This window comes from Peromyscus leucopus, chromosome 7, assembly GCF_004664715.2.
Source record: "Peromyscus leucopus breed LL Stock chromosome 7, UCI_PerLeu_2.1, whole genome shotgun sequence".
Classification (NCBI taxonomy): Eukaryota; Metazoa; Chordata; class Mammalia; order Rodentia; family Cricetidae; genus Peromyscus; species Peromyscus leucopus.
The window spans coordinates 8,800,030-8,925,000 of NC_051069.1; the positions used below are offsets into that span (position 1 = coordinate 8,800,030).

General features: G+C 52.5%; 1 protein-coding gene across 2 annotated transcripts; it reads left to right on the forward strand.

The window, feature by feature from the left end:
• Nucleotides 1–595: 595 nt before the first annotated feature.
• On the forward strand, nucleotides 596–71,630 carry Smad6 (SMAD family member 6). 2 transcript variants are annotated; one of them, XM_028866944.2, is made up of 5 exons: nucleotides 596–1,069; nucleotides 1,162–2,500; nucleotides 10,280–10,336; nucleotides 14,961–15,038; nucleotides 70,668–71,630. In XM_028866944.2, the coding sequence occupies exons 2-5, from the start codon at nucleotides 1,675–1,677 to the stop codon at nucleotides 71,198–71,200; spliced, it is 1,494 nt and encodes a 497-aa protein (XP_028722777.1). In that variant the 5' UTR covers nucleotides 596–1,069; nucleotides 1,162–1,674; the 3' UTR covers nucleotides 71,201–71,630. The 2 variants fall into 2 exon arrangements, with proteins under 2 accessions (XP_028722777.1, XP_037063310.1); XM_037207415.1 differs by having other exon boundaries at nucleotides 596–702.
• Nucleotides 71,631–124,971: the final 53,341 nt, after the last annotated feature.

The window sequence follows — 124,971 nt, forward strand, 5'->3', positions numbered from 1 at the left end:
TCCAAGAGCAAGAAGAGCACTCCCGCCTCTACCCCACCCTGTCCAAGTCCCCACCTCCGGCTATCCCGGAGCTCCCTCGATCGAAGTGTTCCCTAGTTCTGGGAAGTGGGTACGTGGAGCCTTCGTGGGTCACAGAAGATCCCACTACCCCAACTTCTCAGCCGCCCCCCCTAATCCCTCAGAGACGCAGGGCAGGAAGGCGCGCACACACGCCCATTTTTATTAGCCCGTGCTGAGGCTGGGGGGTTTGGACCGACTCTAAAGTGCAATGCGTGTTTGCAAGTTTGTGCACAAGCCGGGGAGAGGCAAAGGGCTGCTTTGGACTCCGGGTCGCTGTGGGTTCACCGAGCAGAGCTGGGTAGCAGGGCGTGTGTGTGTGTGTGTTTGCTTGCGCGTGTACGGGATCGCTCGTATCCGTGCCCAAGGCGCGACGTGAGCTAGAAAGCGAGTCGCGGGCGCTGTAAGCCTCGAGGCGGGGGTGCCGGGGCGGGAGATGGGCGGGGGCCCGAGTTCGTCCCGCCCCGGGAACCAGCCCCCTCGGAGCCTGGGGCTCAGCAATGGGACGTGTTCTCCTTTAAGAGTTAAGAAACTTGAAACCTTGTTTGCGCAACAATCAGCGCCGCGGAGCCGCCAAAGTGTCTAGACTGGCATATGATGGGAGGCAGCCAATGACTCCGCGGCGCTCCTCCGGGGGCCCTCAGTGTGCGTTTGAGGAGAACAAAAAAGAGAGAGGGCGCCGAGCGGGGGAGCGAGCGAGGGAGCCGAGCCCAGAGAAAGAGCCGCCGGGCGCTGCCTCGCCAAACCTCGCTGGGACCGCGGGGCCACCGGGAGGCACTTTGGTGGAGGGGGGAGGGGGGGCGACCTCGGCAGCCGCGGCGCCCGAAGCGACCCAGCACAGCGTGGGGCGGGCTGCGACCTCTGCCTCGGTGGATTGCATTTTTAATTAAGGATTCCTAGCAGCTCTTGGGATTTTTTTTTACGGCTTCCACTCATGTGTTGACACCCGCGTTCAGGAGAGATTTGCCCCAAGTGCACCGAGCGCCCAGGACCTGAGACGGAATTGCTTTTCGTGCGTGCAAATCCAAGCATTTCGGGTTTTGTTTGGGATCTTTTTCTTGCTTTGCTTTGCTTTTATTTTTATTTTATTTTATTTCATTGCAGGGATCTGGAAGTTATCCACAAGCCTGAGTTTCGGATCCTGCAGGGAAAGCCCATGCAGCGTAGCACTTGGTTTTTGAAGGCAGAGTTGTGCAGACACATTTGGGGGTACAACGCAAGCGCTTTGTGCTCGTGTACCAGCCGCGCAACTTTTGAAGGCTCGCCGGCCCATGCGGGGTGTTTCTAGCATCGCTTCGCCCGCGACTCCCCTAAGGCTCCAGAGCGGCTGGAGTTGAGCAGTCCCGGCCCACCGCGGTCCATGTAGCCCGCTGGTCCCGCGCGGACTGCGGCTCGGCGCGCGCGTGTTCCCGCCGGCCCGGCCCGGCGCGAGTTCCCTCATGTTGCAGCCCTGCGGTGCCCCTTCGACGACAGGCTGTGCGCGGTCTGCACGGCGCCCCGCTGCAGAGCTTCATGTGGGGCTGCGGCCCGCGCAGCCGGCGCCTCGTTGAGGGAACGGACCCCCGGTAACCGGAGACCGCCTCCCCTCCCACCACCCCAGGCGCCAAAGGATATCGTATGTTCAGGTCTAAACGCTCGGGGCTGGTGCGGCGACTTTGGCGAAGTCGTGTGGTCCCTGATCGGGAGGAAGGCAGCGGCGGCGGCGGCGGCGGCGGTGGCGACGAGGATGGGAGCCTGGGCAGCCGAGCTGAGCCTGCCCCGCGGGCACGAGAGGGCGGAGGCTGCGGCCGCTCTGAAGTTCGCTCGGTAGCCCCGCGGCGGCCCCGGGACGCGGTGGGACCGCGAGGCGCCCCGATCGCGGGCAGGCGCCGGCGCACGGGGGGCCCCCCGAGGCCGGTGTCGGAGCCAGGGGTCGGAGCTGAGGGCTCCCTGCTGGATGTGGCGGAGCCTGGAGGCCCGGGCTGGCTGCCTGAGAGTGACTGCGAGACGGTGACTTGCTGTCTTTTCTCCGAGCGGGACGCTGCGGGTGCGCCTCGGGACGCCGGCGATCCCCCAGCCGGGCAGTCCCCGGAGCCAGAGGAGGGTGGCGGGCCTCGGAGTCGAGAAGCCCGCTCGAGGCTGCTGCTTCTGGAGCAGGAGCTCAAGACGGTCACGTACTCGCTGCTCAAGAGGCTCAAGGAGCGTTCGCTGGACACGCTGCTGGAGGCGGTGGAGTCCCGCGGCGGCGTGCCGGGCGCCTGCGTGCTGGTGCCGCGCGCGGACCTCCGCCTGGGCGGCCAGCCCGCGCCACCGCAGCTGCTGCTCGGCCGCCTCTTTCGCTGGCCAGACCTGCAGCACGCAGTGGAGCTGAAACCCTTGTGCGGCTGCCACAGCTTCGCCGCCGCCCCCGACGGGCCCACGGTGTGTTGCAACCCCTACCACTTCAGCCGGCTCTGCGGGCCAGGTGAGCGCGCGCGCGCACGGGGTCGCCTCGACCTGTGCCTTTATCTTCTTATCCTTGTCTGTGGCCACCTCTTTGTGGATGCTCTCGGGATACTCCCGGTACTGGGAGCCTGCAGTGGGTTGAGGAAAGCTGAGGGGTAGGTGTGTGTTTCAAATGGTACCTTCACTTGTAGCGCCAGCGAATTTAGAAAGGGGCACGTTCGGGTTTCTGTATGCAGCTTCTGGGACTTAAAGTAGACTGCAGCTTTGGGAAACGGGATAGCAAGCCATGGAGAGGCCAAAAGAGTAGACGACATCTCCCTTTTGGGGGATTCACCCCAGCCGGTAATCAGCTTCTAGCATTGTGTGTATATTCCTATACACCAACTGTGCTTTTCTGCATATTCCTATACAGTACCCCAGGTAGGTATGTATGGCTGTGAAACTGTTTGCAGGCAACTCGTGCCCAGCGTCAAAAGTGTGTGCAAAATGTTCCACTTGTCCCTTCCTATGCTCTGAGCCTAGATTTCTGCAGGGCAGTCTCTCGTTTCCAACATCCTTTGGGCGTGGAATGCCAGGCTCCCCCATCCTCGTGGCTCTTAATTCTTGCCTTCAGCTTACCTCTAGAGTTGAGGGTCCTAGGGCACCTGAGAGCCAGAGGCTGCTTGCTCTTTTGTTACTAGCCTCTTTGTTCTCTTGGGATCTTCCGTACACACCCTACCAGCCTTGCTTACCTAGGCAGGCTCAGGTGCGGGAGCAGAGGTGAGGATAGATGAAGGCCTCTGGTGGGCGCGGAGCGCGCTCTCTCTCTCTCTCTCTCTCTCTCTCTCTCTCTCTCTCTCTCTCTCTCTCTCACACACACACACACACACACACACACACACACTTTTCTGTACCACAGGAAACACTCACCTTAGGGGAATACCTTGAAGGCATTGGAGGCTTTGCCGGGGAGAACGGGACAGGTAGTTCCAGGCTGTTGGCTCTGGTCAGTTCTTAGGTCTCCTGACTCAGTCTGGTAAGAGAACATGGACTCAGGAAGCTTGGCTTCTCCCTGTGTGTAGACGAGGGCCTAGTGTCATGAAGAGAAGAAAGTTTTCCTCCCTTCCGTGTGGTTCCTGACGTGCCTCCCTCGTGGTCAGTCTCTCCAGGCTCAAGGTAGACCTTGGGTAGTCCCTGGCTTTCTGAGCCTGGAGGCTAACTGAAGCTGCTTCCCCTGGAGGAAACTGCAATCTCTGTCTCTGGGGAGGAGGACCCTATTTGTGCGTGTATGGCCTCCTCTCATTTTTTTCCTAGTAGGAGATGGATGGTGGGGCCCACGACATTCTTCCATAAGACCCTAGTGGATTTTTTTTTTCCCTGTGACCAAGTCATAGTACTAACAAGTTGGTTGAGCATTTACTCTGTACCAGGTACTGAATGTGTATGTGTGGTGTGCGTGTGAGAGAGACAGAGACAGAGACAGAGAGGATTCATGCTGTCAAGAAATCCTCCGGGGAGGTGGGAAGAAGTGGGAAGGAGGTAAGGGGTGGGGCTAGGTCAGTGGTCTGAGCCTCCGGGAGGGCTGTGGGTGTGGCTGTAACTGGATCACCTCTGGGAGGGCCACGCCTTTAACCTGGAGCAGCCTCCGAGGAGGGGGGTGGGCCTAAAGAGGGCTTCCTCAGGTGGGTGGACCGGATAAGGAGGAGCAAACCGCTGGAGGCCTTGGGACCGGACCCCACTCAGTTCCTACTCTTAGCACTCAGAATTGGCCCTGCGTGGCCAGGGCGAAGTTGAGAGGGACCTGAGGAACTATAGAATCTGGACCTCGGCTCTGTCCAGACAGTGACCTTGGATGAGTGTGTATGTGTGGGAGGGCTCTAGAGACATTTTAATTCTCCTGAGTATTGGAACTTAATTCCCTGCTTCCCTCAAGAGGCACTTCCCCCTGGGGCTTGGGGGAAGGCATGCACCATGAGTCTATTCCCTGCCTCTTCTGGCCACGAACCTAGGAGGGCCCTAGTCTGCCAGCTGGGGGCACCTCTGAGGATGTGGGAAAGAAGCAAGAGTTTCCAGTATGCCCGGTTGACCCTCTTGCCTTCTCTGGGAGTGGGGACTGGGGAAGCCCTTTGCTACGCACTCCGCCCCCGGGGCTGGCCGCCAGCCTGGCTCCTCGAAATGGGCGGGCACATAGCTGGGGTTCAGCCGAGCGCGTCCTGATAAGGAGACCGCTCCTCCCCACTTTCCAGCTCAGGGAAAAGGGCTGGGGCATGGGGCAAGCCGGCAGGCAGACAGACAGACTGTCTGATCGCGCATACGACTGGAGCAAAGTGCATGGGAACACCCAGCGCCAGTCATTCGTGCCTGGCCTCCGCCCCCAAGGACTCCCAGTGTCAAGACATGTGGGAAGTCCAGTCCCCTTCCTTTCTGAGCCTGGCCTCCTCTCATCTGTAAAGTTCTGGGTTGGCCTGAACAAGTGAGGTGAAGAGGTGACAGGTTCCAGGCCCCATGGGCTTTGTCTTAGAAACTAGTGTCCTGAACACCAGGCTCAGTGCGGGACAGAGTCCGGAGGCCTCTGGGAGCGATCTTTCCTGGGCCTTTCTGGTTAGGACTAAAGGCAGCGCTGAGCTCAGTGGGTTGCCTATGTGGACGGAAATGTGGAGAAATACTTTAATCACAGCTCTGACCTGTTTATAGAGTTCCTTTCTCCTGCAAGTATCCATTAACTCTGGAATGAATCTCCTGCTCTCTGCTTCCCTACTTTTTTTTTTTTTTCTGTAATTATATTCAGTAAATTACTATTATCCAAATTGTGCCCGGGAAAGAGAGAGAGAGAACTTCTAAAGGGCTGGAGGAGGCTGCTTAGGAAAACACAGGGTTCCCAGGCCAGGCCTGGAGGAATTAGAATGGGCTAGAAAGTTTTTCCTTTTATTTGGCCTGGCATTATCCCTTTGAAATGAGATCAATTTCAAGTTGGGCTTCCCGGCCCCGCCCCGCCCCCTCGCGGCCCCTCGGCCTGTCTGTCTGCTCCCCGCTCCTCTCTTGGAGGTGAGGAAGCCGTGATAATGCCCAGTTTGCCTCTTGCTGGCGCCAGCCGGCTGCGCTGTTTATCTGGCTGCTGGGGGAATCTGGGCAGTTAGGCTCCTTGGCCTTAAAGCGCCAGGAGCTCCTTTTCTGCCCTCCCGATCCTCGGGCTTGGGGTTGGAGCCTGTCGGTTCCGAGGGAAGAAGAAACGGGTACCCAGGAGCCCCCCTCCCTCCCGCCTGTCACCCCTGGGGAGGGAGAGAAGTCCCAGGCCAACGTGTGGATCTTGTCCTACAGCAAAGAGCTGTCCTGCAGAGATGGGTGGGAAGTGATAGAAACTCCCGCCAGGCTCAGAAGAGAGGCTGCTGCGAACTTTGTTCTGGCCTCACTTGTATCTGGATCCCAGAAGGCTAGGTAGCCCCTGAGGGCTGACCAGAGAGGGGCTGGACTGGGCTGATTGATGCTGTTGACTCCTGACTGACTACTCAGCCTTTGGAGGAAGTTAGGGGATTCTTTTAGTCCATGCCTAGGGCTGGAGGTCTGAGGGGCTTGGAGTTTCTGAGGTCTTTCTCTTTTTCTCTCATCCATGTCCAGTTCTCTCAGAGGAGTATCTTGCAGAGGCTGGAAGTGTTCTGTTAGAGTTTACAGTGTGTAAATTACTTCCAAATCAACATAACTCTTAACAAGAGCTAGGATAGAATCTTCTAGACAGTGGATGGAGAGCTAGGGGTCAACTTGAAGATTCTCTTCTGATCCTATGTCTTCACCCAGTGGAGGACTCACCTAGCCTGCCTGAGTTACGTGTCCTGTGGTTCCATTTTCTTAAATCCTGGAGGGTGTATGGGAGGGGAGTGGGAACATGACGGTTAAGAATGACTGGTATTGTTCCCAGCACATCATTCATAACAGCAAAATGTGGAACCAACCCAAACGTCCATTAGCCGATGGATGGATAAACAAAGTGTGATGTAGCCACACAAAGGAATATCATCCAGCCATAAAAAAGGGTGAAGTGCTCGTCCGTGCCAAGGCCTGGATGAACCTGAAGAATGTAGTGCTGAGTGAAGGAAACAGACACAAAAGGCTCTGTAGCGTATGATTTCATGGACATGAAACTCTTCAAATAGGCAAATCCATAGAGACAAAAAGTAGATGAGTGGTTGCCTGGGCTTTGGGGTTGGAATATAGGACGTGATTGCTAATGAGGATAGGGTTTCTTTTTGTGGTGGTGGAAATGTCCTATAATTAGATCATGGTGATGGTCACACAACTCTTGGAATGTACCCCAAACAACCAAATTGTTAACTTTAAAAGGGTGAATCTTGTGAGCTGTGAGTTTCTCCCCCCTCCCCTCCCTTAAGATTGCCTGGTCTTGGTCTCCACCAGCAATAGGAGGGCGGCTTGTGTGGCTGCCTTCCAGCATGGCCTTGGGCGGGCCCGTTACTGGCTGGATCTCAGGTGTCCCATCGATTAAAAAAAAGGAGCTGAGAGCTTTTGGTGGTGGGGCATGCCTGTAATCCCCGTGCTGAGGAGGCAGAGGCAGGAGGATGCACGATGCCTGTGAGGCTAGCTTGAGCTATGCATTGAGACCCTGTTTCCGAGCCAAAATAAATCAAAGTTAAATTAAAAAGGAGTTGAGTTTGGTGAAGCCCCAACCCCTTTGATCTCTGACAGGCCGGAGCTCTGTATTCTGGGCTGGTGACTATAAGCCTTCTTCTTTTTACTTTCTGGAAGGATCGGTGGTTAGACGATGTCCCTCCTAGAAGCTTAGCTGGTCTTTCCCTGGCTGCATGTCTGCACTTCGGGCTTATCTGTTTTCTTTCTGTCTCACTGATGATGTTAGGAGCCCCTGCCTCAGGTGTGACTGTGGGGAGTGGGTGCTTCGGAAGGAGGAACATCATCAGCACTTTAAAATCCTTGGGCTGGGTGGTGGTGTTGCACGCCTTTAATCCCAGCACTCGGGAGGCAGAGCCAGGTGGATCTCTGTGAGTTCCAGGACAGCCTGGTCTCCAAAGCGAGTTCCAGGAAAGGCGCAAAGCTACACAGAGAAACCCTGTCTCAAAAAACCAAAATTAAAAAAAAAAAAAAATCTCTGTAAGAGACACTGGGGATGGCCAGGGATATGCCTGTAATTTGTTTAGGAGGCAGAGACAAGAGGATTAGTAGTTCAGGGTCATCCTTGGTTACATACTGAAATGCAGGGCCAGCCTGGGCTATATGAAACACTCTTTCAAAGGTTGGGTGGGGAAGGCTGGAATTGGTTACCAGTCGCATGTCACACTCTAGCTACTACCTCTGTTGCTGGAGACAGGTGTGGGGGCAGATGTCTCGCTGTGTCCTGGGTTTCAGGGGCTGTAAAAGAGGGTGTGTACCAGACATGGCTCTGGTTCTGGCTCCACAGCCAGTTCCCCAGGGAGTCACTTCCACTCACCAGGCCTCAAGTCTCCTCTATGCCGTGGGAACTCAGGCTCAGTCCCCTCTCCCTCAGAGCGCCAGGCCTTTCATTGCTGGGCCACTGGACCTGTCTCAGGTTTGGCCTCTGGGCTGAGGACCAGTGCAAGTAGCTCTTACTAAAAGTGTACAGTCTTCCTCCCTGTGTCCTGTGTGAGGTCGCTGGTCGGTACCTTTGGCTCTCCAATTCTTTCTCCCATTCTTTTGTCCCTGCCTGGAAACCTGAGTCAACACTGGGTGTGCAGAGGGGCCCTTTGGAACAATGAGGCTGAAGTCAAGCCTGGGCGCACATCTCAGCTCTGCCGTGATTGTCTTGGGTGGCAGGAGGCAGTCAGTTTCCTCATCTGCAAAATGGGAATGTGGATACCATCTTAGGTATTTATTTTTTATCTCTGAGAAAAGATTACATCGAAGCAGGTGTCTGACGAGCGTGATTAACCTTCGTGTTCTCGAGGGCTATAAGAATTAGAGATAGGGCTGGATAGTTGGCTCAGCAGTTGAGCACTGGCTGTTCTTCCAGAGGACCCAGGTTCAAGTCCCGGCACCCACATGGCAGCTCACAAGTGTCTGTAACTCTAGTTCCAGGGCTTGTGACACCCTCACACAGACATACACGCAGACAGAATACCAATGCACATAAAATAAATAAATCTTTAAAAAAAAAAAAGAATTAGAGACAATAGAGAGACTTCAAAGTGCCTGGCATAGAGTGAATGTTCGGATCTCTTCAGTGTCTTTGCCCTATTTGACCTCTCCTGTGACCCCTGTCCACAGAGAGTCCCTGCTCTAGACTCAGAGCCTTGACTGAGGAAGCCACTTCTGGCTGCAGAGGACAGGTTGGCAGGAGAGGGAGGCCTCCTTTGGGTGTCTGGAACGCACATAACTAATGCTCCTCTAACTAATGGTGCCTTATTATAATTGCGAAAACACTCATTACCCGGTGTCGTTCCTGATACCCACCTAATAATAGTTATTACCCCTTTATTACTGTGGAGTCTGCTTTAGCTTGCGATCTGATGGGGTTCAGTTTCATTTATGGAAAATGGAGGGTCATTTCATTCACCCAGATTGTTACTTAGTTTAGCAAATTGTTACTTCCCGGTAAAGCAAGAGCCTAAGAAATTCCTCTGAAGGCAAAGTGTATGTTTTGAAGGAGGAGTATTTTAGGCAAATGAAAGGCCGCCGGAAGGAAAACACCATAGACAATCAGGAATCAAGAGTCTGAGCTGGAAAGCTGGGACCCACCCCTGGCCTTTCTTTACAAAAAACGAGAGACTGAGGCCAGAGTCTGAAGTAACTGGCTTAGAATGTGAAGGCATCCAGGGTCCCAGTAGCCACCCAGGAATGGTGGTTCTCATGTGGATTAAATACTTTTTAAAATTTATTATTGCTATCATGTATGTCGTGGGGGGTGCAGACATGGCATGAAACACATGTGGAGGTCAGAAGATGACTTGAGGCCGTCTGTTCTCCCTTCCACCAGGTGGGTTCTGGGGATCAAACTCAGGTCCTTAATCTTGGCCGCAAGCTTCTTTACATGCTGAGCCATCTCGCCAGCCCCCTCCCCGCCCTTTATTTCCTCCCCACCACGATTCCATGTGTGGCCCTTCTGAACTCTGATTTGGCTTGTTGAACTTAGCAAGTAAAAATTTAGCGCCGGGCGGTGGTGGCGCATGCCTCTAATCCCAGCACTCAGGAGGCAGAGGTAGGCGGATCTTTGTGAGTTCGAGGCCAGCCTGGTCTACAGAGTGAGATCCAGGAAAGGCGCAAAGCTGCACAGGGAAACCCTGTCTCGAAAAACAAAACAAACAAACAAACAAAAAATTAGGATACCCATTCAGTTTTCATTCCACACAACACAAAATTCCAGCATAAGTATATCCCAGATATTGTAAGGCCTGTGCTTATGCTACTGAGAGACCATACTCGGTGTTTAGCCCAAATGCAAACAGAACTGAGCCTCCTTGTATATCATCTGGCAGCCCGAGCACGGACTCCTGCCTTGTGTTTTTCTAGTTGTGACGATAATAAAGGTGCTGTTTATGGGAGTGTGACCAAGAGCTGTGCTAAGCATTTTGCATATGCTATCTTTTGCCCTTCTGGCAAAACCAAGAGGTCTATGATTATCACCCCTGTTTTATAGTTGAGGAGGTCATCTTAGAGAGGCGAGGGAACTCTCCGGAGCTCCCAAAGCATAGGTGGCATAAGTAGGAACTGAGCCCCAGGGAGCGGTAGAGATGGTGGGCGACACGGAAAACATCCTGGGGTCAGAGGTTATTAGTTGCGGAAACTGATAGTTAAAAGCACGTGGAACACCAGGTGTGACATGTTGTATCCTGTCTTCCAGAATCACCGCCACCCCCCTATTCTCGGCTGTCTCCTCGTGACCAGTACAAGCCACTGGGTAAGTGTGCCCTCCCCTGGAGAGGTGGGCTGAATTGGGTGCATTCAAACGGGGTGAAGTTTTACAAACACTCCCACGGGTTGGGCTGCTGCAGAGAGACTATTTACATCTTCAGATTCCAGGCTTCTCGTTAACCTCTCCATGACCTTTAAACATGGGCCTGTGGGAGATGAATGGGTTCTGACTTCAGCTGCTCTTTGGAGGTGGGTTGGAATTTCTGGGTCTCTTTCCCTTCCTTCCTCCCCCAGCCTGGAGTTACTGTCCACCAGTGTGTTAATTGGGAGTGTGACAGGCAGATAGGGGATGGATTCTTTGTTAAGCAGTGTCTGTCCTTGTCCCCTACCTGGACAGGTAGACAGGTGGCTTGACTGTCTCCAGGGAACTTAGTGGAGAGGGTGTGTCGTTTCAGATAAGTCCTGTGCAATGGCAAGACGGATTTTCTCTACAACCTTGGGGTGAAGTGTCAGCTCATGTTCTGGGGTGCACACATACAATTTTAAAAGAAGATGAGGGGCTGAAGAGATGGCTCATGGGTTGAGAGCAATTTGCTGCTCTTGCAGGGAGGGGATCTGGGTTCAGTTCCTAGCACCTACGCTAGGTGGTTCCCAACTGCCTGTATCTCCAGCTCCAGGGAATCCAGTGCCCTCTTCTGGCCTCCAAGGGCACTTGCTTGCACGTGATGCACGTGATACACTCATGCACACACACTTACACACAATAACCAACTAACTAAATATTTAAAAGCAGAGATGCCCTAGGTCCTGGGCTCTCCTCAGTGGATATAGAGTAGTGATGTAGTCTGCAGAGTTCCAGTAGCAGGTGAGCTGGCCTGAAGAGTTCCCACAGAGCAACTTTGTGACCAGCCATCACTGTGAGACCCAGGCCTCCGAAGTCCATTGGCATGGTGTGGGTGCTAGAACATTCCCAACTGAGCACCAAGAATAAGTTGATGGTAGAAGCATCCTCTCTGGAGTGTGTGAGCTCTGGCTGGAAGGTCACCTTCAGGGTCATGGACTCAGGGGTCACCCCAAGTTCCTTCCAGCCCTTCATCCCCCAGTGAGGTCAGAAATATACCCACCCCAGAGTTGCTTGAGGAGTTTGATCCATGGCCAGTGGGGTGAGGGCTGTCCCTCAAGGGTGTGGGAGGTAGTGGCTGAGCAGTGGTCTTTGTTCCAGCTGTGTGCCCTGTGCACAGGGAGGTTTGCTTACTTCTTTAGGAACTAGAGGGGTCATGGTCTTGTGGTAGATGAGGAGGAGCCAGCTGAGTGAGGAGAGGGAGACCCCTAGCTGAGGAGCTGCAGGGCTGAGGAGCCGCAGGGCCGAGGCACCAACCCCGGGGCAGCCACGGCTCAGGCCGTCTTCCTCATCTCCCTGCCATAGGCCAGCCTCAGCATCTCCTAAGTCAACACAGTGATAGTTGTCCTAGAGAACATGCCTCTCTCCATTAGAGGAAGAAACAGTCAAAAGTTCATAAACAATGGCAGGATTATTGTTAAATCAGCTTGGGGGGAAACGGACAAGCCCCAGAGAGTGACCATTTGGAAGCTAACAGGTACCCCATTATTTCACAGGTGGGACACCGAGTCCCAGAAAGCAAGCATGACCCTTACTGGGGCTCACAGAACTCCATCTTAGCATAAGAGATAAGAATGGCTTTTACTAATTTGATCGATTGAGACAGGATCCCCTTATAGAGTCTAGACTGGCTTTGTTTCAAACTCTCCATCCTCCTGCCTCAGCCTCCTGCTTGCTGGAATTACAGACATGGCACTGCTGTGGCTGGCTCTGTTTTTATTTTTTTAAACGATGTGGGGAAAAAAAAAATAAAGTTGCAAGAACATTCCCCCAAACATGAAAGGGGCACAAAATGTGGGTGGCCCGGAGGCAAGCAGCTGGATGTTCAGTCATGCCCCTCCAGTTGCCCCCAGCTGCTCTGTCTTGCTACCGTGCAGAGCTGAGCAAACGGGGCAGATTGTGAGGTTCTCGTGGTTGAAGGTGCTTACTCTGTAGAAGAAGGTGGTGACGTCACTCTGGTACTGCCGGCTGTTGCTGGAGGTGCATCTTGAGCTGGGGCTCCAGATCCTAACCACGATCCCTCCATGGCTTAAGGTGCTGTCAGAGGCGGGGGGAGATCTGGGAGAGATTTCTTTCTATAGCAGCCACCACAGGAAGGCTGCCTTTCCTGACCTCAGTGGAAAGTCTAGATCTGTGGGCTCGGCCAGGGTGTGACAGGTACTCAGTACCGAGTAGCTTCAAAAGGTAGAAGCCACTTGCCCTTCCTGTAGCTCAGAATTGTCTGTCATTCCTGCTCCAGGGTACACACATACATGGAGACACACACCTACACATAATTAAAAATAATACAAGTAAATTTTTAAAAAAGTAGTAGGACCCAGCTTTGAGCTGGTGATGCTCCTTCAGATGAGAAGCGGTGTCGAGGCTGCAGGCGTTCTGCACTGCGGACGGTGGGTGTTAAATGCTAACATGGTTCAGTCAGTAGAGTGCTGGGACATAAATTCAACCCCACCGTGAAGAGGCCGAGACGGGAGTTCTCCCGGGACTCGCTGACCAGCCAGCCTAACCTACTTAGTGAACTAGGCCAGTGAGAGACCCTGCTCATAGAGCAAGATGAGGAATGGCACCCAAAGCTGACTTCTTTTGGGGGGCGGGGAGGAGGACAGAGTTTCTCTGTGTGGTTTTGGTGCCTGTCCTGGATCTTGCTCTGTAGACCAGGCTGGCCTCGAACTCATAGAGACCTGGCTCTGTCTCCCAAGTGCTGGGATTAAAGGTGTGCGCCACCAATACCCTCAAAGCTGACTTCTATGTCTACACACAGGTACAATGTGTACCTACAAACGTGCAAACAACACACACACACACACACACACACACACACACACTACAAAATTTTAAATCTTTATCATTGAAGGTTTTTTTTAAGATTTTCCTGTGTCTTTATTTTCAGTACTGTTACCAGCAGATAATATTTTTGTATGCCTTGAGAAATAGTGCAGTATTTAAAAAAAGGAAATAATTATTTCCTTTACCTTGAATTACTTCTTTTTCTTTTCTTTTCTTTTCTTTTTTTTGAGACAGAGTTTCTCTGTGTAGTTTTGGTGCCTGTCCTGGATCTCACTCTGTAGATCAGGTTGGCCTCGAACTCACAGAGATCCACCTGGCTCTGCTTCCTGAGTGCTGGAATAAAGGCGTGTGCCATCACTGCCCGGCGAATTATTTCTTTACACACACACACACACACACACACACACACACACACACACACACACGCACACAAAACTAGTTCATGTCTGTGCCTCCCTGATCACAAGACCAGGAATCAAAATAAAACCCAGCATCTGGCAAGTGGGAAATGAAAAAAAAAAAAAAAAAAAAGAAGCCAAATTGGTTAATGTTTCATCGTTTCTGCTCTTCTAGCCATGCGGAAAAAGGGGGGAAAATTCCTGCAAGATGAAATGGAATTCTAGCCAGCCTAAGCTGAGGGAATTGTCCCAGGAATTCCCAGCCCCTGGTGGCTGCTGGGCCAGCTGGGACTAGCCCAGCCAGATCTGGTTTGTGTTGGGTGACCAGAAGATAAAAAGGTTTCAGGCCTCCTGGTCCATGCCTTCTCAACTCCTGGTCAGGCCTGTCCTGTCCTGGGGACAAGCCCACACTGCTAATTGCAGAGGCCCAGACCTAAGGGGAAAAACTTCCCAAGTCTTCCCACCCCCGAGAGCATCGGTTTGTGAAACCAGTGGGGTAGAAAAGGTTCCCTTCCATCTCTGCGCATGGCACTCGGGATGGCCGGTGACGCATGCCACGTGAAGTACTTAATTAAGCCTGAGTGCAAAACCCAGCCCAAGCTCCACAGGCCGTTTTGATGTTGGGGAGTGGGAGAGGTGAGGGAGACAGACAGCAAAAGTTAATGTGAGAGCAAACGCTTGGGTCGTAATTAGAGGCGTGTGGGGACAGAGGGGGCTGGTGATTTGTTGCGTTTCTCCGGCTCCAGGAGGAAGAAAGGAAGGGAAGAAGGAAAGAAGGAAGGAAGCAAGAACCAACAACTTCAAGAATTTTAATGGTTGTGATTAAGTTGAGCAGCTATGAATTGTTCAGGGACTTAATTTAACCTTACCCAAACAGGCTGCAAGTTGGTGCTTGCTCAGTCCCTGAATGTGGACTGTGTCTGTGGTCAGGGCCACCGAGGCTCTTCCAGGTGTCAGGGTCACAGCAGTCTGCGTTTTTCCGGAAGGGTTCTGGGGCTAGATGTTTGGCCTGGTCCGGGGTGGTCCTGAGGCTGGACCACAGAGTGGCGTTAGTAACTTGTGAGGGGTCTGTGGGTTGTAGCTCAGTTGGTAGAGTGCTTGCCTGACGTACATGAAGCCCTGGGTTTGATTCCTGGCACTGCATGAACTCAGCTTGGTGGTACATGCCTGTAATCTCAGCATTTAGGAGAGCAAGACGATCAGGAGTTCAGGTCATCCTTGGCTAGGTACTGAAATCAAGGTCAGCTTGGACTACGGGAATAAATTTATACTAAGTAAGTGGTCACCAGGGACATCTGCCCTTTGTGCATGGGAACGGGTGCCTTTCGGCCAACTGAGCTCTCTTTCTTTTCCCCCTCGAACAGATCTGTCCGATTCCACATTGTCTTACACTGAAACCGAGGCCACCAACTCGCTCATCACCGCTCCGGGTGAATTCTCAGGTTGGCATGTTTCTTCTTCTCACTCGTGGCTGTGGGCGGCGCCGGTGGGGACCGATGTGGGTGCACTGATGGAAGGATTTTGATTTCTTGTGATTTGTGTGCTCTTATCCGCCCACTCTGATGTGACTGGGAAGATGGCCAGTGCGTGCATGCGTGCGTGCGTGCATGCGTGCTAAGGACTGGGTGTGGTGTTGCATGCCTCTCAGCCTCTCAGTACTGAGGAGGTTGAGACAAGAGGAGGTGAAGGCCAGCTTGTGCTACAAAGCTGTGTGGTTTATGTGGGGAGAAACTTGAAGATAATGACTTGCCAGATTTTAACCTGGTGTCTCCCGTGTCTTTCTCATTCCCATGGCTTAGACAGGCCCCTCCATCTCTGTAGCCGGGGACACTTCCCTGTAACTGGAGGCCTCAAGGTGGATGGGTCACAATAAGTTGTCTTCTCTCCGTGCCCAGGGGGAGGGCCTGTGGGTAAGCAAATGGGATAGCGTGGGCAGACTGGCAAGGGAGGAGTTTGCTAAAGGCTGCGGGTGCCTGTGCCCCGTACTTGGCAGTGGATGGCAGGCAGGAAGCCGGGGGAAGGAACCCCGGCTTTGGTGGTGTCCCCTAACTGTCTGAAATTCCCAGCTGGTGGTCCTAAGTCCCCCCACATTCAAGGGAATTCTTGTGAGAGGGTGGTTAGGAGGAGCAGGCAGGAGGGCCAGGGACTTGTGTGGCGAGGTCCGTGCGGCCTTCTGGGAGCAAGGTGGGTAGGGTGTGCTGTGTGGCAGCTGGGCCCGGGGCCCCGGGGGCGGGGGCGGCTAGCCGGGCCTCTGCTTCTTTTCCTGACTCCACACCCAAGCTATAAAAGCAAGGTAATGAGAATGAGTGGTCACCGGCCGCCAGGCTCCACCCCAGCACCTTACATAGTCCCACTCGTAGGCATAGTGACTCCTTGTGTCCCTCGGGGCCATACAGCAGCCTTCGTGGCCACAGGAACCTCGCTGCTCAAGCCTGAGCTCCTTGTTACTGTTGTGCTACGCCCCACCCCCTCCCCCTCTGAGACGGTGCCGTGTAGCCTGAGGAGTTCCCTCGCTCAGTTCTCATCCTCCTGGTGATTCGAAGGTGACGCAGTCTGCCCGCTCCCAGACACCTGTCCATTTCCCTAGCCTCGAGCCCTTCCCCGGTCCGTCCGTCCCCTCGCCTTCCCACAGTCCAGGAGGAAACCTCAGGAGCACGGCTGTTTTAAGAGATAGAGACAGACAGCAAGACCCTACAGTGAGCTCATGGCCGCGATGGTACAGGAGTCCAGGTCTCCTGTCTGCTCTCGGGGCCCTGGGCCCCTAATCAGGCCACTTTGCTCTCTCCTCTTCCTGTTCGGTATATTCTCTCTCCCTCAAAGACCCAGCCCAGGTAGCTGGGTGTGGTGGCGCACGCCTTTAAGCCCAGCACTCAGAAGGCAGAGGCAGGCGGATGTCTGTGATTTAGACCAGCCTGGTCTGTAGTTCCAGCCAGCTGGGGATACATGGTGAGACCTGTCATAAAAACAAAAACAAACAAACAAAAAACAAAACTAACCACACACACACACACCATGACAAAACAAAAACAAAAACAAAACATGTTGAAGATCCAGCCAGGTGACATGAAGTTAGACCACAAACCATTCTTTCTCATCTGTCCATGCAGGCAGATGCCACATGCGACTCTGAAACCGGGACTCTGATTTTTTTTTTTTTTTCATTTATGATTCTGGGTTCCTGCCAGCTCTCATGATGGTTGTTAGCTGAGTTACCTTGGTGTCGATTGCAGGACAGATGGGCACCTTGACGTCCTCTTTCCTTGTTAATAGTGGAAACTTGTGTGTGTGTGTCTTTCACAGTGTGTTTGCATTTGTGAGCTTCCTTGATTCCAGAGGAGGCCGGCCTGGTGCATGATTCCTGCGTAAAGGAGTAGACCTCCAGAGGCCTTCCCTCAGCCTGGCCCCTGCAGAGAGCACCACCCCAGCATGTAGGGACTGTAGGCTGGACTGTGTTAGGGTGGCCTGTGCCGGGGATTTCTGCCCCGATGTCTCAGAGCTGAGTCTGTCGTACTGGGCAGTGAGGAGGCCATTGCTGGTCTTGACTGTCATGAAGAAAACGAGTCTAGTGGTTGGCATGCTGAGAGGCTGAAAGATGGGGGAGGAAAGTTTGGGGTCCCCCACATGGGAGGATGGGATGAGGTGGCGGTGGGCTTCGGGCTGGGCTCCTGATGGCCTGAGTAAGCAAGTGGAACGTTTTCTGTGTCCTCCTGGCTTTGGGCTGTCACACTAAAGGAAAGACTCAGGACAGGGGACCCTTGCCGGTGGGGCAAGGCCCCAGGAGGTAGCAGGCCTTGCTGGATAGTGGAGTCACGACTACTTCATCCTGTGGGGAGAGAGTGATGTCGCACAGGAGCGAATCGAGGGATGTGAAGGCCGGAGACAGAGTGGGCACAGGGTGTGGGTCAAGCCGGGACATTTGATGGTCAGGGACCACTGGGGTGGTTACGGTGCTGGTGGTCATGTTGGTGGCCCTTGACCCGCACACTCAGATCAGTACTGGCCGTCCTTTATCTCCTTGACTCTGTTCTATCATCCAGTGAGACAGCTGGGATCCTTCCAAGTGTACCCATGGGGTCCCTTCTGGAACAGTACCCCAAAGCCCCATCAGACGGTCTCCTCTGCACTACTTCCTCTCGCTGCTGAGTGGCCAGCCCCAGTGCCCAGATTGTACACAGGGAGGCTTGGGCAGAGCAAGCTGGCAGAGGCTTGGACAGCTTCAGTGCCCGGGCTGGGGTGAGGGCTCGCTGGCACAGGACTCATGCTTCTGTGGCAGCCACTGAGCAAGCCTGCCAGCCGACTGTGCCATCCTTCTGTGCTCCTGAGGGCTTGGTGCCCCCCGAGGGCCTGGTCTCTCTCACATCGCAGCATAGACGTCTTGCACACAGTGACAGTCACAGCCTGGACGAACTTCCAATGTCTCTGCAACTCCTGTTCAGAGTCCCTCTGTTCTTCTTTCCTGTCCTGTGACTGAGGCTACATAAGGGGGATGGCAGGATTTAGGGGTTAGTCACAGGCCTTGGCAGGCAAGGACGAATAAGGAGCTGCAAGAAAGGGAGCGCTCCTATAATCTCATTTCACAGAATGAGGTCGTGGGGTGCACTTGGAACTCTGGTGCTGTGGTCTCCTTGCTTCATTTGGATCTGGGGTACTGTCCCCTGGCTGTCCAGAGTCCCCTTAGGAGTTCGGTCTCAGCAGCATGGGCTCTCAGTTGGGCTCTGTGATCTACATGGGGGAACTGAAGGTCAAAGGGCACATGTGACTCCACCAAGGTCATTCAGGTGGGAGAGGTGGACGTGGACCATCACCTAGATTCTGTAGACCCTCATGCCCAGGGTCTTTAGTGGGATTTGGGTAAAACCACTGGCCTTGAGGTCTCTTTGGGGAGTGTTCTAGGAGCTTTGGTCTATGGCTTCCCTGCTTCGCTTGGCTCCCCTGGCTATCCAGAGTCCCATTAGGCATCTTCTTTACAGCACTAACATTCCTCTCCTGCTCCCCTGACTTCAGTTAATTTGAGGGTGAAGTATGATGAGCTAAAGAAACTCACACCGAGGTGTGAGTGGCTGTGAGTTACCCTCTGCTGCTCTCATTCAAAGGACTGCAGATTGAGAGGGCCGAGGGAACTGGTGCTTTGTTCCAAAGAAGGCTGTGGGACAGGTGAGATTCTCCCAGCACCCCCTACGCCAGCCTAGAAGAAGAGCGTGCTCCTGAGATGGGAATTCTGTGTCCTGGCTGGGTGGAAGAAGAAAGGAACCTCTGCCAGTCCAGGCTGTGTGCTGGCTGTCCGGGCTGTGTGCTGACTGTAGGCTGTGTGCTGACTGTCCGGGCTGTGTGCTGACTGTCCGGCTGTGTCCTGTCCGGGCTGTGTGCTGACTGTCCGGGCTGTGTGCTGGCTGTCCGGGCTGTGTGCTGACTGTCCGGGCTGTGTGCTGGCTGTCCGGGCTGTGTGCTGGCTGTCCGGGCTGTGTGCTGGCTGTCCGGGCTGTGTGCTGACTGTCCGGGCTGTGTGCTGGCTGTCCGGGCTGTGTGCAGACTGTCCGGGCTGTGTGTGCTGGGCTGTGTCCGGGCTGTGTGCTGACTGTCCGGGCTGTGTGCTGGCTGTCCGGGCTGTGTGCTGGCTGTCCGGGCTGTGTGCTGACTGTCCGGGCTGTGTGCTGACTGTCCGGGCTGTGTGCTGACTGTCCGGGCTGTGTGCTGGCTGTCCGGGCTGTGTGCTGGGCTGTGTGCGCGTGGGCTGTGTGCTGACTGTCCGGCTGTGTGCTGCTGTCCGGGCTGTGTGCTGACTGTCCGGGCTGTGTGCTGGCTGTCCGGGCTGTGTGCTGACTGTCCGGCTGTCCGGGCTGTGTGCTGACTGTCCGGGCTGACTGTCCGGGCTGTGTGCTGGCTGTCCGGGCTGGTGTGCTGGGCTGTGTGCTGCGTGGGTGTGGTGGGGGTGGGGGGTGGGGGTGTGGGGGTGTGTGCTGTGTGGGCTGGTCCGGGCTGTGTGCTGGCTGTCGGGCTGTGTGCTGCTGTCCGGGCTGTGTGCTGGCTGTCCGGGCTGTGTGCTGACTGTCCGGGCTGTGTGCTGGCTGTCCGGGCTGTGTGGCTGTCCGGGCTGTGTGCTGACTGTCCGGCGTGTGCTGACTGTCCGTGTGCTGACTGTCCGGGCTGTGTGCTGACTGTCCGGGCTGTGTGCTGACTGTCCGGGCTGTGTGCTGACTGTCCGGGCTGTGTGCTGCTGTCCGGGCTGTGTGCTGACTGTCCGGGCTGTGTGCTGACTGTCCGGGCTGTGTGCTGACTGTCCGGGCTGTGTGCTGACTGTCCGGGCTGTGTGCTGACTGTCCGGGCTGTGTGCTGACTGTCCGGGCTGTGTGCTGACTGTCGGGCTGTGTGCTGACTGTCCGGGCTGTGTGCTGCTGTCCGGGCTGTGTGCTGTGTCGGGCTGTGTGCTGACTGTCCGGGCTGTGTGCTGACTGTCCGGGCTGTGTGCTGACTGTCCAGGCTGTGTGCTGGCTGTCCGGGCTGTGTGCTGACTGTCCGGGCTGTGTGCTGACTGTCTGGGCTGTGTGCTGACTGTCGGGCGTGTGCTGACTGTCCAGGCTGTGTGCTGACTGTCCGGGCTGTGTGCTGACTGTCCGGGCTGTGTGCTGACTGTCTGGGCTGTGTGCTGACTGTCCGGGCTGTGTGCTGGCTGTCCTGTGAACTCTAGTCACTTAATGAGACTCTAGGTGGTGAGCCTCTGAGCACTTAGGCCTGCCCAATCCCATGGCGGGAGCGCCTGGCTGGTATCTTTACACCCCACCACCACCCTTTGGTGAATAATCAAGAGCCTATCAGACAATTAGCCCGATGTTTATTTAGTCCGGCATTGTCTGTATGCCGTATACGCTGCCGGTAGCGAGGACTAGGCAGTCCCTTCCGCTGGCCTTGACTGTGTGTGCTGCTGGCTGTTCAGCCTGAGCTGGATCAGTGAGGGCATACCCCTCCTTAGGAGGAGGTCGTACTGCTGCAGTGGTTGGGCCTGAGCTGGATCTGGTGTCTACCTAATTAGAAGCTCCCTAGGGACCCAGGCCCTTCTATCTGTACTTGCATTCTCCAAGCTAACAGTTTGGAGACAGGCTCAGAGAGATGAAGAGACTGGCCGTGAACCACCCAGCAAGCATTGGTAGCTGGAGCTAAGTCAAAGAGTAGGTGGACCTGTGTGTTTGTCCACCTGCCTCCTGGTAGGAATGGTACCTGTCCTGTGTCCTACTCAGCGGGACACTGTTGGCTCACATCTTCAGGCACAGATGACAATGTCACTGTCTCTCCTTGATGGCTGGGACCACACAGGTCTTGTCTAGCACAGGCTGTGTGTCTCTCTGTCTCTCAGGGCTCTACCAGCTTCAGCCAGCACACGTCTAGCCTTGCAGCAGTGGTGAGGGACAAGCAGGGGCTTCGTAATAGTTAGTTAGCTCTGGGCCGGGCGGTGGTGGCGGTGGTGGCGCACGCCTTTAATCCCAGCCCTCGGGAGGCAGAGCCAGGAGGATCTCGGTGAGTTCGAGGCCAGCCTGGGCTACAGAGCAAAATCCAGGACAGGCTCCAAAGCTACACAGAGGAAACCCTGTCTTGAAAAGCTAACACACACACACACACACACACACACACACACACACACCAAAACAAAAACAACAACAACAACAACAACAAAAACTAGTTAAAACCAGCTTGGGGTTCAAGTCCCTGCTCCTGCTTAGCCACCCTGCCCCTCAGTTTTCCCACTTGTGGAATGGGGACAATAATAACATGCCCTTTAAAGAAGGTAACTGAGCCCCTGGTCAGTTACCTGTGTAGTCCTGGGCGAGATGTGTGGCTGTTAAGGGGTACCTGGCCAGGAGACGAGACCTGTATCTATTCTTCCCTCCAGGTGCCCATATCAGGTGCTGTGGAAGGAGGCAATTAGGAGCAGAAGAGGGGTACCCATGTGGGGTTTGAAAGGATGGCTGGAAGTCTGTCATCATTCATTCATTCCTTCTTCCTTCATTCATTCATTCGTATGTGCATACACGTGTGGACTTGAGTGCCACAGTACATGTGTGGACATTACCTGACAACTCGCTGGAGCTGGCTCTCTCCTACTGCCCTGTGTGTCCTGGGGATCCACCTCAGTTGTCAGGCTTGGCAGCAAGCACTTTTATAAACCCCATGAGCCATCTCACCGGCCCTGGGTCAGAGTTTAGCCAACATTTTTACGTGCAGGGATATAGGACCAGCTCCGCGAGTTTCAGTAGCAGTCACACCTAGTGGCCAGGGGGGCTTGGGTGCTACTGTCACTGAATGGTGTTCTTGGGATGAGCCTTAGGGACACGGAGTGGTTTGGAGGGGGACGGAGACAGTGAGGAGGAGATGCTAGCGGAAATGATGGTTTTCATAGGCTTTGGAGTGAGAAGGATTTCGACACTCTGGGGCGGCGGGGCGGTCTCATACTTGCTCCTGGGGGCTCCCTGGATTAGAGAGGCACCTTGGGGTGGGGGTGGGGAAGTATGCCCAGTGCCGTCCCCACATGAACAGTGTAAGCCCTGCCCCAGTGTTCCTTTAAGTCTCCTTTTCCCCTGCTTTATGTTCCTCACGCTTCACGGAGGCTCCATTCTCCCAGGCTGGTTGCTGGAGGTGACAGGGCATGCAGAATGAAGGAAGAGGTGGCTTCTGTAAAAGGACCAAGTGCCTGCCGTGTGTGTGTGTGTGTGTGTGTGTGTGTGTGTGTGTGTGTGTGTGGTGGGGGGCCGGGGTTGCCTTCAGGAATATGCCGCGGAGCATCATGGGATAAGGCAGATTGCCAGGGTGGGTTCTGAGCTTAGCTTTGCCCTTTACTGCTGGGTGTCCCCAAGCAAGCAAGGTCCTTGCTTCCCATATCTCAGTTTGTGGTGCCGCACAGGAGCCCATTGGGTAGGAGATCTCAGGCTCCATGGTGCCGATGTGCCTGTGAATGTTGGTTCCAGTCCCTAGGCCTTAGGAGGAGGCTGGGTACAAATCTGGCCTTATGGCCTATATCATCTTAGCTGCTCTTCCCCTTCTTGTCCTAATGCACAGAGGTGGCTTGAGACACAGCTCCTCAGGAGGGAGAGGATTGGTGTCCTGGGTGCCAGAACCCTGTTGGGAATGTGGGTGTTAGGGAAAACTTCACAGAGCGGGCCATTCTGGGTTGGGTTTTGCAGGCTGACTAAGCGCTCGCTGGGAACAGACTGTAAGTGTTCTCTCAGTGAAGGGAACAGCTTGTGCAGAAACAGCTGAAGGTAGACGTGGGAGGGGTGGGAGGATGTGGAGAGACGAATCCCGAGCGGTTGTCCCTGTGTTGGAGGAGTGGTTAAGACAGAGTGGGCAGTATGGCCACGGGCCAGGGGACCCGAGGACATCCTTGGTCCTAAAGGACGTTGGCTTAGCATTAGGCTAGCCCACAGCGTGAGCAGAGAAATCCTGAGAGCGCGCATGGAGATGAAGACAGAGCAGTCATCATACACGGTTTAATGACCCTGGGAGCACAGAGCCCGGAGCCGGGCGCTTTCTCAAGTGCCATACATCCATGAGTTCATGGAATTTTCCAGCACCTCTGTGAGCAGCCACTTTATTAGCCAAATTAAAGGAAGAAATGACTGGGGCCCAGAGAGGTTGAATTGCTTGTCTTGGTTCACTCAGCTGGAAAGCAGTAGAATTTGGGAGCTGGGAAGCTTGGCCGGCCCCACCGTGGGGGTCTCCCAGTAGCTAATAAGGTACTCTGTCTGCCCTCTGGAAAGTGTAGGATTCAAAGTCTTTGAGCTTCTGGGCTTATTGGCCCTCAGGGAGCCAAGGTTCGGCATGAACAGATGTCTGTTCACTCCAGTGAGGGCACCGGTGACCAAAATAATATTTTGTCAGAGTCCGGCTTGGAGAACCGGTGAGTTGACTGGTTTGCTCCCAGAACATGGGTGAAGGGTGACCCCAGAGCAACCACATCACTGCTGAGTTCCACCCCATCGTGAATGGCGATGTCACGGAAGCCCATCACAGTCTCCTTTCTGTTAACATCGCTCTCATACACCCTGGCATCTTCCAAGAGCACACACGGCCGGGAAAGGCAGAGGGAGTAATCTTGTGACCCTCGCCTCCCTCTCTCTAACTAGGGAGTGTCACCAGCTCCTTGACCATTACTGGACCTAACTATCACTGTGTTGTTCTGCTGAACTAGTTGCCCTGGCTACCAGGCTAAGATGTTGAGGGAGTGGTGAACATGCTGTCATATGCAACAGGGCATCTCTGCTCCTTGGCTGGTGGGGCGTAAAGGAGTGAACTGCCAGGGAGACGGTGGGAGAGCTGGGATGTGCCTGCGGGGCTTGGAGGGCATAGATGCTTTCTGCAGATGCTCTGAGACTCTGAGCTGGATTAGATGGCCTCACTCTCAGGACATCTTGGGACCCCTTCTTCCAGGCAGGGGGCTGGTCTGTGGCACTGTGAAAGCAACCGGTTTTCTGAGGACCTTCCAGAAGGGACAGTTAGCTACCCCCTGTCTCATTTTGGCCATGTGCACCCTTGGCCCTCCCTCATACTGTCTCTCTAGCCCATCTTTCTGGGCATCTGCAACACTCAGGGGCTGCACTTGAAAGTTTCTTGGTCTGGGTTGATTAGCTTTTTTTTTTTTTTTTTTTTTCTTTGTGTAGTTTTGGTGCCTGTCCTGGATCTCGTTCTGTAGACCAGGCTGGCCTCGAACTCACAAGAGATCTGCCTGGCTCTGCCTCCCGAGGGCTGGGATTAAAGGCATGCACCGCCGCCGCCACCACCTGGCTAGTAGCATTTCTTTCACGCAGAAAATATCTCCTGAAGATACTTGACCAGGTGTTTTTGTATGAAACATCTTTCTTCCACGCTCCTTGGCTGCTTGTCCACTTTTTGTGGAAAGAATACGTGATATTCGTGAGCCTGTCCCCATGGCCCTCAGCCTGAGAGGATAAAGTCTGAGGGACTGAACTCCACAGAGCAGTCCTCACCCACCCTATCCCAATTCCTGTGTTAGAAGGCCCTACTCACCTGATGGTAGAAGTTTCTGGATTTGAATAAACAGAGGTCTCGGGGTCGGAGCTGGCCTTAAAGCCAGCAGCCCAGACTTGAGGTGAATCATTGCCAACACACTAATGACCTTTAAAAGAGGAGTGAGGGGCTGCAGATGTAGCTCAGTTGGTAGAGAGCTTGCTTAGCATGCACACAGCCCTGGGGTCAATCCCCAGTACCTCATATATGGTGGCCACACCTGTAATGCCAGCACCTGGAAGGTGGAGGCAAGAGGGTCAGATATTCAAGGTCATCCTTGGCTACATAATGAACTGGAGGCTAGCCTGGGCTACATGAGACAGACCCTGTCTCAAAAAACCTGGCAGTGATTTTATTCTCTGAGTCATCTGGGATCAGGCGAAAGTGGGCAGAGCTAGAGAAACCAGCCATCACTGCCCGGTTGGGGTGGCGCCAGATTGGTGAGGTGGGAGGATGAGATGCGGAAGGACTGGGTTGGCTGGGCTATGTGCAAAGAGGACTGAGAATCAAGGCATTCCACTGATAAACCCATTTTACAGATGGAAAGGCCATGAGGTGGCGATTTGAGATGACAGGATTGCTAGGCCTCCTGGATCCCTGGCTGGGTGGCGCTACTTTCATACTTCAGAGGCCACTGGGGCTGTCCCTGTTCTCTGCAGTGAAAGAGAAGGTGGCGGCCAGCTCCAGATGGGCAGCCATGCAGAATTTGGGCAAGCCAGAGCCTTCTCCACCCTCCTCGGCTCTCAGAAGCCCAGACAACCGCAGAGTCCTAGAGGTGGTGCAGCCCAGTTCTGTGTTCCCCAGCTAGGCTGGAAGTCCCAGCAATCCTCCTGCCTCTGTCCCACTCAGGCTGGGGTTCCACCCAACTACTTCTGTGGGTGCTGAGCCCTGAACTTTGGTCCTCACAGCTGCAGAGCAATGCTCTTACTGTCCGGTTCCCATATCTGGTTTCCCTCATTCGGCAGAGTGTGGGTGTGAATGCTCAGTGCTGCTGCTGGGTCTAACTGCCCGCCAGTCTCGTTTCCAGATGGAGTTCCGTGGGGCGTGGGGAGTATCTGTGCGTTCTGTGCATCTAGCTCCCCTACATCACTCCTCCAGGAATCTGTGGCCCCTCGTTTGACTCTCCTACCCATGATGCGACAATAAATGTCCCTGAGCTGGCCTTCTCAAAGACACGGGGACAGATTTCTCTTGGGCACATACCTGGGAGTGGAGATGCTGGCTAGCCGTTATTAGCCTGTCGCGTTTTACTACAGGCTGTGGGGATTGTTTCCAAGGTCATAGCCTAGGTGTGTATGTGTGCGTGTATTCAGGTGTGTTTGAAGGCCAGAGGGCAACCTTAGGTATCATTCTTTGAGATGCTATCCACCTTGTTTTTTGAGACACAGTCTCTCCCTCCACTGGCCTGGAGCTAAGTAGACAGGGTTGGCTGGCCTGTGAGCCATCCACCCAGCTGCCCGTCTCCACCCACCCAGTGCTGGGAGTACAAGCATATACTACCCTCACCACCACCAGTCCCGTTACTGTGGGCCCTGGGGATTGAACTCAGGTCCTCATGTTCACAAAGACAAGCACTGTACAGACTAAACCTTGGAGACAGTCTCTCACACATCCCCCTGTCATGGCCATAATGTTTTTCAGTTGGGACAATTGGAGGGGAGGTTTTGCTCAGTCTAAGCAGCAGAGCTGGGCCTAGACGTGGGGTCTCTCCTCTGGGTCAGGACCCTTGCCCCCATGACAGCAGTGCCCGGCCTGTCACTCAAATAGAACTGAGTCCTGGGCCTCAAGCTTCTCAACCAGAGGCCCTGGGCAGTGCACTCTGGGGAAGACAGAAAGGAACGGGTGGAAGGAAGCTCGCTGCTGGAAAAGAAGTGTGTCTCCAGTAAGCCAGGCCTTTCACTGGGAGCCAAAACACGACATTCCTGTACCCAGCGAGCCCGGCCAGCTGGGCCTCCCTGAGCTGTAAATCTTGCCGGGAGTTGGGTTGAGGTCGTCCCTGGGACACAGAGACAGGCAGTGTCCTTCGGCCGTTTGGTGATGCCTGGCTTTGGGGGCAACTTGATCATCTTTTCAGTGCGTCCGCTGTGCCAGGGGCTTCTTGTGGGCCACGGGAGGGGCAGTGTGACACTCACCCTAAGGGACTCCATTGCCTGCTCACCCTCCCTTTCTTGGGTGCTTTGATGGGTGAGAGGTGTTTATAGGCTTGATTCACGACCCAGTTACCAGGGTTTTCCACGGAAATAACTTATTAAAGGGGCCGTGCACACAGCAACATTGAAGTCTAGAGGGTGGTGTGCATCCGAGGCAACCTTGGGGCCTGCAGTCAGAGCTTCGAGGGGTTCATGGCTGGGGACAGGGGACAGGCCTCTGAGGGGCGGGCAGGGGGTGACTGGGCTACAGAGAAAGCACTTAGGCTTAGGGAAACGCCACAGACAGACTGAAATTCAAGCTGTTGAAGAGAAACGTGTGTGTTGGGACCTGTGTGTGGGTTGGGGTGGGGTGCGTAAGGCCCAAGGTCCCAGACCAACCCCACCCACCAGGAATGGGGACACACATGCAGTGCCTAAGCTCTGCTGTCATGCCTCTTGGCACAGGGCTGTTTGAGGGAGGAAATGCCAAGGATGAGCTCTGCTGGGCACAGCCCTAGGAGGATGGGCAGAGCCATCTGGTGGAGAGGAGAGGACTCTTTCAGGCCTTCCCTTCCCGGGTCCTCATTCCTTTGATTCAATATCCTATTATTTGGTTTGATTTGTTTGTCTATTTTGAAACAGTCTCCTGTAGCCCAGGCTAGCGTTGAACTTGCTATGGAGCTGAGAATGGGCTTGAACTCATCCTCCTGCCTCCTTGTCCTGAGGGCTGGGAATACAGGCTTGTGCCGCGGTGCCCCACTTTACATGATCTGTGGATCCAACCCAGAGCTTTGTGCACGCTAGGCAGGTGCTCTGCAGCCACGTCCCCAGACTCTGTATGATTTTTTTCTTTGTTTGCTTTTGTATGTGTGTGTGGTATTCATGCATGTGTGTGTGCACTGATCGACGTGGGCCTGAGATGGATGCTGGATGTCCTCCTCTATGACTCCACCACCCCACCTTAGTTTTTGAGACAGTCTTTCATTGCTGTGGAGCGGACTGTTTTGTCAGGCTGGATCTCAAGCCTCTGAGATCTGCCTGGTTTTGCTTCCTTCCCCTACTCCAGAACTCGGGTTACGTGTACACTGGTGCATGTGCGTGACAACCCCCCCACCCCCCGTCCCCGCTGTTTACTTGAGTGTGAGGATTTGAACTCAGATCCTTGTGTGTTATTTACACAGTCAGCATTTTACCTGCTGAGAGATTACCATAACCCCTGATTTGGTTTTGAAGTTTACTAAACGCCCTTCTTTTCCAGGAAGGCTTCGCAGACTGCAGCTCTCTATGGCTTCTTTTCTGTGCTTTTAGTGGCTGTGGTATCTCTACCATGTTCATGCAGAGAACTGACTTTGTATAGAGCTTCTGTGCCCTGCCAGACAATGCGTGGCTTTTGGGCAGGACCTGGGTCTGCTTCTGCCCTTCGGCAGCCCATCATGCTGGAGGTATGGTTCAGAGCCTCTCCCTGTGACTAGACTGCTTTTGGATGCAGTCATGATGGTCACGGCAGATGTATCGTGGTGACCAAGTACAGGATGAGGGTCAGACATCATGCCATGTTTCTTATTCTGTACGTTTACTCATTCCTAATAAGATGGGCTCTTGTGGTTATTCGTGTCCATTTTATGGAAGAGAAAACCAAGGCTTAGAATGGAGAAGAAGTAAGGTGCCCAAGGCTGACGAGTGAGTAGTATAGCTGGGACCTGCACCCAGATCCTGTACAGAGCCTGTAACTCTGGAAAGACACTGTACCTCTCTAGGCCAGCATGGCCTCTAGGCTCTATCAGTAGCTAGAAAAATAAATCAAGCCCTCTGGAGCCAACAGGGTTTGTTGTTGGGCTCAGGTCAGGAACACTGTCTGTTCCTGAAGTTTCGAAGTACCTGTTGCATGAAGTTTGCCCCTTTGTAATCATTACCACGCAGTTAAGATAGAAAATAGGGCTACGAGGGCAGCCTGGCATAGGGTGCTCCCATTTATCCTTGCCGTGCGTATACAATACCATGAGTTTGATACTCAAGCATCTCAAACACTATGTAAGACTGGGCATATGAGGTGCCTGCCAGCCTGGAGAGGCAGAGAGAGGAGAACCAGTTCCGGGTCATCCTCCACTGCCTCAAGTTTAAGCCAGCCTGGTCTGCGTGAGACTGTCTCAGACAAACAAAATAAACATTGTCTTTGGGTTTCCTCGTGAATCCAAGGTTCATACCACTTGTGTAAGTGTCCCTTATGATTGCTGAGTTTTAATTCTCATTTTCCTATTGGTGAAATATATTGAGCGTTTCTCTGAACAGCTGACTTCCTGTCTGTATTTTCTTGGACGACGCATCTATTCAGATCTTTATATGACTTTTAAATTGTGTTGTATGCCTATTGACTTTCGGCTGTTATTTATATATTCTGGGTATCAGTCATGTAGAAGATATTTGCAAATATTTTCTCTCAGCTTATGGCTTGTCTTTTCATTTTCTTTAGGGAGTCTTTTGAAGAGCAGAAGGTTTTAATTTTGTTGAAGTTCGCTTTATCAGTTGTTCCATTTCATGCTTTTCCCGCCTTTTGCAGAACTCTTCCAGTCTTCAGGGTCACCAGATTTTCTTCTGGAGATTTTATTGTTTTGAATTTTGGATTTAGGTCTGTATAATCTATGATGAATTGATTTTTGTTAAAAGAGTGAATATATATAGCTCTTTTTTTTTTTTAAATTAAAGACAGGGTTTCTCTGTGTAGCCATGGCTGTCCTGGATACTCACTCATGTAGACCAGAGAGATCCACCTGCCTCTGCCTCCCGAAAGGTGTGCGCCGCCGCCGCCGCCGCCGCCGCCGCCGCCGCCGCCGCCGCGCGCCGCCACCACCACCCAACTTCAATTCATAGTTCTTAGAGTCATCCTAAAGTGGTGCTTTGTATTTTCCAGGGACTGCCCCTCGGCTGGTAGTGCTTGCCTGGTGTGAACAGAGTCAGTGTTCAGTCCCCAGCACTGAGGAAGCTAGATGTGGTAGCTCACATCTATAATCCCAGAACTAGGATGGTGGAGTCAGAGGAATCAGAAGGTCAAGGTCATTTTCTGTACATAGCAAATTCAAAGGCAGCCTGGACTATGTTGTCTTCACATAAAGCCCTCCCAAATCAACAACTCCCCCTCCAAACAAACAAACAAACAAACACCAAACATCTTCCTAGTCACTAGAAGTACAGTTAGCTTAAACATTTCAAACTGTATTTATTTATTTATTTTGTGTGTATATGTTGGGGTGCACTCCACAGTGCATGTGTGGAGGTCATAGGACAACTGTGGCAATCAGTTCTCTCTTTTTACCAGGTGAGTCCCGAGTAGACAGCTCAGGGTGTCACGCTTGGAGGCAAGTGCCCTGACCTGCTGAGGTCTGGGGAATGGCCAAGGCCTTATTTTGGAATTTTCCCTTTTTTCCATGTATCAGAAAGGGCAGAGTCTTAGCCTAGGGTGGCCTAGTGGCTGGTGGGAGGGGCCTATCCCTCACCCTCAGCTCTGTACCCCTGCTTTGAACTAGGTAGGGCCAGGAGGAGACTCCAAGGCCAGAGGCAGCCATAGGTGCTGGCAGCCGGGAGGCCCGAGGCCCTTCCAGGATTGCTGACACTCAGAGGTGGCCAGTTCATGTTTGACTGTTTTCAAAATCTAAAAGCCCCGGGCTTGGAAGAGCGGCTCTTGGCTGACCTCACCCTGAGGTGCCGAGTGTGGAGTTGAAAGGCCTTTGTAACTCTTGGGTTTGGAATGGGGCTCCGGACAGGGCTGGGGAAAACTCTGGAACCTGTTAGTACTGGCCTCGTTGCTCCACCTCTGGGAAGGGAGGCAACTGTCCTTTCCTTTGTTACCACAGAAGTCCCAGGAACCTGACAGACAGGATGCAGAGAGGCTGGAGAGGGCCCTCGCTGGGCCTTCAGCTCCAGAGCCGGAAGTGACTGTAAACATTGACTGACTGCCCCTTAGTCTCGACTTGGCATCGGAACCTCTGAGTTCTCCTGCGTCACAGGTGAAGAAACCCGGAGAGGTGTCCCTCACTTTCCCATCACCTCAGGGATCCACTCTTTCTTGGGGTTCCCCTCTTGGTCCCAGATAAAGGTTGATCATTGGCCTGGAACTTCCGCCAAGTAGGTTAGGCCAGCTGGCTGGAGAGCTTCTGTGGTTCCCCGCTGTGTCCTTCTGTCTGTCCCCCATCTTAGCACTGGGAATGCAGGTATGTCCATTGTGCCAGGCTTTTTGCATGGGTTCTGGAACCTCCACTCTCGCACGGCAAGTGCTTTGCCGACGGAACTGCCTCCCAGCCTCCAGTTTTTATCAGAACTCCAAAACTGTGCAGTGCAGTGTGGGGACTCATGGGACAGGGAGTTCTGGAGCCGGGTAGTGGTGCTGGTTGTCCAATTTTGTGAATACACCTACTTTAAATGGTAGCAATGGTAAGCTTTGGTCTATGTAAGTATGCTTTAGGTTACGTGTGTGTGTGTGTGTGTGTTGTGTGTGTGTGTGTGTGTGTGTGTGTGTGTGCACGTGTGCACATGTCATGGTGCATATGTGGAGGTCCGAGGACAACTGTGGCAGTCAGTCCTTTTCTCCTACCATGTGGGTCCCCGGGATGGAACTCTGGTTGTCAGACTTGGCAGCGAGTGAGTGCCCCTACCCACTGAGCCATCTCGTCAGCTGTGTTTGGTGTGTTTCTCTTTTCCTTCTTTTAGATTTTCAAATTTTATGTGCCTGCGTATGTGTGCACCATGTGTATGCTCGGTGCTCATAGAGGTCAGAAGAGGGCATCGGGTCCTCTGGAACTGGAGTTACAGATGGTTGTGACCCACCATGGGATACTGGGAATTGAACACTAGAGAGTAACAGCGCTCTTAACCTCTGAGCCTTCTCTCTATCCCTGGTGTATTTTTATTTTTATTTTTTTCATAATTGCCTATACCACCCCGGCTGCCTTTTGATGTCACAGGTTCATGTGTCTCGGGTCCAGGCAGAAGGCCACAGGGGCTGTAACTAGCAGGATAGTGTGCTGGTGTGGACTCCCGCACACAGGAAAACCGGGACCCTGGCAGCACTCAGGAGGATGTCAGGGCACTCACCGTCCCAGAGCTTTTGATTCACATGAGAAGGTGGAGCCTGGGGTGACCGCAGCCTGCTGGACAGCACAGTCATGCTGTCATCCAGGACTGGACTGGAGCGAGAGCAGACATGGCGCCTGCCTAGTGACCCCTGCTCTTTGTCCTTGCTGGAAGCATTGCTGGGAGCTATGGCTTCTCCCCTACTAGAGAGAGACTGGAGCAAGATCAGGAAGGAGGACCTCTCAACCTAATTCCTGTCGGACTTGGCGTTCACACTGGTAAAAGCAGCTCTTGGGAAGCGGAGGCAAGAGGATGTGAGTTCAAAGCCAGCCTCAGCTACAAGAGACCCTGCCTCCAAACACAAAATTCTCTCCTGAAGCAAAGTTCTGAGAGTAAGGAGACAGCAGGGAAGCTCCATGGACTTTCCCTTCCTCCTCCTCCTGAGGGGAGACTCAGATGGGAGCCATGAAGGTACTGGTCCTAGGTGTAGGATTAGCATATAGATACAGGCTGCCCCATGGTATTTTAAAGTGTGTATTCATGGGCAGATGCGGGTGAGAGGAAGACACCTGTGCATACAAATGTTATGTGTATTCTTTCTCTCCCTCCCCGAACTTAAAAAGTACTTTAAAAAAGAAGTGGCTCCTATTCTTGGGCAGGGGGGCAGGGACAGGCAATCTTGGGGCAAATAGGACATGGTTGCCCAGGAGGGCAAGAATGAAAGACCTAGTGCGTTCACACAGCTCAGAATGTGATTGGATGGACGTTCTGGTTACAGACTACAGATAAATAGACACTTATGATGATGTCTGTTTGTATCACCGTAAGAAATGGTGGTGACTGCCCGGGAGTGGGAAGAGGTCTGTGATGGACTGGGTATTGTAGCTCCGTTGAATGCCTGCCTAGCCAGACAGGTTGGCAGCCTGGGGGGCGCTTCCCTCTTGGAGCAAGGTCATGAGCAGAGGGAGCCAAGACAACTCTTGAATTACTGTTGTAAATCCATCGCCATCCTCCTTTGGATCCTGAGTTGCTTTGGGGGAAGCTAAAGCTTTCTCCCGGCTGCAGGTGAAATCCAGGAGTGGATCCCTCCATCTTGTAGACTCTGGGACACCGGAAGTGGCTGGGAATGTTAGCCTCCGTCTTCCTGAAGTTCCCGGAGAGGGTTTATACAGGCCTTCTGTCTACAAGGGCGTGTGGTGGGTGGTGGAGAGTGCGGGCAGGGTCCATCAGGAACCAGGTGTGTGTGCAGTGCCGTTTTCACAGGCTTCTGTTTTCGGCGCTCGTTCGTTAGAGGGATCTGGGAAGCCTAGAAAGTGCTGAGAGATGTGGGGAGGGGAAATGACATGGGGGAGATGTCGGTAGCCCCCAGAACCAGACTCTGGAGACAGCATCATAGTTCTTAGGGTATTTTGACTTCTGCTTAACTCCCCTCCCCGCCCCCTTTTAAAAAAATATAGTTTTGGTGCTGGGTGGGGGTGTAGCTCAGAGGCATAGCACTTGCCTAGCATGCCTGAGGCCCTGGGCTTGATCACTAGTCTTCCCACAGTAAACAAGCAAATGGAGAGAACTGAGCACCCCACAAAACACATGCATACATAAGCCATAGTTTTGCACTCTGCCCTTTCTCCTTGGCATTGTATAAATGTTTTTCCTGTCATTACACTTTTTTACAAACATTGCTTTTGATGGCTTCGTTCTGTCCTGGCCCGGCTCTAAGGGCAGGCTTCTTAGCCTGAGACCAACACTGGCTTCCAGGTAGGCAGAGGAGCCCTGGCTGGGTTAGGACCTGTGCATGGCGTGAGAGGAGAGTCTTGCACTGGTAGTGATCTCCTGATCTCTCAGCTGAGCTCTGCCCTGCTCAGGCCTGGTTCTCAGAGATGGGCATCTAACTTGGCAGCACATCCTTCTTGGAGCTCCTGCGGCCCCCATCCTGAACTGTGGCCTTTCCAGAAAGGTCACACCAACCGGGGTATGCAGTGAGTGTTTAGCCTCCCTCTTGGGGCCCCGGGAAGGAACTTCAGAAGCTCAAGGCATACAGCTGGAATGGTGGGGTGGCCTGCTGGGCATTGTGTCTGCCAGGCTTGCACTCTTTCTCTGGCCCTCTCAGTTCTCTCTTGCAGAGTTCTGGCTGTGGAATAAGGCTTTGCCATTCACTAGCTCTGACCCTTGTCAGGTTCCTTAACATTTCCTGAGTCTTGATTTCTCATCTTCAAAATGAATGATAACAGCGACCTATCTGGGGCTGGAGAGATGGCCTCGTCAGTTCAAGGACCCAGGCTTGGTTCCAAGCAGCCACACGGCAACTCAACAGCCTGTGACTGCAGTTTCAGGGGGTCTGAGGCCCTCATGTGGCCTCCCTGGCACCTGCACATATGTGGTGCACACACACACGGGCACAAACACATAAAATCTAAAAATTAAGATGGCTTGTCTGCTGGGTCCTTGGGAAAGGTTGTTGGAATACGCCCCTGATGTTCAGTCCTGTGCCAGGGATGTGTGGGTGCTTCAGAAGTTAGACCCTGGCTTTTGGTTGCCTCCCCTTTCACTTACCAGGAGCAAATGGCCCTGTTGGTAACGGTTGGCCTGAACCACAGTCAGCTCCATAATAAATGAGTGAGACAGTCTTGACCCCTTCCTTCTGCTCACCCTCCAGTGGGGACCCAAGGCCACCCAGTGTTTGATTCTCAAGTTCCCTTGAGGGTGGGGTGGTCGAGATGCTGGGAAGGGCCCCGCTGCCGAGCTGGGGAATCGGCAGTGCTGTTTATTAGCAGTGAGCCGTACCCCTGGCTCTCCAGCTGCCAGGCATTTATGAGCACACCCTGGCTGTGTGCCGGTGGCCAGAGGCCTCCAATGGTCCTCATCTCCCCGCCTTCCGGATGGAAGTAATTTGTGTTTGAGAAATAACAACAATAACAAAAATCTCCATCTCCTTTGGACTTCTGGCTCCGTCAGGACCAGGTGGGGAAATGGTGGATGTTTGTCAGCTATCTTGAGGCAGGTGGGGAAGAAAGTTCCCCAGCCCTCACTCACCCCTCCTGCTAGCCCTGGCTGATCTGTGGGCCGTTTGGACTCACTGCACGGAGCTTCTCTTCTGCCCTGCTCAAGTCCTGACCTTACTTAGATTATTATATCTCATTAGGGACATCTGGGAGCTTTGGGTCCTGCTGATGTTCTAGGCCTCGGTTCCTCATCTGTAACACGAGGAAGGAGGCTGAATGGGAGGAAATGTCACATTCAGACTCAACATCATATAGAAATTAGGGTCCTGGCCCTAGGGCTGTAGGGCCTTACCCTGCCAGGAAGCCTGTGTTCCATGCAGAGTACCAGTCTGCTGACTCAGTCTCCAGGGTAGGGGGCAGTGTGCAGTTTGGGGGCGATTTTAAAAACTGCAAGTTCAGGGTGGGTGAGATGGCCCCGTGGGTTAAGTTCATCAGCACAGACAGCTGAGTTCTGTCCCTGGAACTCACGTAGAGATGGGAGAGCACTGGCTCCACAGAGGCCTTCTGACTTTACTGATGTGTTCTGAACAAAGGCCCGTTCCTCGGGGACTTCTCTGTCCTTGTGAATGTCTGACAGTGAGATGCTGGGTACCAGGCTGAGTGTCTGAGTCATGATCTGCTGAATTAAGATGACTTGCAGAACCGGGCATGTGACTCAGGTGGTCGAGCGCTTGCCTGACTGGACCTAGGCTCTGTCTCCAGCCCTGCATCATCGGGGTGGAGCGTCCTGTGCCTGGAGTCCCAGCCCTTAGGAGGTGGAAGTGGAAGGGTTGGAAGTTCAAGGTCATCCTTGGCTACACAGGAAGTTTGAGGCCAGTCCGGACTATGTGAGAGTCTATCTCAAAAATAATAAATAAGCAATAAACAAACAAATCAATCAATTGCCTTCTTACAACTTTACAGAGAGCATAGGCCCCACCCCGAAGCCCCTAAGAGGTGAGTCTAACCCCAACTCAAGCACAAGCAGCTCATGGCAGTGACAGAGGCCATGGGGAGCCCTCACCTTCAAACCACCTCTCTCCTCTGCTTCAGACCCGCATGTCAGTGTCCCCCCCCCCACAGCCGTGAATAGGCACAAGGGCCTAGGCTTTGCCCTCATAATGCCACCCACACCGTATCTTCCCAAAATGCCCCTTGGAACAGCATAGGGTGTCTAGAAACTTTGCTCCCTGGCAGGCAGGGCTCCATGAGAATCACAGAATCTTCAAGTGGAGAGGCAAGTTACTTTATTATTTTATTTTATTTTTGAGGTGGGGTTTTTCTGTGTGACCCTGGCTCTATAGACCAGGCTGGCCTCAAACTCACAGAGATCCACCTGCCTCAAGGTTAGTGCCACTACCACCTGGGGAGACAAGTTACCTTAGCTCCCAGCTTGTCAGTGAAAGGGACAAGGTCTTACCCGTGCACCCTCAGCATCCAGCAGATGATGTAGCGAGCCTTGTCCTGTCCTAGAGTGCACAGTGCTCTTGACCAGGACAGTCCCTCTCAGGTCCTCCCTTGTCATGCTGTGGTCCCCTGTATAGTAAATGGTAGCTCCCAGAGTGGGACCCGGCCTGCCCCTAGTAGGGGTAGAGGGTCGGCCTGTCCTCACAGCTCTGGGGTCCTCCTATCAGACTTAGCTTCCCCCAGGTCCTGTTCCCTGACTTCTCTGATCTCAGCCTTGGTAAAGGCTCACACCTTGGCTGTGTGACCTTTTCCTCTATGGGTCTCAGTTGCCACATCTGCATAATAATAGATCCTTTCTTCCCTGTCCTTCTGTGAGTCATTGATGCCTATGAGGTAGTTGCCCAGGGAAGATGGAGTGGCAGCTGTTCCAGCTAGTAGTTACACACACACACACACACACATCATACACCCCAGCTCTGAGAGTCCCCTCAGCCTTCAGAGGGAGAATGGCAGCTGTCAATTTTCTTCTTAGAATGAGTTCTGGAGAGGGTGCTTCTCTCCTACCTCTCCTAACACACAGCACGCTCATACCACAGGTCTGTTGTGCTGTGTTCTTTTGGAGCATCAGGTGTCAGGGCTCAGGAGGTGAGCAGGTGGCCTCTGAGCTGGCACCAGGTCAGACTTGGCATCTGTTAAATGGGTGTGCACTTGGAAGGGCTTTTGCGAGTATAAACCGTGATGGCAGAGGTCAGGCCTTGTGCAAGAATCCCCTTCTTGGCTCTCATTGTCTGTGAGGCCCTTGTTTTTCTTCCAGTTAGCAAATGAACCGGTAGAATTTCCTTTTACCGTGTGTGTGTGTGTACATGTATGTTCACATGTGTGGGTGCACACGTGTATGTGCAGATATGTGTGTGCATGTGTGTGGAGGCCTGAGGTTTACATCAGGGGTTTTCCTCAATCACTCTCCAGCTTATTTTTTGAGGCAGGGTCTCTACTGAGCCAAGAGCTCCCAATATGGCTAGTGTGGACAGTTTGCTTCAGGAATCCCCTGTCTGTCCTCGGAGTACCAGAATTAGAGGTGGGTCACCATGCCCACTCAGCTTTTAGGTTTTTTATTTGTTGGTCCCGGGGATCTGAACTCTGGTCTCATAGCAAGTGTTTTTTGAACGCTGAACCACCCCCCTCACCCTTTATATTTGAGTATGTTTGTGTGTCCCAGGGTATATGTGTGTATGCCGTGTGTGCACACTGACCCAAGGAGGGCAGAAGAGGGCGTCTGATCCCCTGGAACTGGATTTATAGATGGTAGGCATGAACCACTAGGTGAGTGCTGGGAATCCGACCTGGGATCTCTGCCTGGACAAGAAGAGTTAACAGCTGAGCCATCTCCAGCCTACCTAGCCCTCTTTTAAAAAAAGAAGAAAGGAAAAAAAATATATATTTCCCCCAGACAAGGTCACATGTAGCTCAGACTAGCCTTAAATTTGCTATGTAGCTGGGCAGGACCTTGAACTTGGCTTCTCGGGCTGGGATTATACATGTCTGCCACCAACACTCCATTCCTGGGTTTCCTCCTTCCCTCCCTCTCTCCTGCCTCCTTTCTGGTAATTCATGATTAATACAGAACATTTAGAAAGCAAGAAAAGCCTAAGGGAAAAACAAACTACCCTCAACTCTTCTTACTCCAAAAGCAAATAATCCCGTTGTTATTGTAATCGTTTGGAATATTTTTTTTTCTTGTCATCTTGTTTTTGAGAGAATCACGGAGTTAAAAAAGGAAATTAAAACATGAGGTGGGGAGGTGTGTTGTTTTCCATGCGTTGAGATGTGTGAGAAGAAGCCTACACAGCTGAGGTGCCTTTTCTCAGCCATATTGAGGACATTTCCTTAATTCAACACATGCTCTCTGTGACCTTCTACGGCTGTTTAGTATTCTTTCTCATGGACCCAGCTTGTTTCCTTAGCCAGCCCCGAGCTCTGGGCCTTTAGAGGTGGCAGTGATTTCCCCCCCCATTCTCTCTCTCTCTCTCTCTCTCTCTCTCTCTCTCTCTCTCTCTCTCCCTCCCTCCCTCTCTCCCGCTCCCTCCCCGACCATGAACACAACCCCTGGTCAAGCATGCTTGCACTTAAATCCACATCACTGTCCGTTTCCTTAGGATAAATTCCTAGAAATGGGATTGCCCTGTCAAAGGCCATGCACATTTAAGGTCAAAGTGCCCTCCGGAAAGGCTGCATCCGTTTTCTCTCCCAGCAGCGATGGAAGAGAGGACCCAGAATCCTGTAATTCTGAATCCTTTGTGATTTCCAAACCAGGAGCCCAGAAAGAGTTGGGGCAAAAAAAAAATTAAAAAATAAAAACCAGAGCTCTGGGAGCGACTTCCTGCCAGAGGAAGGGAGGCATTAGGTAAATAGTCCGCTCCCAGCTTTTGAGTGAATGCCCTGCAGCCTGCTAGGTAGGGCCCCTGGGAACATGCCACAGGGCTCAGACCTGGCCTCTGTCCTCAGGTGGCTCCCACCTGCCTGCAGGAGGAGGACCGGACCACAGACCCACAGACATCCACCTTGCAACCTCCGTCCCAGGCATCTGGCTGGGTCTGCGTAGAGAGCGTCATCAGTAGCCAGTAGCAAGCGCCTGGCGACAGAGGCTGTCTTGTTCGTGGCTTCACCAAGCCAAAAGTCCAGTCACTGCCCAGTTACTGGCTGAGTGAGCAAGCATCCATAGTTCAAGAAAGGGGTGAAGCATGGGCTAGGAAAGAACACAGGATGGGGCGTTGTGTTGGGTACTCGCGTGCCACACTCCTCTGTCCTCATTCTGGGTCACTGTAGGACCTGAGCACTGGGCCCCGGGTTAACTAAGCCTTAATTTGTTTTGTTTGTTCATTTTTTTTGTTCTTAAGGTGTCTAGCCTTGATTCTGGGGTGGAGGGCTTTTTGCTTTTTGTTATTTGTTTTTGGACCAAGAGCCTGGATACCTGTGGTCCGGAGGCGGTAGAAAGAGAGTTGATTTGGCAAGACTCCAGCTCCCCAGGTGACTTGGTGAGGGTCACTGGCTGTCCAGTCCTGGTTCTCGCTGCCTCCTCTCCCCACCTCCAGAGAGCATGGCGGTCAGCCCCTCCCCTGGCCCCTCTGTTTTGAATAAGATTGTGTGCTGTTTATTTTCAGGAAGAGAGGCCCCAGCCAAGCATCCTGCTTTGGAAATCTTAAGTTCTAACCAGCTCTCTCCCTGTCCCCAGACCACTCTTGTGCGGTCTTCGGGCTGGTATGCCTTCTGCCTCAACTCCTGACTCCCCCAGGGGAGTCTTCTCACCCACCAGCCTCCGTTAAAGCAGCCCTCAGTGGCTCCCTTCCCTCTTAAGTTTCACCCCTCCTTACTCAGGGTACTTAACCCAGGGCCTAGCTGCAGGATAAAGGCTGGGAAAGCACACTGCTGCACAGCCTCTGCCTCCAGCTTGTGTGACCTTGGGTAAGTCCATTTCCTCTGCTGCCCTGGATGCTTAAGGACAGGGACTAGCTGGTAGTCAATGCTCCCTGGGCTCTTTGCATACCTGTTTTTATTTGCCGTGGTGATCACCTTGTATCCGGTGGGAAGGCCCCTTGAAGTCCCTCCTCAGCTCTGTGGCACTCCTTACATACCATTTCCTGCCGTCAGTTTGGGGCCAGAGACAAAGGCCCACTCCAAGCAGGAGGTGTGGCCTTCAGGGTTTTGCAGGTGTCTGGCTGACAGCTCCTGTGATCTGCTGGAGGGCATGAAGCGGGGACAATGGAGCAGGTTGGACTTGATAAGAGGAGAGGGCATGGGCAGGCACACAGCCTGTGACTGCTGTCCTGTTATGTGTTTGCAAGGCTGGGCATTTTCTGTCTCCAACCAACTTGGGATCTTTTTAAAAAGTCGCAGGGGCGGAGGGGAGGAGGGGGAGGGCTGCGTGTGGAGGGCTGCCTGTAGGATGCAGGGTGCAACTAGGTTGACGCGTGAGTTTCTGGAAGTAAAGGTCTCCCTCCCTGCAAGCTGGCTCTTTGTTCTCCGTCCTCAAGGTCCCTGCCTGCAGCCTGTTTGCTGTGTGAACACGTTTGCTGTTCCGCTCTGGCTTAGCCCTGGGATGGGGTGGTGCATACGCCGGGGATAGCCCTACTTAGTAAAAGTCACTTGGGTGACGGCCTCGAGGTGCTCAGCACGGCTGCTCTTTCTGGAGGACCCAGGTTGGATTCCCAGCACCGGCATGGTGGCTCACTGCCGACTGTAATTCCAGGTCCCGATGGTCAGATGCCCTCTTCTGGCCACCATAAGCACTGCATGCACATGGTGCAAAATACCCATGCACATAAAAATCATTTTTCAGAAGTCAGTTCCGGGGCTGGGGACGCAGCTCCGTTGGTAGAGTGTCTGTCTAGTGTGCACAAAGCCTTGGGTTCTGTCCCCAGACCACATAAGATGAGCATAGCGATACATACCTGTGCCCGCAGCCCTGGACATGTGGAGGCAGGAACACCAGTCCAAGGTCATGCTCAGCAACATAGCTAGCCTGGGCTACCTGAGACCCTGTCTCAAAAGATGAAACAGAGCCTGGTATGTGGCTCACACCCTTAGTGCCAGCAATTAGGGGGGAGACAGAGGCAGGTGGATCTCTGTGAGTTCGGGCCAGCCTGGTCTACAGTGAGTTCCAGGATAGCCAGAGCTTCGTAGAGAGACCTGCCAAGGATTTACTTCCTTTGGGAAGGGGCCGTCGTGGAATATCACTTGAATATGGGAGGGAGCTACAGTGACGACCTTGGTTTGTATATCTTGGGTTACAGATGCTTCCAGCTGTGACTGGCTTCAGGCTCAGGGGTCGGGTGAAGAGTTTCCGTCTGGAAGTATCTTGACAGGCTTGCTTGGGAATCTGATGGTCAGTGACGCACCTGTGAGCGCAGCAAGGGATCCCCTAAACTTCAAGGCAGAGTTGAATGTGAAGAATTGAATCCCTCAGGTGGCTGTGTGGAGCCAGGGCTGCAAAGAACATGGGCTTTCCAGGGTCAACATTATTTTGAAGCCTTAAGTACGGGACGGGAATATGTAAGCCACTTTCCAGGATGTTGTGTGTAGGGCCATTGAGCACGTCAATTATCGGGATAACAGCACTAATACGTGGAATTCCTTCCGGCTGATTTTCATTTTACAGAGTAATCCAGTTAATATAACTGGTCCCATTGCGCTTCAGGGACAACCCTCAGCCGAGAGGAAGGAACAGAGATTCTTTTCTCTGTCTGGCAAGTGGGAAGAGGCTGGCCTGGCCAGAGGCTGCATGGTTTGAGGGGTCCCAGGGTGAGCCCTCTGGGGCATGGGTGGCTGTGTGCCTCTGGCTGGCAAGGTGTTCATAGTGGGAACCACTTGTCCAGACTGACTTGTGAGTCCTGGCCAGGCTTTGTGAGTCCCAGCTCATTTCTTCTCTAGGAATTCCTGGGGCTTGGGTGGGGAGGGTGCCTTGGGAGGTGTTGGTGGCAGAGCCATGGGCACCTCCCAACCCACGTGCCAGCATTGCTGGTCATGTGACAGTCGTTCATGGGGAGTTCCAAGTCAGCTTCCCCTACCTCTGTGTTTCCCCCTTAGTTGTAGCTGTGGATGAAAAACTGAAAAATGGGCTGGAGAGAGGGAAAAGTTGCATCCAGTAAGGGCGCCAAGCCTGACTGTCTGAATCCAGTCCCAGAAATACACATAGTAGGAGAGAACCAAGTCCTGCAAGATGTCCTCTGATGGTCAGGCACATGCCAGGGCCTCCAAATAAAAATTAAATAAGTATACTATTTTAAGGAGTTGGAGAGTGAGAGATCTTGATTCGACAGAGGTTCGGCAGAAAGTCCCAACTCATAGTGTAAGTGTGGTGGCTCACTGGGAGCAGAAGGGCTTGCCATGCATGCGTGAAGGCAGCAGCCACAGAGGTCAGGCCAGGCCTGGACGCCCCTGTCATTCCAGTACAGGTGGGTGGGGAACAAGAGGACCCCTGGGGCTTGCGAGCTAATCCCTGAGCCTCAAGTTGAGTGAGACCATTGTCTCAAAAAGTAAGGCGGACAGCAATTGAAGAAGACACTAAGTTGACCTCTGGTCTTCATACACAAGCGTGTGTACACGCCTGTGTATATACATAGACACACATGCACAAAACGAGATCTCTCTCTCACACACAGATGAATGGCTCCTGAGGAAGGACACTGAAGTTGATCTCTGGCTTCTATACACACACACACACACACACACACACACACACACACACACACGTACACACACACACACACACGTACACACACACACACGTACATACATACACATGCATGCACGCACCCCCCCCACACACACACACACAAAGAATGCACAGCTCAGGCAGGTGTGGTGGCACCTGCCACACACAGCATGAGGCAGTAGATAACCAGTTTGAGGCCAGCCTGGGTAACTTAGAGAGTCCCCAAGTCAAAACAAAACAAAAACTGAGCAGAGAAATCAATCCAAGGGCTTTAGAATTTCTAGGTGTCAGGGACAGTCTGTGGGGGTCCCTTCTGCCCCAGCCATCATTTCCTGGGCCACTGATGACACCCATCCATCCCTTTCAGACTCACTGCCCCTCATCCCATTCACCCTTGCAGGGGTGACCTGCCATCTCCCCCAAGAGCCCCACGTCTCCTGACCCTGGCACCTAGCCAGCCCCACATCCTAACCCCTCCCTCTAATCACAAGCCTCCCCGGGCACCATAAATCACCCTAAGAGCACATTCCTTGGGGGATTTGTAAAATAATCAAAATATTTGGGGGAAGGACCTTCAGATTACTTATGGCTATTAGTGGGATCCATATATTTTGGCACCAAGCATTGGCTTAATTGAAAAAATATGTGTGCCTGATGATTTCTTTCTTTCCACCTCTCCCTCCCTCCTCTAGAAGGAGTAGGCTCTGAGAGGAGGGGCGGGGGGCGGGGAGGAATTGAATATCAAAGCATTTTGTGCGGAGGACCTGTTTACAGAAGGGAGGAAAATATAATGCTCGCTGGGAAGCAAGCCCTGCCCATATAGTCCAGGATTATTAATAGAGCCGAGTTCCCCTGCACATAATGAACCTTTTAAGAGACCTGGGACAGCTTTTCCCCTTCGCAAAACAAGTTTCCCCGAAATGTACCATTCACGCTGCTAAGGGCATTGGGTTACAACAATAAATAAAAATGAACAGTGCCCTGAGATATTCAAGGAATGCGCAAACGCTTCAGTGATTTAATGTGAGAAAACACGGTTTCAACGTTTAATTGAAGGGTATACTTTCATCTGAAGGGTAGCGCTGGAAACTGCCCCGACTGTCCGCATTAGCTCTCAGGGCCCTTTCCAGGGAGGGGGGGTCACTCTGCTGCCCCCTCCCTTGCTCTTCCCCTCCCTGCTGCTCTTAGCTCCTTAGCTTGCCTTTGCCCAGGATTATCGGGAAAAGGAGACTCCGTGGGAGTTTCCTTGTAAAGCCACAGGGGGAGACTTGGTAGAGCTGTGCTTTTCCAAACGTCCCCAATGTTTTCTTTGCTGGGCGGGAACTGTGCAGTCCTGGTTGGTCTCCGGTCCTCTTGGAGACTGGGATTCTTTCCCTCCCTTCCCCCCCTCCCCCCCTCCCCCTCCCCCTTTTTCTTCACCTTTTCCCTGCTCTGGGCTCCAGGATTTCAGACTGGCCTAAGCTGGTTATGTGGCTATGGAAGACCTTGCACTTCTGACCTCTGGCTTCCGGCGTTGGGATCCTGTACACGCACCTGTTTTGTGCAGTCCTGGGGACCGAACTCAGGCCCCCTATACAAGCTCAGTTTCTAACTTTGTCGGTCTGCATGCCTGGTACCCAGGCTGAATCTGTGGCTTTCTATCTGTTTCTCTTGTCCGTACCCGGTTAAAAAAAAATGGGTAGAAATCCAGCAGGGCCTCTGCAGATCTAGGAAGGGGACACAGTATCCTGGGGCATCCTATGGCCTACCCATGTGCTTGGTATTTAGTAGGAAGTGCCAGGTTACCAGGACAACGGAGCCAGTGAGGGTCTGCTCTCAGGCGCTGTGTGTGCAGCAAGGTGGCCAACTTTGTCCTTCCAGGTTCCCATGCACACATCTGAGAGCACACACATCCCTGTGAGTGTGTTCTCTCTCACAGATGAACCAGTGACCCTTTGTTGGTAACCTGAGGTGGCCAGCCCCCCCCCCCCCTTGGCTGCCAGGGGCACACAGAGGGACTGCTCACAACCTGACCCTGGAGGGGCTTGAAGTCAGTTTTCAGTGAAAGATAGCAAGACTGTGACCTTGGGCCAGTCACCTCTCAGGGAGGCAGAGGTCTGCCCTAGGTGCTGCCCGGGCAGGCCCTGGGGTGTCATACACCCCTTTCTTTGCAGGCATTTTCCTCTTATCTTCCAGCTTGACTGGAGGTGCCCTGAGGACAAGGGCAAGCTTTCTTCTGTGTACTCGGAAGATTGAGACATCCTGTGGCCGGTGGATGTTCCCAAAGTGACTCACCAAACTCGACGTGCTCCATGTGGGCACCTCCTAGGAGTTGGCCTGTGAATGGCAGCCGGACACTGAGCAGATAGATAGGTATTGGTCCTTCAGTTCTCCTTGGCTCTCAAGGAACTAGGGCTTGGTTCCCACACCATATGCTCAGTGCCGAGGGAGGGGGGGGTTCTTAATTTGGGTGTTAACAAGAGCAGGGCCTGAGCCTGAAAGGAAGTTGACCCAGGAAAGGCCAGAGTAGGGTGGGGTGGGGCCAGGGACTTTGGAGCCCTTTGTCTCTGTGGGCAGCTGAAGCTGTGTCCTGTAGGGACTTTGGGAACCAGTAGAATGTGCACTCTGTCCTCTCTGCGACGATGACGCTGCGCCCTGATCCCACTACTCCTGGTGTGCATTCCTGGCACCTGAGTGACCTCCTAGCAGCCCAGTTGTGACCACCTGCCCTGAATTGGCGAGGGCTCAGTAGTCAGTGATAGTATTTGTGTAATTTATTTAGCTCACGTCTGTGGAGTGTCTGTGTGCTCGGCCCTGGTGGCTCAGAGAGACCTCACCCTTGTGGGGAAGCGTGTGTGTGTGTGTGTGTGTGTGTGTGTGTGTGTGTGTGTGTGTATGACAAAGCTCTGTAGAAAGAATTCTCCCAGCTGGGTTGGCCCATTCTGTAGAAAGCTGGGGAGGAGAATTTTGGTGACTGAGGTCTGCAGGAGTTCTTCTTATGGCAGAATCAGAAAAAGGAGGCTAGTCCCAGCTCAGCGTCCTGGACACTACGCACCTGCTGATTGTTAGCCGCAGATGGCAGTCTGCATGGTACCTAGAGATGCTCACCAAATGGGCATCCTCTTCCCACCCACCCTCCTGTGGCCCTCAGTGCTGCTTCTACGATAGGAAACCAAAGTCCAGGCATCTCCCGAGCCTCTGCTTTCCTGATGACACAGTCATGTGTCCAGGTCAGAGGCAATATCGTAAAGCTGGTTGGTGGGGAGGTGACCCTCCATGGGGGAGGCCACTTGACCACCCTGGCTGGGCCCCTTTCTTGTCTTATTGGGTCACTATGGCAGATGCTTGGACTCAGGGGACCTTGGCTTCTGACTGCCGGTCCCAGCACTTGTACAGGCCCAGGCAGAACCCCGGAGGAGAGGCAAAGGTCCCAGACATACTAGTGATTCCTCAGGTCACTTGGTGACTTGGTCACACCTAGAGCTCGGTGGCCAGCTTGCCCTTTTCTCTGTCCCTTCTGTAGGAATGTCCTGTGTGAGACACTGCAGCATATCCCTGAAAAGCGTGACAGCCCCTTCTGCTGGTGGAGTGTCACCCCAAGCTTCCATTCACTGCTCAGGAAAACCATTGAGAGCGTTGTTCGTTTCTGTACTAATGACGCTGAGGCCCAGGACACTGGCCTTGTCTCTGCCCCTCAGGAGAGATTCCCAGTTATACTGGGATAGGTGGTGGGTCAGGGGCCTGGACTGCTTGGTATTAGATGCTATGGTCCCGGGGAACTCGCCCTATCATCTGGCAGACCACAGACCTGGCCATTGGCACCTTTTGTGTAGAGGAACCCCCAGCTGGCGCCCAGAATGCCAGGATTAACCCCAGCTTGCAGGTAACATGGGCGACTTTTGAGTCCTCCTTCTGAGACAGATGTTCCTCTTAGTACTGCAGCTGGTTCTCCCATCAAAATGCTCACAGCTTAATGGAACAGATGTCCACTTAGAACCCCATACAGACCTCTGTATGTTGTAGTGGGAGAGGTCCAGGTGGTGTGGAGAGGGTTTCCTGAGGAGGGACCACTGGTCTGGATAGAGTATGAATAGTGAGTGGCATCCAGGGGGCGGAGACCTGGGATGTAACAGGGTTTGCAGAGATGCGCTGTGGTCTTGCTCATTAGATGTGGACGACACGATGGACATCCCAGAGTTTGCCTCATTGTTGCCAGTGTGCTGATGAGCTCAGGAACATCATCCGTCCCTGGTTGTGCTTCTCCACAGCCTCCCACACAGGCCCTGAGGCCCACTGGGACCATTCTTCTTTTAGAATTGGACGTGAAGAGTAGGTGATACAGCTGAAGGTGTGTCCAGGGACGGGTGGGAAGAGTGCCCAGCCTGTCCTGGTGCCACCTTAGTAGTGGGCAGCTTCTCCGGGCTTTGTGTGAGTCAGGCCATCTCTGGGCAGTCTTATGGCTCCTCCCTATTTCCCTAGCTCCAGCTTCGAGGTCCGTGTCTTTTCCTGGTCCGTCCTGTAGTCTGGCTCCCTTGGGTGACCTTGGACATAGCCGAGCAGGCAGGCAATGTTGGCTTGGAGCTCCTCTCCCTTAGTGTCCCTTTGTGAGAGATGTCAGCTCGTTCAGCTCGAGTCCGTACCAGGGGACCGGACCATGGCTCCGTTGATGAAGCGCTCGCCACACAAGGATGGGCACTCGAGCTTGGAACTCCAGAACCCATGTGGAAAGCCGGGCATGGTGGCACATGCTTGTAATCCCAGTGCTGGGTAGGTAGAGGCAGAAGGATTTCTGGATGGCCGATCTAGTCAAATGAGTGAGATCCTAGTTCAGTGAGAGACCCTGTCTCAAAAAAAATTAGGAAGAGAGCAAGTGAGGAACACACATGATGGGTGACCTCTGACCCCTACACAAGTCTGCACATACCTACGCACACATAGGAACACATACACAGATATATACCACCACCACCCCACACACATATACACAAAGAAAATAACAACTAAAAAATATTCCATTTCACAGATGGGGAAACTGGGGCTCTGAGAAAGGAAGGGACTTGTTTGTGCCAAGAGTCATATGATATCAGAGACTAGGAATGCTGGGTGACCCTGACTTAAGAGTGACTAGCATGGCTTATTCAGTCCCCACTATGGTAAGGTGGTTCCTGATCCATAACTTTCGCTCTGCCTTGCCTGGTTCAGACCTTCCCACTCCTGAATCCCTCCTTGAATTTGAAAAGGAAACTTCCAGACTTTCCCTCAACTGCCCTCAAAGATTCATAACTGTGGAGTTTGGGGAAGCACCTGTTACTGAGGGTAAGAGGGCAAGAGCTCCATATGGGCGCTCAGGACAGTGACCTCTGTTACCTCTCTGGAGTGCCACAGCGACTTCCCTCGGACATCCTAGCCTGGCCAGCCCCTGAGCACGCGCCGTCCGTATGTCCCAGAGACAACGGGCAGCTCCGGGCCTCTCAGCCCTCCCATTCGATGCTTTCTAATTCTCTCAGCGTGGAGACAGCCACTGTCACTAGCAGGCTGTCCTTGGCCTGTGTCTCCCAATGCCCGCATCTGCAGCCAGGTGACTCTACCCAGGAGTGGGTGGGCTTGTGTTGTGATGGAGGACTGTTCCAGTTTGGCACACTCAACCACATTCCCTCTGTCTAGACTATGTTCTCCGACGACCACACTGGTGTATGGACACACACGCTTCATCCATAGCCCTGCGTGCAGCTCTGGTAACCCTCCTGGGTAGGAGGAGCTCAACTCTGTGGGCCCTCCTTTTATTTTTAGTTATGGCGGGGTGGGGGTGGGGTGTGTGTGCGCACATGAGTGCAATTCCCACAGAACCCAGAAGGGCGTCAGATCCCCAGAGCTGGAGTGACAGGTGGTTGTGAGCTACCAGGTGTGGGTGCTGGGAACTGAACTTGTCGTCTTATAAGAGCATTATGTGCTCTTAACTGCTGATCTACCTCTCCAGCCTCAGGCTCTGCTGCCCGGTGCAGGGGCCCAGTCACTTCTCCTTGGTGTACACTACGTGGATTTCCCAGAGGGTCTCTGGCCTGCCAGATGGGGCTGTGTGGACCTGCTGGCTGACAGGCAGAGCCGCTTTAGTGTGTCTCCCAGAGTCCTGACACCTGTCTTGAGAGTGTTAACCACAGGGTGATTAGGTGTTGAGGCACAGTTAATCACAATCCTGGTTTTACCAATGACTTCTCTGAGGCTCAGACAAAAAAAAGCACCTTGACTCGAGTAGACCAGTGGTTCTCAACCTGTGGGTCACAACCCCTTTGGGTTGCATGTCAGATATGTACATTATGATTCATAGCGGTAGCAAAATTACAGTTAGGAAGTAGCAACTAAATAGTTTTGTGGCCGGGGGTCCCCACAACACGAGGAACTGTAGTAAAGAGTCCCAGCCTTAGGAAGGTTGGGGACCACTGCTCTAGCAACAGTGTCAGAGCTCACAAGTTACCGGAGACACCAGGGCAAGGGTCCGTGAGACTCTGGCTCCTGGCAGAAGCAAGTTAGGGCCGGGATGAGGATGAGGATGGGGTTCAGGGGGTCAGACATGCAGGATGCTTGACTCACAGCCCCTCCTGTTGCTCACTTGCTCTGTGACCTTAGGTAAGTGTCTTTCCCATGCTGGCCCTGTAAATTACTGTATGCTCATAGTGCATCTTTTTGTATTAAATCTTGTTTGAAACTTCAACAGTGGATCGGTTGGGGGAAGAAAGGAGCCGTTGATTGGCTCTCTGTACCCTTCAAAGTTTTTGTAATGGTGTTTAGGGTCGGTCACAGCTCAGCTCAAGGCATCACCCAGCAGATACTCTGCTCGCCCGCAGTGAAGTCACCAGGTCTTCCTGGGTTTCCAGGCCCCATCAGTGTGGGAACAGGGTTGTGTTCCCCCCGCCGTGTGGCGAAGATCAGCTCACTACCCATTCACTGCTTGGGTCTCCGTTTCCCCACATGCACCAGGTGAGGATGTTTGGATCCTCTCAGGCAGGGTGGGGAGGCGTGGGCAGCTGCCATTGATCTGTTTTAGATGGTTGACTGCAGGATTCCTTCAGAGGTTGCGGTGGGGTGGGGGTGGAGGTCAGCGTGTGTCTCACCGTTCAATACCGAGCAGACAGCCGTTAAGATCCAGGAGCACTGGGGTCGCTTCCTTAGAGCACGTGCTTAGCATGGACTAAGCTCCGCTCTCATCCCCACACTGCAGAATCAAGCACCAGGAAGTTCCCACCACTTCCGCTTTAGTACCCTTTACAGCAAGGCCGCACTGGTTACTTCTTCCAGCCCCAAGCCTGGCTGCAGGGCTCCCCCCCCCCCAGCCCTCCCTGGCCTCTGTGGGGCCCCTGCATGTTACAGGGTGCTTTCTCTTGGCCACCCACTGCCCCACCAGTACCCCAGATGGTGGGCAGTGGTTGCTGTTTGTACCCCACTTTAAAGATGAATGATAGATGCTCCAGGTTGAGGAGCAGCAGCCCCCCATATACCCTGGCCTTTGGGTCCAGCCTCCACCTCCTGAGGATGTCTAGCCAGGAGAAAGCCACAGTGGGACTGGACTTCAAGGCTTGGGGGTGGGGGGAAGGGAAGCATCTCAGGGTTCTGTGCTTCTAGCCATTTTGGTAAGGGGGAAAAAAACCCATTCTAATTAGAGGTGACAGTGGTGGCTCCGTCTGTGTTCACTTTTTCCTCTCTCCTCTCCATCCCCCACCCCCCATTTGTTGTATCCGTGGGAAAACTGGGGCACTAGGTACCACTGTGATTACAGAAAATGCTGCCTGCTTGGAGGCCAGGGGAGGGGCAGTGTGCGGGAGGCCCTCTTGGAAAAAAAAAAAAACTTTTATTTTTTTCCCTTAGATTTTATTTTATTTTTCCTTTCGTTTGGAAAAGGAGCCCTTTTGCAGTCATACTGTCACAGTTAAAATAAGGTTTAAATTACAGGCCAGCCCGTGGCTTTTCCCCTTTCTTTCAGAATTTTTGCCAACTTGCAATTTACTTAATGAAACCCTGCGATTCTGTTTAACGGGGATATTTTTTGCAGATGTTGGTTTAACTCAGCTTTGCAAAAATATGCGAGCTGTGCTGTCTCTTCTCCTATTTTTAACGGTTTCAGGATTCCGGTTCATGGGCTCTGCCTGCTCTGCCATGCCAACAGGGCTGTTTACTTCGGCTCTGAAATGCGTGTTTCCATTGTCCTGCCTGCCCTCCTCCTCCCTCCCCCTCCCTCCCTCCCTCCTTCCCTCGTACCCACCAAGGGGAGGGTCCCCTCCACACAGCAGAACCTTCCACCCCAAAGCCATCCGCCCCAGTGGTTCCGGGACAGCAGAGTTACAGATAGTCTAGCCCCCTGGTTTGAAGACATGAAGGCCGGAGTGGGAGAGTAATGAGCCACGAGTAACTCAGTAAATCAGGAGTCGAGTGGCCAGAGGCCACAGGTTGGAGTGGGGAACAGGGCTGTTTCTTGTCCCTGAGAAGCTGCATTCCTCCTCCTCTATCACAGCCAGTGAGTTCCAGGACAGCCAGGGCTACATAGAGAGAGACCTTGTCTCAAAACAACACCAACAATTAAATTGTTGAGAAGCAGTCCACTTTCATGTCCGTCTGAGGCCGTTGTCCTGTGGTGGATAAAAGCCCAACTCGGAATCCTTATGCTTAGGTGGACCCTGGAGGCCCCTGCTGTTGATGGTCTTGAATTCTCCATCTGTGAAGTTTAGGGGGTAGCCTTGTCCCCCAGCAATAGAAAGACCCGGTGTAGAGGCCACCGAGACCCCAGCAGATGCTAGGGAATGCCTCTGTAAACTCACACACACTGGCTCCTGATGGAATGTTGGAGCCCAGGAGGATATGAGGTGTATACCCCAGACCTGCCTCAGAAGGGGCAAGTCTGGGTGTGGGAGTGCCCAGGAGCCGTGGTACACACAGTGGGTAGTGCCCAGGAGCCGTGGTACACACGGTGGGTAGTGCCCAGGAGCCATGGTACACACAGTGGGTAGTGCCCAGGATCTGTGGTACACACAGTGGGTAGTGTCCAGGAGCCGTGGTACACACAGTGGGTAGTGCCCAGGATCTGTGGTACACACAGTGGGTAGTGCCCAGGAGCCGTGGTACACACAGTGGGTAGTGCCCAGGAGCTGTGGTACACACAGTGGGTAGTGCCCAGGAGCCGTGGTACACACAGTGGGTAGTGCCCAGGATCTGTGGTACACACAGTGGGTAGTGCCCAGGAGCCATGGTACACACAATGGGTAGTACCCAGGAGCCGTGGTACACACAGTGGGAAATGCCCTTTCGTTGGAATTGGTGGCTCCTTTAGCTACCCTTGCCCTAATTAGGCGCTGCCAGAAAGGCAGAGGCCCTGGGCACTGAGAGAATGGACAGACTGGCCTGTGGTGCAGGCAGGGGCCCAGAGACAGGCTGGGACTTGCTGGCGCTCTCTCTCCTGCTGCTCCTGGGGACAGCCGTCAGGACTCCTCTTCCTCGAGGCTGAGTCTCTGGCCTCTGGGCCCTGGCCTGTTCTGACTTGTTTCAGCCCCTCCGGGCTCTATCCCTCAGCTGTGGGATGTCCTGCCCACGTGGCTGGAGAGCAGGCAAGACACTAAGTATTCCAGGGTAAGTAGTTCAGGGCCCTGGGGGGCCTGTCCTGCCCTGAGCATGAACACTACCATGAATGCTTAGATGTCCACGGGCCCAGGTGACAGGCCCAGCGCTGAGCCTGGGTCGTAGGCATCAGATTCTCTGCAGATGTAGAGAGGCTGCCCAGTAGGACAAGAGAGGGACAGCCACACTGGTATGACTGATACGACTGAAGGGGTCGGGTCCTCCTGGAAGCGAACTCCACGCTGACTCCCTTTATATCAAGTTGCTGTGTCTGAGGGAGGCTGCTGTCTTGGGCACCTGCGCACACCTGCGCGCACACACACACACACACACCAACATACACACAGAGTAAATGTGTTTTTTTTTTAAAAACAATGGAAATAAACATCTACACACACACACACACACACACACACACACACACACACACACGCACACGCACACGCACGCACCGCGCTCATGACTGAAGAGAAGTAGGGTGAAGGCGCTCCCTGATTGGGTAGGCCTGTTGGCCAGTGAGCTCCAGGGACCAGGCTGTTGCTCCTCCCCCTCAATTCCCGACACCCCTCCCAGCTCTGAGCACTGGGGTTGCAGTACCCAGCTTTTATGTTGGTTCTGAGGATCCAAACCTTGCCTCTCATGTTTGTGTGGTGAGCTCTTTATCTGCCCAGCCCCTCCTTGGAGTTTTAAATGGAGAATAAATAAATAGTGGGTCTTACCTCTGAATTGGAGCCCGGAACCAAGAGCACCGCACACTGTGTACACTCTCCTCCACTCAGCATTGGCAGAGACCCCCACCTTCTCGTACTGGGTTGTTAGCTCTAGGATGCAGTGGAAGTGAGGGCCAGAGTCCAGGCCTTTTACAGTCTGCTGGGTGTGCACATATGGACACTGGGGACAGGGTGGGTCCAGGACCCCCACCCCCTCATCATCATGCCATGGCTTGCTGCGCCCACACATGACGCCAGCACTCACCTAGTCAGAGATGCCAGGTCTCATAGGCTGGGCTCCCAGGCAGCCTCTGCAGCCACATCCTTGACTGTACCTCTTGTGGTTCTGGGGTCAGGTCAGAGAAGCCCATGGTAGCCTTGTCTTCCACTTGGGTGCTGGGCTTTGTCTTGTCCCACACTGTGGCTCCCCATACTTCATCCGCTTGACACCCCGCCTCCAGATCTCTGCTCACCCTCTCCCCATAGCTGGACTGGCTGTCCCTCATTTATAACGTTCCCCTCAGGTCATGTCCTCACAGACAGAGGCAAGTCTTGTGCGCTCCAGGCAGAGGAAGGAAGGCCATTCAGTGGGGAGCCTTCCTGCCTGGAGTCCAGCCTCAGACTGCATGTGTGAATCCTGGGCCACCCTCTGGTCATGACCTTGAATGGATCAGGAGGCCCTAGTTTCTTTTCATCCGTAAAAGCAGGACAGTTACAAACGGCTAGCTCTCAGGGGCCTTCTGAGAACTGGCGGAGCCTGCCATGCGGTGAGCTCACAGAACCTGCCAGCTGTGAGGTCTTTGTCAACCTCCAGCAGCGGTCGGTGACAGGTGTTCTTGACCCATTACGTAGCTGCAGAGACCTAAGACCGTGTACCCCAGGTGTTCATCTGGACCGGTGGTAGAGGCGGGATTGGAACCCTCGTCCTGGGTGCCGCATCCCACAGGAAAGGGATACACCCTCCCAAGGGCCTGTCCTCAAACACACCCAGACCCACTGAGTCAGAGTCGTCGTGCTGGCTCCAGAGTGTCGCCTTCCCATCCGTCTCCCAGACCTGGCACTGGAGCAGCGGCGTCCGTCTCGAGCTAGGAGGTTGATTTGGTTTGGTCTTCTTGCCCTTGTCATCCGTGCTGAGGAAGCCAGCTCCCCTACCTCTGCCAGGCTGCTGAATCCTCCACACTCATGCCATTATGACCCATGGAGCCAGCAGAGGGGCTGCCTAATCTTGTACAAAGCACAGAATCTCAGGCTCCACCCAGGACCCGTGAATCAGAGTCTCCAGGGGTGGGGCCTGGGAATCTTGACTTGAGGGCCCCAGTAGAAGGGCCCTTTTAACCCCTTTCTGTTGTGGTTGTGGAAGCCACGACTTGAAGAGGATCCTCAGGCCTTGCTGCTGGGAGGCCCAGTGAGCCTGTGGCCTGTCAAGCCACTCTCTGGTCCCTTACCTGGACCGTGGCTGCTGTCACTCACAGCACTGTCCCTGTCCTGTACAACCTGCTCCGCACCCCCCCCCCCGCCCCCGCCCCCAGATTGTCTAGAAGCCTTGTACAATGGAGGTGGTTGTGAACGAGTGTGCAGAGAGGCTTTCTGGAAGCACAGGCCTTGCTCGCAGACTTCCTGTGTCTTACAATGTTATCTTCAGAATAGGAAACTTTGCCCCATTTTTGCAACGCACATCCTCTGCCTGAGAGTCCATGGTGGTGCCGGGGCGGGTCATTTCTCAGGCGCAGGCCGGGAGTTATTCCGACAGCGGGGGTGGGGGTGGGGTGGGGTGGGGTGGGGTGGGGGGGCTCTCCCTGCTACCCATAAGAACAAACAGACCATTTTGCAAAAAGAATTCATCTTGGCTGGACTCATTGGCAGTACTTGTCTCAGTTTCTCGGGCTTGTTGGTACCCACGACAGGGTCCACTTGCCAGGTCCAGGGATTTCTGCTTCTCAGCCTCCGTTTCCTCTTCTCTAAATGGAGAAGGTTGAGCTCAGTGACCTCCGGCTCTGAGGTTGAGCTATTCTCCACAAATCCATTAGAGCCTCTGTCTTCCCTCAGGTTCCTCTTCGAGGCAGCGTGATGTTGCCTTTTGATACCAAGTTGCGAAGCCCCCTGGAGTTTTCAGAGTTCTGCTACTATACGATGGGCAAGCCCCCTTACCCTGAAACCTCCACAGAACCCGTTCCGAGGCAGAAGTAGGACGGTGACTCTCAGTGCCTGTGAGTGGGACTTTTTATGGGCTTGGAGGTAACTCTGGCAGCAGCTGGAATTATTCGTGTTGTTTTGGTTGGGAGAAAACAATCAAACGTGTATAAGCCCCTGAATAACTCGGCGCTGACCAGAAGGAATAAACAAGAGTCTCCTGAGTTTCCTTTGACAGCCCCGGTATGTTCTCGCCTCAGTCTCCTGGCCCTGCCTGCAGCGGGCATTTGTCTGACGCAGGAAGAACACAGCCTCCCAAGCGAACGCTCTCAGCTTGCACCTCGGTGGCAGTTCTCCTGGCCCGGGCCCAAGGCCACAATGAGTGGCTTCTGCAAACACCCTGCCCACGCTTTCCCTTCAGGGAGTGCGCTTCCACCAGTAGCTCCACGTGTTCAAGGCCTGGGTTGGGGTGGTTTTCTGTTGGCTGTGTTGTGAGCCAGCAGGAGGGGCCCCCCTTTGCAAAGGTAGAAGTGGCTGGACTCTGACAAGAGTGACCTGCTAATTGCGTGTTTACCACGAAGGGTGTTGGTTGTGAGTTTTAGTGTAAACGTCAGGAGGAGGGAGAGGGTTTGAACTGCTCACCTTGCAGCCAGACTGCATTGGACTGATGAGGGTCAGGTCCTCATGGTGTCTGGGCGATGTCTGTCTTGTGGCAGGACATACTCATGTGGCAAGCTGTGCTATTATTTTCTTATTGATACATATATATTCCAGGGCTGGGGCGGAAGCCAGGACATTGTGCCTGCTAGGGAAGCGCTCTGCACCAGCCTTATAGCAATCTGTAAAGCCCACCAGAAAGGGGCAGAGGAGTTGGGAACGTAAGTGAGAAGGAGGCATCCTCCGTACACCAGTCTTCCTACCCTGAAGGATGACTTCTTCTCAGAGGACACAGAGAGACCCTGGCCAGCCTTGGGATCCCCTTCAGGGCTGGCTCCTTCACCCTGCATGCAGTCAGGGTCTTGGTGAGCTAGAAGATTCCAAAATGTCTACAAGGGAGCCAGCTACAGAGCCCCTGGTGAGAGGTGGTCTTGGTGAGATCTGATGAGCATCTCTGGGATCAGGAGCTGGAAAGTGATGATAGAATGGTCCTGTGTACTAGAGTGACCAGTGTCTCCAGGCCTGTATGAAGGGTCCTTATGCTGCAGTGCTGTGGGATAGTGCCAAGACAGAGGTACCCTGGGTCTCCCTGGCTAGACTCCAGCCCCCATGCGCCTCAAGACATAAGAGATCGCCCCTGACTCTGTGCCCTTAGAGACCTGGCCAGAACCTGCCAGTATCTCCCCCCCAATACACGCATGCACGCACGCACACGCGCACACACACACATGCACGCACGCATGCACACACACCATCCCCGTCAGCACCGCCTTCCCGACTTGGCAGGGCCACCTCTCCAAAGCTGGAACAGCCCTCGGTATTTCCAGCTTGGCCCCCTGCCCACATCTCTGGGGCCTTGCAGTCTGTCCCTCTCAAGGCAGGACCAAGGCACCCTATCAGCTGACTGCTTCACAGGCTCATGGAGCCTCTTCCTGCCACCCCACGCCCTGTGTGTATCTGTGGGCCCCTCAATTCCCCTGACTTGTTGTGTGTATGTTACGGCCAAGGGCGGGGGCCCGTGTCTGCAGATGTGTGCGCAGGAGTATGTGTAGGCTTAGACGTCGACCTTGTGTATTGCTTCTCAGGAGCTGTCTCTCCTGTTTGGTTTTTTGTTGTTGTTGTTGTGTTGTTTTGTTTTTTGAGACAGTCTCACTGGCCTAGCGCTCACCGATCAGGCTGACTTGGCCCTCAAGGCTCTGAGAGGCTCTTGTTTCTGCCTCCCCGGTGCTGGGATTCCAAGTGCATCCTACCACGTCTGACTTTTTACAGGAGGAGTGTTGGGGGGTTGAACTCAGATCCCCATGCTTGCACAGCAGGCTCTCAGATGGCCAAAGCTGTCTCCCCATGCCCTCTTCTGCCTCCTTCCTGACCACCTAGTCCACTCACAGCTTCCCTGGGGAGAACAGCAGCTCTAATTTGTAAATCAGGGGGAAGCCACCAACAGGGCACCTTGGTTGTGAGCTGCAGCGGCTGCCTGAGAGGTTTCCTTGCCTACTCTCAGTGGGAATGCCCGAGCTGGCAAGGTCCCCTGGCCAAAGGCTCTAGGAAACACTACTTCTTGAAGCTGGGCACAGAAAACTGGGTGGCGTGTAGAGCCAAGAGTTCCCACTGTTTCCTGGGTGGCCGTTGGCTACCAGAGGAGGACCAGGGAAGGTTAGCCACCCCAGTGGCTTCTTTTCCAAATATAGACCTCCAGCAACTCAGGGGCTCTTCACCAGCCCAGGATGGTGGGGTGAGGGGTGACAGGAAAAGGCACTAAGAACCCAGGTTTTGTGGTTTTTCAACCATCCTAGACTGCTGCTGGCTGGGAGTGCTTCCTGGGAGAGGTCCCTGGCGAACTTCATTATGGACAGAGGAGCGCAGTGTGTAACTGGGATGCACTGTTTATATAGCGCTAGTAAGATAAACAGTTGTTCTAAATCGTATTTACATTTTGCATTTGTTTATCAAAACTTTTCCTCAACTTTGACCCGGCTACTTTCAGAATTATTACAAAGCCTGGATTTATGGGTCCTAATTACTGATGCTTTATGTGCGTAATAATTTATTTTGGCAAAATCCATGCTTTATGTCCAGAAGCCTCAGTGCTTAGGGGGAAGAGAAGACAAAAGTCTCCCTGCCTCCCCAGAGCATCAGAGTTATAGAAAGCTTTGGGGTTCAATCATGAGTAGAGTGTTGGGACATAGGCTTTTAATCCCAGCTACTCTGGAGGTTGAAGCAGGAGAATCACAATTCAGGTCAGCCTAGATAACTTAAGTGAGAAATTTCAAAATAAATCTCAAAATAAACAGTAAAAGGAGGGCTGAAGATACAGCTCAGTGGTAGAGTGCTTGCCTAGCATTCAGGGGTTCCTAGATTCAACCCCCAGTACTGGAAGTGGGGAGCAGACGTAGGCACGTAGTGGGTAAAGCGGGAGATGCAGAAACCTTCTCTGGACCAGCTGGGAGTGAGATCGGGGCACCACCGTGTGGTGTGGGGCCAGCAGAGTGTGGACCACAACACTATTGCAGATACCAGCAGCAGCGAATTATTCTTGCTAATGGCTGCATGTATTTTGTCCGCTCAGTTTCTCAAGCAGCCCTCTTGTCCTCCTGTCTCAGCCTCCTGAGTATCTGGGACCTGGATTCTGGCCTAGTTTTGACATCACCCGACTAGCAGCCACCAATCCCCTTTCCTGGTGGCACAGAGTGCCCATTTGAACTTGTAGCATACTGGAGGTTAAGATAGCTTGTGTTTAGGAATTAAAGACACTGCTTGGCCAGAGGGCTGTGCACCAAGCTAGGGCTTCTTCTTCTTCTTCTTCTTCTTCTTCTTCTTCTCCTCCTCCTCCTCCTCCTCTTCTCCTCCTCCTCCCCCCCCCCACCTTCTTTGAAACAGGGCCTTACTGTGTATCCTTGGTTTGAGTGAAACTCACTATGTAAACCAGGCTGGTCTCGAACTCACAGACATCCACCTGCCTCTGCCTCCGGAGTGCTGGGATTAAAGTGTGCACCACCATTCCCAGCCCACGTGGTTTCTTCTTAGAGTCTCCCAAAGACTTGACATGGACAGAAGCATGGGTCTCGCCCACTGGTACAGTCTTTTGCCCATGTTCCACTTCCTGTCCTCCCTCCAGTGTCTGAGCATCTGTCCCTTCATCGTCTAGTGAAAGGTGAAGGGAGTGGATGAACTAAGAAGTGTTGCATAGTCCAGGCTGCCCTTGAATTAGCCGTGAAGCTGAGAGTGGCCTTGAACTTCTGAGCCCCTGCCTCTTGGTATGATAGGTGTGTGCTGCCGTGGCTGGTTTATGCAGCACTGGGAACTGCACCCATGCATGCTAGGCAAGCACTGCACCAACTGAGCTCCAGATCCAGGGGGACTTTAAGATTGGTGTCACTGTTCTGGCCAGTGAGAATGACCAGACGTGAGGCCTTTGTATTAACCTCTACAAACACAGTTCCAGCAGTTGGCCACCACAGTCCCTCATCCTGAGGCCGCCCACCCATGGGTGTGACTTGCACCCCTTCCACAGGACTGGTGCCTGCCAAGCCGCCATCAACCCTTCCTCCTCCCTCCCCATGGGCACTGGTAGCCTGTAGGCTGCTGGCGTCTGCATTCCTAAAGCCTGGGCCCCAGTCAGCCACTGAGGAGGTTCCCAAGTAATCCAGGCCATAAATCATGGCCATTGTGTATTCACTCTTAGCCAAAGGCAAAGGCGAACTTCTCCTTCCTCTGTGTCGTTAACTACCCCTGGGTTCACTGAATATTTCCAGCTCGGCCTGGGTGGAGGCCAGCTCCCAATTATTAATTAATCTGGGAAGTGCAGGTTGCATTCCTGGCCACCTAACTACTTCTTCCTTGGTAGGCAACTCACGGGCCTTTGAGTGACATCAGACTTTCGCAATATCCCAGCCATGTCTTGTGGAAAGGGTAAACGTTTAAAGCCAGAGCCAAATAAAGATGACAGCAAAACACCCGAACACCCTGACATCCCCCTTCAGACCCCCTGGGTGCCACTGCAAGCTGCCTCGGTTTTTCAGTCTGTGAAATGGACTGGTGTGTTTGCAAGTAAGAGCCAGTTCTGCCACCCAAGCCAAGTCCCTATCCCTCCACACTTGAGACCAGACAACCCAGAGAGACCAAAGCCTCTGCATTGCCAGGTCAGGTACCTGTGAGCCTTAGGTGAACCTGCAACCTTCCTCTAAGGCTAATCCATGTGTGCCATCACAGGGCAATTCCACCACCCCTAGAAGGCGCCCTTGCCTAATTGAATGTTTGCTTCACCTTCTTAAAAATTTCAATGATTTTTGAAGAAGGGGCCCTGCATTTTTATTTCACATTGCTCATCCCCCATCAGAGAGGTGGCCTTGGCCCTCGAAGATGCAGTCCCTGGCTCAGAGAAGCACAGCTATCTGGATTGGCATCTCTTCCCTTCTCACTGCCCGTGGCCTTGGAGCCATATGGATCAAGATATGGGATAGACGGAGGAGGGTGCACCGGGTAGTGGGGTTCAAAGTGCAGGGAGCTGAGCTGACAGCAGAGGTCTGAGGGGGGTGGGCTTCTGCAGGCTGCAGGAGGTGATGGAGGACCAGCAATAGGTGCTCTGTCTTGACTTTAGGGGTCCCAAGTGAAGTCTGAGGTAGAGGGAAGTGTGTAAGGATACCTCAGGCTGCTTTTGGAAAATGAGAGAATCGTGGAGATGGGCCAGTTCTCCCTCTGTGGGAACCTGAAGGGTGGGAACTTGGAGCACGGTGCCAGCTACCACATGCCCCGTCTGTGCCCACCTGAACCCATAGAGGGTTGATGCTGTTGGACGTGGTCTCAAGTTCACTAGGGAAGTCAGGTTGACCGTGGACCGAAGACCTGAGATGAGAGGCTGGGCATGTGGCTCAGTTGGTAGAGCGCTTGCCTGTATTATACGAGGCCCTGGGTTTGGTCTCTAGCATTTCATAAACTGGGCATGTGCGCACCTGTAATCCCTGCTCTTGGGAGGTGGAGGCAGGAGGGTCAGAAGGTTATCCTTGTCTACAGAGGAAGATCACCTTGGGCAATATGAGACCATGTCTCCCAAAAAAAAAAAAAAAGTTGAAGATGATAACCCAGGCCTAGCCTCTCGTGAACCATCAGCACCTGGGAATCCAGTGGCCAGCAGTTCCCTCATGGACAGCATGAAGGAGAAGGCCCCCAACTTCCCATTTGTAGCCAGACTCCAGAGGCAATAAGAAAAGTGAGGCTTTCCCGCCCTAGATGGTCCGTAAATAAGTAAACAGAGGTTCAGCATCTGCCTTTGGGAGGCCTTGGAATGGGAGCAAAGGTCAGAGTCTTTTGTGATGGGAACTGGTTCTTTCCCTAAAGCAGGTTGAATTCCATAAGCTGCTTATCTGCTTGCTCTCTAACTCTCCCTCCCTCCCTCCCTCCCTCCCTCCCTCCCTCCCTCCCTCCCTCCCCTCCCTCCCTCCCTCCCTCCCTCCCTCCACTGCACACACTTTTCCAGTCCTTCTCTACCTGCCTGCTTCACCTGGGGCTTTCCTGCCCAGGGGCTGAGGACTTCCCTGCTCTTGGGGACTTGGTGGTCTTTGCTTACACTGAAGTTGTTGGGTCTCGTTGTGTCTCTGGCCCCATCTGCCCACCCCACTTGCTGTCATGCAGGAGCTGGCTCTGACGCTCATCTTTCTCCTTGTAGCAGCTCTTGGAGTGGCTGGTGGTATGCTGCCAAGCTTAACACTGAAGCCTGGAGAGAGACTCCCGGGGCTGGGGAGTAGTCTCTGGCAAGGAGAGACGGGTGCTGTATGTAGGTGGAAGGCTGTAGAGGGATGTGATGGATATGGACCTTCTGACTGGTCCCTCTGCCCACTGGGGTTGAGCCTGGGGCTCACAGGGAGACCTCCCTGCAGGGAGCAATCACAGAGCAGACGTGGGTGAAGCTTATTCTGGGTCAGGCCTGCTAGAGGAGTTCATCTTTTCAGAATCTGTTGAATTGTGCAGGAGATGCAAGAGTGGAAACCTTATCCAGCACAGCAAGGCTGCCACTCGGTTCCACGAGAGACCAGAGGCTGAGCAGGCTAAGGTCAGGGCAACGAGGCTGAAAGGAAGGCCTTTCTTCAGGGCCCGCTGGTCCTGGAAGCTGATCACCAGATTCCTGGGGGATCTGGCACCCTCCTGGAGGGCGCCTCTAAGGATAACCCAGGCCACCATACGCATGAGCAGCAAGAGGGTTATCGCGCATGGGTGCAGGATGTAGGCTGCATGGCAGCCCTCTCCTTGGGCAGCACCCACCATTGTGGGCCCCCTAGAAAACACTCCCTGCTGTGGTTTGGAGGAGTTTGGAGCGCGTGGACATGAGGGAGAAGCACAGGGCTCTCTGGAGAGCAGAGGGAGGCTGCATTTGAGAAGCCTTTCCGCCCTTCCAGGAAGCTGCTGGTCAGCACGCAAGCACTCTCTACCACTAAGCTACACCCCGGGCCAGACGACCCCTCCCATCTCTGCATGGCCTGGCATAACATCTCAGAACTGGCAGAGCAGAGGTTAGGACACGGTGCCTGTGATGCTATCCTTGCTGCCACTGGGGTTGGTGGCCGCGTGGGAATAATACGAGGAGCCCCCATCTCTAAGCTGAGAGAGAAACAGGAGATCAGATCCTAATCTTGCAGCTTCCTGGCTGCTGACTTTGGGCACAACCTTCTTAAGTTGACCCAGCTCCTTTATCAGAAAGTGAGAGGGTCTGGGACAACCTGGAGATGGCTCAGTTGGGAAGGCATCTGCTGCCCAGGCGTGAGGACCTGAGTTCCTATCTCGGTTCCTGCATCGAAGCTGGGCAGGGTGGCTCACACTTATTAATCCCAGTGCAGGGGAGGCAGAGACAGGGTCCCTTGGGCTCCGTGGCTGGCTCGTCCCCAGGTTCAGTGAGAGGCCCTATCTCAAAAAAATAAGTTGGATGGCTCCTGAGGGGCAGCACCCGAGGTTGATCTCTGGCCTCCTCACACATGTTCGCCCACACAGACAGACGTCACACAAACACCCCACAACACAAGAGGAGCTGAGGGAATTAGCAGTTTGTCCACAGAGTGTCTTTCGCCCGTCACTCTGCCTGGCATCCGTAAAGGCTTCCTTCAGTGTTGACAATTTATTATTATCATTATCATTATTATTTCTCCCTGTCTCAATTCCATTAGCACATCTTATCTTTGCTATGGACATCACCCAACACGAATATCCTTGTGAACTATGCATTATATAATTGATGTAAATAATTCCAATAGCAGCCGGGCGGTGGTGGCAGTGGCGGCCCACACCTTTAATCCCAGCACTCAGGCGGCAGAGCCAGGCGGAGTTCTGTGAGTTCAAGGCCAGCCTGGACTACAGAGTGAGATACAGGACAGGCACCAAAGCTACACAGAGAAACCCTGTCTCAACCCGCCCCGCACCAAAAAAAATTTTTTTTGAATAGCTTAGACTTTGAAATCTATCAAGCATCAATGATACCTGTTCATTTCCAGGCTGCTCATTTCCAACCAGGCGTCATCCGGTGCAATTGCAATGGATCCCAACGCCCTATGAAGTAAAACCCCTGATTGCATTCCCATTTTACAGTTTAGGAGACTGAGGCCCAGAGGGGCAAAAAGACACTTGCCTGAGATAGCATAGTGTACTGGCATTTGGGGGTACAAGCTGGGCTCGGCTGTCCATCCTTTGTAGGCCAATTAGAGAGACAAGGGGTAATGAAAAGGTGACGTGTCCAGTGTGGCAGCCTTGGGAAGAGGAACAGATAAATAGGTCCAGCGACTGCCCGTCCAAGACCATCTTTACGGTACTGACTTGGGAGGTTCGAGTTTGAATAGATAGAGGGATGTGTAGCTAGCTGGTACAAGGGGTGGTCCTGCCCATCACTGATCCATCCTCGTCCTAGGATCCAGTCCCTCCTGCAAGGTGGTCTGACAAGTTGTCAGAACTGTGTGCAGTCTCGGCTCCCCCTCACTGACACCAGACCTTTTCCTCCTCCCAGCGGAAGATTCCTGGGGAAATTCCAATTCCTTGGGGACAGTTGTCTGATGGCCAAAGGGAGGGGCACACGCGTCTCTCTTTAGAGTATTTTCTGTTGGTGACCGTTAAAATGGCTGGTGAACGGCAGAGCTGGGGTTTGCACGCACGCTGCCCTGCTCCCGCTCCAGTGCTCAGAACCCAAGCCCGCAGAGCCCGATACCAGACTGATCCCAGCTCTAGTGCTGATTTCTACCGTGACCTTGGCAAGTAGTCGCTTCACCTCTTTGGGCCTCCAGCGAGACCTTTTGGTCACCAGTCAAGAGGACCACATGTTCCCCGGGCCTCTCCCTCTTCTTGCTGGATTCTCCTTCTCTGCCACCCACCACCCAGAACAACCAGCAGAACAACCAGGTCGCCATCCAGGGGAGGGAGGACAGCCGCGTCCCCAGACTGGAGACCCACAGTCCAAAGCGCCCCTGCCCCTGCGGTGGGGGCCTGTGCAGGCAGGCAGGCCGGCCAGCAGCAGTGGCCCGATCGGCCGGCCCGTGATGTAATGACCGATTAGGAACTTCCTCTTGGAAGCCATGCTTCCTCTGGGAGCCAGAGGTGCTGGCTCTGAGGTGGGGGCTGGGAAGGTGGGTGGGAGCTCGGAGGAGGAAACCCCTGTCAGCTGGGCCGCCTTCTGGACCGAGTTCAGCAGAGGCTTGGCTGGCTCTAAGCTGCTGACCATTAACATGGCCCTGAGCGAGCGCGAGCGCATTCTTTCCTTGCTCTGCTGCTGCGGGGGGGGGGGGGGGGGGGAGGGCAGGCCCTCCCTCCCTCCCCTTCGAGAAAAGCGGGCCGTTAATGAATGCTGCTTGCTGGACGGCCTGCAAAACCTGAAGCCGTTTTTCTGCGGCTCCAAAGGACAAAGGCGAGCTCAGTAGAAACTCTTTCTTCCCCTAAGTTTGATAACAAAAACTACTTATCTAATGGGCAAACAAGGCTTTAAAAGGGGTGTTAGGTTAACCAGATGCAGGGCCCGCGTAATTGCTCCCAGGCCCCGGAGCCACAGATGAAAAGCTGTCGGTTGGATGAAGGGAACTCGAAGCCGCAGGCACGACACGGGACAGAAGAAAGTCGTTTTCCAGGAGGGCGGGAGGCCCCCATGCAAAAGGGCTTAGAGGAAGCCCTTGGCTTATTTCCAGTTCTGCCACCAACTTGCTGTGTGACCCTGAGCTGGTTGCTTCACCTTTCCGGTTTTTGAAGAGCTGGTCTCTCTCTTCTCGGCACTATGCAAGAACTGACTTTGTCGGTCCTTACCTGGAGCTTACTGCTGAGCAGTTTGTTTGTTTGTTTTGTTTTTAATTGGTGGCAGGGAAGGGGTGTGACCCAGAAGGATGTGAAGCCCAGCAGAAGTTAGGAATATGGTGGGCATGGACCACCCCACAGGCCTCCTGAGAGTGCTCTGTCTTCCCATCTAACTGGGGCATGGTTTTGGTTCCTTCTTGGGATGGCCCTGCCCACCCTGGGCATTGTGGCCAAAAGACAAGGGAGGAGGGCAGGAAAACGTTTCACTGCGCTCGCTCGGGCTTTGGCCGGGACCTGGGGGGGAGCACACAGAAACGCACTGCTGCCCTTTGTTTTGACAGAAAATTGCTGATTCGGAGAAGCTGGAGGCATTTCTTGGGATTTCAACCCTCCCCACCTCCCCCAGACTCCAGCCAGCCCCCTTGAGGTCCAGCACCCCCCCACACACACACACAAAATTACATGTTGGTCTCTCGGCACCCTGGCTGGGCAGAGAAGTCGGGAGGAAGGCCTGCCAGCCTGTGGCTGGGCCCTACGTGGGGCTTAGTTGGGACTGTCGCCTGGTGCTCTGAGCAGGCAGCCACCACCCTCTGGTGGCTGGAATGTGGGTGCCTCTTGGAGACAGCAGGGGGCTGTCCCCTGGCTCACCTGGGGACCTGCTGAGACCACCCTGGATGTCATAGCTACAGCAAAGGCCTGCTGAGCCTCGAGTTTGGGTCATGACCCTTCGCAGTGTCTGCACCCCGGTTCCTAGCGTCCAGGCCCTGGAAGTCCTCCGCCCCTTCCTGCTCACCCAATTCCCCGGGCTGTCAACCATCCTGACCCCTCATTTTTTTTTCTTTCTCCTTTATTTTTATTTTTTATTTATTTATTGCAGCGTGGAGGGGTTGGAACCTGGGGCCCTGGACATGTAGACAAGCCCAGCTTTGCCTGTTGTATTTCCTATCAGCCGGTCTGCCTACTGAGAACTTCCGGTCTCTGGACTTCCGTGGGTTTTCTGTGTGTGACTTCCTTGGCCAAGCAGGTGCCTCGAGGGCGATCCGTGCTATTTCGTGTTTGTGGAATTGGTTCCTTTCGCTGCTGACCGGTGTTCCTGAAAGGGCTGCACCATCCCCTGTCGGTGCGTGGCTGAGCAGGACTCCAGGCAAGGGACTGACCTGGAGCTTGCCTGGAGTAGAAAAGTAGAGCCTAGCTAGTCAGAGAGGCTGACTGAGGCTGAGAAAGGAGACAGCTAGAAAGCCGGGCTCCTAGCATTCCTCCTCCTCCTCCTCCTCCTCCTCCTCCTCCTTCCCCCCCCCCCCCCCCGTGTCCACCCCTCCCAGCGGGACCCATAGCTGGCTGGGAACTAGGCCAGGCCCTGAGCAGGCCAGGGATTCGGAGGGGGGAAATGGGAGTGAGCGGGAGTTTCGGTCAGACCTCGGTCATCTTTGATGTTGGTCTGGTCTGACTCCCCCGGTATTTATTTGCAATTAAAGAGATGGTTCCTAATTAGGCTGGTCAGGCTGTGGGATGGCAGGACCAGGACTCTGGAACCCCAAAGAGAAAAGGCTCTTTCTACGAGATACTCTCCCTGAGGAGAGCAGGGCCGTGTGGGCTCAGCCTGCCCGCTCACTATCACTGAGGCACATCAGTGTACAGCAGATGTGTCTCCACAAAACTGAGTTCTTAGGAGTTGTGGGTGTGAGCCACAGCCAGGTTCGTTCTAGACCTTCAGTTTTCTTTCCATTCCTTCTCATACAGGGCAGGTCTAGCACCACAGGAATTAACCAAGGTCCTTTACAGAGTGTGAAAAGGGCTCCCCCCACATACACACACTGTCCTGAAACACCTCTAAGCTCAAGTACCCTTGCCTGGGTTGTTCTCAACAGGCCTGGAGCCAGTGAGCAAAATGACCGTCTCTTCCTACACCTGCTTGATTTACTCTTTGGGTTTTTAGCAAGTCTGCGGTGGCCTCGTGTGAGCAGAGCCCTTGGTGATGGAGAAGTCGGGCGGGGAAGGGGGCCGTTCTCGGAGCAGCTTGCTGGTGGCTGCACAGCCAGCCGGGCCGGGGGGGGGGGCGGGGGGGGCGGGGGGGCGGTGCAGCCCTTGCCCTGGGTCCTTCATTGTTTGACTCATTCAAGGATCGCAAGTCCGGGCCCCAGCTTTGCCAGTCTGGGCTTTGTGTCTTCAGGCAAATCACTCTACACGTAGCTCACCAACCCGCCTCAACCCAGGGTGCCATCTTCCAGGTATAAGGCCACCAAACTTCACTTGTGGAACCCACAGGCCCTCTCTAGACCAAGTTTTCCTTAGTTCATGGCCGGGGGGAGAGGGAGTTAGAAAGTAAGTACCCATAGGACAGAATAGAGCCGAGATAGCCCTGTACCATCTCTCCCCATCCCATTTAAAGTGTGGCTTGGGCTTGGAGTGTTGCCCAGTGGTAGAGCTCTTTCCTAGCATGCCTAACTAAGGTCCTGGGTTCACCCCCTCCCCCAGTACACACACACACTTTTCTAGGGATACCTTGATATCTCTACCAGATGAGATGACCCCCAGGGAGCTCTGAAGCCGGGGGTGGGGTGGGGTGGGGTGTCACTCTCAGGGTCCTTAAGTCGTTGCCCACCACCTTTCCCCTGCTCTCAGACCTGAGGCTGAACTCACCTCCAGGGCAGGCTTCCTGTGAGCTAGGTACATGGACACTTAAGACGTGTTTTATTTATTTCCTTCCTCTGCTTTAGTGTGCTCACAGCGTGGTACGGATTTGCAGCTTTGGGGGAGGACCCAGAGAGGATGGAGATTCCTCTGTTCCTATGTAGGGAGTGTGGGGAGTAGGCCATCCCCAGAGTCACTGACCCAAGCAGGCACCTGGTCCAGGACCAGAGAATGCTGGAGTTAAGCAGCCCAGGAGGGTGATCACAGAGAGCCACACAGGGCAGCAGGCTGACTACCTTCTGGAATTCGGAAGCCAGTCAGCTTAAGAGCCACAGAGGTAGAGATGGGTCTAGCCTGGGCACTCAGAGCCAGACAGTTAGAGCTGTTCACCCCAGCTCGTAAGGTAGGGAACCATCCCTGTGAAGGATCCTGTAGCCAGGCTAGGGATCAGGGCAGGGAGCTGAGAGGAACAGTGAGCCCAGCTGGTTACAAAGCCCTCTAGAAGCTGGCAAAGAGAAAGTATCTCCCGGCCACACTGCCCCACACACTCCCCCCCCATTCCTCCCACACACTCCCCCACGTACTTTCCCCCCCCACTCCCCTGCCCACACATTCCTCCCCCCACATTTACCCCACTCCCCCCCACACCCACCCCTCACCCCTGCCTAATGGCCCCTGCACACTCCCTTATGCGAAGCCGATACCTTGACCTGGAGTGATGCTGCTTTGTGCCCAGCGATCCCTTTCCTCAGTGAGGGAGTGAGGTAAGCACCTAGGGACTCACAGGCCCTTAGAGCAGTTGCCATTACAGATAGGGAAACTGAGGCTTAAGAGAAGTGAGCGGCCCAGTGCACAGTTTTAAGGGAAGAGCCCGCCTGACATTCAGCAGTTCCCAACCGTCAGTCAAGACTCCTTTGGCAAACCTCTATTTCCAAAAATATTTACATTACAGTTCATAACAGTAGCAAAATTACATTCATGAAGTAGCAATGAAAATTTACGCTTGACCCGGGGTGGGGGGCGAGGTTCCCACAACATGAGAAACTGTATTAAAGGGTCACAGCATTTGGAGGGTTGAGAACCACTGGCCTAGAGGATGGAGAAGAGCGCCCTCTAGCGTGGTTGGCCTGGGGTCTGGATGTAGCTCAGCGGGAGGTTTCATGCTTGGCATGTGCAAGCTACCCTGCATTTCATCACTGGCACCACACACACAAAGGCGTGCCCTCTCAGTGAGGCTGGCTTCAGAATTCTGGGGTGCGCAACCTGGGATTCAGTTCCCTGACGTATGAAAGCAGTGCCTAGCTTATAGGAGATACCCCACGATGCCTGGTACCCACCCTGGCTCTGCTCCCAAATACCCAGGCTCCGGCACTCAGCTTCCTGACCTCACTTGGTCCGGCTCACTAGAGGAAGTCTTGCTGGCTGTGAGCAGTCCCGGAAGCTCATGGCCAGTAGGCATGGCTCTGTTTTTCTGGCCCTCGAGTTCCCCAGGCCTGTGCCAGATGGATGGGTATGGAGAGGAACCGTGACTTGGCAGGATGGAGTTCAGGATCTCGCTGATCCTGGTCACCTGCCATGGGCTTGAGCTATCTAAGTCCACTAGCCAAGGTCATTTAGTTGAGGATAGCCAGGATTCCCCGCCCCCCCCCCCAATCCCCTTTTTAACCTCGCTGGTTAAATTAAAAACCTTAGCTGGCGAGAAGATTGGCAGTCCTCAGCAGACTGAGGAACCTGTGGGTGGCTCCTGAGTGACAAATGGCAGCCTGTTCATAGGGTCCTTGGGCAGCCCAAGGTGGCAGCCTACAGAAAGCCCTGGGGCGCTTTCCTGTTAGGAGCCAGGCATCCTTGTATGTGTGAAAAGGTGTCCCGGGGCCCCAGGGCTGGGAATTAGGACTGAAATGGAGGCTGTAGAGCTGACCTCATGGTTCCAGGAATGGCTGCCCACCTGGACGTGGGTTGACTGTTGGTCACTTTCCCTGGGAGGAGCTGGGTAAACGTTTGGTTCTGTGTTCAGAAGGCCCCAGCCAGGAGCAGGCATGACAGATCATGTCACCTCAATGGGAAGTCCTGGTGCCCACCTGCCTCTCAGAGCTGTGAGCCCAAAGCAAAGACAGGACATCAGAGGCTTTAGCATCTGAAAAGTGGGCCGTACCCAGGAGCAAGGGCTCTGGGACTGACTGCCTTCTAAGACGGACCTGCTTGTACCGGGTCCTCACCCATGGGGAACACCCCCAACCCCGCCCCCGATTTGAGTGGGGGCAGTGTTTCAAGACCAGCTGGACAGAGCACGGGTCACGGCTTTGCCCTACAGTGGGAACAGCTGAGGCCCAGAAAGGAGCAGCACACACCTCAGAACGGACAACATCCACATCCTTTGGAGAGCAAAACCCACTTTTTAAAATAGCGCTTAGCAACCGCCAAGGGATGCTGCTCAGAAGGGGCTGTGGGTCTCAGAGACCCACTTGGTAAGGATCACAGGGGAGCTAAGGCAGGGAGTGTCAGCATTGTTCTTTGAGGGGGAGGTCTCACTCTGTTGCCCAGGCTGGTTCAAAGCCATCCTGCATCTTCCACCTCCTGAGTACCTGAGACAGTAAGTACATGCCGCCATGCCTTATTTATCGAAGGCTGCAAAGTGTGCGGCCTTGCCTTACTCTAAGAGGTCCCTACCTGACCCCTGTCCTATGATGGAGGCCCCTTGAGGAGCTCTATTGGAGTGGAGTCTTGGACTAAGGGGTCCGAATCACATCCTGGTGGGCCTCCGTGCACTTTGGGCAGGCCCTGGTGGCCTTGGAAACAGGATCCTATAAGACTGCTACACTTGCTTGGTAGATTATAGGTTCCATTTGTGTTTGTTGGTGTTTATCTCTCCGAGATGTAAAATTATAGTGGACAGGCGCTGGATGTGGTTTATATCTGTGTATCCCAGGGTCTAGCACACAGTAGGCAGCTTGGTTTGTATACTGTAAGTTCATCGTGTGTGTGTGTGTGTGTGTGTGTGTGTGTGTGTGTGTGTGTGTGTGGTGGGGGTGGGGGGCTGCTCATTTGGTAAAGATGTTGGATGCCAAGCTGGAAGACCTAAGTTTGATCCCTAGCGCACACACACACACACACACACACACACGTCTTGATTTTTTTTTTTTTTTTTTTAATAAAAAGAGAGATAAATCCCCACTGTGTACTACATTATTTGACGGCCTGGTACACAGTGGGTTGGTTCGCACACGTATGCTGGTTGAACATGGAAAATCTTGCCTAGACTCCCCTCGCTTCCGCACCCGCAGTAACCTTGCCGTGTCCTGTGCTTGCCCTGCAGATGCAAGCATGTCTCCAGACGCCACCAAGCCGAGCCACTGGTGCAGCGTGGCGTACTGGGAGCACCGGACGCGCGTGGGCCGCCTCTATGCGGTGTACGACCAGGCCGTCAGCATCTTCTACGACCTACCTCAGGGCAGCGGCTTCTGCCTGGGCCAGCTTAACCTGGAGCAGCGCAGTGAGTCGGTGCGGCGCACGCGCAGCAAGATCGGCTTCGGTATCCTGCTCAGCAAGGAGCCCGACGGCGTGTGGGCCTACAACCGGGGCGAGCACCCCATCTTCGTCAACTCCCCGACTCTGGATGCGCCCGGAGGCCGCGCCCTGGTCGTGCGCAAAGTGCCGCCGGGCTACTCCATCAAGGTGTTCGACTTTGAGCGCTCAGGGCTGCTGCAGCATGCGGACGCCGCCCACGGCCCCTACGACCCACACAGCGTGCGCATCAGCTTCGCCAAGGGCTGGGGACCCTGCTACTCTAGACAGTTCATCACCTCCTGCCCCTGTTGGCTGGAAATCCTCCTCAACAACCACAGATAGCATCATGGCTGCCACTGCGCCGCAGCGTCCCCCCACCTCCGGGGGGGGGTTGTCAGCGCCCAGAGACGCCACCCCAGGGACAACCTCGCCCTCCCCCCAGATATCATCTACCTAGATTTAATATAAAGTTTTATATATTATATGGAAATATATATTATACTTGTAATTATGGAGTCATTTTTACAACGTAATTATTTATATATGGTGCAATGTGTGTATATGGAGAAAAAAGAAAGACGCACTTTGGCTTGTAATTCTTTCAATACAGATATATTTTTCTTTCTTTCCTTCTTTCCTTTTTTAAAGAAAATTATACAGCAGAACTAGGTGGAAAGCCTGGGTTTGGTGTATGGTTTTTTTAAAAATATTAATGCCCAGACAAAACTAATACCAGTCACTCTTGATAATAAAGTGTTTGCATTGTAGCTTTTTTTTTTTTTTTTTTTTTTTAAAGCTCTCTTTCTTACAAAGAGGAACCTTCAGGACTTCAGTAGGCTTCCGAGCCATCAGGGACATGGTTTCAGTACTTACTGAATTTGGGAGTCTATTGAAAAGGGAGCTGTCTGGACGTGGTGGCACATGCCTGTAATCCCAGTACTTGGGAAGTGGAGGCAGGGGGATCGGTAGTTCAAAGCTGCAGAACAAAGGGGAAAGAAAAGGGGAGAGGATTTGTGTATGCACAAGAACCAGTCAAGGACTTGTTCCTCCTTGTCCACGCCGGGGCGTGTCCAGGGGTGAGAAATAGTGCAGGCCTGTCTGATAAGAGAGGTTCCTTCCCTGTTCTGGCTCTGATGGGAGAAGCTCGGGTCCCTGCTTCCCATCTCAGAGCTCTGAACAAAGTAGAAAATACCATCTCTCCCCACAGTCTGAGGAAGAAAGACCTACTTCCAAGATGGAGACCTACTTCCCACCTTGAGCCCTGGAGTGAGGCTTCTCTTAGGATCTTGATAAGACACAGACACACACACACACACACACACACACACAATCTGCCACATGAGCTGTGTTAAAGGTATGTGAAGGCAGGAAGACTGCTTCGGATTCATTAACGGGGCATGTTGTACTTCTGAAGATGGTGGTCGGAGGATCCATCATACTGTAGGACCAGAGTGATATGAGGGGTTTCCTGGAGGATGCCTGCACAGAAGGGCTCTTGTGTTTCCTCTTGGAACACGAACATAATGAGCTCTGAGAATTCTGTCAGTTAACCCATCGCGGCAGCTTTAAGTCGCCACTACTTACTGCCCACTGTTTCGTGACAGGAGCCAGGTGGTCCTGTCGGCTGGCTGGCTGGCTGGCGCAGAGCTTATAGTCAAGCTAGGCGTCCAGCTGTGCCTGCCTCAGGCTAACTGGACTGAAGGATCTGCTCCGTGTCCCCTCACCAAAAGATCCACCCCTCAGAGTTCTCATGATAAAGCTTTCCAGAGCAAGTCATTCATGGGACTGACCCAAGCTGGGAGCTACTGAAGTCCACAATCACATCTCCTCTGCTGCCTTCTACTGACCACAGGAACCTGCCTGTCCCCATGTGTGGTAGCCACAAGAGGACGCAGGTGGCACAGGACAGGTGTCAGGAGTCAGGAGTCACTTGTTATTTCCCCATGAGCTGTCTTCACGCCAAAGATCCCTGGTGTCCCTGTGCCAACCACAGTTGATCCCTCCGGGACCTCCCCACTGAGACCCTGTCCTAAAGACACCAGCGTCTCCCTCAGTTCTGCCGGGACCGGATTCTTAGTGTAGGTCTCTAGGTTGCCATAGGCCATTAGTGAGTCCAGGAATAAGCGCTGTGGGGTGCTGAGGTAAAATTGGACATTCTTCTGGGATCTCTGTCTCATGGGACAAATGCAATGGGATCTGGAGCCAAGGATTTGGGCCTGGGTGAGATCGGGGAGTAGAGAAGGAGCATTTTCATAGGCTCTGCACTCTGGAGAGAGACCGCCAACTCATAGCCAGTGTACCTAAGCCAGCCAACCTGGAAAGGGAGGCTGGGGACCCTCACCCTTGACATGGAGCACCAGACTGGTGCTCCATAGGCAGTGGGAAGGTGGGCTGGGTTCTAAATGGGGCGACGAGGTGATCAGCACTGGGCTTTCTTCATGAAATTTATTTATGTATTTATGTATCTTAGTGTGTGTATGTCTGTGTGTACCATGACATCCATGTAGAGGTCAGAGGTCAGTTTACAGGAGTAGGTTTACGCCTTCCATCATGTGATCCCAGTGATCAAACTCTGCTCATCAGGCCTGGCAGCAAAAGCTTTTACCCACTGAGCCATCTCGTTGGCCCTGAGCTGGACTTTCTTAAAGATCTGTGGTCGGGACCCAGCTGCAGGAGGGCACTGGACCCAGCTGAGCCCATAGCTGACTTTCCCTTTTAAATTACATTCGTTCGTTTTGTGTGTGTGTGTGTGTGTGTGTGTGTGTGTGTGTGTGTGTGTGCGCGCGCGCATGTGTGAAGGCCTGAGGATTCACCTTTAACCGTGTGGGTTCCAGGTCCCCGGGTCAGCCACCTGGGTCGTTAGCAGTTGAGCTAGCACCCCTGTTCTGTGACTGCCTTTGCTCCCTCCCGAGGGAGGGCCTGAGTTCTGCTCCAGCCCCTCTGGTTACAGGTGAGGGTGCTGGGTCCCTGGAACTGGTTGAGCGGCTAAGCTGGCCATCTTGGGCAGCAGCTGCCTCCAGCCCAGGACCCAGCAGTGACATCCTGGTTACCCCCAGACCACCCAAGATCTGGTGACTCATGCTCCAAGGAGACACTTCTAAACAAAGCCTGAGTCCTTGGAGAATGCGGAGAGCCTGGTCCCTGCTGGCCCTAGAAAAAAAAGGTAGGTGGGATTTACTGTCCCCAAACAGAAGCTCAGCAGCCTATGCCCTAAGGGGACACCTGAAATGGACTAAGTTTTTGAAGAAGAGCTAATACCTCCAACGGGTTCTTGCCATTCAGCACACCACCCCCATCTCTGGCTCTGCCTCGGCCTCTGTCTTTGGGTGTATTTGAGGGCTAGGGTTCTACCACTGATCTAGGAATGAGAAAAGCAGACTGATGCGGAGTGGTGTCCTGAGTACTTTGTGTTCATGTCTCCAGTGAGGTTCAGAGAGGGAGTGTGAGTGGCCTGAGGTTACACAGCATGTGCGCTCTGTTCATCTCTAGGGAGTTGTTGGTGCTGCAAACCTCTTAGTCTCTGACCCAGCCCCCTTCCACCCTACAGTCTCCCACCCCACACATGGCAGAGGCCCAGAAACTCCAGCTGCCTCTGGCTGTAACTGCCTTCTTCTAAGTGACCTCTGTGGTGGTTCCCTCGTCTGTAAAGGTGGACTTGGCTGGTACTGGGAACTGTGAGGGGTGTGGACTCAGGCTGGTGGCACTCAGAACCAGCATACACTGAGGATTCAGTGTCATTACCAGGGGGCCTGAATGGCAGCCCAAGGGGGTGAAAAAAAACAACAACCAGGGTTTGGATACTCAGTAAGTGGGGGAACTTGAAGATAGATCTGTCACTTTCTGGTGATCCTGGCCAATGGCCTGCAACCTAATGTGCCTAGTCATGGACACCCAAGGCCCTCTGCTTCTCCAATCCATCCTCCACCCAGAATGCTAAGGTTCCACTAACAAGTGGGAGTGTGCTTCCTCCCTGGTGCAGGGCTGCCTCCCTGTCCCTAAGGATGGAGGTCAGCCTTTAGAGTGGCTTGTGGCGGGGGAGGGGGAGGGAGCCTGGTACTGCCTGACTCCATCCGGGCCCTTCATTTCCCCCCATTCACCAGCTGCCTCCTCTTCAGGTCCTGGCCAGTCTGTCCTCATCTCTCCAGCCAGCCTGTCCCATGCATGCTCTGATCATCATGACTCTAAGCATCCCCCCTCCCCCACGGCTCTGGCTGGCCCAATTCTGGGCACAGGGGACAGAGCCGGGGTGTTTGTAGAACGAAAGGGTCACAGAGAGCATGGACGTGGGTGTATTCTGTAAACTCTAAGAGACCACGCAGGCCTCCAGAAGGGTGTGTTTATTAGGACAGTGTGACAACCCCCAGCTGGCTTTTCCCATGGTCACTAAGACTACTCACCCTGCCCCAGGCTGAGGGACGCAGGACCTGTAGTCTTATATCTTCTTAGGTGCTCATGGAGATGGAAGGTCCATTGGGTGATCCAGAATGCAGGCTGGAGCATGTCAGTGCTGGGAAGGCCCCAGAGTGCCTCTAGTTCTGTTCCCATGGCAGAACTGAGCACCAGAGAGGGTGAAGTGGTGTTCACTGGGGCCCCAGAATAGGGCAGTGGCAGATGGAGGCCAAACCTGGAGCACCTTCACTTGAGGCCAGCGTCAACCTAAGCAGAGCCTTGGAGAGGCAAGAAAGGCGGGTCAGATGTTTGAGTTTTACTTTGGTAAAACAGATCTGTGTGTGTGTGTGTGTGTGTGTGTGTGTGTGTATGTGTGTGTGTGTGCACATATATGTGTGCATTTGTGCATGTGTGCATATGCCTGCATGCGTGCATGCTTCCTTATGCATGTACGTGTGTATGTGTGTGTGCACTTGTGCAGGCAAGTGTACAAACATTGTATTTGTGGAGATCAGAGGTCAATCTCAGGTGTCATTTCTCAGGAGTCACCTACTTGATTTTTAAATTAATTATCTTTTTTTTTTTTTTCTTCCAAGACAGGGTTTCTCTGTGTAGTTTTGGTGCCTGTCCTGGATCTCGCTCTGTAGATCAGGCTGGCCTCGAACTCACAAAGATCGCCTGCCTCTGCCTCCCGAGTGCTGGGATTAAAGGCGTGCACCACCGCTGCCCGGCTTAAATTAATTATCACTCTGTGTGTGTGTGTGTGTGTGTGTGTGTGTGTGTGTGTGTGTGTATGAGATATACTTGCCATGGAGGTATGAGGTGGTCAGAGGACAACACTGGAGTCAGTTCTTGGTTCTGAGAATTAAGGCTCAGGTTATCAGGCCTGCACAGCGGACGTTTTTACACATTAAACAGTCCCACCTGCATTGCTGATTGGTTTCGCTAGTTTGGTCAATTTGGTACAAGCTAGAGTCATCTGGGAAGAGGGAACTTCAGTTAAAGAAATAACTCCATCAGATTGGCCTGTGGGCAAGCCTGTGGAATACTCTCTTGATTGATGATTGGTGTGGGAAGGCCCAGCCCAGTGTGGATAATGCAAGCCATGGTGGTGGTCCTGGATGGTATAAGAAAGGTAGCTGAGCCAGGCATGGCGGCGCACTCCTTTAATCCCTGCACTCTGGAGGCAGAGGCAGGTGGATCTCTGAGTTCGAGGTCAGCCTGATCAAAGAGCAAATTCCAAGACAGCCAGGATTACACAGAGAAACTGTGTGTTGGGCGGAGCTGAGTTCCCGCACCCGGGAGGCAGAGACAGGCAGATCTCTGAGTTCAAGGACAGCCTGGATTACAGAGTGAGTTCCTAGACAGCCAGGGCTACACAGAGAAAGAAAGAAAGAAAGAGAGAGAAGAAAGAAAGAAGAGAAAGAGAGAGAGAGAGAGAAGAAGAAAGAAAGAAAGAAAGAAAGAAAGAAAGAAAGAAAGAAGAGAGGGAGGGAGGGAGGAAGGAAGGAAGAAGAGAAAGAAAAGAGAGAAAGAGAGAAATGTAAGTAGCTGAGCAAGCCAATAAGCAGCACCCCTCTGTGACCTCTGCTTCAGCTCCTGCCTCCAGGTTTCTGCCTTGAGTTTCCGCTCTGACTTCCCTCAGTGATGGACTATGGTGTGGAAGTGGAAACCAAATCAGCCCTTTCCCCCCAAGCTGCTTTTGGTCATGGTGTTTCCTCACAGCAAGAGAGAGTGGACTAGGACTCCAGCCCTGCCTTGTGTGAGACAGGGTCTCTCACTGGGACCTGGGGCTTGAGGACAAGGCTGGTTGGTGAGCCCCAGGGATCCACCTGTCTCCGGTCCCCAGAGCGGGGTTACCAGTGTGCACACTGCGCCCACTGGTTTCCAGTGAGTGCTGAGGATCAAACTCAGGCTCTTGTGTTTGCAAGAGAAGCGCTTTATCAACTGAGCCACCTCACCAGCCTCATTCATTCATTCATTCATTCATTCATTCATTCACTTATTTATTTATTTTAGACAAGCCCCAAACTCAGTATGTAGTCAAGGATTGCCTTGAACTTCTGATCCTCCTGCTTCTACCTCTCAAGTACTGGGACAGATGTGCCCTACCACATTCAATTTATGCAATGATGGGGGTTGAACCCAGGACTTCAAGCACACTAGGCAGGTACTCTACCTATGGAGTGACATCTCAACTTCCCTTATCTACTTGGAAATACTTATTTTTATTAGTTTTAATTATGTGTGTTATATGTGCACATGAGTACAGATGCCCTCAGAGGCCAGAAGAGGACATCAGATCCGCTGGGGCTGGAGGAATAGGTATTTGGGAGCTGCTGGCTGTGAGTGCTGGGAACCAATCCGAGTTCTCTGCAAGAGCAGGAATGCTCTTAGCGCTGAGCCAACTCTCCAGTCTGTTTCACTTTTAAGTGCGTGGTTCAGTGGCACACGCATCCATGGCATATGCACACCCACATCATCATGCCACCACCCCTACCAGCCTGTGCCTTTGAAGTCTCTGGGGTACCAGACACCTGATGATGTCATTCCCAGCAGTACAGGGTTCTGAGCAGTGAGCTCATCTTTACTGTTCGGTTCTCAAAGTTCTATTTAATGAAAGGCAAAGGAAAATAGTTCCTGAATTTTTCACCTTTGAGGACCCTCACACAGCCCCCAGGGCCAGAGGAGGCCTGCTGTCACTTCATTCTGGTCAGGAATGAGGAAGCTAATGGGGAGGTGTCGGGAAAGGCTGTCCAGGCTGGATGGGCTGTGGCTAGGGCAGCGGAGAAAGAACCCAGAAGCCTCTGGGACTGTTTTCAAAGCAGACAACGGTGGGCTCCGTAGAGCACACATAAATCACCCAGAATTCCCCAGCCTGTGGGCTGAGAGGGAAGGCTGCCCCTCAACCTGGTCATCTTGGGATGGATGGTGGCACAATCAGAGATCCAGCTGAGTGGTGCTGAGAGAGACCTCTGTCTGACTCAGTTTCCCTTTCGAATGAAAGGCTGAGCTTGGTGCTTTCATGGTAGCTTCTTTGGAGCCTGGAGGTTCTAAAAAATCCTTTTTCTTATCCCAAAATCTATGTCCCAAGAGAGGCTGGTAGTGGGGAATTCATGTTGAGCTTCTGGAATGAGGGAGAACAACTTTTTAAAAATAGGATTCTTACCTGGTTTAGGGATATTAATACTGAAGACTTACTAGCCACTGGGCATTTTCTATCAGCTCATTGAATTCTGTGCCCATCTGATAGACAGTCTCAAAGAGGTGACCGAGTTGTCCAAGGTCACCTATCTCAGGAGTAGCAGCAGTAGGAGTCACATTCACATTGCTCTGGTCTCGGGGTTGCTGTCCCCCACATGCCTTTGCTGGGACTCCCCTCCTGGCCGTCACTTTCCACTACTGCTAAACACTCAGGCCTCCGAATCAGCCCACGGGGCTGCAGACACAGCTCTGCCTCCAGCCAGTGACCTTCAGCTCCTCACTCCAGATACCAAGCCCTGGTTTCCTCACCTACAGAAGCAGGAAGAAGGGTGGGGCCTTGTGCCGGGGACAGCGAGGAAGACACATGGTCCCAAGAGTGGGTGTTTGGGAACAGCTGAGACAGGCCTGGCCACAGGGAGCAGTGGTTAGTATTTGTTTTTAAAACCTTGTTTATTGTCGGGGTTTTGTTGTTGTTAGTTCTGTTTAAATGGCATATTCATTGTAAATGTTTATTTTCAACAGTTTTGCTTTCAGTTTCTCATCAATGAGCAATGAACAAAATGCAGCTTTCGGAATGTCAAGAAATGTACGCATGAGCACACACACATACACACACAACACACCCATACAACGTACACACACACACACACACACAAGCTTTACTCCATCCCCACTTTGTACGTGCTCGTCAACAGCCCGAGATGCGCTTTGGTTAACACTTTAACGGAGACACACTTGCTCGTGAATGTGTATAGGGGAAAACAGAACCTTCCATGGGACCCTGTTCAGTGTGGACTGCACAGACGTCTGGATCAGTAGCCTTTTGATGCGCTGTGCAAGCAGGTCCTTTACAGTGACTCTTCGCCCCTTCCTTCCTCTGCTCTAGTGGGGAGCCAAGAGTTCAACAGGTCCCGGCCATGATGACAGTCTTATTTTGTCTTGAGGGATCACCTGCTCCGTGTTTAGCCTTGACCTTGGAACTGGACTGCACGCTTGGTGGCTGGGGAGGCTGAGGGAGCGTGTAGAGGTCTCCACTGTCCCATCTGCGAAGTGGGTCTGAGGTCTGCCTGCTTCAGCAGGGCCTCAGACCCTGGGCCTGGGCCCAGGTTCCCTGTCACCTTCCCTCTTGGACTAGAAGGGCAATGCCATTAGGAGAGTGTCCCTGAGCTTCGTGCATATGTTAACAGGAGCCCCGAGACCATTCTCTAAGGGAATGCGGACACCAGACTCCCATTCTTCAAGTGTGGAGAAAGGGGGCTCGGTCACGCTCACTGACTTGCTTAAGAAGGTGAGAGGCAGCCGGGCGGTGGTGGCGCACACCATTAATCCCAGCACTCAGAAGGCAGAAGCAGGCAGATCTCTGAGTTCGAGGCCAGCCTGGTCTACAGAGTGAGTTCCAGGACAGCCAGGGCTACACAGAGAAACCCTATCTCGAAAAAACAAAATCATAATTTTTAAATGTATTATTATTGTGTACATGACAGGGGATGGCATGATGTGTGTGTGGGGGGGTCAGAGGATAACTGTGTGGAGGTGGTCCCCTCCTTCCATCTTTACACATCGTGGTGTCTGAAGGAAATGGTCCCCATAGGAGGCAGCACTATTAGGAGGCGTGGCTCTGTTGGAGTAGGTGTGGCCTTGTGGGAGGAAGTGTGTCACTGTGCGAGTGGACTTTGAAGTCTCATAGGTACTCAAGCCACACCCAGTGTCTCAGTTCACTTCCTGTTGCCTTCAGATCAAGATGTGAGTGAGGACTCTCAGCTCCTGCTCCAGCGCCATGTCTGCTTGCTCGCAGCCATGTCCCACCATGATAATAATGGACTGAATCTCTGAAAACGTAAACCACCCCAATCAAATGTTTTTCCTTTATTAGAGTTGCCATGGTCATGGTATCTCTTCACAGCAATAGAAACCCTAACTAAGACACACGTGTTCTGGGGATTGGACTCCCTCAGACTGTGAGAAAAGTACCTGTTCTGTGTGCTTCTCCTCCGAGAAACGCAGCGGCATGTAGCTAGAGTTTTCCTGCCTTGCCCACCGTCAGGACAAATCTCTGTCACCCGCCAGTCCCACAGCCGCTCAGACCCAACCAAGTAAACACAGAGACTTATATTGCTTACAAACTGTATGGCTGTGGCAGGCTTCTTGCTAACTGTTCTTATAGCTTAAATTAATCCATTTCCATAAATCTATACCTTGCCACGTGGCTTACTGACATCTTCACATGCTGCTTGTCATGGCGGCAGTTGGCAATGACTCCTGCCTTCCTGTTCTTTCTTTTCTCCTCTCTGTTAGTCCCGCCTATACTTCCTGCCTAGCCACGGCCAACCAGGTTTTATTTATTGACCAATTAGAGCAACACATTTGCCATACAGACCATCCCTCAGCACAACCAAGTGCAGACCATCTCAGACACCTGCACTCAGGCCCATGGTCCTAATCATCCTCTATGCGGACCTGCTGGGTAAAGCCACGAGGAACCTGAAAATGGGCTCCCACAGGACATACAGAACATCCCACAGTGGCAGTCTTGGAGAGCTGAGCTGTGCCTCTTTGCAGGAGAGCTATTCCAGCTGGGTTTTCCTGGTTGTTTATATTCCCTCATGGATGGCTCTGAGGGCGAGAGACCTTCACCTGGTTATCCAGCCACTCCCTACCACCCGCTGAATGCAACTCTTCTGTATTGCAGTGGCCTGGGGAGGGGCTAGAGTATAGAGGCCTGGACCCTTGGGGAGGGGCATCCATTTCTGCAGGCTACGGGAAGCCCCTATCCCTGCTGGGTAAAGACTTTCCAGGTGTGGCCTTTTGGGGAGGAGCACCCAGGTTCCTGTAAGTAACCCCTCACCTACGCTCTGTCTTACAGAGCCCAACAAACTCATTGGTTCCTCAGAGTGAGCTTTGGTAGAATCATGTCCTGGTTTGTTGCTGGGACATTAGGAAGAAGGGCCCTTGTCTGCTGGGCCATCTTACTTGCCTCAAATTATGACCTTTATAGAAAGCTAACATCAGTACAAAGAGATACACACACATGGACAAAATGGCATCAAGCGAGCATTGTCTCCTCACACCCAAATGCCCTGGTCCTCTTGGGTGACCTGCGTTTCTCTCCAGATGTTGACATCTCAATAATACTGTTTACCTGTCCCTTCCTCTGGGATTTATGACCTAGCGCTCTCTCCACAACTGGCACACGCAGTGCCCACACACCAGTGCTTGCTCATGACCTCATAGGGCTTAGGTTAATTTGATGATCTGTTTGTGATCTATTTTGTCCCGAACCCAAGAGCTGCTTGAGGCTGTTAATGGTGCTGCATTGGTTCCTATGACCCCAGAGGGAGGTTGAGGCTCTTGACAGTGGAAAGTACTGCTGGAGGCTGACAGGGTCTTTGGGTGGTGGCAGACAGCGTCTAAAGTTTCTGGGCTTCACAGAAGCCCCTGGAAAGGAGGTTTGCTTCTCTCCTGTGGTGCTGGAGAAACTGAGTCAGTGAGGGCAGGGGACAACAGCTACATCTTCATCTCACTCTACAAAGCAGAACACAGTTCAGAAATTCAAAAACAGGGTTGGAGAGATGGCTCAGAGGTTAAGAGCACTGATTGCTCTTCCAGAGGTCCTGAGTTCAATTCCCAACAACCACATGGTGGTTCACAACCATCTGTAATGAGATCTGGTGCCCTCTTCTGTCCTGCAGGCATACAGAAACACTGTATACATAATAAATAATAAAACTTTTAAAAAAGCAACTATTACTATCTGATTGACACAAGCTAAATTGTCTTTGTAGATCACTCTTCAGAAAATTATCTGATCCATACTTACAGAACAGCATGACTGGTTGAAAGAATAATGCAAAGCAAAATAAAGCAAATAAATGAAATTCTTTTTTTAAAAAAAGTTCAAAAACAGTAAAACCAGAAAATAACTTGCACAAATGTTGGTGATTCTGATCTCTGGATGGGAAGGGCTTTTCCAAGCAGAGCCGTAAATGGAAGGAATTATGCAGGAAAAGATGTATGTATTTGTATGCTTAACATTGGAAATTTCTGTAACATCAAAACACAACACCATAAATAGAAAAAAAATCAAATATGTAAAGAGCACTTGCAAATCAAAAAGAAGAAAAAGATCTAAAAACCTCAGTGGGAAAACATGAATAGCAACTTTTATAAAAAGAAACATCAACTGTACATGGTGGTGCATGTCTTTAATCCCAGAACTCAGGAGGCAGAGGCTGGTGGATCTCTGAGTTTGAGACCAGCCTGGTCTGCATAGTGAGTTTCTTTTTTCTGGTTTTTCGAGACAGGGTTTCTCTGTGAAGTTTTGGTGCCTGTCCTAGTTCTCGTTCTGTAGACCAGGCTGGCCTTGAACTCACAGAGATCTGCCTGGCTCTGCCTCCCGAGTGCTGGGATTAAAGGTGTGTGCCACCCGCCCGCATAGTGAGTTTCATGCCAGCCAGGGATACATAGAGAGACACTATTTCACAAAAACAAACAAACAAATAAATAAAAAGAAAAATCAGCAAATGAAAAACACTGTTTACTCAGCCGGGCGGTGGTGGAGCACGCCTTTAATCTCAGCACTTGAGAGGCAGAGGTAGGTGGATCTCTGTGAGTTTGAGGCCAGCCTGGTCTACAGAGTGAGATTCAGGACAGCTCCAAAACTACAAAGAGAAACTCTGTCTGGAAAAAACAAAAAACAAAACAACAACAAAAACTATTTTTTCCTGTTAGAAAATAAGCATCCGTTGAAGTGGAAATATTGTAGGGTTTTTTTTTTAAGGTTTATTTTAATTTTTTTTTGTATATGTGTGTGTGTGTGTATGTGTGTTTATGTTCTTGGAAGCCAGAGGTATGGGATCCTCTGGAACTTGAGTTACAAGCAGTTGTGACTCACCAGTCATGGGTGCTGGGAACTGAACTCAGGTCCTCTGCAAGAGCAGCAAGTGCTCTAACCACTGGGCAATCCCTGCAGCCCTGAGACTGTGTATTTTTCTTTCTTGTCACTTCTGTAAACTATTTTTAAAATGTTTCCATTACATTAAAGCATGAGTATCAGAACATAACATGTAACTTGTGAGCTTGTCTGCCGTCTGCCGTGAGGGAACATGTCTGTATCTCTTTCTTTTGTACTTTGTCAATTCTTTCACATTTCCCACACAAATCACATATTAGCTTTATTACAATAAACTTCATTATACATCATAATTATAAGCAGAGATTCTCTGAGATAAATGCCAACCAAGAAGCTCTGGTGTTGAATCTCAATTAAACAATCCTAACTGCTGCTGTTCTGCTTAATTGAAGATTGTATGAAGTGATGATAAACAACCCTCACATGGGTAACACTGAATAACATATGGACACCCTTGTCCCCCAAAGCACTCCGGCGAGGCTCCGAGACACGAGGCTATCAGTCAAACAGAATGGGACCCGCTGTGGCTTTGGGTGGATCACAGTCCTCTGGGGCTGCAGGTGGCGGCCTCAGACGCACAGGCCACAGTGTGACTTTCCAGCTGGCCTTCGGCCCTGTGGTTCACATCAAGGGGATCTGACCAGACAGCAGGGGCAGAGAAGCCCCCCACGGTCCCTGTAGGGTGGTGGGGAGCAGTGCATGTCTCCAGCTTTCACTGGAAGCCTCCTGCTTCTCTGCCTGGAACATGGTGGGCTGACACACGCGGTGGTGTTTTTCCCAGCAGCCTGCCCTTCTCAGCCAGCAGCAGGGGCTGGCCAGGACCTGACACCTCCTCGGAAGAAGTAAGGGGAGGCCTGTGCTGGTGGGCAACTGCTCTCCACCCTTTTGGCCATTGGATCCGAAGTGGTCTGCCTCACAGGCAGGATGCAGAGGGTTCTCAGCCCCAAAGCAGAGACCCCAGTGTAACTGAAGAAGTTTTGTGGGGAGCCAGGAGGCTTCTCTGGGAAGGAGGTTCCCCAAGGTCAGAGATTGTCAAAGCTGCTCCCTGAGCCAGCAGCATCAGCAGCACCTGGGAATGGATCAGAAGCGGAAAAGCATGGGCTGGGAATGTAGACCTTTAACGCCAGCACTCGGGAGGCAGAAGCAGGCAGATTGGATCTCTGTGAGTTTGAGGCCAGCCTGGTCTACATAGTGAGTTCCAGGACAGCCAGTGCTACATAGTGAGACCCTGTCTCAAGAAACAACAACAAAAAAGTTGTTGGGGGAGGGGAGCAGCAGACACGTGCATGAGGAAAGCCCACACATTAAGACTCTCACGTATGGTCATAACACCTGAGGCCAAGCCCTGTTAAGGTGTTTCAAAAGAGCCATGATGGTAATGGTGGTGACGAAAATGATAAAACAATGACGCTTTCTAAGCACCTGTAAATGTGCCATCTGTCACCCCAGTTTTATCACCCCTGTTACACCCATTTTACAGATGGTAACACTAAGATTCAGCTGTGTAAAGTGAGGATCCATCCCATCCAGATACCTTGTGAATTGGCTGCAGACTTGGACTTCAAATCTGAGCTGCTCTGCCTCCAAACAAATGTCTAGAAGGTACCTCAAATCTTGTATTCTTGATGAGGGTTCCTTTGTATGCATGTGTAGTGCTGGGAATTGAACTTCGGGCCTTGCACATACTAGGGAAGTGCTCTACCATGGAGCTCTATCTCAGCCCTCCGTAGGGGCTCCTTGCAACAAGCAGATTTAAAGGGTGTCTCCTGACTGCTAAGCCCTGGCATACGAACTTTTGGTATGCGGCTTCATTTAATCATCAGGATGGTCTCTGAGTGGATGTGCGGGTAATTATCTTCATTTTGAAAATGAGAGCGTTGAGGCTCAAGGCTTGTTCAAGGTGACATTGAGCCACAGAAAGGCCCTGTTCTGAAAACCCCCTAAGGGGAAGAATGTACTGGGAACGTGCTGGACCACAGCCCCGTAATCAGAGGGGACAGTAGAAATGGGAGTAGGACTGCTAGCTGTATCCTGCCTCCACGTACAGGAGGCAACCAAGGTCGAGAACATCTGTGATTTGGGACAAGCCAACACCGACTCCAGCGCCCACATCTGAAAGTCGGGCCACTCACAGCAACTGCATAGGTTGTCACAAAGATTACTTACTGCACACGACATGCTTAAAGCAGGACCATTTCCCTTCCTCAGTGGTGTCTGTCAGTCGGTTCCCAAGGAGATGTGACTGTAAATCTAGCCTGGCATCCCACCCCAACCCTCCCTGCCCGGGCGGTAAGATGATCCGACAGTCTCTGGAATGACGGCAGGGAATGTACAGCCCAGCCTGTAGGAGTGCTTGCCTAGGATGCAGGAAGCCGCAGATTTGATCCCCAGAACTGGGGAGGTGGGAAGACAGGAGTTTAAGTCCATCCTTGGCTGCATGGCCTCCTTGAGACTATTTATTTATTTATTAGTTTCTAGAAAGAAACCCCGTTGAAACTCTTCTTTTTTTTTCTCCTGGTTTCTCGAGGTGGGGTTTCTCTGTGTAGCCCTGGCTGATCTGGAACTCGATTTGTAGACCAGGCTGGGCTCCAGTTTATGGAGATCTGCCTGCCTCTGCCTCCCGAGTGCTGGGCCACCCGGCCAGCTGAGATCCTTACTCCCTCAGTGCCTTCGTCTATATGAACAGGACAGGCAAAGGTGGGGGATGCAAGCTGGATTCACCAGCAGAGGCCTCCCCAGATCCGAGTGCATTCCCAACGCAGCTCCACGCCTGTTCCCAGCCTTTGCCGCCTTCACTCTGAGCCAGGGCACAAATGGGCACAGGCCACTACCCCCTCCCTGCTACCCACCGCATTCTTCCAGAGCCTCCAGAGGGACTCCTCAGTATAGGAAGTGATGGCCAGCTTCTCTCTCCCACAGCCCTGGCAACCCCTACCCCTGCAGGAAGGTGACTCAGTCCCCACAGACCCCTCCTCAGACACCCAGCACAGACTTGCTTTAGGAAAAGGGGCAGTTTCACCTCCGCCCCCACCCTCCCCCCACCAGCTACAAGTGCTCTCATTGATGTTCCAGGCTATCTCTCCCATGAGCCTTTGTGGTCCCAGCCAGAGGTCTTAGCGGACCTTGACCCAGGACAGGATGGTCTATCAGGGCAGGCTGTATGGCCCTACTGTGTACAGAGGGAAGAGGTGGACCCCCAGAGGCGGCTGCTGGCCACTATTATATTGGCTTCTTTGACATTGAAACACATAGCACATTGATTACACAATAAACCACAGCTATTTCATGGATCGAATTAAGTTTTATTTGGGCAAATTACAACCTTTCCTACAGTTGTGCCTTTGTGAATCCATCCCTTTTTAATAAAGGCAAGCATTTCTGGGGCTGCCCTTCGCGAACCAAAGATCTATGGTGGGTTGAGGACTCAGGCAGGACCTGGTATGAGGATGGGATTGAAGGATGGGGGAGGGGCGGGGGCGGGGGAGAGAGAGAATGCATACATTCTTGGGACAGGAATCCTTGGGGCCCTCCAGGGAATAGATTGGCCACCCCTTCCCTTATCCTCCCCATCCTTAGGTTGCCATGGAAATTGACAGCTAATTTTTCAATAGAGAAGAAGCAAGTGGCGGCGGGAAGGCATTTCCGGAACCTGAGGGGAAGCGTCACTGGCCTGCTGAGGGAGTCCTGTGTGGCCACCTCCGCCTGGCCCAGGAGGCCTGGAGTGCTGAGACAGCCATCAAGCCTGCAGCAGTCCAGGCCAGGCTCACGCAGTCACGCCCGCTGTCCAGGCTGACACAGGCTCCAGGAATGCAAACAAAGCTGGGCGGAGGGCCCTTCTGAGGGCTGGGGTGCTGGGCCAGGCAGGAGGCCTGTGGGAGGCCTGTGGGAGAGGCCTGCAGAGGGGCCTTGGCCCTTGGCCAAGCCCCCCACCCCCACCCCTCTTTTTGGTATCATTGGCACCCAGGCTGCTGATAAGATTCCTACCTCCGGATGTGATGAAACCCAGCACCGCCAGGCTTCTCTGGGAAGGAGGTTCCACGAGATCAGAGATTGTCAAAGCTGCTTCCCGAGCCAGCAGCATCAGCAGCACCTGGGGTCAGAAGCACAGCTTCCCTGAGCCCACTCCAGACCTACACAGTGGAAAAGCATGGGCTGGGCATGTAGACCTCAGTGGGAGGACACTTGCTTGACTGGGAACCCCGATGTGAGCCTAGCAGCCTGAATTTTAACTGGCCCTCCACGCAGCGATGCTGAATGCTCGCTTTGGGGGCAGGGTGCTTCATGCTGTGGAGTCACCTTCAAACCCACATCTGCTGGCGACATAGTCAACATGATAATGTGTGGTATGTAAACCCTGCTGCTGTGTGCCGGGTCCCCAGGTCCCCAGCTGCCTGCTTTACCTGCTCAAACTCAGTCTACTTTTCGGCCCTTCTGGGTCAACTTCTGTGATCATTCCTTGGTGGCACAGGTGACACATTGCTAACTCAGTCCCCAGAAGTGCTGGAGATACAGGGCCTGATTTGTCCACGAAGCTAAATTATGTGGTGGCTCAATCCCCTGGGTAGCTTTTGTTTTGTGTTGGGTTTTTCAAGACAGTTTCTCTGTGTAGCTTTGGTGCCTGTCCTGGAACTCACTCTGTAGACCAGGTTGGCCTCGAACTCACAGAGATCTGCCTGGCTCTGCCTCCTGAGTGCTGGGATTAAAGGTGTGAGCCACCACTGCCGGGCTTTTTTTACTTTTAAAAAAATGTGTGTGTGTGTGTGTGTGTGTGTGTGTGTGTGTGAGAGAGAGAGAGAGAGAGAGAGAGAGAGAGAGAGAGAGAGAGAGAGAGAGAACTTGAGGGAATTGAGGGAATCCATTTTCTCTTTCTATCATATGCAGTTCAGGGATTGAAATCAGGTCATCTGACTTGGTGGCAAGCCCCTTTACCCACTAAGCCATCTTGCTGACCCTTAGGTAGCTTTTCTCTTTCTTTTCTTTCTTCTTTTTTTTTTTTTTTTTTTTTTTTGGTTGTTTGTTTATTTGGAGCTGAGGACCGAACCCAGGGCCTTGCACTTGCTAGGCAAGTGCTCTACCACTGAGCTAAATCCCCAGCCCCTCTTTTCTTTTCTTTTTATTTTTCGAGACAAGGTTTCTCTGTGTAACATTCCTGGCTGTCCTAGAACTCGCTTTGTAGACCAGGCTGGCCTGGAACTCACGGAGATTAAAGTCGTGCACCGCCACCGCCTGGCTTAGGTAGCTTTTCTGAAAACACCTTCCAGAGTTCCTGCCGCTTCACAGGTGGCTGATAGGCAGAGCTCTCTTAGAACTGGGGGATAGGAGGAACTGGGCAGGCAGCCTAAGAGGAGAGATGGAGCGTTGAACGACCTGAGAAAAGGTGCCCAGTCCAGCCTTTTGATATTGCAGCGTGGGGTTATTATCTACAAAGTCCACACCGAAGGACCACACAATTGAGTTGCTTTATAAAGAAATTCTCAAAAAAAGCAAAGACAAAAACCTTGATAATGCCTTAAGTTTACGACTTTGTGGGTTGTAGTCACAGCTATCCTGGGCCACGGTCGGACCCGACTACGAGAGTCATTATTAACAGCGTTAATAAAGGCTGGGAGCCTGTTAGGAATGCACAGTCTTGGGCCCTCCCCCAAACTCGGTGAGTTTGCGTGTTAACAAGGGCCCTGGGGGATTCATGTGTACGTTCCAATTCAAGAAGTACAGAGTAAGCCAGACATGGTCCGGTGCCTGGACCCAGGCACTTGAGAGCCAGAGACAGGCTCCGAAGACAGTCAAGACTAGCCTGGCCTCTAGATTGAGACCTTATTTGAAACAGGGTGGAGGGTGAAGGGCTGGGGAGATAACCCAGTTAGTAAAGTGTTTGCCAGGCAAGCATGAAGACCTGAGTTCAATCCCCCAGGACAGAACCAGCATAAAAAAATAATAATAATAAAATAAAATAAAAAGCCAGTGCTGGTAAGATGGCAGCCGGAGAAGGTGTCTGCGGTGAGCCTGGCAAACTGCTGAATTCCTGGAGAGCACAGCGGAAGGGGAGTACCAAACGCAGCAAGTTGTCCTTTGACCTCCACAGATACGTGTGGCACGAAGTGCAATAACACTCACCTATCACACTCACACACTATCACACACACACACACACACACACACACACACACATACACACACACACGGAAAAATGATGAATAAAGTTAAAATAATTTTTAAAAGTGAGGTGTGGAGAGGCAGAGACAAGATCCCCAGAGCTCCACAGCCAGCAAGCCTAGCCAGACCTGCCAATTCCTGCCAGTGAGAGACGCTGGCTTGTAACACTAGAGCATAGATAGATGGAGTCCTGACACGTGTGGCTGACCTCTGACCTTCACATGCACTACACACACGTACACATGCACTCCCACCCGGACATTAAAAAAGAAAAGAAAGAGGAACAACCCAACTGTGCACAGCAGCTGTGAATCTACATAAGGAATATAAAAACAGGAGAACTAAAAGACGGCGTCACGGGCCTCGTGGTCTAAGCCTGTGTACTTCTACAAGAGGAGCCCGAGTTCAAGGCCAGCTGGAGCACTTCCCTAAGTCCCTGCCATGAAATGAAAAGGACAGCCTGGGGTGTGACTTGGCAATAGAGGTTTGCCTTGCATGTGGAAGGTCCTGGGTTCAAGCTTCAGTGCCAACAGCATCGAGACCCTGGGGCCCAGAGCCTGGTGTGAACCGGTCTCCACTTCACCTCCCCTTTCTGCAGGAAGATGTCTGTACTCGGTGACGGCCACGATTCAGGCACCAGTGCAGGGTCTTAGAGCTGAGCCTGCACTGGGAACCAACGACTGTCAGCAACTCTTTGTTGTTGTTTTAATTTATTATTTTATTTTATGTGCATTGGTGTTTTGCTTGCAGGTACGTCTGTGTGAGATTGTCAGATCTTGGAGTTACAATTGTTAGCTGTCATGTGGGGTGCTGGGATTTGAACTTGGGTCCTTTGGGAGAGCAGACAGTGCCCTTAACCACTGAACCATCTTTCCAGCCCTGACTGTCAGCATCTCTTATCAGCAGGCTCCAGAGCCATGGGGAAGCAAAGTTAGGGAGCAAAGGAGGAGGCTGAGATGGGGGGCACCTGCTGAGGCACCATCAGTGGACAGTGTCTGCCTGCTTACAGCCATCCCAGAGGACAGTGCAGGACTGGTGGGCTGGATGGACACCAAACCCTCGTCACCCTATGCAGCCCTCCCTGGTGGGTGTTGCCCCAGCCTCTGAGGCCTGAGAACACACGTACCATAGTAATCCTGCCATGTTTGGTCACCACAAGACCCCTGGCCTCTCCTGTGAGTTGCTGGCACTCCTATCCTGATCTAGGGTTCCACAGCAATGTGGCCCCTAAGCCCCTGGAAAGAACAAATCAAAATGCTGGGTTAAAAGGATCCCATGGTCAGGTACCGGATGGAGGTGGCAGGAAAGGGGTCAGCAGCTTCCTCGACCTGCCATGGACTCCAGGATGCCAAAGTGCACACTGTGAGATCCTCCACAGCCACCAGGAAGGTAGGGCAGTGTCCCTTTGGTCCCTTCCCCCAGGGCCTGCCCTTGTCCTCTGTGATGGTGCTGATCTGGGAGTTATTGCCTGTTGTCCTTCATCCCAAAGCTCTTCCCCAACATGCGGCCCTCACGGACTGAGAGCGCGCTGCAGGGGCTGCATGCGGGACAGGACAGGGCGCTGATTACGTTTGCTCAGCACCCAGTGAGGAGATAGTCTGTGAGAACAAGGCAGCCAAGATGGTGCTGTTCAAGACTTTTTCTTATTTCTCCAGAAGGTTCAAAAAGGGTGGCGGTGTGTGTGTGTGTGTGTGTGTGTGTGTGTGTGTGTGTGTGTGTGTGTGTGTGTGTGTCAGCATGCATTTTTTTCCAAGCTGGCCCCCGGATGATCTCACCCAGCCCAGCTGAGGGCCAGAGCGATGGTACTGTGTGAGCCACCCAGCTCCAGGTCATCAGCACCAACAGCTCCAAGCTTCCAGCTCTTCATGAAGCAAGGACCATAAAGGCCCGGTCACAAGGTGCCTTATGAGGAAAGGGCAAACAGCCTGAATATCAAAGAATTCTAGTGAGACTCAGTGGGGCATGCTGGTGTCACAAAAGACTGTCTAAGGGGACAGCCGAATCGCTGGCCGGCTGTTCACACGTACCAGGAGGTGCGCACATCCCTGTTTGTGTTGTCCTAGACCTTGTACTTCCTAACTTTCCTGCCTGCCAACTAGCTCACATCCATATTCAGAACCTTCCAGGGGGCTGGGGACGAGGGCCCAGGTGAGCATGGACCAGGCTGAGGGTAAACAGGCGGCTAGCGAGATGAAACTGGAGACCAGACATGAGGCAGCCACCTGAGAGTCTCTAGAGAGGGACCTGCAAACCCCCCCCCCCATGGGAGAAGCTGCCCCTGGGAGCCAGTCACCCACCTTCAGCTAGAAGTGCCTGCTGTGATCTCTTAGAGAGTCTGAAGGATCCCACCTTCTGTGGTCCGGAAGCAGGAGGAAGTGACTGAGCAGGAAGGTGACCTCTTCAGAGGTGCCCGCGGGTTCTAGACAGAAGCAGCAGGAGTCTCTTACCAAGGAGGAAGAGGAGGAGCTGCAGCTGAAGGGGACATGCAGGACACAGGGGGGCCTTGCAAGAGATCAAGTCGGAGCTTGCTAAGACGGCACGTGGAAGAATCCAGAGCCAGCCAGAAGCTCAGAGACAGTGCAGTAGATGATTGGGCAAACAGGCCGCTGATCTCACCACTGGAGACATCCCAGAGGCAAGCTGGGCTCAGCTGAAGGTTCACCTGCGGGGACGATGGCAGCAATATCACAGAGCCCGTTAGGGCCATGAAAGAAGCCAAGCACCTTCCCGAAAAGCAGCTAGCTGACCATTTCGGCCTCCACACCAGCAGAGATGGCGAAACTAACACAGAGGGTTCCATCAAGACCTTGGAGCCCTACGCTGGAGGTGGAGGCTGTGGCAAGGCCAGAAAAGGTGTGTGAGAGGGAGAGGGCTAACCAGGGGCGGAGGGGCTGCAGGAATGGAGGCTGGGCTGCCCTGCTCCCAGGCACGCTGGTGACCCTGTCCGTGTGTGTCTGCTCTCGTCTGCAGCACAGCTGCCCTGGTAATGACAGGGACAGTGATGATGGCTTCGATGTATTCTAACTGTAAATCTAATGCTTTACCTGGAATAAATATCAGACTTTGATCAAGACAAGTGCACACGAGCTCGAATGTGTGTGCATGTACACAACACACACACACACACACACACACACACACACACACACACACACACACACACGAGCTGTTCCAGGCTCTTCCAAGTTCACAGATAGGAACCTTCCACCTTGTTAAGACTTTTTTTTTTATTTTTATTTTTTTATTTATTTTTTTTTTTTTGGTTTTTCGAGACAGGGTTTCTCTGCGTAGCTTTGCGCCTTTCCTGGAACTCACTTGGTAGCCCAGGCTGGCCTCGAACTCACAGAGATCCGCCTGCCTCTGCCTCCCGAGTGCTGGGATTAAAGGCGTGCGCCACCACCGCCCGGCAAGACTTTTTTTTTTAATGGGTGGTCTCATGTTTTTCTGGATGGCCTCAAGCTCACTATATAGCGGAGAATGACCTTGAACTTCAGATTCTCCTGCCTCCACTTCCTGAGTGCCTCAATTAGAGGTGTGTACCACCACACCCCTTTCGCATGGATCAGATTCAGGGCTTTATGTGTGCCTGCCAAACCCACCAGTGACGGAGCTGCATCTCTAAGATGTCGTTTCTTTTGGATTTGTTCTGAATGTTCAACACAACCCCAATTAAACTCAGTGAATTACTTTGTGGATATGGGCAGAAAAGCCAATAAAATCATAAAAGCAAAGAACAAAGAGGGCTGATTTTATCAACCTTGGACTATACGATGAAGAGGCGGCCGCCAGCATTGTTTGATGCTGGTGAGAGAGAGGATAGACCAACAGACCAGGGAGAGAAAAGAGGCTTAGAAATAGACCCATGTGACCATCTCTGGAACTCTCAGAAGTTGTGGAACGATAACACTTTCTACAAATGTTGCCAGGAGAATTGGACATCTGGGTTCAAAAAATGAGTGTTACATTTTTGTTTTGTTTTGTTTTTTTGAGACAGGTTTTTCTGTGTAGCCCTGGCTATCCTAGAACTTGCTCTGTAGACCAGGCTGGCCTGGAACTCAGAGATCTGCCTGCCTCTGCCTCCTAGTGCAGGGATTAAAGGTGTGTTCCATCAAAGCCCGGCAATGTCATATCTTCTATAAAAACAAAACATTTTTAAATGTAAAATGAAACTATGGATTTCTAGGGGAGCATTACTAGAAAAAGTGAGTTTTCAGAAGCAGAAGTATGACCCATGAAGGAGAAATTAGTTACCTTTTAAAACTTCTGCTCTGAGAATGAGTAAGGGTCCGGGAGATGGCTCTGTCAGCAAAACACTTGCCTTGCGAGTAGGAACACGTGACTTCAATGCCTGGATCTCCGATTTTAAAAGCCAGGTGTGGGCTCAGTTGGAAAAAGCACTGTTATACAAGTCTGAGAACTAGAGTTCTATGCTCAGGACCCACAGCAGGAGGAGGGACCTGCCCCTGACCTTCACACACAAGCCATTGCAGGGGTGTGATCACACTCACGTATGCGCGTGCACACTTGGACACAAACCAGTTGTGGTGGCACATGCTTGTAATTCCAGTGCTGGAGAGGTGGGTGGCTGAGGCAGACGCCTGGGGTCGGTCACCTAAGTCATGTGAGTCCCTGGCTCCTCTGACCTCTCCCAGGGCCTGAGCCCCTGTTTGTTCTTCGAGGTCCCCAGTAGTCTAGCAAGGGCCTGCTCCCTCCCCATTTCTTCTTCTGGAGGAAGAGGAGAGGTGCCGTCTTCAATATCCAGTTTAGATGAGACTGGGTACGTTGTGCGGGGGGTGGAGGAGTGGGGGGGTGGGGTGTGTGTGTGTGTGTCCCTAACTTAGGAAGCTCTCTCCTGCCACAAGGAGGACAAAATGAAGAGTGTGGAGTTGGGGGTCTGGTTCAAGTCCCAATTCTGCCAAACTCCTGGAATTCCTGAGTCTCTCTGTGCCTCAATTTCCTCATTTGTCATTCAGAGGAAAAGCAGAACGGCCAGGCTTAGATGCTGACACCTGAGCTACATTTTTGTAGCCTGACAAGAAGCTTCCTCACTTAATCTGCTTTAGGTTCAGCTCTGGGGAAAAGCAACAGTCACTGAGTCAAAACTATCAAATACAAAATGACAGTAGTTTAACTAATAAGGAAGCTTATTTGTGACTGGCATAGAAATCTGGTCTCCTGGAGGCCCAGGCCTAACCGAGGGCACCACAGTGACAGACATCTAGGCCTCTCCACTTGTTTCTCCATGGTGCACAGGCCCCCACTCCATACTCTCCTCGTGGTACAGAGTGGCTGCTGGAGCTCCAGCAACTGTCTCCCCTAGATGACACTCCAAGGCACAGACACTCTACTTGCAAGCCGTTGGCAAGGCCTCATTCTGTAGAAATACATTTTTTTCTTTTCTTTTTTTCTTTTCTTTCTTTCTTTTTTTTTTTTTTTTTTCCGAGACAGGGTTTCTCTGTGAAACAGTCCTGGCTGTCCTGAAACTCACTCTGTAGACCAGGCTGGCCTCAAACTCACAAAGATCCACCTGGCTGGGATTAAAGACATGTGCCACCACTGCCTGGCAGAAATACATTTTTCATTGTGGACATCTCATGAGTTCTGCGAGCTAAAACCGCAGAGCTTCTACGTTAGGGTAGATGTGGACGCAGAGCCTGGGAAACGGGCTCCACTGAGGAAAGGCTGTAGGAGCAGTGGTCCTGGGAAGAGACACCATGTGCGCAGGGAGGCTCGGACGGACGGACGGACGGACGGACGGACAGACACACAGCGCACAGTGGTAGCTGCTCTTTTCAGTGCCTTTGGAAACCTCCACTCCTGGGACCTCCCCTGGCTCAGCCTGGCCACTCTGTAGACACACAGTTATGTGGCGTCTCACTAGGCAGACACACCCCATTCTCAGCTCTCTTGTGCCTCTGGGGTCTCCCTCCCACCCGCTGTCACCCATGGGAGAAGCAGGTCCTTCTGAGCTGCTGTGCTGGCTCCTTTTTTTTTTTTTTTTTTTTGCCAACATGACACAGGCTAGAGTCATCTGGGAAGAGGAGCCTCAGCTGAGACCATGCCTCCATCAGACCGGCCTGGAGGCAAGTCTGTGGCGCATTTCCTTGATGAACGATTGATGTGGGAGGGTCCAGCCTGTGGTGAAGAGTGGCACCCCTGGGCAGATGGTCCTGGCTTAGATGAGAAAGCAGGCTGAATAAGCCATGGGGGGCAAGCGAGCAAGGGGCCCCTCTGTGGCCTCTGCATCGGTCCCTGCCTCCAGGTTCTTGCCCTGACTTCTCTTCATTGTAGTTATAAGTGATCGGCTGAAATAAACCCTCTCCTCCCCAAGTTGCTTTTCGGTTGTGGGGTTTATCACGGCAACAGAAAGCAAACTTGAACAAAAGGCTTCCTTCTGGCGAGGCTGGGCTGGACTCTGAGCTCAGCACAGACCCCTGGGGCTCTGGTGGTAGCCAGTGAGCAGAATCAGGGTGAAAATTCCAGAGTCATGGAGCGCAGGCTGTACTTCTAAAACTGCCCAGGCAGGCTGAAGATCGGGAGGCCCTAGATTGAAGCCCGGTAAAAGAGAGCTCTGAGGAGTTTGGTCAGGGAAAGTGACTCTGTCACAGGCTTTGGGATCTGAGGAAGCTTCCCTTTCTACCAATGATGAAGTCGAGACTCACTCGCTTGAGGTCTGCCGGGATAGCCCTCACCCCAGCAGGACCAGTCAGTCCTGAGGTTCTGGCAACAAGAGATGGGTGAGATACCCCCTAGAATTCATTTACAGCCTTATCACTGACTCATGACTGTGTGACGCTGGCTGCCCACCCATGAGCCTGTTTATACGGTTCAAAGCCGTGAATAGGGGTGGGAGAGGGTAGAATGGGGGTTGGTGTCCCTGGGGCCAAGCCTTGGGAACTCTGGGGAGGTGGGTGGTCCAAGCCTGGGACCTGGGACCGGCAAAGCACTAATTAGCTGAATGCCTCTGGAATGTTAAGTGCCAGCTCTGGAATGCAGCCCCTGCTGGCGGCACACTCCCTGGCCATCAAGCAGATAGAGCCGTGACAAAGATAAAGATGGGGTGGACAGGCTTGGGACTTCGGCTCAGAAGGCCTCCATGGTCCACTGTCCACCAACAGCATGCTTGTGGGTCCTCTCCTTATGGCCTTCCTCCATGTAGGAGGTCTGCTAGAGTGTCAAGGAACATCTAGAATGCACCCCAATGACCCCACTTCTGGTCCCAGGGCCTGGTGTCCGGTACCTGCCTGCCTCTGACAATCAGACACAGCAAAATCATGGGTGCGGTCTCCTCCTGGGAGGCCACTGGGAAGGCACCATGGCTTTCGCATTGGGTACTCTCTTGCTCTCTGAGCAAAACCAGTGTTGTGAGTTGCCCAGTGGAGAAGTCCAGGTGGTAAGGATCTGAGGAGGAAGAGGGTCTCCAGCCAAGATCCTTTAAGCCAGCAAGGCCAGAAAGAAGCCCTCTGCTCCTGGGCCAGTGACCTATGAGGGCAAGCTGAAGAAGACCCCATTCCTAGGACAGCTGTCTCTGACTGCAGGCTTGGCCATAGCCTGATGGCAGCCTGCCTTTGGGGCAGAGGACTGTGCCAGGCAATGCCCATAGTCCTGATACACAAAACTGTGGCATGATAAGTATTTGCTGTCGTGCATTGCTGACCTTTGGGGCATTCGGTTAAGTTATAACTGACTACTAACACAGCACACATCAGTCAAAAGCCTTCCCGGTGCCTTGGGTCCTCTCTTGTGCCGTCCTTTCTAATCTGTCCATGGGAGGTCAGCCCATGTAGAGACAAGATAAAGAAAGTAGAACTAGAAGGAATCCCAAGTCTGGGCTGTTTCACCAAGAGACACCTGCCTGAGACCTGCCCGCTCTGCTCTCAGCTCCAAAGTCAGGCAGATGCCGTGATTCCATTTGCCAAGGAAGACACGGAGGCTTGGGGACAAGGTTGACAGACAACTGCAAAGCCATGGTTGGAATCCAGGGTTCAGAGTTAAATCTGGCATTCCAGAGTCTTCACAGCCACCACCCCCCCAGTCCTGCTGTGACAGCATTCTGTGGGGTGGGGATCCATGGAAGACAGGTACACAGGATCCTAAAGGCTATTTGAAAAAGGTCTGGCCTTTTTCAAGACTTGGGGAAGCACTGTTGGGAGATGCTTGGTAGCTATAGACTGTTCTTTGGCGGTGGCGGGGGCAAAAGGCTTTGAGCCTGGACTCTGAAATCTAAAAGATCCTGGAAGGGGGCAGGGATTGTTATTCCCTTGGCTTACCCCAGGGTCCCTTGTCCTCAGGCCCATAGTGAGACACTCCCACTGGAGAGGCATGAGTCCCTGACAGGACAAGCTAGGTAGATGTTTCTGCAAGGGGGTATCAGATCCCTTGGAGCTAGAGTTACAGCAATTGTGAGCTCCCTGATGCAGATGCTGGGAGCTAAACCTGGGTTCTGTAAGAGCAGCAAGCACTCTTAACCACTGGGCTGTCTCCCGAGACCCCAAAGTGGTTTTCTTAATTAATTAATTAATTAATCAAATTGACCTACATGCTTTGTCTGTGTGTATGCCCATGCGCCACGGCTGTGCGTTGTGGGCAGAAACCAGGAGAGATCGGATCTTGTCTCAGTCACTGTTCTGTTGCTGTGAAGAGACACCAGGGCCACAGCAGCTCTTAGAAAGGAAAGCATTTAACTGGGAGCTTGCTTTTCAGAGGTGTAGTCCCTGGTCATCACGGCAAGGAGCATGGCTGCACACAGAGGCCTGAAACAGTAGCTGAGAGCTGTATCCTGATTGTAGGCAGAGAGAGAGAGAGAGACAGACAGACAGACAGAGAAAGTTGGCCTGATAAGGCTTTTGAAGCCTCCAAGTTCACCTCCTGTGACATACTTCCTTCAACAAGGCCACACTCCTAATCCTTCTAATTTTTCTCAAGTACTTCCATTCCCGGAGGGCTAAGCATTCAAATATATGAGCCTATGCCCCGCCCATCCCCAGCAGAGTTTCTCTGTGTAGTGCTGGCTTGTCCTGGAACTAGGTCTGTAGAGCAGGCTAGCCTCTAACTCACTGAGTTCCCCTGCCTCTGCCTTCCGAATGCTGGAGATTAAGGCCATGTGCCTTTAATTCTTATTCAAGATTCCCCAGAACTAGAGTTACAGATGTGCATGCTGGGACCTGAAACCTGGGTCCTCTGCAAGAACAGTTAGTGCTCCTAACCATTGAGCCATCTTTCCAGGCCCCAGTTACATTTTATTTAAATTTTTTTTTTTTTTTTTTTAAACAGCATTTTGCGCTGTAGCCCTTCTTGCCTGGGACTTGCTACACAGAGCAGGCCAGCCTTAAACTGGCAATGATCCATCCATCCACCTCTGCCTCCTTGGGATTGAGTTGGGATTACAGGAATGCTATTATCTATATTTTAAATGGTTGGAAAACATGAAATTTATTTGGGGGGTCATGGAAATTAGATCATATGCACATCTCAGTGTGCGTGAAAGAATCATTTTGGACATGCTGACATGCTCATTTACTGCTGCATCATCTGCGAAGAAGCAGGCCCTCAAAACTCTCTGGCCTTCTATAGAGAAAGCTTACCAGTTCCTGTTCCATAATGTTACGTGTCCTTGTTCCTTCCCTCACTCCCAGGGTGGGAACCCAGGGCTTCAGCCATGGCAGGCCAGCCCTCTATGTTTTGTTTTGGTTTATGTTTAGTTTAGTTAGAAACTACATTGCCCAGTGTCCTTTGCTTACATTGTACCAGAGAGTTGTGGGTGGAAGTGATAGACCTTAAGGAGAGAGAGCCTGTCCTCTCCTTCCCCATTCCTCTGCTCAGAACTTAAACATGGAGGGAAGTCCGTGGTGTACCCCGAGATTGCAAAAGCTGCCTAGGTGCCCTGATGACCTGACCAAGTAAGTGCAGGATCCCAGGTCCCAGCCTGGGACAGTCTACATCTGGGGGATAACATCCACGAGAGAGTAGCAAATGATAGCTGGTGTGGAGCGTGAGACATCTTGAGCATGTCTCCTCAACAGAGAAGTCCCCCGGAGCCCCTAGATGGGTCAGGGAGATCAGAGATCTGGTTCTGACCTTTGGTGGCAGGTGAGCTCCCCTCCCCCCCCAGCCTGCTTCAGCTTCATCCAGTGAGGCCTGGCAGTACTCTGAACGGGTTGCCATCATCCCCAGTGCTGGCTGTAAAACCTGGCGAGCACCAGTGCTTAGTAGCTACAGAAATGGCAGCTATTATCCAGGTATGAGCGTTCAGAGATCTGATCCTGTCCCTCCAGCCTGTTTAAACCGCCGCTCCCTGCTTCCCTTCAGCTGGGGTCTGAACTCCCGTGCCTTGACCTGTAAGAGCCTTCGTGTTCCATCCTGCCCATCTCTCAGCCTCAGCTCGGCTGGTCCACAACGCAGCAGATGGAGTCGCTCTGACAACCCAACTAAGGGTGTCCTGAGCGAGCTAGCACACACAGCAGAGGACGCAGCAAAATCCAGAGGATACCTCTTGGACAGTCCCTTTAGTTTCTTAGAGGCCCAGTGCTGAGATCAACTTCCCCACCGGTCTGCACACTGTCCTCTAGTGCGTGGCTCTCTTTAGTTGAGCACCAGGTAAATTAGCTGGCTTGTGTTTAAGGGCCTCAGAGCACCAAAAACCTGTCTTTAGTCGATGGAGCTACACACATGTTCCTGCTGTGTGGACTTCCATGCCTGCAGCACGCCTGTATTTTCACCTCCAGCCTGGATCTTTTCATCCAAACACCTCACCTGCTTCCCACTAGCATCTCCTGGGCCCTCCCAAGCTCATTTCCCTTCCGTGTTTTCTCCGATGCCCCTGGACCACATCCCAGGAAACTCCTTGGCCTATCTAGCTAAGGATGGTTACTGCCTCTCCTCTCTCTCAGTCTCTTGGTCTCTGCCGCCCGCCCCGCCCTCTTCTTTCATCCCAGGGTCAGAGGGTGATGCAGAAGGTACCAGGTCAATGCAATGGGAAGCTTGGACCCAGAGTGCAGGGTGGGGACCGCAGGGCCCCCTCCTGCATCCTGCAGCGCTGGAGGGGTGAGGCAGCACCCTGGGGCCTCCCAGACCCTTTCCCTGCCCAACAGGGCGCCACTGGCCTGTCCCACACCCTCTCTGCCGCCTGCCCAGTGACCTAATTATTGTTTTTTCTTCCAACCCCGCGGAGGGGAAAACAGAAATTCCTGGTGGATGACACAGGCCAGGCGGCCGCCCGCGAGAGGAGCACGGGACCGGCTGGGCCGGCTGCGCCCGCCCTGAACCCGTGCCCGCCCGGCCATTAGGGCCGCAGAACCCTTCATCAGGATAAGTACAGAGCGGCCCTGGAAATTGCCGGTTACCCTGGCCCGCGGGGCCTGCGGCGCCCGGAGTCTGGGGGCCTCGGCAGGGGTCAGGGTAGCCCTCAGATCCCCGCTGGGCTGAGAGACCAGTGCGCCTCTCTGGGAGCTGAGGCTCTGCTTCATGACCTGTGAAGGTCAAGGGCGCTTGCTCATTCATACTTTCTGCCAAAGTGGCCATGGGGTTCAGCAGGAACACAAGCCAGGTCCCGAGTCCAGCTTCGAGGTTAGAACGGTGACAAGCCAGAAGAAGGCGTTGGGGATGTCGCTCAGTTGGTGGAGCGCTTGCCTGATGCGCACAAAGCTCTGGGTTCCATGCCCTGCGCTGCACAAAGGAGCCTGTGGCGGCAGGTCTGTGATCCCGGCACCCGGGAGGGAGAGAGCAGGATGAAGATCACCCTCATCTTCAGAGCAGTCCTAGTTTGCTTATTATTCATTTTAGTTTAGGTTGGTAGATTGAACACAACGCTTGGCTGTACCTCTAGCCCCAGATTCTGGCTCTGTGACCCATTAGCCTTGTGACCTTGCACAAATCACTCGCCCTTGTGAAATAAGTCTCGCCCCTGACCAGTGGGGAAGGACAGAGGTGCGTGGTAAAAGCTCAGTGAGGAAGTACTGACTGTTGTGGGCTGGGACTCAGGCATGCTTTACATGTTCACAAGTTCATAAGAATGTACTGTGAAAAATAATAATAATAAAAAAAGAATGTGCTGTGCCCCGCCCCACCCCTGGTTCTACAAAATGGAATTAGAAAGGTGGGTGAGCAAGCTGAGCATGCCCAAAGATGCTAAAGCAAGGACAGCCTGCTTGCAGTTGGGTACAGTGTGGACGGAAGGGCTGCTGGCACCCTCCGAACCCTCCTCTCCATCCCTTGAAGTGGGGCTAAGGGCACAGTACCCACCCACAAACCAAGATGCACATGGCCCACGGGCTCAGGAGGGTATTGAGGGTGTTCACAGTAGCCCTTGGTGGCACCCACTCTGGTGCCTATCAACAAAAGAAAGGATGTTCTGGTACATATCTATAATCCCAGCTTCCAGGAGACAGAGGCAGGTATATTTATTGTTGTGAGTTTGAGGCTAGCCTGTGCCACATAGGGAGTACCAGGATAGTCAGGGATACATAGGGGATACTCTGTCTAAACAAACTCACACACATTTATTCAAACACACATACAAACACATATATGCTCACCAACACACATGAACACACACATTTATACACACACTCTCACATAAACACATACATACATATATACATACATACTCATAAACATACACTTACACTCTTTTTTTTTTAAGATTTATTTATTTATTTCTACAATACTCTCATAACCTGCACAGAACACTCATTTCATTTTGAGCACATGTGTACTAATTAACAACTAAACAACATGCTAACTCAGCACTTACACACATTACATGCACATTACACACACACATACACACACACTCACACACACTCACATACATATACACAGCTTAGTGTGGTGTGTTCATACCTATAATCCCAGTACCAAGACAGCTGAGGCAGAAGAAGTGTTGCAAGTTTGAGGCCAGCATCGTCTATTTGATGAGTTGTTCCAGGCCATTCAGGGATACAAAATGAGACCCTGAAAGCACAAAATCAAATTGCTGAGGAAGGGGGCCTAGGGAGATGGCTCAGGGGTTAAGAGCACTGGCTACTCTTCAGAGGTCCTGAGTTCAATTCCCAGCAACCACATGGTGGCTCACAACCCTCTGTAATGAGATCTGGTGCCCTCTTCTGGTGGGCAGACATGCATGCAGGCAGAACACTGTGTACATAATTAATAAATCTTTAAAAAAGATTGCAGAGGAAGTAAGTTCTTGGCAGAGTGCTTACCTACTATGCACAAAGTTCCAGTTTCAATGCCAGCACCATCTAAACCAGGCATGGTGACACATGCCTGTAATCCCAGCATTCAGGGAGTGGAGGCAGGAGGATCAGAAGTTCAAGGTCATCCTTGGTTATGAAGTTAGTTTGGCTTAGCCCAGGCTAGAAGAGACCATTTCTCCAAAAACACAGACAAGCATGAGGGGAGGGGGAAGAAAGAGGGAAGAGGAGGAGGAAGAAGAAAACAGAAAAGCCACATCAGAAGTTATGTCCCGCCACAGAATATTATGAAGAGACAACATTTAAAAAGCAACCACCAAGCCTGGCATGGTGGTGCATGCCTTTAATCCCAGCACACAGGAGGCAAACTTATACATTCTCTGTGAGTTCGAGGTCAGCCTGGTCTACATAGTAAGTTCCAGGACAACCAGGGCTAGGTAGAGAGACTCTGTCTCAAAAACAAACAAAACAAATAACGATAGAAAGGAGACCACCAGTAGACTCAGCAGTATGCGCCAGTGGAGATGGAAAGGAATGGGTACCGTGGGGTCCATCGATGTGTTCAAGAGCAGACAATGGAGTCTGTGGTGAGTTGTCCAGGCTGGTTATCCCGGAGGGAGCTGCTGGGAAGGAGGCTCTAGAGAAGCTTCTGGCACATTGGAAGTGTTTTTATTTATTCATCTTGACCTGGCACCATGCATGGCTTTATGTATACGCACATACATGTTTGTATACTTGCTGTATACGCGGTGGAGTTGTATACAAAAGCTAAACAAATGAAAACTCCAGAAAGCCTGTGTGGGAGACTGCAGCCAGGCCTTCCTCAGGATGGGTGCTGGCGAGCATTCCTGCCTCCTGGCACCACACCAGAGGGGCGACATTGTCCTCCAGAAGGCTGTCCTTCGCCTTGACCCCTGCACCACCAGCTGCTGTCACTGCCACGGCCACTGGCAGCTGAGTGTCTGCTAGGTCACATGATACAGTGCTGTTGGGCCTCGGGTTTGTTTGGTTGTGTGTGTGTGTGTGTGTGTGTGTGTGTGTGTGTGTGTTGTTTTGTTTCATGCTGAGAAAGTTAGAGTACTTATGATCATATAATGTCGCTACTCACTGGCATTCAGGTCCCCAGGCCTGGTGTGCAGTAAAGATCTTGGAGTTGGGGTGACTCTGCCCTTTTGACAGAGTCCGCCAAAGATGGGCTGGTGGGTCTCCGGCTTGCCAAGCGAGGCGCTGCTCTACCTTATCCAGGTGCCTCCAAGTCTACCTGCTTGGGAAGATGCACCTTCCCACCCTCCCACCCTGCCCCTGTTAATGTCCAAGTCAGGTGAGAGAAGTGACTTTAACCAAGGTCACAGAAGTCTGCAAGCAGATCCAGGCCAAGCTCTGGGTGGTTGGGAGGGTTGGAGGCCAGGTCAGGCCTGTCCTGAGGTCTGTCTACATCCCCTGCTCTGACGGGGACAGCCACAGGATTGATGAGGGTGCACGTTCACCATTAGTTCACATACAGGGACTTCTCTACCAGGTGCTGTGCAGGGTCCAGCTGTCGCCCCAGCCTTCTCTCAGGCCCGTGGTCCAGGTCCACCTCTTCTTTTAGCCCTCTATTTTGTCTCCATGCCTTCCCTGCATCCTAGCATCATCTTGGGATGAGTAGCCTGGAGCTCTGCTACAAGTGAGGAGGTAGCCTGAGGGAAGGGACCCGAGGTGACAGCGACCCAGCCCAAGAACTGACCTTCCTCCCTTGTTCCTGTGGCTCTATGGCTCTCTCTGTCTTTCCCAGAGGCTGGACGTGTCTGGAGCAGAAGCTGGGTCTGTCCCCTCCATCCCGGCTTGAGGTACTGAGGTGTGTGGCGGTGGCTGATAGATGCATGGTAGTAACCACTCTGGGGGGGGGGCTGTGATGCTGGGGGAAGGATGGTGTTGGATTACGGAGGAGGCGGCATGTGCAGGCAGGACCCTGGTCTGGGCCTTGCTTGGAGAGGTCTCTGAGAGCTGGTTGGGAAAGTTTGAAGGACAGGGCAGAAGGCCCCATGAGCTTCCCTGGGGAAACAGAACTCCAGAACTCCAGGCCTGCCTTTCTGAGCTGGAGAAGTGGCTGTGGGACTGTCGGGTCTCCTGGAGGAACTCCAGATGCAGACACTTGGGTGCTCCTGCTCCGTTCTCCCTAGGGCTTCTGGCAGGAAGAAGCCCAGGTCACTCTCAGGCCACACAGGCCACGGGTCTGTGGCTCTCGTGAGGGTTTAATCCCTAAGAGGCCCCAGAGAGCCTCTAAGCCAGAGAGAACCATCAGTGTGCCCCAGGCCACAGGTAAGGGTGAGGGAGAGCTGGGACTCCGTGCTGGCTAGCCTGCTTCCCATCACCTGCCTCATGGGAAGGCCTTGTTCATGCTGCCTCCACATGGCAGATGGCCAGCCCTGACCTCCACTTACTGCCGGTAAATCTGGAGCCCAAGGTTCTGATGCACTCCTGAGGGGGAACACTGACTGCTGTCAGAAAACCTTCCCCCATAATTCCTGAGGCCACCTGATCACCCCAACTCCCCTTGGGGTGCTGAGAGGCCTGACTTCAGGAGGGCCTGCTTTCTTAGTCTTTCTAAGGGTTCCTTGAGTCCTTATGATGGTTAATATTGATTGCCAACTTGATGTGATCTAGAATCCCCTAAGAGGCTTTCTGGCCAGGTCTGTGAGGGAGTTTTTAGATTGGATGAAGACCCACTCTAAGTATGGGCCGCATCGTATTCATACTGGGGCTGGGGATCCAAGCTGAATAAAAAATAGAAAGCAAGCCAATCCCCAGCATTCATTTCTCTCTGTTTCCTGACTGCAGGTGCGCTGTGCCCCGGCTGCCTCAAGTACCCAATGCTGTGCCTTCCCCATGAGGACAGACAGCTTCCTCAAACTGTGAGCCCAAACAAACCCCACCCCTCTTCAGTTACCTTAGTCAAGTAGTAGCAATGTGTAAACTCACATACTTCCCAAGAAACCAGATCTTCCTCAGGGCAGGGTAGGGCAGGGCCAGGCCAGGCCCCCTCCATCAGACTAGAGACCCTTTGCTCCAGGGACCTCAGCCCTGTGGTCTTTTAGTACTGAATTTCACCCCACGCTCCCTAACTCCTCAAACTGGCTGGATGCCCCTCCACTCTGTGAGCCTGGGGCTGGAGGCCTGGTTTGGCTTAGGTTGGTGAGTGGTGGTAGATCTCCCAGCCGCTTCCTCCTGGAAGTCCCATGTAGCCCTGGGCTGTGTCTTCCCAAACCCATGTGCCTACCACAGAGCGTGACATAGAGAGGCCTGTGTGTATCCAAGGCAACTCTGGTGTTATTTGAGGGGATCTAGGAAAATCCAGAGAACCCCACCCAGACCCAGGAGCCCCATTGTATAGGCATATTATAGAATTTCCAGGGGAAATGCCTTCCCTGGCATTCTCTTGGGGGGGGGGGAGAATATTGAGGCAGCTGAGCTGGCTGACTCTGCTGAGTTTTCCATACAAAACCCTCTCTGGCTTCTTCTTTGTCCCATGTGGGGAGGCTGAGAACCCAGGGGGACTGTTCTCTGGTGACAGGCAGGGGCCAAGTCCTCGTGGGTCTGTGGGAACAGTGGGGCCTGTCTGGGTGGGAACCCCCCCGGCAGACACCTTATCAGGCTCTGCCGCCCATTGTCTGTGTCTCCTCAGCGGAGGAGCTACCACGCTCACACCACTCCAGGCCCAGAACAAAGGCATCCGAGTCAGCCGGCGCCCCCCTGGCTCCATATCAGCCTGTGGCCCACACTGGATATTTGGGGGTGGGAGGGGGTGGCTGCCTGGCCGGCGACAGCCAGTCTGCCTGGACTCCCCACGCTAAGTTTCTGCACGGCCAGGACCAGCCCCCTCTCCCTAGGATGGGCTTGGGGCCTGGCTTACCCTGGTGCTGCCTGACCCTAATGAAATGTCAGCCACAAAGGATAGGCACAGAGGGGCCTGTCCAGGAACAAGGGCCAAGTGTTGGCGTGGGACGAGGCCTGGGCAACTGTTTACTTGTAATAATTGCAGTGGACACCGGCAGGCCATGGGGCAGCTGGCGCCTGGCATAGGGTCCCTCTTCCTACTACTATGGAACACATTGTAAATAGGGCCTAAGTCCAGAAGCACCCCGAGCACCCAAAGCAGGCTGCCAGCTGAGGCCTGGATGTTGGCCACACCCTGCCAGTCCTTGTCTATCCCAGCACACTGCTAGGGAGAAGCAAGAGCTGGAAGGCTGGCCCCTCATTCAGGAAGTACCTGCTTGTCTGGCCTCCTGCAGGCCTACCATGGATAGCTGGGCAGGTTGCACACCACAAAAAAAAAAAAAAAAAACCCCAAAAAAACCCCGACATCTGTCTTCTGAAGCCAGCAGGCCTGAAATCCTTGTCAGCAGGCAAATGGGTGACTCAGCTCAGAGGTTGCTCTTCTGATAGGAAGGGCCACCTCCGTATACCGACCCCTGGGGATGGTGAGATGGCATGTCTATTTTGGTAAGAGTGCATGGTTTCTTAGAGGTCATCTTTCCAAATATAATAGAGATTTTCAGTTGAATCCGAGTTCCAGATAAACAATAGAACTGTATCGTGTAGAGGTAACTATGGCCCTTACAGCCCTGCCACTCTTGAAGTGCCGTGGACTGGGCCGTGGAGAAGGAAGGCCGTGGCCGCTGAGTGGGCAGGCCAGATGAAGTTAGTTTGCAGGCCTGTCTGTGTGGTACTGGTACACTGGACCAGGTTGGAGGGCCTGATACTGTCCAGGGCTCCCTCTAGTGGCCATGTGGAGAGCAGGCTGGCCACCAGTAGGGCATAAGTGGCTGCCTACACGCAGGCCCAGGCTGTGGGCCAGTCCTGGAGCATGGGGCTGTGTATGGATGTATGAACTCTTTTTGAGACAGAGTTTCGGGGAGCCTAGGCTTGCCTCCAAGTTTCTGTGTAGCTGAGGCTGGCTTTGAACTTCTGATCCACCCACACCCACAGCTTTTCTTCTTGTTGTTTTTTCAAGACCGAGTTTCTCTGGGTAGCCCTGGCTGTCCCGGAGTTCACTATGTTGACCAGGCTGGCCTCGAACTCAGAGATCCTCCTGTCTCTGCCTTCCAAGTGCTGGGATTGAAGGTGTGTGTCACCAGGAGTGGCCCTACCTCCATAGCCTGAGTACTGCTGTTACAGTCATGCACGACCATGGCTTTTTGTTTTTGTTTTAAGATTTATTTTTATTTTATGTGTATGGGTGCTTGGCCTGCACCCACATCTGTGTACCTAGTGCATGCAGTGCCCACAGAGGTCAGAAGAAGGCATGGGATCCCCTGGACCTGGAGTTACAGGGGTCTGTGAGCCGCCACATGGGTTCTGGGAATTGAACCCAGGTCCTCTAAAAGATCAGCCAGTGCTCTTAACCAATGAACCACTATGGAGTCCCCATTCTTCTTCTTGTTGTTGTTTTTTTTTAAATTAATTAATGTGCGTGTGTGCATGCATGTTCATATCACACACATGCACCTCCGCACATGAAGCTCCAAGAATCAGACACGGTACTTTCCCTTCAAGGAGGGAGACACTGAAGTACAGAGAAGGAAAGGAACTTGTCTAGTGTCCCTCAGCAAGTCGCTGGCAGTCAGGATTCCAGTACATGCCAAACCCTTAGCTTTAGTGCCGGATGCTTCGCTGGTGTTCAAGGTTATCCCCTGGGCACATGCTTCTCACCACACCTCACCCCCCCATTGTAATCAGCCACCCATTGAGAAGCCAGCTCACTGACCCCTCCTTTCCTTTCGATAGACAGTCTCCCACAGGCAGAACTCAGAACACCTTTCTGTCATTTCTGAATGGGAAAGGCACTTCCCTGCTGTCCAGATGTGGAAACAGATGCTCAGAGAGGTGCAGTAAACTGGTCACAGCCACACAGCTCCATAGTGGTGGAAAGCAGATTAGATCTGGAATCCCTTGTGCAAACAGGAGCAGGGAGCAGGAGCCCAGTCTAACGACCCACATCCCTTAGCTGTCCTGGCTGCAGCGGGCTAGTTAGCAAATACATGCTTCTTGGTGACTCCCCTGCATCATCTCTTGTTCTTTCTAATCCATGAAGGGCAGGACTAATCCTACTCAGCTCTTGCAGATGAAGTGGTATGTGAGCTCCCCTGGGGCAGGTATGGAAGTTTCCTCCATCTTCTGCAAGCTTGGTTTACTCCCCGAGTGGCCTAGCTACACCCCTGGAGCCCCATGATGGAGTTAAACTACCCTGTTTAACTGCTGGGTGCCAGTGGCACATGGATCCCGAGTAATCCCAGCACTCGGGAGGCAGAGCCAGATGGATCTCTTGTGAGTTCGAGGCCAGCCTGGTCTACAGAGTGAGATCAGGACAGGCGCTAAAAGTACACTGAGAAACCCTGTATCAAAAAAACCAAAAAACCAAGCCAAACAAAACCAAAAAACAAAAACAAACAAACAAAAAACCAACAACAAAAAAACAAAACAAAAAAAACCCTGCCCTGTTGTGTGTTCACCATTTTCTTCCTCTTTTTGACTCAGTACCTCCTCACATGCTGAAGCTGGGCTTTCCCCTCAGTTTGGACCCACCCCATCCCTCCTTGCTGAAGATTCTCAGCTGTGGCTAAAACACACCTGCCCCCTGCAGCTCTGTCTTCAGGAAAGTAGGGAGACTTAAGGTTCCAGCAACTGGGGTAATGGGGAACCCCAAAAGCCACAAAGATGCACTGGGTCTGCCCAGCTCAGGGACACTTTGGGGTGAGCGCTCTGTGCTCCCCCATCCCCATGATCAGGAACTGAGCCTCCATCTCCCACACTGGGATGAGGCCCTTCAGAGCAGTGGGTGGGAAGAGGTGCTGCCCCGCTCATTACACCCATGGGTGGCTCTCTGCTCCCCGCACAGGGTGACAGTCTGTCTTGCTTCCCGAAGCTTGAACAAGGTACAGAAACAGCAGGGAGCTTCTTGAGGGCACCAGAGTGAGCCTCTCTGTACTCACGGGCCCTGCTCAGCTCCCGGTGGACTTGGGCAAGGATGTGAGCTGGGTAACACATGGAACTGAGGATGGTTTTTTCAGGAGGCATGCCTGAGTGGTGGAGACAGAATTCAGAAGAGGAGGCTAGCTGGGAGTCAAAGGTCTCGTGGCCTCCAGGACCTGCCCTGAGTGCCCTGCTGCCCACTGGTTACTCCCACCCTAAGGTCCTGAAGGTCTTAGACATTCCTGCCTGAGCCTTTCTCCTTACATGACTCCTCCCCCTTCGCTCACTCATCAGATAGTCAATCAACACGCAGCTGATCGGTTTTCAAGAGCCGTGTTCTATTATTCCCATGTTGTATGAGTTATCCCTTGAAATTGCACAGTTACATGAGACTTGACAATGTTTAGCAAATATGTAAACACCATGACAATCAAGATCTAGAACACTTTCATCCAGCCTCGGGTAGGCAGCCCCTCCTCCCACTCCAGCAGGCTTTCTGTGCCCATGGTGTGCTGAACTTCACACATGGAATCTGTCTTCTCTCACTTGGCTGCGGGGCTTGGAAAACCAGCCACACTCTCCCTTCCTGTCACTGTTCAATGGCTTTGCATGGACACAGTGCCATTTGTTTATCTGTCTGCTAGATGAGGGACATTTGGCTTGTTCTGGTTTGGGGTAGTTATGAAACATGTCACTGAATATGGTGCATGTATGGATTTTGTGCAAATATAGATGCCCACTTCTCCGGGGTTGATCCTTACCAGAGGGACTGCAGGGAAATGGTGTCTAGCTTTACAGATGTGTGACAGTCATTCCACAGGATAACTCTTAACATTTAAATTCTAACATGAGTATCAAAAACAAAAACAAAATAACCAACCCCCCAAACAACAACCCCCCCAAAACAAAAAACAAAAACACATGAACAAACAAAACCCCCAAACCAAACACAGTAACAGCTCTCTCTTTCTCTCCTCTCACAATTCAAGGGCACAGCCCATTGGGGGAAGCCGGGGTGGCAGGGGCTTGAAATGCCTGCCACACCCATACTCCGTGGGCAGACAGTGAGTGAACTGGCATTAGTTGTCTTTTTTTCTTTCTTTTTTTTGGTTTTTCGAGACAGGGTTTCTCTGTGTAGCTTTGCGCCTTTCCTGGAACTCACTTGGTAGCCCAGGCTGGCCTCGAACTACAGAGCTCCGCCTGCCTCTGCCTCCCGAGTGCTGGGATTAAAGGCGTGCGCCACCGCCGCCCGGCTGAACTGGCATTAGTTTTCATCAGTGGGTGGCTGAGTGGAGCAGCTGAGGCAGGTGTTTGCTGTCTCCTAAGGAGTAGTCAGGGCTGGGCTCTAATTCATTTGGCAGAACGGTTGCCTGGTGTTGTATGAAGCCTGGGGTTCCATCCCTGTACTTCACAAACCGGGAGGTGGAGGCAGGAGGAGACCCTACCAGGAAAAAGAAGAGGAAGAGGGGGAGAAAGACAAAGGGGAGGAAGAGGAGGAAAGAGAAAAGGAAGAAGGAAGAAGAAGGAGAAGGAGGAGAAACTGCTTTCCAAAGTGAACCCTTACCAAGCACCACTAGACTTTTAAAAAGTTTTGTCATGAAAAACATTTATTTGAGGTCCTGGGGATTAGAAGTTAGGGTCTCATATTGTTAGACAAGCACTGTAACCCTGAGCTGTGCTCCCAGCCCTGTTAGGAAAACTTTCTTTCTTTTTCTTTCTTTCTTTCTTTCTTTCTTTCTTTCTTTCTTTCTTTCTTTCTTTCTTTCTTTCTTTCTTTCTTTCTTTCTTTCTTTCTTTTTTCAAGACAGGGTTTCTCTGTGTAGCCCTGGCTGTCCTGGAACTCGATTTGTAGATTAGGCTAGCCTTGAACTCACAGAGATCCACCTGCCTCTGCCTCCTGAGTGCTGGGGTTAAAGGCATGCACCACTATTGCCCTGCTTACTTAGAGATCTTAATTTTTACTTATGACCCTAAAGTCGATTGTTATGGATTGACTCTTAACTGTCTCTCAAGGGCTTTTTTGTTGAAAATGGCCTCCGCTGATGGTGTTGTTGGGAAATGTTGGAACTTTAAGCTGTGGGGTGGAGTGTGAGGAGGACCACAATGAAGTGATATTTGGGACCCTGGTCCCTCCTTCCCCTTGGTTTCTCAGTTGCTGTTGGGTGAGCAGCTTTCTCCCCAGGCTCAGAGTAGCTAGACCAAGCAGCCAGTGGCTGGAGCCTCTGAATCCAGAAGCGCAGAAAAACCTCACCTCCTTCGGAAGTTGGTTTCCTCAGGCATCTTGTCACAGTGATGGAGTGCAACTAAACATGTTCACCAGACAAAATAAAAGGTCCTCAGAAAGGCCCACTCCCTTACCTAATCCTCGTCATAACTTTAATCAAAACTTTCTGCTTCATCCTTACATTAATTCATATTAATTTAATATCTATAAAGCATACTTGCTGGGACTGGAGAGATGGCTCAGCAGTTAAAAACTTTTGTTGCTCTTCCAGAGACCCAGGTTGTATTCCCAGTGCCCACATTGGGTGACTCACAACTGCCTATAATTCCAGCTCCAGGGCCTCCGACACCCTCTTCTGGCCCCCTAAGGCACACACCCTCACACATGCTCACCCTCACACATGCTCACCCTCTCGCACACATACACACAATAAAAATAAAATAAACACCGCACCCTTGCCTGCACGGATTCCTCCCCACCCCATTTCCTTAGGCCATTGTGCTGCCACATTTTCCTACACCTTGTTTCCTCCAGCATCATGCCATCTACCCCCTCACTCAGGGTCAGGGAGTTCTTCCTGGGTCCCATTGGCGGCCACCAAGTCCCCTCTTGTGTTATCATCCACAGCCCCCCACAGATGGACATCCCTCTTCTCATTCCAGACATTTTTTGTCACAAATAAGATGGCAGTTAGGAGCTTTCTGTGGACACTGGGTGCTGTGGATATTGCTCTATATAAATAAAACACTGATGGCCAGTGACCAGACAGGAAGTATAGGCGGGACAAGGAGAGAGGAGAATTGGGGAAACAGGAAGAAGGAGAGGGAGACGCTGCAGCCACAGCCAGGACAAGCAGCATGTAAAGATGCCGGTAAGCCACGAGCCACATGACAAGGTATAGATTTATAGAAATGGGTTAATTTAAGGTATAAGAACAGTTAGCAAGAAGCCTGCCATGGCCATACAGTTTCTAAGTAATATAAGCGTCTGAGTGATTATTTTATACGTGGATTGTGGGACTGCGGGGTTTGGTGGAACCTGGAGAGAAGCCCTCCAGCAACAACTGGGGTCTGTTCCCAGCAGTGGGATTCCCCAGGCAGGCTGCAATCAGCTGGGGAGGGCCTCCACGGAGGAGGGGCTCCATGGGAGAGGGCTTGGGTGGCATGCCTGAGGTCATGAGTTCAGTCCCCAGCACGGCTGGGAAAAGAGCAGCTCTGGCTCCTGAGGAGCAGAACTATTCCCGAATTCCCATCAGCCCCCCGTGAGAGTGGCTGCTTCTCCGCAGCCTTCCCAGCAAGGAGGGTTGCCACACTCTTGGATCTATGCCAATCTGACAGGTGAGAAATGGTACCTTGGAGCAGTTCGAATTTGCATTTCTTTTATTTGTGCCTCGTTAGGAAGCCTTGCAAAGGGCCGAGGGCCATTTGCATGTTTTGTTCTGAGAATTGTCTGTTAACGCGTTTAGGGTCATTTTTGTGCTCTCCGCCTCTTTCTCCTTGGAGAAGTTTGGCTATGTACCTCAACCTAAACTGTCCATGCTCTCCCAGCTTAGCCTCCCTGAGTGCTGAGATTACAGCTCTGCACGACCATGCTTACCTCTGCACAGCGTGCGTGCGTGCGTGTGTGCGTGCGTGTGTGTGTGTGTGCTGGTTTGCACATCCACGTGCATTTGTGGAGTCCAGAGGGGACGTCAGCTGTCCTGTGTCACCCTCTGCCTTGTTCCCTTGAGACATCATCTCTTGCTGAACCTGGAGCTAGACTGGCAGCCAGCTAGCCCCGAGGATCTTCCCCTACAGCACTGGAGTCACAGGTGCCCAGGAGGCCAAGCCTAGACCTTTATGTGCTGGGGATTTGAACTCAGGTCCTCCTGTGTGTGGCCGCAAGCACTCTTTCCCCCTGAGCCGTCCCCCGAAGGCCTCCGTTTCATGATGTCAGTATTTGTGAAACGAATGTGTCGTGTCCTCACTCTCCCAGTCAATACCTCTGCAACTCTTTCCTCCCCTATAAAAGAGGGGGCACAGTAGCTTGTCCTTCGTGAGTTCCTTGTAAGGGCAAGCATGGAGTGGGGTTTGGATATATTCTTTGTAAAAGGGAACGTGGGGTGGGGCTTGGATGTGGTGACTGTGGCGGCAGTTAGTTCTTGTCCCTGTTTTATGAGTCACCAAGGCCTGGGAAAGGCACTTGACACATGGCGAGCAGGTCGGAGGCTCTGGACTCCTGCCCAGGGCTCCCCTGCCACCCTGTGCTTGAGGGGCCAGAACAGTGATTCTCAACCTGTGGGTCGTGACCCCGGGGGGTCGACTGAACCTTTCACTGGGGGTCACCTAAGACCGTCGGAAGACACAGATCTTCATATGACAATTCATAACAGTGGCAAAATGGTCGTTATGAAGTAACAATGAAGATCACTTTATGGTTGGGGAGCCCCACCACAACATGAGGGTCACACAACACAAAAGGGTTGCAGCATTTGGAAGGTTGAGAGCCTCTGGTCCAGAAGTGGGGACACTCCTTCATGCACCGGGGTCCCTGCCCAGCCAATGCCTGGCTGACCAAGATGACCTCCTGAGCCTTTGAGTGGACCAGGCTCAGTTCTGTTCACCTCCAAATTTCCCAAATTCGGACATTGGGCCGGCACCCCCTGCAGCGCCTCCTCCCTCACAGAGGGGCCGGAAAGCCAGGGGCCGAGCTTAAGGTGTTTTCCAGAACACTCTCCTCACTTAGTGAAGCACTGTGACTTTTGCTTCCAGGCTAGCCTGAGTCAGGTGGGCCTCAGACACTTCTTCGTACCTGTTGCTAATTGCGATTCCCTGAGCCAGGCATGGTGGCACACTTCTCAAAATGAGTTCAAGACTAGCCAGGGCTGCAAAGTGACACTCTGTCTTAAAATAAAATAAAATGAATCTAGGTCCAGTATGTGGAATTTGAAAGACTTTCTTTTAAATTAAAAAAAAAAAAAAAAAGCAAATTTTTCTCTACCTCTTTGGTTTTCAATGTGTAGCCCCAGCTGGCCTGGAACTTGCTCTGTAGACCAGGTTGGCCTCAGACGCACAGAGATCTGCTGGCCTGTCTTCTGAGTGCTGGGATTAAAAGCATGGACCACCATGCCTGACCCTAAATTTTTTTTTCTTTGAGAAACTTGATCACGCCGGGCGTTGGTGGCGCACGCCTTTAATCCCAGCACTGGGGAGGAGAGGAAGGCGGATCTTGTGAGTTCGAGCAGCTGAGCTACAAGTGAGTCAGAAAGCGCAAAGCACACAGAAAAAGTCGAAAAAAAAAAAAAAACAAACAAAAAAAAAAAAGAAACTTGATCACATTTTATTTATCTATTTTGTGTATGTGTATTTGTGCACACGCCATATCAGGTATGTGGAGGTCAGCCATCTCCCCAGACCCATCTGAAAGGCTTTCTAATCTCCAAAGAAAATGTGAATTATCCCTTTGGGAAGGAGCAAGCCCATTCTGGTTTGTTTGAGCCCAGCATGGCGGGCAGCGGACAGCAGCAGCATGTCTTCATTTTAGGCACTGGAAGCATCATCCTACAAAGACAGCAGGAAGAGCTATTCCCGAAGGAACATTAGGACTCAGCATTGCAGACTCAAGACGTGTGCACGTCCAGGCCATTAGTCTCACGGGGCAGAGCAGGGAGCAGAGAGGCACTTCCCCACGAGGGCTGGTGGCTGAACCGGGCTTAGACTCCAGGTCTCCTGGTTCTGGCCCTGGCCTTAAGGGTGTGGGGCACCCTGAGGATATGGGCAACAAGAAGCTCAGGTGGCTGCTTTGGAGGACACTGGGACGGGAACTCACTGGAATCACAAAAAGTGGAAGCCTGGTGAGTTGGTCTAAAGAATGGTGGCGAGCGAGTGAGAGATTGAAAGGGAGTTCAGAAGCTGAATGGGGATGACTGCCCCCCCCCCACAACCCAGGAAGAGAGTTCTAGGGAGGAGGAAGGAGGGGAACCATGTCCAAGTTGCAGTGGATTCCTGGGGTGCTGTGGTCAGAATCCCTAGAGTCCAGGGCTGACCAAGGACTGGTTATAACCTATCTGTCATATCTATTGGCCGAGGCTGCTGGGACATGGTGAGAACTAAGTATCCCCCTAGTGGGAATGCAGGGTCATGACAGGTGGTAAGAAGGTCCTTGCTGAGTTAGGCAGGGGTGTGATGGCTAACACTGGTCATCATCTTGAGAAGATGGAGCCTCAATTCCAGAATGGCCTCCATCAGATTGGCTTGTGGCTATGTCTGCAGGGCATTTTCTTGATTGGTAATTGACGTCAGAGGGCCAGGCCCACTATGGGTGGTACCATCCCGAGGCAGGTGGGCCTGAGCTGTATGAGACTAGTAAGCAGCATTCCTCCATGGTCTCTGATTCAGTTCTTGCCTCCACATTCCTGCCTTGAGTTCCTGCCCTGGCTTCCTTCAATGATGAACCGTAACCTGTAAGGTAAATAAACCCCTCTCTCCCCCCTAACCCCCCTCCCGTGTTGCTTTTGGTTAGTGTTGTATCGTGGCAACGGCAAACAAGAACAGATAGTATTTACACTCAAGTATATGCCGGCATGGGGGGCAGGTGCCTCGTTCCTGGGCTTAATGCGCCTGTTTTCAAACTGCACCGCCTGCATCCGACTGTTGAAGTGGCCCCTCCCTCCTTCCTCACTTTGCTCAGGCCATTTGCTTCTGAGTCTCAATTCCCACACAGGTGAGATGGGGCAGGTAGATGGGTTTTCTAAGCTGCCTGGTGGGTTCTTTAAGACTTAGCTCATTGCCGGATGGTGGCGGCGCCCTCTGGTGGTCAATATTAGGCATGCACCCAAGGTGCCGCTCCTTGCTCCACCTGAGCACGCGGATGTGCCCGTGCGTTGGCGTGGGGGTGGGGAGGGTATGGGACAGGCCGAAGACACAGAGTACACGGTTTCCACAACTCCCAGTTCTTGCTGTAAACGTGGACAGAGAGGTGGGAGCTATTTAAAACAAAAGCAAACCTGGTAAAGCCTGTGGGGGCCGGTCTGGGACATCCAGGTTTTCCAAAATGCTCGCTGCACCCATACCCCCCTTTATCCAGCCACTGGACTTGCCTACCTCGCTACTCGTACAGCTACTCGCTGCTTGTGTAGCACCGCTCTGCTCAAACTCCAGACCCGGTGCCTCTCTGCTGAAGTCCTGACCTCTGACCCTGCCTGCTGACACGCCCCTCCCACTTCTCTCTCCCCCTCTCTTAACCACTCCAGTTACCCACCCCTCTTCCAGCCTCTGCCGCGGTCCAGTTTGTCTTCCAGAGTCTCCAGCCCCTGCCCTCCGTCCTGAAGCACCTCCTCTGGGATGGCTTCTCGGATTTTCCCACTTTGGTCTGAGTTGATTTTTTTTTTTATCCCCGCCCTCCGTCCCCGCCCCCAGCAGCTGTCCACATCTGTCTCTCTGATGTGGGGAGTTGAGGGTTTACCTGGGGAACTTGGGCTGAAGATGCCCTTCTATGCCCCTTGCATGAGAAGCAGCTCCATCCCTAGGTCCTTCACGAACGCAGTCCCCAGGCTGCCTGCCCGCTGCAGGCAGACTTCTGCACCTCTACTGAGCTGCTGGCATGGAAGGGGCCCGGTCCACAGGAGCCTAGGCTAGACCGGCACTGGGGTCTCCCCTTCAACAGGCAGATAGCTGGGGCCCTGCAAACTCCACCTGCTGGGCAGCCTGTGGGACGCTGGTATCTGGCTGCCCAGAATGAACGGGAGGACCTAAGTAGCTGCTTCAAGGACAGACTAGCTGTAGCCAAAGCAGAACCCCTGGAAACATCTGCCAGTGTCAGCTAATACATTATTATTATTATTATTATTATTATTATTATTATTATTATTTTCAAACGGGGGAAGCATGGGCCCAGAGAGGCTTGGTGACCTGTTGAGTATCACACAGCCCTGGACATGAATGCTCAGATGCAGACTCTACTTTCCAGTGGTCTCTGAAGCCTGTGTCATGTATGGAGTACTCGGCTGTCACCATGCCTCTCCCACACAAGGTGCTAGATGAATTATTGGACAATAAAATACAGAGTTTGATGAACATAGGACTATTTCTTTCTGCTTGACTTCTGGCTGCCTCAGCCCAGCCCCAGCCCCAGCCCACCTCTGCCTGGGGAAGAATGGCTGACCCATGCTTTCTAGGATGGGTTGAAGGAAATAGGACCTATACCCAGTCCCTGGCAAGCAGTAGGTCCTGGACGTGATGAAGTGGACATCTGCTGCCCAATGTGTCAGCTCGGTGATGCCGTGGCCTTGGGTGTCCCACAGCCTCGGAAGCCCCAGGCATGTCTCGAGACACGGCAGCCTTCAGGGTAAGGACCTGTGCCGAATCCTAGTTCTCTGAGAAGCAGATGGGGAGTCAGATGAGCGTGGACAGATGTCTCAGGGAACACATCCCTGAAGGACCGAAGAGGAACCCGGGGAGGCTGGGAGGATCATCAGACCACATAACAGGGCTGTCACTGAGAGCCTGTAGCAAGCTACACATCATCATCGCAGGCACACGACACAGTGAAGGTTCACAGTTGGTCGGTTACGGTCCTCACAGCCTGAGATCTAAGCCAGGCATCATCTCCTCCCCCCGCCCCCACCCCATCCTCCTTCTCCCTCGCCTCTTCTCTCTGTGTTCAAATGCGTGGACACCAGAGGACAACGTGTTCCAGCTGGTCCTCTCCTTCCACCGTGTGAATACCAGGGATTAAACGTCGATTGTCTGGCATCAGGCACCTTTACCCGCTCAGTCATCTTCCCGGCACTTTCACTTTTTTAAAAAAAATTACTATTTTTATTTTAAGTGTTTGGGTGTTTTGCCTGCATGTATGTCTGTGGAACACATGTGAGCAGCACCCACCGTGGCCAGAAGGCACCAGACCTTCTGGAACTGGGGTTATGGACAGTTGTTAGCTGCCACATGGGTGCTGGGAATGGACCCAGGTCCTCTGCAAGAGCAGAAGTAAGTCACCTCTCTAGTCCCGTCACCTTATTTTTTTGTGACAAGAGTCTCTCACTGAGCCCAGAGCTTACCAATTGTGCAAGACTGGCTGGGCCAAGTCCCAGAGAGTTTCCGCTCACCTCGCCAGCCCTGGGATTACAGATGCGCCTCACCACATCTGGCCAAGGATCTGAACTCGTCTTTACGCTTGCTTGGCGACCCTTTACCAACCATCCTGTCTCCCCAGGCCTGAGCTGGGAGATTTCACAGCCTCCACGGACTTACCTGCTGTCACTAGCCTGGCCTGGAGGATGTCAGCTCCAACCAGCATCCACAGGTGTCGGGAGGGTGGCTGGAGCCTCTGCGCGTCCAGCTCCTGTGTCTAGTGAAGAAGGTAGATCCACTTGTTCAGCTGCCCACCCAGCAGGAGCGAGGGGCACATCCTCTGAAGCCAAGCACCCACAGAGATGCAGTTTGAGGAATGTTCCCCAGGGTGGGAATGGACAGTGGTCAGGAGACGAGGCGGGTGGTAGGGTCTCGCTGAGCATTGCCCCTCAATGACAAACAGTGACTCCCCAGGGGGACTTTTATTTCTTTCAGTACTAGGGTGGGCACACTATCTGCTGTGGGGTGTCATAATGGGCCCCTTTTAATGCCCTGAGAAGGCTGACCTTTGCTGGCAGGGGCCTGCCCTATTCCTTACCAGTGGTTACCACCCTTGGACAGCAAGCGATATAGGTATCTGTTTTCACTAGTCTCAAACCCCCGGGAGGAAAAGGCCACTATGTTGAATAACACAGGCTACAGTCTTGGGCTGGGACCAGCTCTCCTACTAGCTTGAGAAAGACCCATATGTGCTCAGACCTCAGTTTCCCCATCTGTTTCTTGAGGCTTATCAACTAAAGAGAGGGAAGAGGAGTATGGTAGGAGGATTCAGGGTCTATCTGGGAGCAGTCTAAATCCATATTCTTCAGTCCCCTGCAGAGGTGCTCAGTTTCCCTACCAATGAAAGGGGGCAAGGGAGGATCTCCCTTCCCTGAGAAGGTGAATGCGGAGATTTATTTGATGGACAGATGTGGCGATATGTGCCACATGTTGGGGGAGGGGTACGCTTACTCTTCCCTACCCTTTCACCTCTGCTCAGGCCCACGCCTCACATTTCCCTGGCTAAAGAGCCAAGCAGTGACCCGTGATCAGCCCATATTCAGGACTCAGCCATGCAGGAGAGCAGGAAGGCGCTGCAGATCCGGCTGCATGGTCCCAGCCTCATTCCCTCAGCGTCTACAGAGCACTTCCCGAATAGCAGGTGCTGGGCTGTGTGCCTCGGGGACAGGATCTTTTCCAATGCCAGCTGCATCAGCACCCTGCTCTGGGCATGTTGTATAAGGGCATTCCTTTGGAGGGAGTCTGGCTTGGACATCCAGACATCGGGATTTCAACCCAGGATTTATTTCTCACCACCACTTACACCTAAATAAACCCTCTAAAGAGTGAGCACGGTGGGATGAACAGGGAAGGCGCTGCACCTCTAGAGAGGCCTGGGGCTCCTGTTACAGCCAAGGTGCGGGCAGCCTGGGCCTTCCTGGATTACGGCAGATTTCAGAGTGGAAGCCTGAGGCTGAGAAGAGGAAGCCTTCCTGGGAGGACGTGAAAATGTCCCTGCCAGGTGGACTCTCTGAGCTGAGACCAGCAGAACATAGGTTCGTGCCAGAATTTCCCCCAACCTGGAGTGGCTGAACTTGCCATTGACCAAGTGTGACAGGCTGAGTAAACCATGGGGAGCAAGGCAGTAGCAGCACCCCTCCATGGCCTCTGTTTCAGTTCCTGCCTCCAGGTTCCTGATGGAACTTCTCTTGGTGCTGGGCTACACGCTGTAAGATGAAATAAGCCCTTTCCTCTCTGAGTTGCCTTTTGGGCAGGGTGTTTATCTCATCAACAGAAAGAAAACTAGGACATACAGCAACATAATTTAACCGTCTAGGGTACAATCTAAACTTAGGCTATGAAGAACTCAAAAAAACAAAACAAAACAAAACAAAAAACCTCAATTCACAGTGAAAAGACAACTAATTGATTAGACAGACAGACAGACAGATACTAACTCTGACATAACACAGGCATGGATCAAAGATTTAAAAAGCAGTTATTATGACCATACTCTAAGAAATAAGGGTGAATACTCTTGAAATGAAATAAAAGATGCAAAGTCTCAAGAAACAGCTAGAAGACAGAAGGAATAAATTGATGTTCTTGAACTGGAAAATCCAAGGAAGTGACTGAACAAATAGGGATGAGCCGAGGCATCTGTGAACGTGAGGCTCTATAGGAATCCGGAAGAACTACCCATCTGAGCAACACAGAAGAAAACGATGGAAAAAGGTGAACAGAGACAGCGGGGACACCACACAGTTGTCACAGATTCATGTCATCGGGAGTCCTGGGAGTGGAGAAAGAGCTGAGAGTTGACACCTGACCCACAAACAGGAGGCAGAGAGACTGCTAACTGGGAATGGCGTGGGCTTCTGAACCTCAAAGCCCAGTCCAGGGACTCACCTCCTCCAACAGGGCCACACCTCCCAGTCCTTCCCAAGCAGTTCCGCCAGCTGGGGACCAAGCACTCAAGTACATGAACCTGTGGGGGCCATTCTCATTCAAACCACCATAATCACTATCCTCATTTAAGAAAATATTTACGTTTCTTTTGTGTCTGTGGGTGTTTTTGCCTGCCTGATGTGAACCATATGTATGCAGTACCCATAGAAGCCAGAAGAGGGTGTCAGATCATTTAGAATTGGAGTTAACAGAGTTGTGAGCCACCACATAGGTGCTGGGAATGGAACCCAGGTCCTATGGAAGAGCAGTAAGTCTTCTTAGCCACTGCTCATCTCTCCATCCCCAATTACCATCGTTACTAGTTATTGGTAATCTCTTACTACTTGGTTTATAAGTTATACATCATCACAGGTATGCATGACGTATTAAGAATTTATGTATTTATTGTTGTGTGTGGACAAATGGCAGATGTGTACAAGCCTGCACATGCTGTGGCTCATGTGTGGAGGTCAGTTCTTTTCCTGCCACTGTGCATTCCAAATCAGGGTGGGGAGTGGCGGTCACTGTGGAAGACACATTCGATCTTCTGGAATGTTTGGCTAAGAGTATGTGGCAAGCAAGTTCCAGTAGCAAGTCGGAGGGTATTCACGTCAGACGGCCTGAGGGAGGACTGACCAAGGGCTGGTACATGGCAGGGCCACCAGTCAGTGTCCACCGAGGCCAACACCATAGCCTTTCCTAAGGAAAAGACCCATGTGCTTCAGGTGGCCATGCTTGGTCACAAGTGACCATGTTCCAGTCCTTACCTCTCAGTTTCAGCTGATTAGAGAACAGGTAGGCACCCGTCCCACAAGCGTCCTGTCTATAGACAGAACAACCCCCAGCGCAAGCCCCTGTGAGCCATTCAGGTCGGCAGGCTCAAGAATCTGAGCTGAAAGTGAAGGAAGAGCCTGCAGGTCCGGCTGGGGAGGCGGTTTAGCTGGTTAAGTGCTTGCTGCCCACACACCAGGACCCAGGTGCCATCTCTACCAGCCACAGACAACAAGCAAACAAATAAAAGCCAAAACAGCCCCCCAAGACAAAACGAAGTAAAAGCCAGGCATTGTGGTGTATGCCTGTAATCAGCAAGCTTCATATTCGATGAGAGACATTGTCTCATAATAGTATCAGCTGAAGAGTGACTAAGGGAACACTCATTGTCAACCTCTGGTGTGCATATGCACACACACACACACACACACACACACACACACACACACACAATGTCAACATGCCAGCCCTGACAAGTGTTTAGTAGGGGCAACAGGCTCTTCACTTAGAAGATCAGAAGTTAAGGTTGAGCTCATGGAATTTTATTCTGCTAAGGATGAACCACATGATAGCATCGTGAATGTTTCTGCAAATTCAGTTAAAACGTTGTACAGCCAAGACGTGTTTATGTTTGCAGATATGGATATAAATTTTAGCCGAACACAGCAGCATCCAAACAGTGCTCATATCTAATTAAGGAATCCATGGAGCAGAAATAAATTTGGGATTGATGGGAGTGCTACATATAATTGAAAATTGGGGCAAAATGAGTTTCCTGGCATATCAACTCAAGTAGGAGCTGTGGGACTGGGGATGTAGGCTAGTTAGTAGAGGGCTTGCCGGGTTGGGTCCCCAGCATCATAGAATCTGGGTGTGCACATCTGTAACCTCTGCACTCCAGAAATGGACACAGGAGGTCAGGAGTTCCAGGCCATCCTGGACTTCATAGAGAATTTGGAGCCAGCCTTGACTCCGTGACACCATGTCTCAGAAAGAAAAGAAAAAAAAAGCAGGCAGCGGTGGCACACACCATTAATCCCAGCACTCAGGAGGTAGAGCCAGGTGGATCTCTGACTTTGTGGCCAGCCTGGGCTACAGAGTGAGTTTCAGTAGAGCCAAAGTTACATAGTGAGACCCTGTTTCAGTAGGGGAAAAAAGAAAGAAAGAAAAGAAAAAGCTATAGTTAATATATGAACGCAAATGGACATATGAAGAATAGCTGTCCAGTGTTTTGTGGCAGACATGATCACAGCTGTAAGGCAGAACAGCTGGGCATGGAGAGATGGCTCAGCAGCTCAGACCACTTGCTGTTCTTACAAAAGGACTCAAGTTTGTTTCCCAGCACCCATGTTGGGCAGCTCACCACTGTTTATTCCTCCAGATCCAGGAGATCCAATGCCCTCTTCTGGCCTCCATGGATGCTACCAGTCACAAATAAAAATAAAAGTAAAAACAAACAAACAAACAAACCCCAAAAAACAGACCAACTGTGCTGCTGGGCTGGGCTATCCACTTGCTTCAGGTGCAAATTTTAAAGGGACACACACACACACACACACCCACACACACCCACCACCTTAGTAGTCAAGACAAATAATATTTAAGGTAGTATTTTAAAAATTAAAATTAATATAAAAATCCTTGATTAATGTGCTGGCTAGTTTTATGTCAACTCGACACAAGCTAGAGTCATCAAGGAGGAGCGAGCCTCAACTAAGAAAATGCCTCCATAACATCTGACTGTGGGCAAGCCTGTAGGACATTTTCTTAATTAGTGATCGAATGTCGGAGGGCTCCGCCCATGGTGGGTGGAGCCACCCCTGGGCTGGTGGTCCTGGGTGCTATAAGAACGCAGACTGAGCAAGCCTTGGAGAGCAAGCCAGTAAGCAGCACCCCTCCAAGGCCTCTGCATCAGCTTCTGCCTCCAGGTCCCTGCCCTGTTTGAGTTCCTGCCCTGGCTTCCTTTGGTGATCAACGGTGCTGTGGAAGTGTAAGTCAGATCCTTTCCTCCCCAAGTTGCTTCTGGTCATGGGGTTTCACCACAGCAGTAGTGACCCTAACTAGGAAAACAATATCAGTAGTTCATTATTACTGTTATACTGGCCTAAACGATCTAATAATCATTATGAAGTAATTACTTTTTTAATATGGTGACATAGGTAATAGGGCCACTGACCTCATGGAAATCTACCGAGTGAAGAAACAGATAAGGAGGGGCTGAAGACCGATAAGGAGGGGCTGGAGTGATGGCTCAGTGGTTAAGAGCATGGACTGCTCTTGTAAAGGACCCAAGTTCAGTTCCCAGCATCCATATGGCAGCTCAAGACTGTAACTCCAGCTCCAGGGGTTCCGACAATCTCACACAGACATACATGCAGGCAAGAAAGACACTGATGCAATAAAAAAAAATTAAAAGATTAAAAAAAAAGAACACTGGCTGCTCCTGCGAAGGATCCAGGTTCAATACCCAGCTCCCCCAGGCTGACTCACAACCACCTGTAAACTCCAGTCCTAGGGGATCTGACTCCCTCTTCTGCCCTCCACGGCACCAGGCATGCATGTGGTGCCCATATACATGCGGGCAAAGACTCATATACATTAACATTTCTTTTCAAATTTTAATTTTTTTTTTTCAAGATTCAGCAACTTAGCAGCCACAGCTAGAGAGGCAGAAAATGTCACTCACACTCCCAGGGCTGACCTGTGACACACTTGTGTTTGGGGAAGGGCAGAGCCTTGTGATACGGTACAGTCTTCAAGACATGTTTGGGCAAAAATAGCAA

Coding starts and splice junctions, on each gene's coding strand:
- Smad6 (XM_028866944.2), top strand. CDS start 1,675: ATGTTCAGGTCTAAACGCTCGGGGCTGGTGCGGCGACTTTGGCGAAGT. Junction 2,501..10,279: donor CAGCCGGCTCTGCGGGCCAG/GTGAGCGCGCGC, acceptor CCTGTCTTCCAG/AATCACCGCCACCCCCCTAT. Junction 15,039..70,667: donor CGCTCCGGGTGAATTCTCAG/GTTGGCATGTTT, acceptor CTTGCCCTGCAG/ATGCAAGCATGTCTCCAGAC.